Here is a 125,434-nt window from a genome sequence, read left to right as displayed (position 1 = left end):
AGTATCCTTGTTTTGGGTATCTGTTAGCATTGGCTATACTAATTTTGTGTTTGTTCTGTATTTTCTCCGTCTGCCTCCAAATTAGAAAATCAGATGAGTGCAAATCTCAGCACAAATTAAAAAGAAAAGGGGGATATGTTGTGGACCGTTAATGGCAAAAAAGCCATTATAGATTCGAGGCTTGGCAGGGGGCTAAGTTCTCCCCCCTCCATCTCCATATTTGGCTTTGATGCTGAGTGTTTGCACCCACTCCACTTCCTTCCTTGGGTTGCAGGAAGCAATATACATGCCCTTCCTCTGACTCTTTGTTTGTTTCAGATGTTTGTAAATTTCACTAATGTATCCTGTTTTTGCCTTGGGAGAATTCCTGTCTTAGCCTTTGATGTGCAACTTTGTATCAGGGTCCTTGATTTGCATAGGTCTATATAATAAAGCGAACTGGGGCTGTGAGGCACTCAGATGCTGCCAGGCAGTTTGAGGAGTCCTCCCGGTCCCATCGGTTTTGTTCTGACAAAGTGTGTTTCCTTAATTCCGCACCGTTATTTGGAGCTGCACTGGTCCGCGGCACATTCTAAAGTCTGGCCTGCTAACCTGGCATGCCCCTAGTGCCCTTCAGCCGTGACGATTGCTCAGGTACACTGGACATTGAACAACGAGCTGGAAGAATGCTTCGCCAGTACCCACCCCAGGACACGTGAGATGGGAAGGGTCTTTCACAGAGCCCAGAACAATGAAAGGTTATGGGACGAGCATCTGCAGTTTAAGGTCAAAAGATCAGGACTCAAATGCTACGAGTCTTGGGCTCTTCACTGCCACTTCCCCTTCATAAACGACTCCAATAAAAATTGCCCATCTATTTCACAGGCTCAGGTATAACACAGATGACTCCAGACACTGGATTGGCTACCCAAAAGCCATTCACAAGCCATTTTCTCCTCTGCCTTCCTGTGCGTAACATATGCACAGTCCAAGAATCCCTTGCAGCTAAACTGGCCACCAGACCCAGTTCTGGCCAATGAGCTGTCAGGAGGAGTGGGAGGGGCAGGTCATCCCTGAGTGGAGCCTTTGGAAAAGCTGAGTAAAAGAAAAGACTCAGCTGGTACGCTGCCTTCATCTCTCCCTCTCCAATCCACTTTCCACGAAGCAGCCAGAGTAACCTTTTAAAATAGCAAAGCAGCCTGACCAAGAGGTGGCGCAGTGGATAGAGTGTCGGACTGGGATGCAGAGGACCCAGGTTTGAGACCCCGAGGTCACCAGCTTGAGCGCGGGCTCATCTGGTTTGAGCAAAGCTCACTAGCTTGGATCAAAGGTCGCTGGCTTGAGCAAGGGGTTACTCAGTCTGCTGAAGGCCCATGGTCAAGGCACATATGAGAAAACAACCAATGAACTAAGGTGTCACAACGAAAAACTGATGATTGATGCTTCTCATCTCTCTCCATTCCTGACTGTCCCTATCTATCCCTCTCTCTGACTCTGTAAATTAATTAATTAATTAATTAAAAATAGCAAAGCAGATCACTCCATTGCTCTACTGAAACCCTTCAATGGCCTTCCCCTGCAATTAGAATAAAACCCAGACTATTCACAATGAACTAGCTCAGAGATTGGCCTCTCTGGTGTCACTCAGTCCATTCTCCGCACTCACTGCAGCCCAGTAGGATCCCGTGTGTTTGCCCAGCTCCAGGCCGTTCCACCTGCTCGTTCCTCTGCCCCGGGGTCTCCTCAGCTCTCTGCATGCCTTGCTTTCTCCACCATCTGCTTTTAACTCTTCCGGTCAGTGTTAGAGATGCCTTCCCTGACCACCCTCTCTTAGAATGCCCCTGCATTTACCCTCTATCTCATCACTCAATTTGTTTCATTGTTATAACCCTTATCCCAATCCAGTTAGTTGTTCGGTGTATTTGTTTACATGTTATCTTTTATCACTGGACTATGAACATCACTGGACTTCAGCCTTTGTCTGCCTCATCTACAGCTATACTCCTTGGCCCTTTGCACGGTGCCTGAAACAGCCCTTCAGTATCTGCTGAATAAATGAATGGTCTTCCTTATGCATCTCATCTATTGATTACTTCTTCATAGAAGGAAATGGGAGGCTCAACAAGAGTTCACAGTGGGAATAACAAGCACTTACCACAAGGCATGTATGATGAGTGGATGGCTTCCAGGGCCGGGCAATCAGGGGAGCCCACTTGGTAACAAAGCTGGGGGTGGGGACAATGATGATTGGCTGAGAGAGGAACGTAGCGGAAAATACTGTCTCTATCATCACCCAATAGCTATTCGAATTGCCATGGCTGTAGATACCTTGGGAACTCTTGGAGAAGACATTTGGAAATGAAGATAGCCTGGCCAGTCCAGGTCAGATGCCTGCTTCCTGCAAACTCAGTATCACATGCTGGGGTGAGGTGCTCTCACTGTCCATTTAAATTCCCATTTCTCTTTACTTCCTCTCCTCACAGGCCTCCTCTATGCCAACCAACTACTCCAATTCATCCCCTTGGGGCTCTTCAAAGCACTTGTTCACATTTCACCACGTTTAGTCTCCCTCTGTATACAGTATGTATCTACAGATGCTCCTCAACTTCCCACTGGGTTATATCCTGATAAACCCGTTGCAAATGAAAAATCTCCTAAGTAGAAAATGCATTTAATACACCTAACCTACCGACCATCATAGCTTAGCTTAACCTACCTTAAGAACGTTAGCCTCCAGTTGGGTAAAACCATCTAACACAAAGTCTATTATATAATAAAGGTTTTTAATACCTTATGTAAATTATTGGGCATATCACTTTCAGACCATCGTCAAGTCAAAAAATCCTAAGTTCAACTCTCGTAAGTTGGGACTGTCTGTATGTATATATAAACACACACACATATAATTTATAGTTTTGCAGAAACTTTTGAAAGCAGGTGGCTGACATGCTGATTTTCAAATGGGAAATGCTTAAGGGAAGGGGACGATTGTGTAGGAAACAAATGACATGCAATCATAAGATGCTGACCACAAAGATGTGGAAACTATTATCCATAATCAAGGCTGCTATGAGCAGAATAAATGAGACTGGTTCCTCCTCCTTCCCACCATGGTTATTATTGTGCAGAACACGTTGAAAGCCAGATGCAGTCATCGGGACAGTTCGTCTCTAAATACCCCGGTGAATCCTCAGATTCTCCCACCTCAATACCATCATCACACCTAAGGAAATTGACAAGCATTCCCTAATGCCCTCTAGAGCAGTGGTCCCCAACCCCCGGGCCACGGACTGGTACTGATCCGTGGGCCATTTGGTTCTGGTCCGCAGAGAAAGAATAAATAACTTACATTATTTCCGTTTTATTTATATTTAAGTCTGAACGATGTTTTATTTTTTAAAAATGACCAGATTCCCTCTGTTACATCTGTCTAAGACTCACTCTTGAAGTTTGTCTCAGTCACGTGATACATTTATCCGTCCCACCCTAAAGGCCGGTCCGTGAAAATATTTTCTGACATTAAACCGGTCCGTGGCCCAAAAAAGGTTGGGGACCACTGCTCTAGAACACAGTCTGTATTCAAATTTCCAAGCACTCTTTTTTTTTTGGAGGTTTCATTCCACATCACATCCAATAGATTAAAGTCTACCTATAGTACTGTTTTTCTTTAAAAAAAAATTTTTTTAATGATTTAGCTATATGTAAACAATCTATTTTGTAATCAGCTAGGTTCTCAGCAAGCACAGTTCTTTTCAAGGGAAATAATCTAGCCTATCAATTGATCTCAAATATAATTACTGTTTTTTATGAATATCAATATTTTATCAATAACATCAGCATAATTTTTAGTTCCTAGACACTTAACTAAATGTTTATGGGAAGAGGGAGGTCAATTCCCTTTTTTCTCCAGGTCTCAAAAATTTTCATAAGTGGTCCTGATAGGTTCACTCAGTGGTAGAGCGTCGGCCCGGCATGTGGAAGTCCCAGTTCAATTCCCTGTCAGGGCACTCAGGAGAAGCGATGTTCTGCTTCTCCACCCTTCCCCCTCCATCTTCTCTCTCTCTCTCTCTCTCTCTCTCTCTCTCTCTCCCGCTCTCGCTCTTTTCCCCTCCCGCAGCATGCCTTGATTGGTTCAAGCACAGGCACTGAAGATGCCTCCATGGAGCCTCTGCCTCAGGTGCTAAAAATAGCTCGGTTGCAAGCATGGCCCCAAATAAGCAGAGCATCAGTCCCAGACGGGGGTTGCCAGGTGGATGCCAGTGGGGCATATATGGGAGTCTGTCCCTCTATCTCCCCTCCTCTCACTTAGAAAAAAAGAAACATTTTTTTCATAAGTCTTCAGAAAGTGCCGTGGCCCTAGGCATGGTATAGGGCTGCCTACTGGGTAAGGAGAGCCACCTGCCAGGGCAGGAGACAGGAGAGGGTCACTCAGCCTGTGACCTCCAAAACAAGGATTTCAAGCAAACCTCTGCCTCCCTGAGACACCTGCTAGTGCCCAAGTCCCCAAACCTAGGCTGAAGGGAGTCCTTAGGCTCAGAGGGGAGGAAAGGGTACGAGATAAAAGCCACCTCAGGGAGACAAGTTCCCTGCCTGTGCAGCCCAGTGTCAGTGGGTCAGCTCTGGGGGAACGGGCTTTATGACAGCAGTAATAAGATGAAGCCTGACCAGGATAGAGCGTTGGACTGGGATGCCGAGGACCCAGGTTCAAAACCCCGGGGTCACCAGCTGAGCGCAGGCTCATCTGGTTTGAGCAAGACTCACCAGCTTGAGCCCAAGGTCATTGGCTTGAGCAAGGGGTCACTTGGTCTGCTGTAGCCCCCCCCCCCCAAGGCACATGTGAAAAAGTAATCTATGAGAAACTAAGATGCTGCAACAAAGAACTGATACTTCTCATCTCTCTCCCTTCCTGTCTGTCTGTCCCTATCTGTCCCTCTCTGTCTCTGTCACAAAAAAAAAAAAAAAAAAAGTGACTCCAGCAAGCCTCTGTGCTGGTCACAAACTCCCAGATGGGGCACACAATTTGGAAGGTTTGGTAGCTTTATGTTTTGTTTTGTTTCTGCTTTGGGGGATATCTGAAATCCTGAGTATCTAACTTGAATTCAATTCATACCCCGCCCCCCCCCGAAAAGATTCTAGCTGTAGGAAATTTAGGGATGATGGCTCCCATAAAACAAAAACACAATAGAAAGTGGAGAAACTACTGTCAATTGAAGAAGTCCTAATATTTACACTTCTAAGAGAATTGCATCAGTATAATTGCCTTAAGACATAATAGGGGACAGGTATTACTGAACCAATTTTGCAGATGAGGAAACTCAGAGTGAGGGAGACATCACATGGCTTGTAGGTCTCACTGAGATGCAGTTAGTAGACCTGGATGGACCTCGCATACCATTTTAACTTGAGAAAAAGATGGCTGGCCTGTGATGGCGCAGTGAATAAAGTGTCGACCTGTAATGCTGAGGTCACCGGTTCAAAACCCTGGGCTTGCCTGGTCGAGGCACATACAGGAAGCAACTATATGAGTTGATACTTCCCGCTCTTCCCCCTCTTTCTCTCTCTCTCCTCTCTCTAGAAATCAATAAAATCTATAAAAAAATTGAGAAAAAGATTCTCTTTTTTAAATAAAGAATGGCTATTTTTTTTCCCTTAAGCTTAGCAAAGGAGTTAAAAGCAGAGTAACTTCATTTTTACTTTCAGGGAACAGAACTCTGGGAAGACACTCGTTCTCGGCAAAGTCAATGCAATATTGCTCTAGCGTCATGCTGAGCAGCACGGGCTGCTCATTTTCACGGAGCATGACTCAACTATCACATCAGAAATGAGTTTCCTCTTAAAACCTCTTAGAGCCAAATTGTTAAAAGAATCGAGAGGAATCACTTAAGGATATGAGTGATTGTCAAATGGCGAACACTTTGGGGAAAGGGGTAATTGTGTAGGAGACATAAATGACAAACACTAGATGCTGCAAAGATGTGAAGACTGATATGCAATCAAGGCTCCTAGAAGTAGAACTAATGAAAGTAGTTCCCCCTCCCACGGTGATATTCTAGGGAGGAATGAAGTGGAAGTGGTGGGATTCAGTATGCTTCATTATTTTGAAAATCTTGATTTAACACTTCACGATCTGTTTCTAAATCTAGTATATGCTGATACTTGCATTTAATGACTGTCAGAGTTAAAGGGGGAAAAAGACCTTGTAACGATCCTTGGGTTCAAAGAGAAGAATAGAACATCATCAATTGGGCTCATTAAACAAAAAAACGAGTTTTCAGTCCCACCTACCAGCTACACTAAAGTTGTTACTAGAATTAATTTGCTAGAGTCCCATGTCCCTAATTCGTTCCTATGACTAACTGGATGTTGTATTTACATCTTAACAAACGGATCTAAACTCTAGTGTTAAGTCTTAGACTGAAAAATGTTTAAACACAATGGAAAATTTAACTTTTAAAATGCTCAGATAGGAACATTTCTAGAGGTGACACAGACTTTAGAAACAAAGCCTATCAAATGGAAACTTTTCCAAACATCTAAAGAAAGAGATAGTGTTTGGTTTTCTAAAACTAACTCCTAAAAGTAGCATATTCCTTAGTATGAAATACATTCCAGACACCTGTCATTACAGAAATGGTGAACAATTTGAATCATGTCATTTTGCGAAAGAAAAACGTCTAGCACATCTTTCAGTTGGATAAGTCTTTTTCTGCCATGAGATAACAGAAACTTCCGAATGGTACACAGCAAAACACAACTTCTTTATGGCAAAGAGTGTTTATTGAACTTTGTGAAGGAAAGGTTACACCAACATTATTCCACAACAAAATTTAGTTTCGGTTTCATGAGGAAACAGCAGTGTACTGTCAATAAAGCGCTGTCATTAATAGCTGACGACATTAAGATTGTGGATTCGCTTCCTTTGGTGTTCTCAAATTAAGACCTCTCCAAAACATATCTGATGTTTTCAATTAAAGGTCACAGTTAAAATAAATTCACACCAGAGTTACAAAACGTGTGATTTGTGCTTTAAAAATGAACTGTTCTCTCTGATAGCCACAATTCTGGAAGTGATTTCTCAATAGCTGATGAAGTATTTTATAAACATCTTAGAAAATATCTAAATGCTTTATCGCCATTCAACTAACATGTATGTTCTTTTAAAAAATAAAACATAGAGAAAAAAATTAATGAATCATTACAAATGAGATACAAATGTATTTAAATTAATAAATATTAAAGTGAAAAAATAAGTCCTTTCACAGAATTGTAAAGCATACTTACTAGTAAGTTCTTACAAAAAGAAATAAAGTGAAATTCCTTTTTAAATACTGTAGTAACAGCACTGAAAAAGTAACTGTAAACTTCTTCCCTACTCTAGAAAATGTCATGAAAAGCAAGAAAACAGATTCCCTTCTTTAAAAAACTATTTTGCTATTATGCCCATCGGGATTACAGCTGTCATTGTTCCACTATAAAAAGTTACAAATCAACAATAATTTAAAGTCAAATCATTTTTAATTCTAGCATAAGAAAAATGAATTCATCTCTTGAAACACAAAGCCAACTTGTTTTTCCTTAAGCTCTAATATTTAAAACTGAATAATTACTTTCAGTAATTATTATCTTTAGTTAGTTTACTTAATAGAATTATCTCATAATTAAATTATCTGGTTAGGACCACCAAGATGATAAAACAAAAATCCTAAAGTAGATTAGATACATATTTAATGTTTCCCACATTTCAAAAATATTCCAAGTAAAATCCATCTTTTGGCTTAACTTCCTCTAAAATTATCAAGGACGGCAGTCTATCAGCATTCATCAATGTGTACATTACAATTCAAGTTCATGGCTTACATTCCATTCATGTAATAGTTTCATACGCAAGCTTACTATTTTTTTAATGTGCAAAACCTTAAATTCAAAATAAAAATATTTAGGGTAAAAAATGTCTTAAATATCCTTTCCACCACTGAGAGATAGGTAAGATTTTTTTCAATATCTAACTTGTTTTTTCATAATGAGAAGGAATAGCATGTTATGGCCATAAAATTTAAAGATTTTAAAAACCGATGTACTGTAAGACAATACAATTACAGAAATACAGCAATTAGAGGTATATCCTCAGAGCTACAATATCCAAATGGAAGATGCTTTGTTAATTCAGCCTTTAGTCATTAAGTTGATTGGGGGTGGGGAAGAGCAAGAGATACCATGCCAGACACACACCTTGAAGTCACTACAAGCGAAGAGGAACTCTCCTGTGAGAGCCAGGAACCATGTTTACCTACAGTTTCTCCAAGTCTCAACCCTCATACACTTTCGATTTGTTTTTCACTGTTTAAAGATACCATGAAATAAAAAGCACTTATTATGTCACTTTATTTGCTCTAAAATTTGGGTTATTTTTGCAGATTTTAATAGAATTTAGTAAGAAAACAATCCAAATTACTTTTTAAAATAACGACTTTTGTGGAACTCATTGAAATTGACTAGAAAAATCAAGCATCTAGAATGTTGGGAAAGTTATTTCTTATGGACTGAGATCCAGAAAACAGTCTATGCCTTCTCCTCCCACTGGAACTAAAAAGTCTTGGCTCTAAAATGTACCAATCATGATGCAATTAAGCCGATTCATAATATAAAGACAAATGGCCCTGGCCAGTGGGCTCAGTGGATAGAGCATCAGCCTGGCTTATGGCTATCCCTCCCAGGTTCAGTTCCCAGTCAGGCCACACAAGGGAAGTGACTATCTGCTTCTCTCTCCTTCCCCTCCTCTCTCATTTCCCCTCCCACAGTGTCTCAAGTGGTTTGAGCATTGCCCTGGGCCCTCTGAGGATGGTTTGGTTGGTCCTAGCGCATCAACCTCAGGCACTAAAAATAGCTCCGCTGATTTGAGCATCGGCCTCAGACGGGGCTACTGGGTGGACCCCAATCGGGGCACATGCGGGAGTCTGACTCACTATCTCCATCCTCTCACTTAAAAAAATAATATAAAGAAAGAACTCTAGGGAGAAGCAAATACAAGTTTTTATCCTACTGAGAACACTTGCTATCCAAAGGCTCTACAATTAGGTGTGTGCTAAACCCTTAATATTTTTTTTTCAATCCCAGGAACATAAGACTGAACAGTCCTGACTCTAGAAGCTCCAGCATGCTCTCATTCGCAGCCTCCTTCAAGGGGCTGGAATGGAAAGATGTGCTGATCCTCCTTCCTTTGCTTCATTTGCAGCCTCACCTGAAAACCAACTTTTTTCTTGTGTTGTCACAGTGACAAACTTGATTACATAAAGACAAAACAGAGAAGTGAGCATGACAATGATAAACAGCGAAGTATCAGAATGATCCGTTATATCTGAGATTAAATCTTATGACTGTCACTGTCATACTTCAAAAGTATTTCTTTAGGCAAAATTAAACAGTAAAATAAAGACTTAGCACCAGCACGTCATTGCAGGTTTTGGTTCAGGCTTCAGGGTAATTCCGTTATCAGGGGGTTGACTAAGCATTAATGGTTTGTGGCTCTTAAGCTTATGAGCCAAGGTCATAAATATCGCTTCCACGTGGTCATTATCATTGGGATTTTTAGCAGAGGTTTCAAACAAAGGCATACTGTGCGTATCAGCAAACTTTTGTGCCAAGTCTGTAGGTACCTGAATGGCACTTCTTAAGTCACATTTATTTCCAACGAGAATCCGTGGTATATCATTGGCCAGCAAATGCTGTTTGCATTCTTCTATCCAAGATGGCAGGCTATGAAAACTAGCCATGTTGGTCATGTCATACACGAAGACAACAGCATGAACGTTTCTGTAGTAGTGTTGCACCATGCTCTTTCTGAACCGTTCTTGTCCTGCTGTGTCCCACAGCTGGATCTGAAAATGAAAAAAAATAAATAAAGAGGAAAACTGAAAGTTTCTTTCCCCAGTATTCACATTGAAAACTGGAATCACCTTTGCATGGTCTTTAGTACTTCTTCACTTATATTAATCACTTTGTTCCCTTCCATAATGCCTTCTCAGTGTTACTCATGGGATCCACACTTCATGATATTAAGTATCAGAACAAATATGTCAATTTAGCATTTAATCTCAGTAAATCAGATCTGTCTGGATGAAATTATACCTCAAAAAATGTCTTCAAAATATCAAGAGAAACTACCTCAGCTTTTAACAAACATAAGTGTCTAATTGCTATAAATTTGGTTACTATATGCCTTTGTTTACCTTTCACAAGTCTAATTTAAAACAGTAGACTTAAGACAGATGCTGAGAGATATGAGGTCTAACCCCCAAACCAACAAATATATATTCTATGAAACTCAGGCCCCTTGGAAGTTTTAAAAGTGTAGAAAATAACTTTATTCTAAATATAAATATCTCTACCAACAAAACTATTATAGTATCAGCTAGTCAAAATATAGGGGGCTTGAGGATAATTATAAGTCATGTGCTGCCTGACCAGGTGGTGGCGCAGTGGATAGAGCATCGGACTGGAATGCGGAAGGACCCAGGTTCGAGACCCCGAGGTTGCCAGCTTGAGCACGGGCTCATCTGGCTTGAGCAAAGAGCTCACCAGCTTGGACCCAAGGTCGCTGGCTCCAGCAGGGGGTTACTCGGTCTGCTGAAGGCCCACAGTCAAGGCACATGTGAGAAAGCAATCAATGAACAACTAAGAAGTCGCAACGCGCAATGAGAAACTGATGATTGATGCTTCTCATCTCTCTCCGTTCCTGTCTGTCTGTCCCTGTCTATCTCTGCCTCTGTGAAAAAAAAAAAAAAAAAAAAAAGTCATGTGCTATTATCTTAAAACACTGAATTATCCTGCCTTTATTTCCTAAAAAAAAAAGAGTTGAATGATGAGGGTGTACTGTTCACAGTAGAATATAGAGGCAGGTTTGCTTAAATGACTTTTAAGTGGGCCTGACCTGTAGTGGCGCAGTGGATAAAGCATCGACCTGGAACACTGAGGTCGCCTGTTCAAAACCCTGGGCTTCCCTGGTCAGGACACATATGGAGTTGATGCTTCCTGTCCCTCCCCCATTCTCTTTCCCTTCTCTGTCTCTGTCTCTCTCTCTCCTCTCTAAAATGAATAAATAAAAATCTTTAAAAAAATAAATAACTTTTAACTGAAAGACTTGTACAATTTATAGATATCCAAAGTATGGACTGGAAACCTAAACTGGTGACTTCTCAAACTGAGCAATACAGAAAAAAACAGAAAACTGAGGAGATATTGTAAACTGTCCTCAGTAAATGCCTCATTAACTTAGGAATTACTTCCACAGCCCTGAATAAAGTATGAGGTTATTTCATACTTCTAGTTTGCCGGAAGTCTTGATGCGATTAAAATGCAGTGTGGAGCAGGGCTGATGGGAAGAGGTGTGTGACTGAGTCAATCTCATCCCAAAACAGAACAAACTTTTTTCTTAGGGATAACCATCCTCTTCATTACTATTTACACTTATTAAGGACTTCCGCCCTAGCCAGTTGGCTCAGCGGTAGAGCGTCGGCCTGGCGTGCGGGGGACCCGGGTTCGATTCCCGGCCAGGGCACATAGGAGAAGCGCCCATTTGCTTCTCCACCCCTCCCCCTTCCTCTCTGTCTCTCTCTTCCCCTCCCGCAGCCAAGGCTCCATTGGAGCAAAGATGGCCCGGGCGCTGGGGATGGCTCCTTGGCCTCTGCCCCAGGCGCTAGAGTGGCTCTGGTCGTGGCAGAGCGACGCCCTGGAGGGGCAGAGCATCGCCCCCTGGTGGGCAGAGCGTTGCCCCTGGTGGGCGTGCCGGGTGGATCCCGGTCAGGCGCATGCGGGAGTCTGTCTGACTGTCTCTCCCCGTTTCCAGCTTCAGAAAAATACAAAAAAAAAAAAGATCAGCTCTCATTTCACTGGACAGTTTTTATATCAGTCATCTAAATTATTCCCAAAATATCTTTCAAAATGTTAAAGATGCAGTTAGAAGTGGATTTTTTTTAATTAAAAAAAAAAATAACAACGCTGTAATGCAAATACCGTAGGCTTTAACCTTTTAATATATATACTCTCTCATTATCTGATTCCAGAAGATTCCATCACTCCCAAAGGAAAACCCTATTCATTAGCAGGGACCACCTTCTCCCCTGGATGATGCTGAGGACAAACAGGAAAAGGAGATTTCTGAGAAATGATGACCTCCTTCAGACATTTGAGACAAAGGAGTGACTATCCAAATAGTCACTTCTAGAAGACAGTAAGACAGGGGTCCCCAAACTTTTTACACAGGGGGCCAGTTCACTGTCCCTCAGACCGTTGGAGGACCGGACTATAAAAAAAACTATGAACAAATCCTTATGCACACTGCACATATCTTATTTTAAAGTAAAAAAAATAAAACGGGAACAAATACAATATTTAAAATAAAGAACAAGTAAATTTAAATCAACAAACTGACCAGTATTTCAATGGGAACTATGCTCCTCTCACTGATCACGAATGAAAGAGGTGCCCCTTCCAGAAGTGCGGTGGGGGCTGGATAAATGGCCTCAGGGGGCCGCATTCGGCCCGCGGGCCGTAGTTTGGGGATCCCTGCAGTAAGAAATGCAGAATGATGCAGGACAGAAGTCTGGGCCAACCAAAGATGTGAAGGTTATCTTCACAGAAGTGACAGCTAGAGTCAGGAGACTGCTACTAAAGGAGAGAAGGCACAAGGAAGACAGGTCAGGGGCCAGCTGAGTTTCACCTGGCTTCATCCTGCTTTATTTTTTACTGCTACTTTTCCTCTTTTCACGTACAATGCAGTCCTCAGGAACAGATGAACAAATACAGGCGTTATTCCATTTCCTGAAGGGGCACTGCTCTAAAACATGCCCTGCTCTCTGAAAATGCCCCCGTCCACAATTAAAAACATTTAACACAACGTCTCATTCTTATCAAACAAAATAAACACTAGAGCATCATTTTATTAATAAAGTAATATACAGTGGTAGAGCGTCGGCCTAGCGTGCGGAGGACCCAGGTTCGATTCCCGACCAGGGCACATAGGAGAAGCGCCCATTTGCTTCTCCACCCCCCCCCTTTCTCCCTGTCTCTCTCTTCCTCTCCCGCAGCCAAGGCTCCATTGGAGCAAAGATGGCCCGGGCACTGGGCATGGCTCTGTGGCCTCTGCCTCAGGCGCTAGAGTGGCTCTGGTCGCAACATGGCCACGCCCAGGATGGGCAGAGCATCGCCCCCTGGTGGGCAGAGCATCGCCCCTGGTGGGCGTGCCGGGTGGATCCCGGTCGGGCGCATGCGGGAGTCTGACTGTCTCTCCCTGTTTCCAGCTTCAGAAAAATGAAAAAAAATAATAATAATTAAAAAAAAATAAAGTAATATAGAGCTTTCTAGCTTTCACTTTAAGATGAAATTAGAAGAAATGTCATTTCAGAAGAGGCTAATTGTCCAAAGAGAAAATATCAATGTGGTATACACAGCAGCATTTTAGATGTACTACAGGTTAACAAAAAAGCAGCAGAAACAGTACATGGAATAAAGTTCTTCTATGTCACTGAGAATTTAAAAAAAAAACAGTATAAATATTAAGTTTTTTCAAAAAGTGTCCGACATAGCCATACCTTCTTCTACAACAGAATTCTCAGAACATTTCTGTAGTCTTTTCAACCACAATAAAAACCTCTCTCAGTCTTACAGTTGGAGATACAAGTCAATGATTAAGGCCTTAGAACAGGGGTCTCAAACTCGCGGCCCGCGGGCCACATGTGGCCCGCCAAACACTTTTGTGCGGCCCGCAGACTAATCCACGAAGTTCAAAATATTTTGGATAAAATTAAGTAAGCCTAGGGGCCTACTTGTATTTTTCATTTCTCTAGCATCCTAGCTAGATATTAGCTTAGTTAACAGCAGTTGTGATGCGAACTACAGTTTCTGGTCGTTTTGTGACACTGAGTAAACTGCATGTACGATTGTGCTTGTTGTACTGATTTTTTTTTGTTTTCAACTGCAGTGAGAAAAGTGTTGCGTAACAGTTGCCTTTTGTAGACCTAGTGCAGCCCTCCGAATGGCTGTGATCTTGCTCTGCGGCCCACATGCTGAGTTGAGTTTGAGACCCCTGCCTTAGAAAGAAGAGAAAGAAACTCAGTGTCCAGCTCCCTATTACAGTAACAGATAAGGTTGAAGCTCAGCAGGAATAATTCCCCAAAAAACGCCTTTCTCCTCAACCAGAGGATCCATTCTGTGCTCCCAGATTGACCACACCGGGCGTCCTCGTTTACTTATCACTGCCAGCACTTATCCCAGTCAAGTATTCAACTTTATACCCTGGACACTTTTTTTCAGTAAGTATCTCTTGCCTGACCAGGCGGTGGCACAGTGGGTAAAGTGTCAGACTGGGATGCCGAGGACACAGGTTCGAGACCCCGAGGTCGCTGCTTGAGAACGGGCTCATCTGGTTTGAGCAAAAGCTCACCAGCTTGGACCCAAGGTCGCTGGCTTGAGCAAGGGGTCACTCGGTCTGCTGAAGGCCCGCGGTCAAGGCACATATGAGAAAGCAATCAATGAACAACTAAGGTGTTGCAATGCTCAACGAAAAACTAATGATTGATGCTTCTCATCTCTCTCCATTCCTGTCTGTCCCTGTCTCTGACTCTCTGTCTCTGTAAAAAAAAAAAAAAAAAAAAAAAAAGTAAAAAAAATAAAGTATCTCTTAAACTTGTATCTGATTCATCTGTGATCTTATAGTATAAATGGCAATGCAGCCGCAGGAAACAGCCATCAAATCTAAACTCCTCCCCTGTCTCCCTTCCCTCTACTTATTTTTAAAAAATATCCTGCTCCCATTTGGGGGCAATTTCTCTTCAGCTGTCTGCCTGACTCTGGACATGCAGCCACAGAACTGATGACGCCGAAGAAGAATGATGAGAAGCCACCAGGGAAGAACCTGACAACTCTTAAGATTACCAACCGTGAACTGGTGGTTCACATATGTCTTCATCTAGTCCTCACACCAGCATGATACAGTACTATTATCCCAATGTTTCAGAAGAGAAAGTAGACTCTGAAAGACGGAAGAACCCGCCTAAGGAGTAGAATAACCAACTATCCCAGTGTGCCTGAGACTGAAGGGGTTCCAGGGATTTTGGGCATTCAGTTTTAAAACTGCTAAGTCTCACCTGACCTGTGGTGGCGCAGTGGATAAAGTGTGGACCTGGAATGCTGAGGTCGCCGGTTCGAAACCCTGGGCTTGCCTGGTCAAGGCACATATGGGAGTTGATGCTTCCTGATCCTCCCCCCTTCCCTCTCTCTTGCTTCTCTCTCTAAAAATGAATAAATGGGCCTGACCTGTGGTGGCACAGTGGATAAAGTGTCGACCTGGAAATGCTGAGGTCGCCGGTTTGAAACCCTGGGCTTGCCTGGTCAAGGCACATATGGGAGTTGATGCTTCCAGCTCCTCCCCCCGTCTCTCTCTCTCCTCTCTCTGTTTCTCTCTCTCCTCTCTAAAATGAATAAATTTTTAAAAAAATAAAAAAAAATAAAAAATAAAAATGAATAAATGATATCTAAAAACAAAAACTGCAACAGTCTCAGGCAGTTGGGTCACCCTACTAAGGACACACAGCCCATCCTTACCCTTTCACAGCTTCCAATTTGGGCCAGGTCAGTTGGGCTCCAAAGCCCATGCACTTACTCCTGCTTCCTTCAAACTAAACTCCCTCTCAAACCTCAGCTACCCGTTATTTTCTTCACCCTAGTGTCTGGGCCTAACCTAATTCTGCTGAAAAATATTCAGCCCTTTCTTATTCTGCCTTTTCCTCTGTAATTGATACTAATCGTTCTTATTCTTAATTTCCTAATACAGTGCACCCAAAGGGCCACCCCTGGCAGCTTGAATGGGACAATGGAAAATTAAGCCGAAATTAAATAGCAAAAGGACCTATAGAAGGTTGATTTGTTCTCAACTCTACTTCTCTTTTACCATCATTAGCATTTCAACCCTTCTGGGGGTGAGTAGGACAGTGATTAGGGAACTAAAAAGTAAACTGTTCTTGCCTGACCTGTGGTGGTGCAGTGGATAAGTAGTCGACCCAGAACGCTGAGGTCACCTGTTCGAAACCCTGGGCTTGCCTGGTCAAGGCACATATGGGAGTTGATGCTTCCTGCTCCTTCCTCCCTTCTCTCTCTCTCTCCTCTCTAAAATGAATAAATAAAATCTTTAAAAAAATAAAAAAGAATGTGAGGGTAGGAATGAAGCAGTGAACCTATTTCCCCCCACCAGGGACCAAGGTAAAGATGAAAATTCTAATTTAAAGCAAAAAAGAAAATGTAGTATAAAGAAGGCAAGGCAGTTTCTGGGATCCCCATGTTTCAAGGGGTGTATCAGACCGCTGAGTAGTTGGTGGGTGCCTGAAATGAAGTGTGGTGAGGGCTTACACCATCAGGGGCCTCCTGCCTGTCACTGGTCCTTTCTCCAATGCCCCATTCCAATTTCTCAGAACCCCCGCCTTGACCTTACTACTTTCTCCACTATTACTGTGTTACTAGATTCAGGAACCACCAATAAGAATTAAAGAAGAGCTGGCCCGACAGCTCGTTTGGTTGGAGCATCATCCGGAAGCGCAGAGATTGCCGGTTCAGTCCCTGGTCCCTTTAGGGCACATACAGGAACAGGCTGATGTTCCTATCGCTCTTTCTCTCTTCCTCTCTCGCTAAAATCAATAAAGAAACGTTTAAAAAGAGAATTGAAGAAGAATTGGAAGAGCGTGACGCCAAGAACTGTCACGTACACAAGGCTTCTGCAAGAAAACAGATCTAAACAACTCAATGCCACACAGAAACTGAAGCAAAGCACTTCCTCAGAGGCAACAAGGCTTTACGGCCACAACTCCTCAGGCAGTGCTCAGATGACTGTTTAATAAAATAATACGTGTTAAATGAATTTTCCATGCTTGAGACATTCCTTTGGCCTTAGTTTATAGCTCCCAGCACTCGAGACACTGACAATGAATCCGTGGATGCCCCCTACACTCTGACGACCCACAGTGTGGTCCACGGACCAGCTGCATCTGCATCACCTGGGGCCTTATCAAATTAGAATCTGCTCTTAAAAGTAAAATAAAAATACAACAAGATCCTTGGTAGCATAACATTCAAGTTGGAGAACTGCCTTAGAAGTTTGCTTCTAAAGATACAAATCCTTCCGATCCACAACTCCAATTCTCCACTTTTGCATGAGAAGATGGAGTGTGCATCTTGCACGGGACCAGCGTTTAACCCGCGGCTGGGCTGGAGCGCGTATCATTCCGGGGCGCCCTCCCACGCTGACAGCGCCCCGTCGGCTGACCTTGATGCGCTCCCCGTCAATCTCCACTGCTCGTTCTCGAAAATCCACCCCGATAGTAGCCTCGGTGCGGTCGGGGAAGCGGCTGGCGCAGAAGCGGTAGGTCAGGCACGTTTTCCCCACGTTGGAGTCACCGATCACGATTATCTTGAAGATGCGGGAGCGTGCCGGCGGCAGAAACACTGAGGCCCCGGACAGCGCTCCGCTGGACGAGAAGCTCGCCTCCAGCGACGACTCCATTTCCGAAGCCATTCTCCTGGCCCGCCCCAAACTGAGGCGGAGGGAAGAAGAACAGACCGGCTGGGAAATTACGCCACCGCGACCCGGCGAGCGCGCCAGCCGCGGGACCCGCTGCGCTGCGTCGTCGGAGCCCCCACCCCCCAGGCCGGCCGCGCGCATGCGCACTCCCGCTCCGCCGCGCAGGTGAGGCGTGTCCCGCCCAGCCTCGCTGGTCCCCACGCCCGGTCCGCGGCTCCACCCTGGCGTCACTCGGGCCGGCGCCTGTCTACCTGGAAGGGCCCGGGGCCTGTCGGAGGTTGACTGCGGCGAGGGAGGCCAGCCTGCTGAGAGCCGAGCGGAGCGCCCCCGGCCTGGCACCGCGGCCGGCCCGGTCCCGCCACGCCCAAGGCCACCTCCCTCCGGACCCGCGCTAGCAGCCCGGGGGCGGGGAGAGAGAGAGAGACTGCTGGGAGGGAGGAGGTGCCGCCTCGCGCTCTCGCGAGAGGGCCGCAGGGCCGCCTCTGCGGGACGTGCCCTGGGGGCCGGGGCGGGGGTGGCCCGCAGGCTCCTGCGCCGTGGGTCCCCTGTTGGTGGTGGTGGGGGGGGGGGTCTCTCCCCGGCGTGCCGATGGAGGCGGTGTCCCCGGTCCTGCGCCCCTCCCTCCTCCGGGCTCTCCGCACCGCGAAAGTTGGGACAGCGACCGGGACTGGAGGGGCTGTGACGCGGGGTGCCGCCGGACGCCCCAGGGGGCTAGCTGCGTGCCACGCGGAGCCGGGCAGCCTTCGGGGAGCCAGCGGAGTCCGAGGCCGCCACCGCGTCGGCAAGGAGCGTTTGGTTGGGCGCCCGCTAGGTCATGTGAGGATATCCACGGGAACACGGTGCCTGGCGCTCCGTGGGCCAGTGCCCCTGGCCCAAGAAGTGGAGAAGATCACACGTGGGCCGCTTAAGGACATTGAACCCTGGAGTCATTACTGGCCAGCCTCGCTGATATGACTGAAACCCGTTATGCCCTGGTCTTATGCCTGGGTGAGGATGCTGTAGCCATTGAATGTTACCGAGCTCACGCAATTGTCTTTGGCAAACTGCCCAAAGCCAGGACCGTCCGGTCTTAAAGAATCTTCTGTGGATTACCTTGAAGCCTTCAGAGGAAACCTCCCATAAATTAAGACAATGATTAAGTCATAGAAAAGATTCAGAATGTGCTAACATTGCTTACTGTGAAAAGTTGTTTTGTTTTGCAATAAGATTTTTTTTCTCTTTGAGCAAATAGTTATGCCGTTTTGAATGAAAGTCAAGGACTATGGAGAGCAGGACATGGCAGGCTTCAAACAGAGTGAGGGGAATGATAGAACACTAAAAGTTCTAGGAAAGGCGATAAATTCATTGCTTATTTCATTAGATAAAAGGAAAATGTAGTCCGAGCAAATTAGTGGTAGAACCTGAGCTTGCCCAGACTTAACAGGAATTTGCAAAGCCTTAAATACAGTAATTTCTGCTGCAGGAGGAAAACTGTATACAGGCACTAATACACCAACTGACAGCCAGGAAAAAACAAGTTTACTCAGCTGGTTGATGTGTATGCCAATTACATTTATTCAGTTTCCTGTTGTAAGAACTGGAACATGGGCTGGAAAATTCTGTGAGGTTATTTTCATGAAGATTTAATCATCCCAGAAACTATTAGAGAGCCTTGGAATATATTCCTCTAATTTACTCTACCTACTGTATTTCCCCACGTATAAGACACACCTTAATTTGGGGGCCTGAAATTTGAAAAAAATAATGTATGACAAAGTTATTGAGCTCAAGTTTTATTCATCATAAAATTCATACAACTCATCATTGTCAATACTCCCATCCATTAGCTTGTCCTCATCTGTGTCTGATGATGAATCACTGTCTTCATATATTGCCTCGTCCTCAGTTTCATCCATGGCATTTGAAATACCACAACCACTGTATAAGACTTACCCAGCTTTTAGACCAAATTTTTTGAAAAGTGGTGCGTCTTCTACATGGGGAAATACGGTATATCCCATTCAGAGGAGAGAAGGAAGATTTAGCACAAAAAGCAACGATTTCTTCTCATCTATGCACTCAATGGTTGATTCTTGTCTGTGCCCTTGGTGGGATACACACAGCCAACCCACAGCCTTGCCACAGCAGGTGCGGTTCTGCCCTAACCGGCTGAGCTCCCACGCCAGGGCTATTGCTTTTTTGGTTTAGCTCTTGCTGAACTGCCTCAGAAATTCTTTATCTTATCTCTTTGTGCAAATCCTATTCATATTTCATATGCTAACTGAAAAGTCAATTCTGTGAAGCTTTTTTACTTTCTGATTAGTTTTTTGCTTCATTCTACATCTAATATGCTTTTGGAAATATTGCTCATGTAGTCTTTGTCAGTTTAAGTTTCATAATGTGTTATATCTTTTTTAAAAATTTTTTACTTTTAATAGGGTGACACTGATAAATCAGGGTACATATGTTCAGAGAAAACATCTCTAGGTTATTTTGACATTTGATTATGCTGCATTCCCACCACCCAAATGATGTGTTATATCTTAACCAACAGGATTGCCAGCTCTTGACTATGGATTGGAAGCTCATTGTTATTCAGCAAATGATGAAAATGTTAGTGTAGTGAGGAAGTTCTTGTGTACTATTATCAATTTAAAACCTCTAACGAAGTGTCAACTTTTAGGCACCACTTAGGAAAAATTATTGTAGACACTGGATATGGTTAAGAGTTTTATATTTTAAGGTTGCAGTTGGAGAGTCATCATGTGACTAAAGTATATGTCACTTTTATTTTTATATGTTTTGAGAAAGAGACAGGGAGAGTAGATGAGCAACATCAGCTCGTAGTTGTGGCACGAGTTATTCATTGATTGCTTTCTCATGTGATTCCATGTTCAAGCTGGTGAACCTGGGCTCATGCCAGTGACCTTGGGGTCTCGAACCTGGATCCTCAGTGTCCCAGGGTGGCGCTTTACCACCTGTCAGGCTGCGCCACCATCTGGTCAAGCTGTGACACTCTTCTTAATTGAATAACCCCAGAACCTCCAGGTTTGATAGTTGAGGGAGATTCTAATATCAGGAAGAGTGGACTTTCTAAAAGTGGGTAAATTTTGCTTGGGCTGGAGAGCTCGTTTAGTTAGAACATCATCCCAATAAGCAAAGGTTGCAGTTTGATCCCGGGTCCGGGCATGTACAGGAATAGATCAATGTATCTGTCTGTCTCTTCCTTCCTCTCCTCTCTAAAATGAAATAAATTAAAAAAAAAAAAGGTATGAGGGGGAGATAAATTCGAAACAAAGCAGTGTCAGCATAAAGAATGTTGAATAATTAAAAAGGGGTAAAGAAATACTATAGAAACGTAGCTTAATGCAAGAGAAAACAGATGGGCATGGGTGACAGTTGCATGAAAAAGCCCTGAAAGCCATAGAGAAAGATGTATCCACACAGTCCTTTGAGATGACTGTTCACCTGCTGCCTGTTCTTCAGCCTCAGAGTTTTCAATTACTTCCAGGAAAGACTCACTATCCAATCCAATATTGAGTGTGAGCCATTGTACAAAGCTAGAATAAAGTCAGAAGATTGTCACATTACTAACCATGTGTTATGTATCTAGCCATTTTGTTGTCTATCATCTGACATGACAAGAGAGCATGCTAAACTCAGGTTTGCTGTGAGAGTAGGAAGACTACTATTCCTTATGAAAACCATATCACTTCAATAAAATGGCTGAAAATTCAAAAAAACATCAAAACCGTAGCTTAGAAAATGTCCATTCTTTATTTTAACAGTTTTTTTCCTCTGAGGAAGTTCTAAATAGCACAAGGCATTTAACTTCAGTAATAGCTCTCTAGGCAGAACAATGGGATCCAGGAACAAAGTGTAGTAGTGTATGTAGTCTGCCTTGAAACAAAAACCCTGGGTTCAAGTTCCTGCTCTAACATCAAAGTTCTGTGACCCTGAACACCCAGCTGATAATGGAGGAGCAACCCAGGGAGATACCCAGGGTTCTTTGACCTGGCTCTCTACCACTAGCTGGGTACTATTTATCAAGTCATTTAATACTCTGAGAAATCTATGCGCATCTGTAAAAAAGGGAAGTAATACCCACATGTGGGCACTTTGGAAATCGAAGGGTAAAAAATGTTTTAGACATTATTGGATCCTCTCTTCCTCCTGAAAAGTTAGGTGACAGATACTGATCCCCTCTCCTCCTGCTTTTCATCTCATTCTCGATAAACCAGTAAAAAGAATCTTGACATTTTGGAAAAGTATAAAAAGCTAAGTATCATTTTCCAGAAATTTTTTTCCACTCACTTTTTCAATGGGAAATGAAATTCTTTTTACTTTAAAAAGTATCACATATAGACCCAAAATGGACAAAAATACCAGATCTGAACACGTTGGTCTTCCAGTCACCTGTCTCCTACAAGGCCTGTCACAACTATTCCTAACTATGGGGAAAACGCCCCACAAAAATTGGATGGGAGAAACCCATTCAACAGAAATATAATGAGTCCGATATTTTGGGTAAATTCCTAAAGACCAACAGAGAGGGACAAGGGGAAGATGAATGAGAATACTTGAAATCAACAGGTAAGGGATAAAAAATTTGTGAGCCTTTGCAGGTGACCTGAAAGTTAATAGTACTTTATTGCTATTTTCTACAATCTGTAGAGCAGTATTAATATTTACAGCAAATTTAACAAGGATTTGAATATCCCTTATGTATTTTCCTAGTCACTATACCTTTATACTAAAATATATTCCCAGTGTAAATCCTAGAGATTTCATACATCACATTGAAATGGATTTACATGAGCCTGAAACAAAGCATTAATCATTTAACTTCATATTGTAATTAGACATTTCTCAGAAAAATGTGAAATTGCTTGAAATAACAAGTAGGCTCTGGAAATAAAATTTTTAAATATAAAAAAATTACAAGTGAAGCAGTTGGCTTATTCTTCAGTCCTTTTCAATGAACATCTGAGCAAATAATGTAAACACTATAACAATGCTAGCTCAGTATGTTTGTGAATACTTCTAATACAATTGTTAATGCATAGTGAATTTTTACTGTTAATAAAGGGAAAATTAGTATTTAGTTCTCCATAGTTCAGAACTATGGAAGACAGTTCTGTTATTATCTACTTCTTTAAATGGCCCCCTTTTCATTTTTAAAGCAATCCACCAGAAGTATGACTACCTGAAGGCAAAAAAGTAGTTCACAAGAAAGATGAGAGGTGGTAGCTAATTTAGTTATTCATTATTAATGAAGAAACACCAGAGAGTTTTGGAAGAATACTTTAGAAAACCCAATTCCAGTCCCACTTGCAGCAAGACATCAAGCACTAGACAATGGACCCAATAAACTTACAGAGCAAAGTCAACTAGTGTCAAGTTTATAAAAGCCCAATGTTAGGAAACGATGGTTGATTGGAAAGGTAGCCATAGACTGGTACGGAGAGGCTTCTTGTTACACAAAGCACAGGTAATTCGGCAAATTAGTGGCTCAAAGCAAACCGTGGGATCCTGAACATATTTGAAAAATCTCTTCATTCCTATGCTGTTTCTAAAGGAGAAGATAATTTGTATTATTGAGGCCAAGTTGAAGATCAGCATCAGCAGAAATCTTTGTATAACAGATTTTAGAATTTCCATCATTACTCATCACCATCAATTTGTTTTCAATTAGGAAGAATTATACTGCTTGTATGAAATAAGACTCTTAAAAAAAAAAGCCTGGCCTGACCTGTGGTGGCATAGTGGATAAAGCGTCAACCTGGAACGCTGAGGTTGCTGGTTCAAAATCCCGCACTTTCCTGGTCAAGGCACATATGGGAGTTGATGCTTCTTGCTCCTCCTCCCTTTCCCTCTCTTTCTCTCTCTCACTCTCTCTCCTCTCTAAAATGAATAAAAATAAAAAATAAAAAAAGACTCACACTTGAAAAAAAGCCTGATTTTTTAAAAATGTAAAAAGTACATTAATCTTGTTAAGAGTGCCATGTATCAACTCTACTTATGCTACAGGCAGCCGTGAAACAAAGTCCATGTTGTTTTCGGCACCCAGAACTCTGTAAAGAGCACTGAAGATTAGGGTGCCACACTTGTCTACAGTCGACAATTTAGTCAAGTTCTAATTTAAGTAATTCCATTTTTTTTTTTTTTCCTTTTCTTACTACAGTCCCAACATGGCATCATTTCAGAGGCTACTGGGTAAACCTAGAGCAGGGGTCGGGAACCTATGGCTTGCGAGCCAGATGTGGCTCTTTTGATGGCTGTATCTGGCTTGCAGACAAATCTTTAATAAAAATATAATAACGTTAAAAATATAAAACATTCTCTTGTATTACAATCCATTCTTTCCCTACCACTCATGTTCATGGTTGTGGGTGGCTGGAGCCAATCACAGCTGTCCTCTGGAACACCACCAAATTTTTATTGGATAACGCATAACATACACGGGTCGTTGTATGGCTCTCACAGAATTACATTTTAAAATATGTGGTGTTCATGGCTCAGCCAAAAATGTCCCCGACCCAAGCTAGAGGCTGGAAACCTTTAGGCACTTTCAACAATATACTGCTCCCTTTCCTTCTGCCCTTTGCTGTGTCCTGAAGGAGGATGTCCCTCTGTGGAGGTAGCAGTGTGATACAGGCTGTTAATCAGAGCATGTCACACTCTTCTGCATCACCACTGTAAGAGCACTCTTCTCTCCAGAAGCACCTGCACACTACCAACACTTTTATTTCTACATTCATCTCCTAGGTCACATAACTGCAAGGTGAAATTGCAATTCAATCAAGAACCTTTCCCAAAATGTTTCATTGCTACAAGTTCTGAGATTTCCAACCATCAAAATCTTCTGGCCCTGGTGGTTGGCTCAGCAGTAGAGCGTCAGACCCGTGTGTGGAAGTCCAGGTTTGACTCCTGGTCAGGGCACACAGGATAAGCGCCCATCTGCTTCTCCACCCTTACCCCTCTCCTTTCTTTCTCTTCCTCTCCCGCAGCCAAAGCTCCACTGGAGCCAAGTTGGCCCCTGGAGCTGAGGATGACTCCATGGCCTCCGCCTCAGGCACTAGAATGGCTCCGGTTGCAACAGAGCAACACCTAGATGGGCAGAGCATCGCCCCCTGGTGGGCATGCCGGGTAGATCCAGGTGGGGCACATGTGGGAATCTGTCTCTCTGCCATCCCTCCCTTCTCACTTCAGAAAAATAATAAATAAATAATCTTCTGGGTTTTTAGAAAAAAAGTTAAGGTTTCTGTTCACTCTGGGGCAATACAGCCAGCCATTTCAATGGACTTTGTTTTGGCAGTGGAGTCGGTGTGGTTTAGATGCCAGCAGGATGGTTACCAAGGAACCCTGTCTGTAACTTACAGAAGCGGAGCGCAGCCGGAACAAGATGACTGCCTTCCATCTAAAAAGCCAGTTTTTCTTGGAATTCTCTTGAGTCATATCAAAATTTAAGGCTGGTAATTACTAAGACAAGTATATACGTAGCTTGTAAGAAAATCCAACACTTCACCTATTACATTTTTCTAAACAGATGCTACACATGGCAACTAAAATATCCCCAGTAACTGTGAAGAGAAACTTCCCTGAATTGATCACAACCTGCCTGAACCTAGAGCACCTTCCCTGGTCTCAAGACCAACTTCCATCGCAGAGGTGACAGCAGCACACCTTGGCGGACAAACAGCATTGTGCAGGATGAGAGTCTGCTCAAACCCGCGGAGAAGCTACCAGCTGGTGTCAGGACGACGCTTTGTCGTGCTATCAAAGATCATACTTTTATTCTTGTGCATAATACAGGAAAATGCTGAAAATGTACCATTCAACTACCTAAATTAAAAGTTAAGTAAACTCACCTACTCAGATTTTAATTTTTAAATGAGAAATGACAAGAGTAGTAAATATGAAGAAAAACAAAAAGAACTTTACTTTCCTATGTTAATACAGGTCAAGGGACCCTTTCTTTTCAAAAGGGTTGATAACACCAGTTCTTAGCAATAAACATAAGGCACTTGTTTAGATTACAACATCACTGCATTGTTTTTCCACTTGTTTTTCTAACCCTGTTTTTCCCCCACAGTATCATTTGGAATAGAGTGAATGAGGCAAATGTGAGATGACCCATTTGATACTACTCAGGACAATATAGTACAGTACAATGTTTTAGGGGTGATGTCTGGACATAAAATGGACCTGTCAAGGTCCCCTGACACCAGACAATGTATCCACTATCAAATAAACCTGAAAGAAAATAAAATATTTATTCAATCGTTCCAGTAAAATTGGGTTGGAATACAGTATGTTAGGAATTTAGCTCCTCACGGTGGCATCCGCATCGAGTTCTAAGCACTTATGAATATTCATTCTAAGACAATCTACATCATTTGAACATTGTCAAGACAAATGTATGATTTCATTTCAATATACAGTAGAGTTTAGACATGATTCACACATACGCCCCTATCATACGGCTGGTGCCGCCTCCAACACCTCATTCGTGGCAGAGGAAGCACTAGTGTTCTTTCCTGATAGGAAGGACTTCAGTCACCACTTATGGGAGAAGCTGAAAAACAACGTTGGGTTTTTTGCCATTTGTTACGATGATCCTGAGACAGGGCCAGTTAATAAAACATAAAGCACTGGAGTCCAGTTTGCACTCTTCTTTACATCACTGAATTGTTAGTCTGGGATGTGGAATGCAGGAATGTACTATGAAAGGTTGAGTTTAGCACAACTGTCCAATCAGCAAAAGGATCAGGTCTCCCGAAAATCCCCTTTAGAATATACTTTCCATAAAAATACCACAAAAAGGTCAATTATGTAAACAACTGATTCATTTTAATCTTAGCAAATACAGTGAGAACCTTGATCTGGAGGCTAGTTCTTAGAGTATAGGTTTAACATTTTAAGGCTCATTTTCTCAATCAAAATAGCAGTTCTACCCTGGCCTGGTGGCTCAGTAGATGAAGCGTTGATCCAGCACGCCAGAGGTTGCAGGTTTGACCTCTGGTCAGGGCACATACAAGAAGCAATCAATGAGCACACAACTAAATGGAACTAAGTGAAACAAGTTGATGCTTCTTTCTCCCACTCTCTCTCAAATCAATAGGAAAAAAAAAGTTTTTTAAATAGTTCCGTTTTCCTTTCGAATTATGAATTACAAATGACATTCATAGTACCTGCAGTCATCCCAGGCCTCAGGGAGGCCTCCTGGCAGAGCGGCCCTCCCCTGACACTGCGGTCTCCCTGACCCCGCACTGACCCTTCTCCAGAGCTCCCGTCTGCACTAGCCTGTCGGCATCCTACATCGCCTCTGGCCTGCACCTCTGTTTCCACCTGTGTGTTTCCACAGAAGCCCAACACAGATTAGTTGAAATATTCACACAACTGTTTTTCAAAACAATTTATTGCATCATATTTGGTACCTCATGTTTGACAACAAAAAGGAAATTACATCTGTAACTGCAAGAAAAAGAAGCTGGTCTGTTATTGAAAAAAAAAAAAAATCTTGGGCCCTTTAAAAATTACAAAGTCTTGGGCTTGCCTGAAACAACTGAGCAAGAAATATATTCTTAGAAATGTAGGGCTTCAAGTATTACAAACCTGTGACACTGTGGAAAAATTCCAGAGGTATCTAAGCTGCAGCACTTTTTCTGCATATCGTTAACAAGGCCTGCTGAGGTTTTTACTATTAGTCTCTTGATCAGTCATAGAATGGTAGTCAGGAGTTCTGCTCTTTAACTTCAAGCCACGGTAGGGTTCCTTTTTTCACGCGGGGTGAAAAAATTCATGCTCGCTAATTAGTTGGTGCCTCGTCACAGTGCATCTGGTTCTTGCATTACAGTTTTAACAAGTTTGGCCAAAACAATGCGGAAAGGTTTGCATTGTTATTTTAGTTCTTCAAGTTTTAGTTAAAATTGAGATTGTTCCAACTGGTTCCTTCAGTTAAAAACTGTGGTACAAGAACGCCAAACTGATCATGTACAGTGAATTTTGGAAACATGAGCGTATTGAACACCCTCCAGGTTTCTTAGAATTCTGCTTGGTATCTACATGTCCAGCGTCTACAACATCAAGCATCTGTTGTAGGTTTCTCTGTAAATAGTGATTCACATTTGCATACTTCCTATGGCCAGAATCAACCCCGCAACGAAACCAGTCAGACGCTAAAGCCCCAACAACTCTTTGTGCTCAGTGAAAGAATCCAGTGCTAAAACAGCATTTATGCTGTCGGAGATATAATAAAATCTCACAAGACAAATTTAAAGTAATATTTCTGCCACACACCTGCTTTGTTAGCTGTAACAGCCTCCAGATTTTATATAAATTAGTTTAAAAACATGGGTGGGTAGGTAGGAAGAGGACAGGTATCTTTTTTAACCCCTCAATTTTAGCAGCTTTTTATTTTTTAAGAAACTGAACCTATATCCTGTAATATGTTAGATATTTTATATATACTTTTCAGCAGGATAAAAAACGTAAAACACTATTTGAAGGCAAGAACATTTACTCTTCTTATTCTGTGTAAGTCAGAGCAATGCAGCAGGTGCGTGACAAAAATATTATACACTAGATATGGTCCAAAGTCATTCCATTTGCTTGTTTAAGGATGTTCAGATTTCATTGGCCAGTTCTTCAGTTTCTGCAGAACTATCTCCATTAACTGTGATCTTCATATCCTCTTCATATCCAGGAGGCATGAAAGCCAAAGCGTAAGGGAAAAGCTTATGACAATTTGCTCTATAAACTTCAGCAGCTTCTTTACAGTCTCCTAGGCTACCATCACACAAGGCTTCTAATACCTCCATACATGTCTAGAGAGAGAAAAAAGGTCATGTTATAGACAGCTTGTTCAAAAGAAAAGTTTTTACTGTGACTTTGACATGTTGTTATCAACAGATTTCTGAAATAAGAGGCCAATGTACAATATTTAAGATCAACAAAACCACTTCTTCCCACATATACAGTCCACTGGAGTTAGTTTCTTCAGAATTGCAGGGCTTCTACAAAGGATGAGTGTTTAAGCAGGGCCAGGACTCAGGTTGGGCAAGCAAGGTGTACAGGGTGCTACATTTAAAGAGACGCCACTTTCATCCAGTGCTGGATCCCGGGCGACAAGCTCGAGTCAGCTGAGCCTGGCCCTATATAAATATCAAAATCTGCATGCCTGCACTCAATGACTTTTCAATGACTACACTCAAGCCTTTTCATCTTTTTGGAGGCTAAGAGCCAGTTGGCAAAATCAAACAAGTTTTTTCAACCTTGTATTCAAACTAAAGAGAACCTTAAGGACATCCAATAACTACGCAGGAAACAGTCTCAAACACAAAGGAAATCTATGCAAAAAAAAAAAACAAACCCTGATTATGAAAACTGATAATTCTTTCAACAAACCTCTAAATATGTCTGCTTCTTATATTTCTAAACTAATCATGTTGACTTGCATTACTCATGTTTTCTTTCTTCATCTTTGGATGAAAACACTATGTAGTTTCCAGATACATAATATTCCACAAAAGGTTCTGATCTAAACACTGCATTCATTAGGAACCAGCAAGTCTAATTTTTTCCTTATAGATATTATTTTCACTTGCTATTAAAGGAGAATATTTAACACTCTTTCAGCAAATGCTTTATCTGTTGATCCTCAAACAGGGTAGCTGTCCTTTGTTTTTTAGTCCAAACTACAATACATATTTTACAATATTCCTATATCATCTTTCACTCTACATAACCTTGTGATATATATTATAAGCTATAAATGACTATTTAAATTCAGCACATGATAAATAAATCTTAAATGTCAGAATCTTCATTGAGACCAATGCTTGCTCAGAAATGTAAGATGTGAAGTCCAAAATTAATCATGAAATGTATTTTACTAAAACACAGTTCTTAAAAATTATTGTAACAAATGTAAAACTAGTTATTAAATGCCAAGTACTCAACTATGCACGTGTGCACAAACACATAATTCTAAATAGATTTAAGTTTCTGGCACAACTTCATAATGGTTTGAAGAACAGTATGCATAAATAACAACAAATATTATTTGTGACAATTGTTCTCTTGATGAAAAGAGAACAAAAAAGTCGTCAGGTACTCATACAGAGAGGTTATGAAGAACTCTTTACCTGGAGGTTTCTGTTACTGAGGGATTCATCAAGTGTTGTTGCCAACTCTATAGCTCGTTTCTGACTAGAAGGATCTAAATAATATACCGTTTTGGCAGCTAGATGAGAAGGAAAAATAAAGTTTGTTTTATTTCAAGGTAAAACCAGCATCTTGTCCTTAATCTATTAAAATATAATGCAATGTATATGTGCACACAGTGTGGCTCTTTATTAGAAAAATATGAAACACTGTTATTTTTTTTTTTTAATTCTGAGAGCATAGGTTAGATATAGCCTAACTTTCTAAAGGAGGAGAATGATTAAGGTCAAAGAGACTATGAAGAAATGCAAATATTCTTTTTCTTTCTACCAGTGAGAGAAGGGGAGGCAGAGAGACAGACTTCCACATGCGTCCCAACTGAGATCCACCCAGCAAGCCCACTAGGGGGCAATGCTCTGCCATCTGGGATGTTGCTCTGTGGCTCAGCAACTGAGCTCTTTTTAGCACCTGAGGCGGAGGCCATGGAGCCATCCTCAGAGCCTGAGGTCAACTTGCTCCAAACAAGCCATGTACAGGAGGGGGAAGAGAGAAAGAAGCAAGAGGAAGCAGGTGGTAAAGCAGATGGGCGCCTCTCCTGTGTGCCCTGACTGGGACTCAAACCTGGGACATCGATACGCTGGGCCAACACTCTATCACTCAGCCAACTGGCCAGGGTTGAAATGCAAATACTCTAATACATGTCTTTGTGTGGCAGGATCATGGACAGCTTTCTTTCTAAAATGAGCATAATATGGGGTTAGGGGAACACCCGACCTTGACAGTATGAGCCAAAAATCTGAATTCACTCTCCACAGTGGCATACAGTGGCTGGGTTTCTTAGCCAGGTCCTCTAACAGCACCACCCATGCGATCTCCTCATATCTAAGCTTTACCAGCATACTCTGCAACATGACCCTTGCCTGTGAGATGGTTTCAGGTGTTTAGCATGGTCAAGTTTGCTATCTTCCATAGACATGACAAATGGAAGATGATGGTCACATCCAAGTGAATTTTAAGAACACACTGATGAGAGAAAGAGAAAGCTCCTCCTTCATTGTATGTAATACACAGCTGAATTCAATTATAACTGCTTCTTGACAATGCCTATGATGAACCAGAAGAGACTACTGACCTTGATTCATAGTAATAATTTTGCCTAAGAAATTTAAAATCGTAGAGAAAGCGTATTTAAGCTGCCTGTTTCCACGGATTAAAATGTGACATATACACACTGCCTCTTACAATGTAAAAACTGTGTAGCATCATTATCATTGATTCATTAACACAAAAAATAAAGCTGTGGCTAGGACAAAGATAAAGTGATTACCTGATAATCTGTGTGGCAATGAATCAGAATTCCTTTTCAGGAAAGTCTCATTAAAATTCTTTGGATTTGTTGCTCCAAAAAGACGATTCATTTCTTGTTTTAATACTGTCCTAACTGTATCATGTAAATCTTTACTTTCACACACTGCTGAACAAATTAAAAACAAACTCTATTAGCAGTCAGAAAGTCTGATAAAGTTTGTAGGAGTTAAAAAAGTATCTACTTGATGAAGTCAATGAGACAAAGCAATTATATACAAATACTAGACAAGTCTACTAATAATTAAACATTTAAAGAGCTTACCTATGTACATTTAAAGAATTTAATTTTAAATGTGTCAGAGTAATCAAAAGACTTTCTAAAGGCACTCAAAGACATTTCATTGACAAATGATTTCCAGAAAAGAACAGAAAACAAAGTACATGAGAAAAGATGTAGCTCCACAGCCTTATAAACTCATAGGTGTTGCTCCCAGCAACTTCAAGGAAAGTCTGCAAAGCAGGGACTTGATGGCACCTACCTGGTAAATAATGTCACAGCAAATAGTAGTGCTGAAGACAACAGAATTTGTCACACCATCTCCATTTTCTTCTATACTCAGTAAAGCATTACAAACTTACTGAGGTTATACGAAAACATGGCAACTTCACTGACCTTAATTTTCAGGGGTTATGTGAACTGAGCTGTCATTATATAATAACTCCAAAGGACTACCAAAGTACTTTCCTGCAATGATATTGCAGCCATCCTATTCCGAGGCCTTGGGATACAGGAATAGAAAGCTGACCCCTGCTCTCTGGAAGGTATCCTAGTTAAGCTTTGTTTCATTGCAGTCACAACTCAGAGATATTACAAGTTCAGTTCAAGACCACCGCAATAAAGTGAAGGTCACAATAAAGCAAATCACATGACTTTTTGGTTTCTTAGTACATATTAAAATTACATTTACACTAACTACATTGTAGTCTATTAAGTGTGCAATAGCATTAGGTCTAAAAAAAATTATACACACACACACACACACACACACCTTAATTAAAAAATATTTTATTGCTAAAAAATGCTAACCATCATCTGAGCCTGTTGAAAAAATGGTGCCAACAGACTTGCTCAACGCAGGGTTGACACAAACCTTCAATTTGAAGAAACACAGTATTTGCAAAGTACAACAAAGCAAACCACAAGAAAACAAGGTATGCCTGTATTATTTTGGTATACAGCCTGGACTTTGAGCCAGACAGACCTGGGTATGAATCTAGGATTGGACAAATCATAACCTCTCTGAACCTATTTTTTAATCTATAAAATTGAGGTGATTTCCACTAGAAGGATCAGTCAGGAAAGTCTAAATTTAAAAGAGCTAATTATATAACATAATAAATTATCATTACTATTTTTGTCACATTAAAAACGTAAGTACATTTTTCTTTGGTTAGGAAGTATGGTGGTGGCTTTCAATCTTTGCCTACAACCAGTATTTGTACTCTGATGAATATGTATTCTATATACATAAATTATGTGAAGCTAAAATTTCACAGAATACTGCTCCGTACTTTGTATAATGCATGCTGGTATTTTCTATTCTTTTTATTTTTGGTTTTCAAATGCTGGTAATGACCCACTATTTTTCTTTCATTGTCTCAACAATGTATCACTACCCTAAGTTTAAAAAACACTGAACTCTTGAGTAGTACATATCCAAGTAAGACATTCTACACATGATTAGTTACTGAATGACTGATACACCCTTTGTTGGTTAAACAGCATTTCATCTACCATTCCACAGAACTGGTGGTTCAAATAAACCAGCTACTTGTTAAAGAATTTAGTTTTACCATCACTGTGGTTGTACTTTCAACTTGGTTTAAAGGAATCCTATTGGAATAACAAAAATGCCCCAATTTTGTGTTTCTGTTTAAGTACACACCTGTTCTTAACAAAGCTATTAAGCAATCTACCCAACTTCCTGAAGGCTTTTTAAAGACACAGTGCATCTTCATCAATATGAACTATCACTGCTTTCATTACTTAAATTCAGTCAAAATAAGGAATCTCTTTGTAAATCTTTCTGACAATGTGAGCTGAATACCTGAAGAAATGGGAATAGCTAACATGCATTTTAATTTTTTGAAACTGTTGCAAGAAAATATTCATATGTTCATCAATCCACACATGCATTACAAGCAAATAAATTTAGAAATGCCACGTCTAATTCATATTTCAAAGAAAAGTCTTTAACACCTTGGCATTTATGTATTACTTTACTACCTTTCAGGAAAGAATTAATCATACAAAAACAAAGTGTGTATGTTACTTTAGAAATAGTTTATGTGCATTTCATCCTGAGAATGAACTTAAAACGATTTTCTAGCCTTAATTTTTTTATTATATCAAAATTTGTTTTAATACAAAAAAGAGACTAAAAAGAATCTTTATTCTCTCTAAATAATCAATTCCTTCTTCAAATCTGTATAATGTGGTTACATTATTTATTACTTTCTGAATTTAAAAAGACTGAGAAAAAAATTTCTATGATTCAGTTTCTCTAACAGATATTTCTTTGACATGCATAAATATAATTTAAATAAGGCTTTACTTTTCCTTAGAAAACAAAACAATGTTCTTAACTGGGACAATTTTTTAAAACAATGACTGGGATGCCTGGTTTAATTGCAGCATGTTTATAAAATGTATGGATTCATATGGGCCTGAGTATTTAACAATGAGCTAATTTAATAGTATTTCTAAATTCTGCAGGTTGTTCTATTAAAAATTCTATTCCTCTTTCTCCAGTCACCTAAAAAGCAAAACAACAACACTACTTGATTACAGGAGTACTTTATCTAAATCTAAAGCTCTTTTTTTCTCTTTTTAAAGTGGGAGGAGGGGAGATAAGACAGATTCCTCCATGTGCCCCAACTGGAATCCACCCGGCAACCCTCGTCTGGGGCCGACACTTGAACCAATCGAGACACTGGCTGAGAGAAGAGAAGAGAGAGAGAAGAGGGAGAGGGAGGGGAAGAAAAGCAGATGGTCACTTCTGTGTGCCCTGACTGGGGATTGAACCCAGGACGTCTGCATGCTGGGTCAACATTCTATCGACTGAGCCAACTAGACAGAGCAATTTAAAGTTCTTGTAGTTGAAAGAACAATATGAAAACCTGGGCTCTCAAGCCTGCTTCATTATTAATTATATTACTTTGAATAACTAATTTAATCTTTAATGATCCCACATTTCTCAATTATAAAATGAGACAATTAGCATAAAATTCTACCTTTCGTTCTCTAGAATTCTGTAGTTCTACTTCACATTAAAACTAAAGTGTGGCCTGACCAGGAGGTAGTACAGTGGATAGAACATCGGACTGGGATGCGGAGGACCCAGGTTCGAGACCCTAAGGTCGCCAGCCTGAGCACGGGCTCATCTGGTTTGAGCAAAGCTCACCAGCTTGGACCCAAGGTCGCTGGCTTGAGCAAGGGGTTACTCGGTCTGCTGAAGACCCACGGTCAAGGCACATATGAGAAAGCCATCAATGAACTAAGGTGTCACAACGAAAAACGAATGATTGATGCTTCTCATCTCTCTCCATTCCTGTCTGTCTGTCCCTATCTATCCCTCTCTCAGTAAAAAACAAACAAACAAAAAAAAAACTAATGTATGGGCTCCTCTCAAAATATCTGAATAGTACAATGATTGTTTTTAAGTTCTTTTAAACCTATATTTAGCAACAAAAATTTTATGACTCAAAGATTTGTACTAAAGACAGATAAATAAGGAAATAAACAGTCAATTTCAAAGAGATTCTTCAATTTTAGAAAAATTTACTAAGAAGTTTTAACATAATAAAACTTCAACTTACATGTAACTTTTTACAAATAGGAATAAAGATGATTTTAGACTGAACAAGTCTATGTCAAGATTAGGTAACATTTCTAGCCTTAAAAAAATAAAGACCTCCAACACAAAGACAAAAACCCTGTTTTCCTCAGTTGATTTAATACACATCATCTTTAAAATGACTGAGTTTACGATAAACTTTCAAAGATCATGTACACAATCACTATCAGCTATTGTAATGAAATACTTAAGAAATGAAAAACAAAACATACCAGTACTAAAGAGTCGGATCATACACTCATGAAGCCAGGGATGACTAGAATCAATAGCAAATGCCCTCTTTACTGATTGTAGCATCAAAAGAAACTTTTCTATAAAAAGAAAAAGTAAGATATATTTTTACCATTTAATGAAATAAGATGCCCTCCTTTGGAGGACTAAGACCTTACAAATAGAAAAACTTGAGTCAAGCACATCTGAACTACAAAACATACAACCGAGGCAAATGATTTCCTCAGATCAGCAACATCAGCTACTATTTTCCACACAATGTTCTTTAAGAAAAAAAGGTTTTATGAATTGTAAAATATTTAGATCACATACCACAACATTTGAACTAATGCCATATAAACAAAGAAACAAATCTGAAGCCATTTCATTTCCTAGCCTCCTTGAATCAGAATAAAGGAATTTTCCTCACTACTTAGAAAACTTCATTGTTTATATGCTTAAACTATCTCCTTTCTTGTGTTTCTTGATGTGTGAAATGGTTTGCCTCCCATCGGACTGTTCATCTCCTGTCAATTCCTGGCTCTTCTTTCCCCTTGAAAGTCCGAGTTGTCAGTGATGTTCTAACCTGTCCCTAAGCCGCCCCCACTCACATCTCCCATGCCCCACGCTTCAGCAGCGCTTCCCCCTGCTAAATGGAAATATGCACCAGAACACTCACTGCACTTTTATTATCTAAGACTCTCTTTGTCAAGACTTCTCCAATTTGGTACCATCTTCCAAATATTGAAATTCAAACTGCAGGCTTCTCTGACATTTTCTTTTCCCTTACCCTCAACACTTAGAAAACTAAAAGCCCTGCCATGCCCTTTGTCACAAGCCACACCACTTCACTGCAGTGGACTGCCCATGCTGACAGCTGCACAGGTCAGAGCACAGCCAACGCCCACTGAGCGGAGTTACACTGCCCTTCCTCACTGTAAGCAGAACAGCTTTAGTATTTTATACTTTGGGACTGACTTGAGAGTATTTGCTTAAAAGGGGAATTGTCGTTAACTATTAGAAGTATAAAATTACTGGACTATTTATTAAACTTATTAAATTACAACACAATTACTGTGGAAGATAGTAAATATAGTAGAAAATATTTTATTCAAATTCCACCAATAGATACATCTCTGTTACCTTTTGATTTACTTTTTCCTGGCTACCTTTCTTTTTACATACCCATCTAAATATCTTATTAAAATGAAAATTGAGCTCTAGTTTTGTGTCCTATTTTCAAACAATGTTATAGGGTAACCTCTCCCCCACATTATAAATTACTTTTGATGAACATGATTTTTAATGGATACTCTATAAAGGTACCTTGTTTTCCCAATTTCTTTTAACAGTTATACACTGTAGAGACAACCTTCTATCAGATCTTACTAACCAGTTTTTTTCTTCCCTTCAATATTTATATTATGCATATATTAATAAACTTATATTAATTATATCAATGATAAATTATAACTTTAATAAGTTATAAATATAAATTACATTAATGATAAACTTTTTTTCAATGACCCACTTATATTACACAAACCGAATACTATAAAATCTTAGTACATACAATATAGCCAAAAACCCGCATTTACAGTTTACCTGGCTCAGGCAATACAGCCAACCTCAACATTATTTACACACGCTTGTGTTTTCTTAACAAAGCCTTTTCCATTCTATGCATTTTTTCTTTTAGAAATGATTCATCCTACAAGATACACCTCAAACATCACATCTTCTCTATTTTTAACAGTAGCTAATAAATAGCTAACCTTTATTAACGCTTACTGTGTACCAGACACTATTCTAAGCTCCACTTGTATTAACTAATTTTATCCACACACATAGTAGTTATTGTATCTGACACTAATCCTAGTTATATATGTACACCTATGGTTGACTTTAATGTCCTAGAAGAAATAATGGTATCATTGTACTTCTCCACAACATTCTGTGCATAGCAGGCATTTCTGTGAGAAAGCTGAATTGGCATTTTCCAAAAAATCCTACAGTGGTGAAGCTACTGGAGGTGGGAGACTCTGTAAGAAATATAGTGATCAGTGTTATCAGGGCCACTATACCCTAATTGCCTACCTTTCCTAAAGTAAATCTCAAAGGCAAAAAGATGAGTTTCTATCTTGTTCTTCACCAAGTTCTTCAACGGTGTTAAAAATTTAATAGCTTCTTCCAATGGAGTTTCAACCTAACAAAAATAAAAGATATTATACAAATGGAACCAAGATTTTGGGGGGATGTGTTTTTACTCTCACTATGAAACACTTTAAAAAATCACTTACCCATCACTCAGAAATTAACAGTCATATTTTAAATTACCACAATCTAGAGAAGGGAGACTTTTGAACTCTAGAACTCTTCACCGGCTTTTAACCATAGAGATTACATTATCCCTTGATAGAAACTATCCCACAAGTAAGGAAGAAGATACAAGAGACCCAGAGAAAGGAAGTGAGAAATAGTAAGATAGCCAAGGGGAAGGGGGTGAAGGTGAGGGGCGAGGTGGGGAGAGACAGAGGGGAGATGTGAAATAGAATAAGAGGAGCAAGAAGAAAACTGTAGAGAACATTACAGAATGAGTGAATGTCGTTTTTTTTTAAATTCAGGTTTGATCCCCAGAAAGGGCACATATAAGAAGCAACCGATGACAGCAGGAATAAGTGGAACAACAAATTGATATATGTCTCTCTCTCTCTCTCCTTCTCCTCCTTCCTCTCTCTCCAAAAATCAATACATTCAAAAAATTTAAAAATAAGTACAAGAAGTCCCGGGTTCGATTCCCGGCCAGGGCACACAGGAGAAGCGTCCATCTGCTTCTCCACCCCTCCCCCTCTCCTTCCTCTCTGTCTCTCTCTTCCCCTCCCGCAGCCGAGGCTCCATTGGAGCAAAGATGGCCCGGGCGCTGGGGATGGCTCCTTGGCCTCTGCCCCAGGCGCTGGAGTGGCTCTGGTCGCAACAGAGCGAAGCCCCAGAGGGGCAGAGCATTGCCCCTGGTGGGCGTGCTGGGTGGATCCCAGTCGGGGGCATGCGGGAGTCTGTCTGACTGTCTCTCCCTGTTTCCAGCTTCAGAAAAATACAAAAAATAAAATAAAATAATAAGTACAATATCCATTCTGTTTTGCTTTGTTCCACTACTAATTCTATAAAAATCCATATTGTTCAAATGTCATATTAGTGGTGAGATGGCATTTGAAAAGATTTATATTTATAGAACTCTGTCTCTATCATCTTTTAGTAATCATATTATGTCACTACATACTTATTATCATTACTGGGCAGGTATAATGTTTAGTATATAATTGTGCTACTGTTAAAACCTAAATGGAGCACTGAGATAAGACAGCTCTCTGTAGACTGGGGTGGGGGTAGAGAACAACACCTTATCTACCAGAAGGGCACTGAACATCTGGGTTCTGTATTTGTCTTCTCTCATCATAGAGGCAGTAACAAATTATCTTCAATGGAATATGGATCTGCCCTATCTCCCAGCGTGCACCTGCCAGTACAGTAATTGTAGACTGGCTATACACAGTAACACTGACTGGCCAAGAAAATTATTTCACAGCATTTAAAAGAAAAAAGTGAAGCAATGAAGTGTTATCTATGGGATTTCCCTTGTACTAGTATGTAAAGCAGCTGACGTTATTCTGAAGGATACATGCTCTAAACCAGAAATCATAAATGGCACTGCTACTCTCACAGCTGTAGACACCAAGAGGCAGAGGAAACGGGCCTTCCTCACACATTTGTCAGTATTTTACTTATTCCCAGAACTGTAAGCCTTACTGAGATGGAATTTATGGTATCTAGTGGAGAAACGTCTACCAGGAAAGGTAAAGAACTGGGAACTGAAAGTGCCACCATCTATATTAAGCTTTTCTTTAGGGTCTAGACTGAAACGAGGGTCTTAGAAAAGGCAGCTATTAAAATATGAACACAAGGAACATAGGGAAGTTGAAGCAATTCAAGCATTATGCTAACTGGGATCATCTCATACTCAGTTAGGGTCCGACACTCACTGAGTGAAGTAATGATGGACTCGCCAGCATTATACACTCTTCTGTCTCTCAAAAAAAAACACCACACATCCAGTCATAAAGATTGAAACTTACTTAAATAAATGTGGGATGGAACTGTACTGATGAGCAATATCAGACATTCACAAGGGCAGCTTTAAGCATATTAATTTATAAACTAACCTGACATCTAATCCTAAAATGTGCTGTGTAGGAATATATCTCCCTACACTCTGAGCACAACAACATAAAGTTTAAAACTATCAAACCCTATACAGGCAGAATACTGAAGAAGCACTATCCTCATGTGCGCGCACACCATAGGGAAGAGAAACCCGGTGGAGGTGAACACTGAGTGGAGGCAAGCAGGGTCACCGGAGGGCGGCGCAGGAGGGAACCAGAGACACCAACTACTGCCTCGTGGGAAGTGGGAGAAACACGGCGTCCACCAAGACTTCCTATTTCATCCTCTAGTACCTGAGTATTAAACTCAATAACTAAACCTCTTCCTATTCTCCTCTCCTCCTCCTTCACTGGAACTGCTAACCTAGTAATGCTTTTATTTGTGTCATATATATTATCCTGAACTGGAGACACTAAACTTACCATTTACCACATGGAAGAATGTTGAAATATAGGGTCATAAAAATCCAAGTAGAGAGTATAGGCTCAGGCTTGGCAGGCAGCTTTTATTTTTATTTATTTATTTTAGATTTTATTAATTTTAAAGAGAGGAGACAGAGAGAGAGAAAGAAGGGAGGGAGGAGCAGAAAGCACCAACTCCCATATGTGCCTTAAGCAGGGAAGCCCGGGGTTTTGAACCGGCGTCCTCAGTGTTCCAAGTTGATGCTTTTACCCACACTGAGCCACCGCAGGTCAGGCTTGGCAGGCAGCTTTTAAAGTGACCTATAATGCCCCCTCTGGTTCCGATGGCCTGATATTATTTGGCACTGCTATCACATTAAGGATATGGGTAAATGTGGACAATATCAGATGGGGGGCATCTGGAGGCAGTTATCCTATGAAGAGTGTTGTGTACCTGACAAGAACAGTGTACATTGAAGAGCAGTCCATGAAACTGGGTGCCTGCCACTAGGCTTCTTCCAAATAAAGCGCTTTCTGTCAGCATTATTTTGTCCTGAGACTCTATAACCCTCTAGCTTCGAAGACCACACTACAACTTATATTTGGCCCTAAAGCAGCAATTACAGTCCTGACACAAGGAAAACTCAATAGTCTATAGGAAGCCTGGTATAGAACTCTGCTCTGGGGGGTACTCAGTTCAAACAGATTCTCTCCATTAAGAACTATAATGCAAGACATGAAGAAGAGTTATGCGCCGCCTCCCAAAAAGTCATTAAGGAAAGTCCTGGTAGAGAGAAAGCAAGCAGAAAGAAGAATGGGGCAGGCAGATAGTTACAGTAGTGGAGTGCTAATGAAGAAAGCTGAGGTATAAAGATGGAAGGTCCCTTCAGCTGACATCAGCCCTGAATAACTGCAACTCTCCCTAATGCCTAAAATGTCCTGTCCATTTCCTGTGCCTACTCACTTCCTTTTATATTCTTCCAAAAAACTCCCCAAAATAATAAAAAGGTAGTATCTTTGTTCCCAGAAAATATACATCTGAAAAGATGTCAATACATCCTTGTGAAATTCACGCTAGATTTCTCTATGGTTCTTAAATGCAACAAGCTATGAGATATTACCATCCATCCTCTCCGGTATAATTCTAAACCACTTTCCACTATTTGTTAGGTATTATAATTTTCCTTAGTTATAAAGTATTCAGTGATTTTTGAATCTTCAGTTACTAGTAAGACTAAAATCAAACCCTAAGACAATGTCCTTATAATTATATTGAATTAACATGATAAATTATGCAATTATTTTTACATGGAGGAGAAGGATGTTAAGGGCCAGAAGAGAAACTGCATAGGTGTACTATTAATAAAAATGGTTCATGTGACAATACCTTATCTTGGTTTCAGCTTAAGCTATTAGGTTTATATAGCAAAATCCAATAAAAAAAATATTGTCAACTAAAAACATGGGTAAGTAAAAGACACACACATAGAACTCACTTAACAAAGGAGCCCCTATATAAAAAACTTGCCTAGATATAAAAACATGCATGTTACCACTTATAATAAACACTACATTATTTACATATACATTTTCTCTACCTCTTAACATCTCTGCTAGTAAGGATTTTTTCTAGTCCCATTTTATAGATGAGAAAAACATCAGAGAGGTTAGACACAGTGTCCAAGACACATAGCAAAGTGTAAGAACTGATACGTAAACCCAGATCAGAATGACTCAAAAGCCAAAACTTCCTACTACACCACACTCCTACTCTTGGATCAGGATCGTTATTTCACATCTTAAACGTAATCAAGAAAAACTAAGAAGACAAAAATTAAAAATTTTCGTTCTAAAGTCGATAATTACACTGGTTGAATAAGATAATATAACATGACAATAGCTGGTGATGAAAGTTCACTCAATTGTGCGAACACTACTATCAATTACCTTGGCTAATTTCTCCGGGATAAGTTCTTCTTTTGGACCTCCAATTTCCTCGTCATCATCATCCTTCTTCTTTTTCTGATTCCTCTGCTGCTTTTCTTTTTCTGCATTTTTTTTCTCTTCTTCTATCTGGGCTTTCTTTTGAGCTCTTCTTTGTTTATTACGTAGCTTCTTTAGTTCTTTGTCAGACATGTTTGCTGTAGGCAGTAAGTTTTAGTTAATAAAATTATAAGCATGTTAATCAGATTATTAATGATCAATTATAGTAGTAATGTTTAGTAAACATTCCCATACAAACTCCCATAAAAAGATACACATGTTCATTAAGGTGCATCTAGCCCTTCACCAATTTCACATTTGATAGAAAGCCTTGTAACATTTTTTGAAAAGATATACTTTGCCCCACCATGCTTTTCACAAAACTTGGTGTATTACATCTGTTTGTGATTTAAACTGTGAGCAACTGGATGAAAGAGACCATGTCTTACTTTGTAATCATTGTATTCTCAGGGCCTAGGAGCATACCAAAACACACAAAAAACACTATTTGTTGATGATATAATGAAAATTAACATCCTTTACGGTATAAACCATGAGATGTCTGAAAAGACAGACTAGAAATTGAGATACCATACCCACAACTGACCATATTACATTCTCACAGTTCAGTTCATCATAAAGTTGGCATTTTAAATGAATGGGCAATATGACAACCTAGCTAATATATGGTGTCAAGGAGTCTATTTGGGCGTAAAAAAAGGCCATTCTCCATCTCATATCATATACAAAGATCAATTCCAGATGATTAAAGAGTCAAATATAAAAATAACAAAACAAATATTGAGAAAACAAAATATACTTATAAATATATTTTAAATTTTGTAGAAAAGCACTAAGCAAAACCCAGAGCCATTAAAAACTAAAAAAAAAAAAAAAATCTCATAAAAACTGTTCACATAATTAAAGATACCCACTATAATATAGGCTAAGACCTAGATGACAGGAAGAAAATATCTGCAATATATAAGCAAGGACTAGAGTCCTGAACAAGTACAGAACTTGTACAAATCAAGAAGCTTAAAAATATAAGAGGCAAAACACATGAACAGCCAATTCAAAGAAATCCGAAGGCCGCATGAAAGCTATGCAGATGCTCCATCCTTAAAAATCCAGAAACTAGGAATTAGATATTTTCCCCAAAATAACAAAAAAGGATGAATAATTTTCTTTCTTTCTTTTTTCTTTTTGTAATTTTTTAAAGATTTTATTCATTTTAGAAGAAGGGGAGGAGAGCAGGAAGCATCAACTCCCATATGTGCCTTGACCAGGCAAGCCCAGGGTTTCGAACCAGCAACCTCAGAGTTCCAGGTTGAAGCTTTATCCACTGCGCCACCACAAGTCAGGCGAATAATTTTCAGTGTTAGCAATAAAGTAAAATAAACACAATCTCAACAGTGTTGGTGGCAATAAAAACTGAATTTTTATGGAAAGCAATTAAACAGTTTCAAGTTTCCTTTGACCTAACAAGTAGCAGTTCTAACAGTCCCTGCTAAGCAAATATGTGCCTGATGATGTACAAGGACATTTACTACAGCACTGTTACAGTGGGAAAAAAATCCACAGATTCCTACATAGCCATGGAAATGATTAATGAAGACAACAAGCTGCATTCAGACATAAAGAATTACTATGAAATGAAGTTGAAGTTGCAGAACACTACATATGTTATTCAATTTATTGGCTTAAAAATAAAACAACTACAAATAACCCCCCTGAAATGTGTGTAAAGTATTTTACACATAAGACTCTGAAAATTCACTGGGGAACAATTTTTTTTTCATATTCTGTTGCAAGAGGTTTTAGAACTGTTTCTATATATTTCTGCATTGCTGATTCCAAATCTGAAATCAGTTTTTTTGGGTGCATGCTCTAGTTTTTATGCAATTCTAATTTCTTTTTGTTAATGGCATGCATTGGTTTTTTTGTGTTTTTTTTTTTAAACAGAGACAGAGAGTCAGAGGGATAGACTGGGACAGACAGGAAAGGAGAGATGAGAAGCATGAATCATTAGTTTTTCGTTGCGCATTGCGACACCTTAGTTGTTCATTGATTGCTTTCTCATATGTGCCTTGACCATGGGCCTTCAGCAGACCAAGTAACCCCTTGCTCAAGCCAGTGACCTTGGGTCCAAGCTGGTGAGCTTTTGCTCAAACCAGATGAGCCCGCGCTCAAGCTGACGCCCTCGGGGTCTCGAACCTGGGTCCTCGGTTCTTCCCAGTCCGAAGCTCTATCCAATGCGCCATCACCTGGTCAGGCAGCATGCATTGCTTTTTAAATTGGAGTTAAAGGGCAACAACTCTTGGATTGAACATAACCACTAGGCAATTAATGTTTTACAGACATCACTTTTACATAATTGTAGTTGTTTTTAAATGTAAAAAATTATTATCCGATAAAAACACCCTATTTGTCTTAAGATTGAATCATGGCTTCTTCGAGTAGGCGTATATGTAAGAATAGTCCTGACACCTTCTGTTATATATGTAGCTGTTACACACTTCGATGTCAAAGGCGCAATATTTCCTCATTTGTGACGTGCATATATTGCCTATTTTCAAGTTCCCCTTGGCAATCAAGACAAGAATTGGGCTCCTCATATTGTGTGTCATAATTGTGAGGAAATGTTTCATGACTGGACAAAAGGAAAATGCAAAGGAATGCCTTTTGGTATTCCCATGGTTTGGCGTGAACCTAAGGACCACAGCAGTGACTGTTATTTCTGTCTGATCCATACAAAGGGCATCGACAAGAAAAAACGGCATATGATCACATATCCTAATATTCCTTCAGCAATACGACCTCTCCCACACTCTGAGACACTCCCAGTTCCAGTTTTCAATGGTTTTATTTCTTCTAAGGACGAAGAAAGTGAACATGGTGGTAGCGTATTTTGATAAGATGCATGAGGAAATGGTTGTAGAATCTGAAGGGTCTTCTAATGCCAAGCAGTCATTAACCCCTCAGCAGTTTAGCCAACCCGAATTGAATGACTTAGTAAGAATAACATAAAAATTGTCCTCGACTTTCTGAAGTATGAGGAGCACAACTGGATCATTTGTGTGGATCTTAAAATGGTAAGTTTCCTGCTAGAACAACAAGAGATGTTTCACAAAGTATCTTTGCTTTCTGTTTGTGGGACAGCCGAGTTCAGGAGAAACACTGGACACAGAAGGAATGGCCGAAACGTGAAGCTCTGGAAGTAGGGATGCAAACTATTGTGAATGAACCTGTAGTTAATCGCGACAGGATCATTTTCCCCCCACTTCACATCAAACCTGGCTTAATGAAGCAGTTTGTTCAGGCTTTGAATAGAGAAAGTGAATGCTTTCAACATATTATTTCGCTTTTCTTGCCTTGTCTTTCGAGAAGATAAAAGCAGGTATATTCGATGGACCTCAAATTCGAACCCTCATACGTGACGAAGAAATTACCAGGAAGATGAATAAGGAGGAGAAAGCAGCATGGCAGTCTTTTGTGGCAGTTACAGAGAACTTCCTTGGCAACAAAAAAAACAGAAAACTATGAACTTCTGGTTCAAAGGATGCTGTTGGCTTTCCGCGACATTGGATGTAACATGAGCATTAAGATTCACTTCCTGAACAGTCACCTTGATAAGTTTCCCAGAAAATCTTGGAGCTGTTAGTGATGAGCAACTACTGCTGGAGCATCAAACGAGACTGTCCTCAACAAGTACACAAACGTAAGAGCTACAAACGCAAATTTTTGCCTGAATAGAATTTAAATAAGTTTTGTGCAAATTTTATGATTAAAATAAGTGTTTTAATATGTTCTATTTCGAAATTGTAGACAAATTCTTTTTTTTTTGACAAATTCTGATGCAATCATATCTTTTAGTGTATCAGTGTATTTACTGCATTATATAAATTATTATATTTTCACAAAGATGATGCCCAAGACATTCTACTTCCTATGTTAAACTAAATGTTGAAAATTTTACAAGATGAAAACCTAAAATCTTGAATTGCAAAACTATAGCTTACAGAGAAAAACTAATGTCAGATTTGAGATCAGCGCACTCGAATTAGGTAAGAACAAGTGTTTTTGTGGATGCAACAAAAATTTTGTTCCCCAGTGTTATTATTGTGTACAAAGAAAATTGAACATTTCATAGAGATAACCTTTTGAAAGGAGCAAGCCGTTGGGTAGGAGAAAAGTAAATGGAGACTTTCCCTTCTGTTAGGTATCTTTCTGAATTGTTTCAGCTTTGTATAATTAAGAGTTGTGCATTATTTCTGCACCATGAGGAAGAGGGTAAGACAAAGTGTGAACAAAAAGGTAAACAAAAATAAGCCAGAGGATCTCAGCTTCAACTGTCAATTGTCCTACAGAATCTTACTGGCCATTTTCTTTAACTTAAAAAAACGACACAGACAGATTCAAGTGAAATTTGTAAAAGAGTTTCAGTGTGTGACCTTAGAAAATTCTAAACTGTTCTTAGCTAAGAAGTAAAATTTAATAATGAATTAACAACAACAAAAAAAAAATTCAAAAGTGTGTTTAGCAGGAAGGAAACACAAAGCAAACAACCATGACATCAGAAGAGGAATGAATTTAGGACTGAAGAAAGATTTGACACACTTTTTATGCCCTCACTCTTCTAACATTTTTGCTACATATTTGGATGCACAATTAATTGATATCCTTCTACATGCCCAGATAACTTTCATTCTGAGATTATTTCCCAAATAATCATCTAAGGAAGATTTCTCTTTATATACCCTGACACCCTGGTATAAAAAAGGCATGTTAAAAACTGGTCAAGCCCTGGCCAGTTGGCTCAGCGGTAGAGCGTCGGCCTGGCACGCGGGGGGACCCGGGTTCGATTCCCGCCCATTTGCTTCTCCACCCCCCACCCTCTCCTTCCTCTCTGTCTCTCTCTTCCCCTCCCGCAGCCAAGGCTCCATTGGAGCAAAGATGGCCTGGGCACTGGGGATGGCTCCTTGGCCTCTGCCCCAGGCGCTAGAGTGGCTCTGGTCGAGGCAGAGCAACGCCCCGGAGGGGCAGAGCATCGCCCCCTGGTGGGCAGAGCGTAGCCCCTGGTGGGCGTGCCGGGTGGATCCCGGTCGGGCTCATGCGGGAGTCTGTCTGACTGTCTCTCCCCGTTTCCAGCTTCAGAAAAATACAAAAAACAACAACAACAACAAAAAAACTGGTCAAGTGGTAAGTCACTGGGCAATTTTACTAGCTTAATTCCAAGCTGGCTTAATGTTCAAGGTGTATTCATCTATTAGTAGGTTAATTATAAATTATTATTCAAAAGAAGAATAACTACATATACTGACAGTCAACACTAATGTAGAATGCCAACGTTAATTATATAGTTAGCAATTTATAGTAATGGAGTTAGCAATTTACAGTATTGGATAAACCAGTTATTAAATGTAAAACTCATAAAATTCAACTTAAAAGCTAATTATCAGTTACAAATTAAATTCTTACTTAACTTTTGAAACTATAAAAAAACAGTACTTTTCTTTTGTCCCTTAGAGAAATTCACAAAATGACTGTTATCATTTTCTAAGCATGTATATAGTCATCCCTCAGTATCCTTGGGGAACTGGTTCCAGGATCAACCGAGATACCAAAATCCATGGTTGCTAAGTCTCTTATATAATGCAGTAGTATTTGAATGTAACTTGTACCCCCACATAGACTACAGCTGGGTTATGACTACACATTACTTCATTTGTGGGCTTGGCACATGGCAAATTCAAGATTTACTATTTGAAACTTTTTACGATCCAACCATCATTATTTTTAATCTATGGCTGGTTGAATCCACAAATGCAAACTCCACAGACGTGAAGGGTCGACTAAATCTTCCCACAGACACTTAACAATATGCTCAGGAAAAACCTGTATTACACAAAAACATAAATACACATACACACACTATAGCAAACACTAAGACATCTTTGTATATCATACCTGTATCAGCTTCATGTTCTTTATTCTCATCTGTAAGGGGGTTGTCATGCAGCTTTAAGTAGATCTCTATAGCAATTCTGGCCGCCTTGAAGTAAAACGGATGCTGTCGAAGTACATCTTCTAGTTTCAATAAGTCCACATATGATCTAAGAGTAATCTTCCTCATACAGTATGTATGAAAGTCAAACTGGTCATCAGTGATTTCTATAAAATGCTAACAAAATTGTCCTTTTTATTATACTGAAGTATAGCGATGTCAAAGAAAACTACAAAAAGCAAAGCCTTGGAATTACTTGTGTCCTAGGCATAAAAAATATAATCATTCAATATAAATACTTTGCATACCAAATAAGCAAATACAGTTGGCCGTCACCTAGCAAAGTAACTGCATACACAAGGCACTGAATTATTTGTTGAATGAAAAGAAAACACAATGCTTTAAAACATATATTTATTTCTTCTTTAATTATACTTAAATAAAGCTATTATGACAAATCAAACATAATTTATTAGTATACATAATGATGCAGTACAGTAGATTTACATGTTAAACATTCAATTTTTATATTTAGAACGATTTGCAAAGTATTATAGTATGTAGCATTTGGTACTTTTTCCGAGGATACAAATCTGAATCATATGCACGGTAAATGCTGGTATGTAGAAGAGAAATCAATTAGCAAGTAAGTCAAGCAACCATAAACTAAAACAATTTAATGAAGCTCTGGGCTCTCTACTTAACAAAACAAGCATGAAATTATATAAGCTATTTTCACCTGAAAAAACCACAAAAATTAATCAGCAGTGAAGAGGACTAAGAAAACAATGAATTTATCAAAAAAACCCAAGGACTTATACAGGCTACAGAAATATTGTAAAAAGGCTTCAACGCTCCTATCTTATAAATATCAAGGGTATATGGCATTCCTAATCATATCTACAACATTTAGATTTCTAGGATAACTTAATGAACTTTGCATATGTTACTGAAGAAATAGAATATATTTGAAAGAAACATGTAAAAATCAATGAAAATATAAGATACAAACAACTTTCCATAAAGATTTTTCAAAGAATTCTTTCAAGAGTAGACAATAGGGAAATCTGCAAAAAACGTAGTCTCCGATATTTCCATTCTAAAAACTAAAGAGTGTAAATACTAATACTTAAAAATCACTTTCTGTGAATTATAAAGAAAAAAGAAAAAAACAAGAGGATGTGCCCCAAACATTGAACCAAATAAAATGAGAAACTCATATTTGTAGGGTACTTACTCTCTCAATCTCATGACATTTCTTAAGTGCTTCACCAAATTTATTCATTGTCTTATAGGCCTGGGCACATTCCGTCTGGAACCACATGCACTGCATTTCATTCAAATTCTCTACTGCTGATGTTCCTTCCTATGTGAAAAGCACACATATTCAAGACCATTTCTTACCCAATACATATTCTACCACAGGATTTAAGAAAAAGACAGTCAATTGATTTAAACCAGCAGTTCTCAACCCGTGGGTCGTGGCGACCCCTGTGTTTTGGTCGTTCGACCTCCGCTGGGGTCGCGAGTCACAGGTTGAGAACCGCTGATTTAAACACTTTCAAAATTATTTTGTTTTTTTAAGTCATACTCAGAGTAAGAGGGAAAAGTTAAGATGTGAAAGAAATTATATTTCTAACCACTAAACAAAATATGTACCTATGTAAACAATTAATCAAAATATTTACATATTAGGGATTGGAGAGTAACATAAGAAATAGAACACTAACATATAGCAGGTACTCAATACTAGTGTCCTTCAGCCATAAAAATATCATCTGAACATCCATCAACATAAATCAGTTTAAAAACCCATTGTTGCCTGACCAGGCGGTGGCACAGTGGATAGAGCGTCGGACTGGGATGCAGAGGACCCAGGTTCGAGGTCCCGAGGTTGCTAGCTTGAGCACGGGCTCATCTGGTTTGAGCAAAAGCTCACCAGCTCGGACCCAAGGTCACTGGCTCGAGCAAGGGGTTACTCAGTCTTCTGAAGGCCCACGGTCAAGGCACATATGAGAAAGCAATCAATGAACAAGGTGTTGCAACAAAAAACTGATGATTGATGCTTCTCATCTCTCTCCTTTCCTGTCTGTCTGTCCCTGTCTATCCCTCTCTCTGATTCTATCTCTGTAAAATAAAACAAAAAAACCATTGTTTAACCAACCAAAAAGAAAGTAATGTTTTATATTAAAATTTATTTTTTTGATAAAGTGATTTAATAAAAATCCTAATTTTATACCTAAAATACTAGAAACAATCCTTGAAAAATAAATAAGGTATACAAGTATAAACTGTTTATTCATAAATAAGAACATTAGCTGTACAAACCCTCGTAAACTTTGAGCACATTTCTTCAGCCTCCTTTATCAGATTGGCTTTCAGCATATATTTTGCACACTTGGAGTTGATAAATCTGTCTGCTGTGTCCAAGGCCTGAGCCTCATCCATCCACCTTGCAGCTTCTTTAATATTCCCAGCATGCTTACAGGGTACAGAAACAAAATAAACCAGTCAGTATACTAATATTACTATGCAAGTAATTAGTTAGCTGTTGATAAATTACTAAAACCATAAATGGAAGGTATTACTCTGATTTTTAAGATCCTTATCAATGTAGATGCATAAATTCTGCCATAATATAAGTTCTGATACCTTCCTGGCCATGCAGATTATAGGATCTCTATAGTAAAGATTTGTTTTAACAATATTGTCTACTGTGATAACCCCATTGCCTACAATAGTACCTGGCACATAGTGAATACTCAAAACTAATGGTTGAATCAAAGAATAATAATTGAAATCTTTAAGTGAGAACAACATTAAGTTAGTGTCAAGTTCATAAAAGATAAAAGGATGACCAAATTTCTATCCAAAGGAACCACAGAAGCATTACTGATTAGAATCATTAGTAAACAGTCCACATGATCCTCATTCTAATTCCCCTAACTAGTCCGTCTTGCAAAGCCACAAAACTAATAAACAACCTGGCTTTGAAAAGTGCTTTTAAAGCATAACTTAATTTCATTATTTTTGGTAAATAAATTATTGATTTACAATCTCTTCCCCAAGAGCTTTTATGACTAAATTATATTTGTATTAATAGCCAATTTTAGCCCTGGCCAGTTGGCTCAGTGGTAGAGCGTCGGCCTGGCGTGCAGAAGTACCGGGTTCAACTCCCGGCCAGGGCACACAGGAGAAGCGCCCATCTGCTTCTCCACCCCTCCCCCTCTCCTTCCTCTCTGTCTCTCTCTTCCCCTCCCGCAGCCTAGGCTCCATTGGAGCAAAGATGGCCCGGGCGCTGGGGATGGCTCCTTGGCCTCTGCCCCAGGCGCTACAGTGGCTCTGGTCGCAACAGAGCGACACCCTGGAGGGGCAGAGCATCGCCCCCCGGTGGGCGTGCCGGGTGGATCCTGGTCGGGCGCATGCGGGAGTCTGTCTGACTGTCTCTCCCCGTTTCCAGCTTCAGAAAAATACAAAAAAAAAAAAAAAAAAGCCAATTTTATTTTAAGATGATGCTAAAACATATAATTAGAGATTCTTGTGGAAGACCCAAGAGTTGTGGAGGCAAAAGAGATAATGTGTAAAAATTCACATAGAATCTTTAGTTGAAGTCCATAAATATTAGCAGATACTGATATACAATCACATTCAAACATTAACAAAAACAAACAACTCACAGCAAATAGAATTACTTTAGATTAATATTAATACTCTTGCTACTTAAAACCAAGAAAAAAACCATATATGTATGTAAGCCTATATAAATGAGTGATCGAATTAGCATGACCATACAAAAATAAAATTAATCAGACTAAAAATTGTACTATTTCATGTACCGTAAGTCAACAAAAACTCACTGTCCTTAGAACATTCAGAATCATAAAATACAGAAAAAATTTTTATGTCTCATTACCTTATAAGAAAAAAAAAGGTTTTTACCTTATAGATTTTAGCTTTCACAAGAAAGAGTTCTATCAAAGTAGGTGTACTTTCAATAGCGGTATTTATGTATTCCAAAGCAATAGATGGTTGACCAATTTTGTCATAATGTTGTGCCAAGTAGTACTGAACCCAAAGTAATGTGGTTGGTGGTTCCTCTTTTCCATCATCTTTAAAGAATAGGGGAGGAGGATGGGAGAGGAAAGAAATCAAAATTCATCACTATGTATATATTAAGGGGGTACCCACCTCAAAATGGATACTCTTATCTTTATTAATAAGGAAAGTAGTTTGAACAATGTTATTTACATATCCAGCTCTAAAACAATCCCTAAATTTGTAAGTTCTTTGGATGAGACCACACTTCCTTTTCTGTACCACAACAGCACGCCTAGCAAAATGCCTTGCTTACATTTAATAAGAACTTTGTATAATAGATATAGAAGATAAATAAGATTAAAGATATAACAATTTACCTAAAAAGAAACTTAAAGGGGTAGGGAAAACAAGTTGTACTAGAAGTGTGACAGTGTATTGATCAGGATGCTACTTATGAGAGGAAAAAAAAATCAAAAGAAGTTCTCTATTAATGTGAGCTTCCAACAAGGCCCTGCTGCTTTCTAGCTAACGTTCTAAACTATACATAAATATATAAATATACTTGTGATGTGGCTGCTTTAAATTCTGCTGATTACAATATTCTTAATATATTTTAATATGCTAAATATGCAACAATTCATAACAGGTAGAATAAAAACTATACTCAAAAAAGAGATAAGTAAAAATGCTTATTCTATGTTTTAGTTCATAATTTAATTTTTATATACTCTTAAGAAAATGTGAAAGTTAAATGCAAAACCCACACATTAAAAGTGCTTTTTCAACACAAATTTCTAAAATCAGAGAATTGTTATCTGCTTCCAAAGAAAGCTTTAGATTGCTTATTTTTACCCTTGTAACAGGAGAATGGCTCAGTGGACAAACAATGGGAGTGGAACTCACCAACTCCCGATCTGATAGATCTGCAACTAAAGTGCTGCATGTTCTTGGGCATGTCACTGAACCTCTTCCACATTTGTAAAATATGTAGGGAGATGCTGATAATCAAAGGAATATTATGATGATTAACCAACGAAATCATGGTAATGCCTTCTAGAAAGTATTATTAAAATTAATCTGAGACCACCTGACCAGGCAGTGGTGCAGTGGATAGAGAGTTGGACTGGTACGTGGAGGACCCAGGTTCGAGACCCCGAGGTTGCCAGCTTGAGTGCAGGCTCATCTGGTTTGAGCAAGGCTCACCAGCTTGAGCCCAAGGTTGCTGGCTCAAGCAAGGGGTCACTCGGTCTGCTGTAGCCCCCCGGTCAAGGCACATATGAGAAAACAATCAATGAACAACTAAGGAACCACAACGAAGAATTGATGTTTCTCATCTCTCTCCCTTTCTGTCTGTCCCTATCTGTCCCTCTCTCTGACTCTGTCTCTGCCACGAAAAAAAAAAATAAATTTTTAATCTGAGACCTAGAAACAATGATCAACCCAACAGCAATAAGCAGCCCAGGTCCCATAATGGACTTAAAATCCAGGGTTTGGGGGGGAAAAATTGATTCCAGGTCCACTATGGGCCGTATACAAGAAAAACTGGAATAATTTTGTCACACTAAACTGCAAGGAAGCTACTGACAACTACCATGGTATAAGAAGGCTGGAACCATTTAAAATTGCAATGATTTAACACATCAAATACATTTAAATCCAGGAATCCATAATATCTTTAAAATGTGTACTAGCCAACTTTGAAGAATGCTACTAAACCAATTAATTAGTTCAAAACTGGTAAAAAAACAAAAGAGAAAAAAAAGGTAGAAGAGGCAGGGGAGAAAAAGCAGCATTTATCTTGTTTTTCCTGTACACAATGAAATATTTTTGGATAAGCAGAAATAGATGGAAGAAAATTTTCTCTTTTAAGGTAATAAAAAAAATGAATGATGGAGTATTACCAGTTTGTAATTCTTAACAGTTGCAAACATGTATAATATGATAAGTACTACATGCCTCCTGATTGGAAGAACGCACCACACCCATGAAATAATCCTGCTCATTGCTCTTATATTTCAACCAAAACAAAGCCCTGGCCAGTTAGCTTAGTCAGAGCATCGTCATGAAATGCCAAGGTTGTGGCTTGATCCCTGGTCAGGACACATATGGGAAGCAACCAATGAATGCATAACTAAGTGGAACAAATGAATGCTTCCTCCCCCACCTCTCACTTGCTCTCTCTCTCTCATCCTCTGTCTAAAAGCAATCAATAAAAAAGTTTAACATAACACAAAACAAAAAATACCACCCCTCCAAACTTTAAATCTAATCAAGCCTCTGGTCAGACCTGTCTACTAGAAGTTTCTGGCTGATGGACACGTTCTGTATCTGCCTGTCCAATATGGTAGGCAGCTGCTTCAGATGGCTACTGAGCAGCATTTAAAATGTAGCTACTGTAACTGAGGAATTGAATTTATGATTTTTTAACAGCCACATGTGGCTAAATGGCTAACATACTAGACAGCACAACTGTACATCCAACTACCAAATTATAGTAAATTCAGAGGACAGAGGAATAACACCTTCAGCAACACCACGGCAGTGTATTCAGCAAAATCTAGACTGCAGAAAAACTAAAAAAAAAAAAAAAAAATCTAGTTCCTTTAAGAAACAAGTTGTTGCAGGGAGATGAGGGGGAAACCTATAGATTAAAAGAGAGTTGAGAGGCATATCAACCAAATTCAAAGTATAGATTTCATCTGGATCTTCAAACTTCAAAAACAAAAAGTGATGTATCTAAGATAACTGGAAATATAAGCATGAACTTTTTCTCTTTAATACTGAGAAAGTAGTAATGTTCGTATGTGGTGATGATAGTTACAAAACAACATGGCAGTAGATGAAGTAGGTAAGAATATAAATGAAATAAGTTTGGCCATGAGTAAAAAATTACTGGATCTTGGTGGTTAGATAAATGGATAATCTGTGTTATGTTATGACCATCTAGGTTTAGGAGATATTTTAAATTTTACATAAAATGTTTTTAAATAAGCTAATGTGATTCTCTTAATAAATATTTTCACACAATGTTCAAATTAATGCATCTCTATCTTAAAGGGGAAAACAATTTAACTATACTAAACTTATTGCCTAAATAATAAACAATACTGACCTTATAGTTAAGAATTTCATAGTATATTAAAATTTTTCAAGATTTTTAAAAACAAAACTTGAGCACTTACCATTAGGGTTGAATAACCGGCAACTTTTTAGAGAGGTTTCATAGCCTACTACTAATTCCTCTATGATTGCCACCTAGAGTACAAACACACAGGCACACTTTAATAAAAAAAAATTATTATTATTATTATTATATATAGTTACTATTCTGTGAAAAATGTATTAATTACTATTAAAGAGCTAAGGAAACACTCACACATACTTTTATAAATCTCTTAACCAAGGGGTAAAAATCTGAAAGCACATAAACCACATATTTAGAAACCGTAATTTTCTAAAAACTCCTTTTCCTGCTAGAAAATAAAGCATTGAGCTGAATTAGAAATCAGAAAATGGTTAGACAAAAAGAGAAAATGTGGATGATTTTTATCTTGGTTCATTTTTATTTCAATCTGTATAAATAACACCCAAGTTTAGCACTTGCTCTTCAGGAATAAAAAATTAAATACTATGTGAAAAGACAAATTCCATAAGTAGATGACAGCATCAATTCTCAGTTTCATAATCCAGGGGGAAGCATTAGGAAAACTGACAAGGAAGAGTGGGTGGATTTCTGAGGGCCAGGAGAATGAGTGGCTATCCATTTCTGGCTTCTCTTGAGTCACAACTACATTACTTGTTCCTGGCTTCCTAAGACATCTGTGAATATTTTTAACTTATTAATTCCCTTCTTTGTTTAATCCACCTATAATAGAGTTCTGTTCTGTTATTATACAAGCTCTTTGAAATGACTTCAATTTAATTGACCCAACAGATTAACCCCAGCTTTCTCCATTACCTCAGAAAACTGTAAGGACTGAATGGTCACAGCTAGGTTACTCTGGTGCACCCATGTTCTTCTGCTTCCACAGGCTGAGCTACATGATTACTAAGTTTTGTTTTCCCAAATCTGTTTGAATCAGGTGCATTCATTATCATCATCGCAGAATTTAATTCAGTATCATGTAAACTTAGAAATGAGAACAAAAAGAACTGTTTCTATAGGTTGAATATTATTGAAAGACTCAAAATATTAGATATTTTTAACCAATTTAGAGTTAAAATGAGATAACCATATACAACATAAAAATACATATATAGGAATTCTAAAATTAAGACTGCTCGATGGCCCTGGCCAGTTGGCTCAGTGGTACAGCATTGGCCCGGCGTGTGGATGTCATGGGTTTGATTCCTGGTCAGGGCACACAGAAGTGACTATCTGCTTCTTGACCCCTTCCCTGCCCACTCCCCATTCTCTGTCTCTCCTCTTCTTCAGTAGCCATGGCTCAATTGTTCGAGCACATCGGCCCCAAGCACTGAGGATGGCTCCATGGAGCCTCTGCCTCAGGTGCTAAAAATAGCTTGGTTTCAGGTATAACCCTAGCTGGGCAGAGCATTGGCCTGAGATGGGCATTGCCAGGTGGATCCTAGTAGGGAGCATGCAGGAGTCTGTCTACTTCCCCTTCTCTCACTTGGAACAAGAAGAAGAAAAAAAAGACTGCTTCGTGAGCATCAAGTTCTCACTCTATCCAAACTAAAAATAACAGACCACATTTTAGATATGTGGTTTATGCAAGAACAAAAGCACAATGGTCATCAAAAGCCCATGCCCTGAGCTTCTCAACAAAAGACTGGCAAATAAGTGTACCTTAATGCTTTAGGTGAGTGTTTAGCATGTTTAATTTTTCCCATCTTTCTGATTCTTCACTGTAACTCGTTTATTTTTTATCTAACCAACATGTCTTGATGCCACTGTACTTGCAAGATAATCTAAGTTAAGATTAAAACACCTTTTTAGCAAGCACTCTGAATATTATAATATATAGCTGAAAGAGTAAGTTAACTTACTGGGACAACAAACAAACTCCTGTGACAGAATTTTTTTCTCTACCGAATAAAAACAGAAAGATTACTAAGCCAAAACTTAGTTTACAAATAATTACTTCTGAGTTTCACCATGAGCAGAAATTAGACAAAATATTGAGGCAATCACTACCGTACCAACTTTTCATACCTACTACTGACTTATTACAGTATACAGCAGAAACAGAAGACAGAGAAAACAAGTAAGCAATCAATCATTAAGATAAAGAAAGAAGATAAAAACGGAGGCACAAGAGAATTTAAACTGTCCGCTAGGAAGGCTGACACTAGATTCACAAAATGAGTTTTATGGGCACGCAAGCAAGTACCCATCATTCCAAATACTGAGCAAAGAAATGATAGTTTTAGAAAAAATTGTATTTTGCTTTACCTTTTCTTTATCTTTGTATAATGATCGCAAAGTATTGAAGACTGGTGGACAGCCCTTGCTGAAGTTCATCCTTAAGAACTTATCCAAACATTCCTTAAATTTCTCACCTTGGAAGAAAAATATCCTGTTGATTTATGTTTTCTTGGACAACTCTGACAATGCATACGTTAATCTCAACATGCAAACTCACGTAATTTAAAACCGAGGAAACCGAATCGCACCACCGTTTTCAGTCCTTTGCCACATTCTCACTCACCAGATAAAAAATTTAATGGCAGTCTTCTTGGCACCAGTCCCCTGGGATATTTAGTCCACGCCTCCTCATAAATTTTTAGTCGTTCTAACATATTAGCTGCAGACAAAAAAATTTTTTATATGTAATTATACCTATTCCATTATTCTAGCAAATTACACATTTCTCAAAGTATATAAAATTATCATGGTAAATAAAATCTGCAGATGGTAAGAAATTCATAATAGAACCACTTAAATATGTCAACAATCATTTCAGAGTATTTCCTTCTAATTTCACATTTTACATACCTATACTTTCAAGTACATGATGTTCTCTATCCTGTTCTGTTCGAGGTAGTCTTTCAAAATCTGAGGCCTTCTTTACTCCCGTTCAGAGAAAGTCTGGATTATTGTATTTCCACACTATTCCCTGCAGTCTCTCCTCTCCTCTGGTTTACTTTGGAGCTTCTGGGTCTGTCCTCTATCTTCCTTCTCTCCTCATTTCTTTTATATTTTCTCTTTTACTTTCAGTAGACAGCTTTCCTCAGTTCATCAATCTGTTTGACTGATTTCCCTCAACTCTGGCCTCTCTAACATTCACGCTATTAAGATTTTTATGTCAATAAGTAGGTTTTTCATTTCCCAGATTCCTAATTGGTACTTTCTCATAATTTTTCATATTTCAGGGCTGCAATTCCCTGTCCTCACCTTAAATTGCTCCTCTATCTCTACTCTCCCTTCTGCTAGCACTGCAGATGATCCCTCCTCTCCTGTGCTGGACTTTCTAGGGTTGTATGACATTCTGTTATGAAGTTTCTCTTGTATTTACCAATGAATCAGAAATGGCTCAGTACCAGGCTTGAGGGAAACAGCTTCAAATCGGATCATCTTGCCCAAAGAAACAGGTAGGCCTATTTGCAGACAACCTGGTTCCTGGACCTGTCCTTATAAGTGGCTCCTGTTCATGAAACCGGGTGATGAGGGAGAGGGAGGGGCAGGGAGGGGAGAAGAGAGTCTCTGGACCCCAGTTTATTTGTTGAATGATGGACTTTTTTTTTTTGCATTTCTCTGAAGCTGGAAACGGGGAGAGACAGCCAGACAGACTCCCGCATGCGCCTGACCGGGATCCACCCGGCACGCCCACCAGGGGCGATGCTCTGCCCACCAGGAGGTGATGCTCTGCCCCTCCAGGGCGTCGCTCTGCCCCTCCGGGGCATCACTCTGCCGCGACCAGAGCCACTCTAGTGTCTGGGGCAGAGGCCAAGGAGCCATCCCCAGCGCCCGGGCCATCTTTGCTCCAATGGAGCCTTGGCTGCAGGAGGGGAAGAGAGAGACAGAGAGGAAGGGGGGGTGGAGAAGCAAATGGGCGCCTCTCCTATGTGCCTTGGCCGGGAATCGAACCCGGGTCCCCCGCACACCAGGCCGACGCTCCACCACCGCTGAGCCAACCGGCCAGGGCCAAATGATGGACATTTAGTTCTTCTTCCTGCACAGGAAAGTGGCTGGTTTTCAGCTACATTCATGCATCCTGGCAGGCCACTCTGCTGTGGCCACAGTTCATCAACAAAGTTCTGTTTGCTTCTTTCCTTTTTTTATTTTTTATTTTTTTTCTTTAGTGAAAGAAACAGAGGGACAGACAAGCAGGGAGGGAGAGAGATGAGAAGCATCAATTCTTTGTGGTGGCACCTTAGTTGTTCATTGATTGCTTTCTTGTATGTGCCCTGACTGGGGGGCTCCAGCTGAACCAGTGACCCCTTGCTCAAGCCAGTGACCTTGGGCTTCAAGCCAGCAACCCTTGGGCTCACACCAGCGATCATGGGGTCATGTCCATGATCCCACGCTCAAGCCAGTGACCCCACGCTCAAGTCAGTGACCTCAGGGTTTCGAACCTGGGTCCTCTGCATCCCAAGCCAACGCTCTATCTATTGCGCCACCGCCTGGCACGGCGGTGTTTACTTCTTTCCTTTAGAGAGACATCTCCATTTCTGTTAGTGGAAGTTTCATTTTCATGCTTTTGATGCTGCTACGCATTTGTGAATTTTTACACGCTATTTCTAAATTTTTATCTCAACTATGTCTATGATTTTGTAGCAGAAGAGAGGTTTCAGTAAATGTTCACTGTGCCATATTAAAAGAAAGTTGGCAAATGTACTTTTGTATTCAGATACTGAACCAAATCTTACCCAGTATTTTTTTTTTAAAGTTACTTTACTGATTTTATTTATTCATTTTAGAGAGGAGAGAGAGAGAGATAAAGGGGGACGGGCAGAAAGCATCAACTCCCATATGTGCCTGGACCAGGTAAGTGCAGGTTTTTGAACCGGTGACCTCAATGTTCCCAGTTCGATGCTTTATCCACTGCGCCACCGCAGGCCAGGCCTCTTACCCAGTATTTTTGAGGTTATGCTTTTCAATGAGTTAATAAAATATATACTAACAAAAGAAGCAACTAAAACTTAGAAAGTGCCCTGACTGGATAACTTGGTTGGTTAAGAGTGTTGTCACTCAGTGTAGAGATTCCCAGTTCAATCCCCAGTCAGGGCACATATAGGAACAAATCGATGTTCCTGTCTCTCTCTCTCTCACTAAAATCAATAAACAAACATTTAAAAAAATTAGTAAGTTTTAAACAATGCTACCTGGCTTGAGTGCCTTTTCCAAGCCTTTGTAATAGGCCCAGTTTTCAGGATTTCTCTCTTGTAATCCTCTATAAACATCAGCTGCATCTTCCAAACGACATAATTGCAACAGAAGTTCCCCTGATTACAAAAACAAGTGAAACAAAAACAAATTAAATTAACTAAATATTTCCTGGTTATAACTCTAACTTTTCCTCTAACTTTTCACTGTTTGGAAGTGGATGAATTTGGTACCCTCCTGAGTTACCATGTCATTTCCTTTTTGAAATTCTCATTTAGAAATGCCATTCTCTTCACATCTTCACTTTTTTCAGGCTTTTTTCAGGAACTGTCTGACTCCAAGCTCCTTTCCCAAAGTCACTGAACACAATCACCAAACCACCACCTCATACTCAATTATTGCTGACATCACGTGGACAATTTTAACCTCCAAATTAATGACCCAACCCCCTAACCCTGGTCTGCAAACCACAGCTCACGAGCCACATGCGGCTCTTTGGCCCCTTGAGTGTGGCTCTTCCACAAAAAACCACATGCGGGCCCTACCTCGATAAGGAGTGTACCTTCCTATATAGTTTAAGTTTAAAAACGGGCTCTCAAAAGAAATTTCAATCGTCGTACTGTTGATATTTGGCTCTGTTGACTAATGAGTTTGCCGACCAGGGCCCTAACCTTATAGGCCCCGACTATAAACTATTCTGCTCTGCAGCCCACACTCACGGCCACATCCAAAACCTGCACTTTCAGGTGAGTCCAACTCCCAAACAGGCATCTTGCTTTATTTAAGCTTAACTGACTTGTCTTTCTTCTTCTCATCTCACTAATCCAACCCTTCAACCTTACAGAAAAACCATTCCTTTTTTCTTTAGGCCATTCAGCAACCTGTAGACTCACTGCTTGCCTTCTCTGGGCTGCACGACCAACTCCATCCCTGACTGACATTAGCAGCTCCAAGTATCAAATCAGTCTTAAAACCCTTATTTCCCAATTTAATTTAAGGACTGCATCATCCCAATTGTGTGTTTGCTCCACACATTCTCACACAAGAAAGCAAAGTTATCAAACGAATTGACAGAGACACTGATTTTACTAGAAATTTATGAGCTCCAAACTCACATAAACCTCAAATACTGCTCAACATCCTTATCGCACTCCTATTTGCCAAAAATATTATTTTCAAAGCATATATACTCTTTGCTCTAGCCAGATAACAAAAACAATAGTTATTGAGTGCTGTGTGCTACTGACTTTGAAATATTTCACATGCAATAACTAACTCAATTCTCAAAACTCTATAAGGTAGGCTCTATTATTGTCATTTTAAAGCATCAGAGAGAACTTAAGTCAACTTATTGAGGGTCTTTCTGCTAGTTAATTGTTGGAGTCAGGATTTGAACTCAAGCAATTTGGCTGAAAGAGCCCTTATTCTTAATGTCTATAACAGACGTTCTAAACAGGGACACTTTTGTCATACAGGAGACATTCAGGAATATCTGGAAAATTTTTAGCTGTCACAGTAAAGGGAGGTAGGTGCTACTGGTTATCTGATGAGTAGAAGCCAGGGATGCTGCTAAACATTTAGTAACATACAGACTTCCATCCCCAACATTTTAGTCCCAAAACCTTGAAAGTCCTGAGGTTGACAGCCTGCTATTAACTAAAAGCCTACTTTGCTAAGAACATACAGAATATCTGCAACCTTTCTCCCCTATATTACCCATCTATGTTTCCTTCCCTTAATCGTCTCCCACCTTTTCTTTATAAAAAGAAATTGATGGAATAAGAATTAATGAAACTTTCTGCCTAACTACTGCTCACAACAATTAGTGGATCACGGAACATGCAGATACTCCAGTACTTTGTCTTTTGTACAGTGCATTTTCACCAATGAAATAAAAGTTGGTTTTGCATCTCATTTCCATAATCAAACTTTCTTTGACTTATTGTCTGCTTTTCTGATGTTCTTATTTAATATAAAAAAATCAAATGCTTCATTTTTATCATTTCATATTCATTTTGAAATATCCCCTGATTTTGTGAGCGGTATATATGCCTACTCACCCACTAGGAAGTTCCCAAATTATCCTGACTACCCACCACCAACAACAATGTGTTTATCACTGGAATTCCCAAAGACTGATGATTCGGCTATCCGTTCTCTGCTATTCTCTTTATTTATACTGTCCCCAGTACTTGAATCACTGCAGGCATTAAATATATGGTTTATGAAATGAAGCGATGGCTGTTTTGTATTTCACCGAGAAAACGTAAACAGAACTCCCAAATGCCCGCTACACACCTACTTGCTCATATACTACACCATCTCTTGTTACTGGGGATGAAATATTCAAGTTATTATCTAAGGCCACTAGATCACAACCCCTCTACTGCATCACATATCCTGTGTCTATAGGATCATTCTCAATTGAACATAATCACAGGTTGTAAAAAACCTTTTTATGACCCTGTAACCTATTATATCCACCACTGTTTGATCTGTCATTCTTCTTCATGAACAGAGTTATCATGAAGAACAAGTGAAATAGAGTATTTTGAAAACTGTCATGTACTTTTACAAAGAAACTGAGGCCCAAGACCTGCCCCTGATCATCTAGAGCAGCGGTTCTCAACCTGTGGGTCGCGACCCCGGCGGGGGTCGAACGACCAAAACACAGGGGTCGCCTAAAGCCATCGGAAATACATATTTTATTTTACCCGATGGCTTTAGGCGACCCCTGTGTTTTGGTCGTTCAACCCCCGCTGGGGTTGCGACCCACAGGTTGAGAACCACTGATCTAGAGAGTAAGCAGACAGCTAATGAAGGAACCTGAAGTCGTTTTTCCCCATCTTGTGATCTTTCCATAAAGTCATAAATCTCCTCCTTGTATAGCTAACAGACTCTTAAGGGATGATAACTCAAATGGAAGAGAGCTGTTTGGGATCAATAGCTCAAACTGAGCTCCAGGAACCTTAAACTTCCATTTTTCTCTTGTCAGTAGCATTAGCATCTGATCAAAGGTCATCCAGTGAGGCTACATCCAGTATGCACACAGACACCACACTTTTCTTGTGTTCAACTTAAAGGGGAGCCAAGGAAATGTGAAACCAGCTAATTTCAGTTCCCTGGACTAACAAGGGCAAAGCAACATTTCAGAAACATTTCTTAGAAAGTACTTGTATTTTCAATTACTTGTTATTCTTCTTTCCTTTTCCATTATCACTTCCTCAACTCAAAACCATGACTCCTTTTTCTTAGCTCTCTCATAAACAGCAGCATTAAGATCTTTAGTTAAAGATCCATCCCTCCTATTGCAACCCACACAAATAAATCCAAACCACTGGTTTTGATTCATATTCTTTCTGTGTCTAGGAAAGCTATAAAAAATTCTAGGAATATCTCATGTATACTTTAGTAAAGATTGATTTATCCATATATATAACTGGCAATAAAGAAACCTGGTACAGACATTCTGTTTTGCTAATAAGATGTTGCTAAGGAACTTAGCCCTATGTTTTACAATACAACAATACTGTATTAAGCAACTGCCTCCTGTGTTTTGATCAAACCATATACTTTAAGATAAAAAATACTTAAAAAAAAAAAATTTTGTTGAGTCACTCATTCAATAATTTTTGTTTGTAATTTTTTACCTACATCAATATTATCTAAATGTATATTTTCCCACATTACAGATTATTCAAAGTGCATAAGAAATATTTTTTATAATTAAAAAGTTGAATTATATGCAATTATCAAAATCAACTAGATTTTCAGCCTTGCTCTTGTGATAATTAAATACTAGAATAAATAACATTCTTAAAAAAATACCTTTGGTTTCTTCTACAGCAAGTTTATCACAAATCTGCTTTTCATAGGTACAAAGGTGTTCCAGAGCTTCTCTATAGAGACCTGCTTCCCGAAGAACTTGATTCTGATATAAAAGGAGTTCACTATATTCATAATCCACTTTATCAGGGGACGTCTATATATGGATATAAGGAATACTAATGGTAAGAATTTAGTTTTCATATTAGGAAATTGTTCACACACTCAAATACAAACAAAAAGTCTAAGGATACTATCTGATTGATAAAATTCATTTTTTTAAAAAAATCTCTAAACATCTGTCAAGAGAGCAGTTATATAAATAATGACAGTATCAACTAAGAACCCATAAGCCCTTACATGTAATAAATAAACAGGGGGGGAAAGAAAGCTCTTTACATAACAGCAGAATGTCAAATAATAAATCTAGAAGCATTAAAAGAGAATCACTACTTTGCAACTATCATTGGAACAGTTGATTCAGGCACAAATCACACATGATAAATGTTAAAACTAGTGGTAAATTTTAATGAAGAGCAGGCTACTCATAAAGTTTCGAATTGTTTATAAAACACAAAGACGTAAAATAACAAGTTTATAGTGAAGAAACTTAACAGACACCACCTTAACCAAGTAATCAAATGGAACAAATATTATGTGCGTCTTAATGTGATAAACTGAGAAGGGCTCAACATTACTTCTGTGGTTTCCCACCAAAAATATGTAACTATATCTAATTAGAAGGAAACACCAAACAAATCCAAACTGGTGGACATTTTACAAGAGCAATGCCTTATATTCTTCAAAAATAACAATGCCATGAAATACAAAGGAAGTCTTCAAAACTTCTAAAGATTAAAAGAGACTAAAGAGAAATGATAAGCAAATGCAAAGTATTATTATAAACTGAAGTCTGAAATGAGGGAAAAATTCTAGATAGGATCTAAACAATAAATTTTGAATATGGACTGTGGATTATTAGATAAACAGTCTATCAATGTTAAATTTCCTAATTTTTTAATAATCTATATAGCACTATCTATAGAGTTCACGACAGAATTATTCTTAGGAAATAGCACACTGATAGACTAACGAACATGGTGTCTGCAATTACGCTTTAATGTTTCGGGAAGAAAATTTAAATAGATAAATAGATATAGAAATTATAAAGTAAATGTGTCAAATATTAAGAATTAGTTAATGGCCCTGGCCGGTTGGCTCAGCGGTAGAGCGTCGGCCTAGCGTGCGGAGGACCCGGGTTCGATTCCCGGCCAGGGCACACAGGAGAAGCGCCCATTTGCTTCTCCACCCCTCCGCCGCGCTTTCCTCTCTGTCTCTCTCTTCCCCTCCCGCAGCCAAGGCTCCATTGGAGCAAAGATGGCCCGGGCGCTGGGGATGGCTCCTCGGCCTCTGCCCCAGGCGCTAGAGTGGCTCTGGTCGCAATATGGCGACGCCCAGGATGGGCAGAGCATCGCCCCCTGGTGGGCAGAGCGCCGCCCCATGGTGGGCGTGCCGGGTGGATCCCGGTCGGGCGCATGCGGGAGTCTGTCTGACTGTCTCTCCCTGTTTCCAGCTTCAGAAAAATGAAAAAAAAAAAAAAAGAATTAGTTAATGTGCATGAACTCCTCTAAGAAGTTCTTTGCATACTATTCTTGCAACTTTTCTATAAGTTTGAAACTTTCAAAATAAAAACTTATCAAGTCTATGTACACTTCTTTCTTTTAGTTATATTTAAAATCAAACCTAATTTACTAGATCTAGTTTCTGATTGTTACCTGTTGTGTTTTTCTAAATTCTTCTAAAATCTTTGCTGCCATTTCATAATCTTCTAATAAGTGGTAAGCAATAGCGTAACCAATCCATGATGCTCTCTGGGCAGGTCGAAGCTGAAGTAATTGATATCTTGTTTCCTTTAGGGGAAAATAATATTTTTTCTTAGGTTTACAGTGAAAGCAAATGCTCCTTTAAAAGATTACATTAATTCCCTCACAACACTGAGCGATTTGCAACCCAGTACTGGGAATAATAACAAAAACACAACTTTAAGCATCCATATTGTGTAGCTTTACAGAAGCAAAACTACATTTGTTAAGAAGCACACTGAAGTCTCCAAGGTAATCTTGTAATTTTAAAAAAAGTTGTGACCAAGTACTCTTTATTATTTCCTGATCTACTTACTCTAAGAAAAGAGAGGATGGGAAAGAGAATACAAAGGAAAAACATTTTAAAAAATACAATGCCGCCCTGGCCGGTTGGCGCAGTGGTAGAGCGTTGGCCTGGCGTGCGGAAGTCCCGGGTTCGATTCCCGGCCAGGGCACACAGGAGAAGCATCCATCTGCTTCTCCACCCCTCCCCCTCTCCTTCCTCTCTGTCTCTCTCTTCCCCTCCTGCAGCGAGGCTCCATTGGAGCAAATATAGCCCAGGCGCTGGGGATGGCTTCTTGGCCTCTGCCCCAGGCGCTAGAGTGGCTCTGGTCGCAACAGAGCGAGGCCCCGGAGGGGCAGAGCATCGCCCCCTGGTGGGCAGAGCTTCTTCGCCCCTGGTGGGCGTGCCGGGTGGATCCCAGTCGGTCGCATGCGGGAGTCTGTCTGACTGTCTCTCCCCGTTTCCAGCTTCAGAAAAAAAAAAAAAAAATACAATGCCAACCACTGAATTAAGTTCTATAGAAAACAATTCAGTAGGTACTACATGGAAAAAAAGAGGAACAAAGTAGAATTGATTTAATAGACTAATTTAAGAAGTAAAATGTAGCTACAAAGACAAAATATTAGTTTCAATGAAGGCAAAAATAAAAAACAAAAAAATTTTGCTTCCCAGAAAAATGTAACAATTAAAGGCTATACTTACATATTAATAGCAGACAAAGGCATTGCCTATTTGAGAAATATTAATGTTAACTTTCAATGAACCGATTAAATCCTACAGCAATGTAATTCTGTCTCACAGTAAAATATTTTATTTTTAAAATCTGATGAGTTCAGGCCCTGGCCGGTTGGCTCAGTGGTAGAGCGTCGGCGTGGCATGCGGAAGTCCCGGGTTCGATTCCCAGCCAGGGCACACAAGAGAAGCGCCCATCTGCTTCTCCACCCCTCCTCCCCCTCTCCTTCCTCTCTCTCTCTTCCCCTCCTGCAGCCAAGGCTCCATTGGAGCAAAGATGGCCCGGGCGCTGGGGATGGCTCTGTGGCCTCTGCCTCAGGCACTAGAGTTGCTCTGGTCGCAACATAGCGACGCCCTGGATGGGCAGAGCGTCGCCCCCTGGTGGGCGTGCCGGGTAGATCCCGGTCGGGCGCATGCGGGAGTCTGTCTATCTCTCCCCGTTTTCGGCTTCAGAAAAATACAAAAAAAAAAAAAAAAATCTGATGAGTTCAGTCATAAACACAATTGCTGTCAGAAGGCTGTAAGATTTAATTAAATTCTTTTTAAAAATTGAAAATTTTTGCCTGACCAGGCAGTGGCACAGTGGATAGAGCATCAGACTGGGATGCCGAGGACCCAGGTTCAAGACCCCGAGGTCGCCAGCTTGAGCGCGGGCTCATCTGGTTTGAGCAAAAGCCCACCAGCTTGAACCCAAGGTCATTGGCTCCAGCAAGGGGTTACTTGGTCTGCTGAAGGCCCACGGTCAAGGCACATATGAGAAAGCAATCAATGAACAACTAAGGTGTTGCAACGCACAATGAAAAACTAATGATTGATGCTTCTCATTTCTCTCCATTCCTGTCTATCTGTCCCTGTCTATCCCTCTCTCTGACTCACTCTCTGTCTCTGTTAAAAAAATTGAAAATTTTGTTATCAAAAAGTACTCAAAAAGGTTAAAATAATTTAACAATATTTCGCCTAGAGTAAGAAAATTCTTTTACTTACCCTGTAACCCTCAAGATCTCGCATTTGAATCTGCAGTAAAGAAAGGTCCCTTAAGATTTGAAGGTTGTCTTTATCCCATTTTAGCGCATTTCTGTAACACTTAATAGCTTCATCATATTTCTTGTCTGACCTCTGGAGAAGGCCATAAACATGCCAACCTAAAGGATTCAGTTAAGGATAAAACCTAAAGGAATTATAGTTAGGTCAAGAAATAATATTCCAGTAATATTCTCCAGGAAACTCAGAGCTAAAGGTCTTTTTTTAACTATAAGCTTTAAAAAAAGAGAGAGAGAGAATATAAAGATAGAAGATGGTTTAATACAATGGAAAATGAAAATAGTACAGCTTTTCCAGCCAGAGGGAATAGGTTTAGCCTGCTTTGTTAGTTCTGTGACCTTGGGTATGTTATTTAGTCTGGTTATGCTTCTCAATTATAAAATATAAATAGAAAGTCTATAAAATAAAGCATAGTAGTTTGGTGCCTAAATGGAGTAACACATATAAAGTGCTCACTGGCTGGCACCAAATAAAAGCTTAATAAATATTAGATAATTACTTTTATATATAAATATAATTAGATAATTTCTAAAGGAAAAGGCAAAATGAGAATCCATGATATATAATTATTTTAAATCATGCATATTTTCTTTTCTTTAGCTAATAACATCCTTAAGAAAGAACCCTTAGGCCCTGGCCGGTTGGCTCAGTGGTAGAGCATTGGCCTGGCGTGCAGAAGTCCCGGGTTCGATTCCCAGCTAGGGCACACAGGAGAAGCGCCCATCTGCTTCTCCACCCCTCCCCCTCTCCTTCCTCTCTGTCTCTCTCTTCCCCTCCCACAGCCGAGGCTCCATTGGAGCAAAGATGGCCCGGGCCCTGGGGATGGCTCCTTGGCCTCTGCCCCAGGCGCTAGAGTGGCTCTGGTCGCAACAGAGCGTCGCCCCCTGGTGGGTGTGCCGGGTGGATCCCGGTCGGGCGCATGCCGGAGTCTGTCTGTCTCTTCCCGTTTCCAGCTTCAGAAAAATACAAAAAAAAAAACAACAAAAAAAAAACCCTTAGCACAGTACAAAATTTCTAAAAGTCGGCCCTGGCCGGTTGGCTCAGCGGTAGAGCGTCGGCCTGCCGTGCGGGGGACCCGGGTTCGATTCCCAGCCAGGGCACATAGGAGAGGCGCCCATCTGCTTCTCCACCACCCCCCCTCCTTCCTCTCTGTCTCTCTCTTCCCCTCCCGCAGCAGAGACTCCATTGGAGCAAAGTTGGCCCGGGCGCTGGGGATGGCTCCTTGCCCACTGCCCCAAGCACTAGAGCGGCTCTGGTCGCGGCAGAGCGACGCCCCGGAGGGGCAGAGCATCGCCCCCCCCCCCCTCGGTGGGCAGAGCGTCGCCCCTGGTGGGAGTGCTGGGTGGATCCCGGTCCGGCGCATGCGGGAGTCTGTCAGACTGTCTCTCCCCGTTTCCAGCTTCAAGAAAAAACACACACACAAAAAAATTCTAAAAGTCAACCACATATAAAATACATGCATTCATTTAATAAATAATTATTATATTATAAATATAATTAATCAGGATGGTAAATGACCAAAATGGGCAGTCTTCTGCATGCAAAGAACTTAATCTAGTAAGAGACATAGATAAGCAAGCAAAATCACAGGTTATAAAAATGGTATAAAAAGGGAAAATATATAAGAAATTCCACCCCCCATGGTACTTTTTTTCACTTTAGTTTTGACGACTACAACTGTCACTCATCTTGCCATCTTCAGTCCTTTCTGTGTTTATTCTCTCCTGCCAAACTAACCTTTCTACAGCACAGATAAAAGAAAAAAAAAATCCACCCTCCATCCTAGAAATTTAAAGAAGTTTCTCTTTCAGGTCAGATTCAAAATTTTCAACCTAAAAACTTTTACACCAAGGATCCTCAACAGAATAGTAAAATATATATAGAATGTCTAGGATAGCATGTATAACTAAGAATACATATTTAATATTATAAAATTTTGCTTGAAAAATAATTGTTTTCACAATATGAATGACTAAAGTAAAGCTTGACAAAATCCTCTCAAGTGGTTGGAACATGGTTTCAAAAAGCCTAAGACACACGACCCTTTATGATCCAGTCGCCATTACCCACCTTCCCATTCCTCCCACTTTAATCACCTCTTGAACACTGGAACACCTTTTAGCTGCCTCTACTCTTTTTTTAAAATTAATTTTAATTTATTGCATTTACATGAATTCAAGTGTCCCACTGAATATAACATCACCCCCCCCCCCAGCTGCCTCTATTCTTCACCTCCTGAAAATCTAGCCTCCAGGAGTACTATGTCCACTGAGAAGAACCCAATTATATAAATCATGGCAAATAACAAATAGAGTATATGCAATCATTAAAAATGATGAAAAAATAGGCCCTGGCCAGTTGGCTTAATGGTAGAGCGTCAGCCTGGCGTGCGGAAGTCCCGGGTTCGATTCCCGGCCAGGGCACACAGGAGAAGCGCCCATCTGCTTCTCCACCCCTCCCCTCTCCTTCCTCTCTGTCTCTCTCTTCCCCTCCCGCAGCCGAGGCTCCACTGGAGCAAAGATGGCCCGGGCGCTGGGGATGGCTCCTTGGCCTCTGCCCCAGGCACTAGAGTGGCTCTGGTGGCAGCAGAGCGACGCCCTGGAGGGGCAGAGCATCACCCCCTGGTGGGCAGAGCTTCTTCGCCCCTGGTGGGCAGAGCTTCTTCGCCCCTGGTGGGTGTGCCGGGTGGATCCCGGTCGGGCGCATGCGGGAGTCTGTCTGACTGTCTCTCCCCGTTTCCAGCTTCAGAAAAATACAAAAAAAAAAAAAAAAGATGAAAAAATATCTACAACAGGCTTATTAATTAATACTCTGCTTACCCTTTTAGTTTCTGGTTACTCCCAACTCACACACTTTTTACTGAAAGTGATACTTTTTTAACATGCTATGACATTTTATGTAATAGGCAGAAATGTTCTGTATATACTTGTAATGAGTATCTTCCTCCTTAAGACTTAGTTCCCCAACAGCAAGCTCCCTATGGTTTCTTAGTCTGTACTATGCCAGGGACCTGTTAAGCACTTGAAAATCTAAGAGCTTCAGCACTTAAAATTATATTTGCCCACAAAATAGGCAAGACATTATCTGATAAAAAACAATATATTTAATAGGCCTTACCAGGTGGAGGCACAGTGGATAGAGCATTGAACTGGGACGCAGAGGACCCAGGTTCGAAACCCCGAGGTTGCTGGCTTGAGCCTAAAGGTCTCTGGCTTGAAGCCCAAGGTCGCTGGCTTGAGCAAGGGGTCACCGCTCTGCTATAGCCCCTTCTCCCCATCATGGCACATATGAGAAAGCAATCAATAAACAACTAAGGTGTCGCAACGAAGAATTGATGTCTCATCTCCCTTCCTGTCTTTCTGTCCTCCTCTCTGTCTGTCTCTGTCACAAAAACATACCAACCCCCCCCCACTATTTAATAAATAGCAACCCACAATTTTTTCCTCTGTCCTCCCTCAGACATTTGTACTTGTTCTTACCCTCATACCTCCCTTAATAAAATAAAATGTATCCAGTATAGTAATTAGCTTGATCAAGGACTATGTTAAGCATCATTAAGTCTTTACAACATCACCAGGTTGTTCTGATTGCCTTAATTTTACACATGAGGAAATTAAGCCCTAAGATCACTAAGAAAGAAGCAGAGCTGGGATTCAAACCTAGTGAAGCCTACTCCTATACCTGTGCTCTTAATCAGTGCACTATATGCCTCGAATGTTCCTTAGTGTACTGTATATCCCACTCTAAATTTATGATCATGATGAAGGCTGCAGGGTGCCTTGTTTTTAAGCATGGGAAAAACTTTCACAGATATTTTAAAAGGCAAGTCCATTTATCTGAAAATAGGTATGTTAGAACATGGCAGATATGTAAAAGTGTCCCCTGAATGAAGGCAGTTGCTGTTATTAAATTCAAGAAAGAATCATCTCCTCTGGAGTTGCATGGTAAGAGGAATATAAAACTGTTGATTCCCAAACTGCTGCCTTAGCTTAAGACACCCCAATCTCAAAAAGGATACACACATGACTCTTCAAGTCATTTCTCAAACCTCTACGAACCAATTCATAAGCTTCTTCCTTTTTACCCAAACAGTTCAATGTTAATCCTTTCATAGCCAGGGTTTCTAGTTTTAAAAAAATACAAAAAGGTAGGAAAAAGAAATAAATAAACATTAAAGACAACTAATAAAAAAGGTCACCATAATCTCAAAAGCAAATGTTACATTACTGTATGAACTAAAGATTATTGGGAAATTTTCCAAAAAAATCAACAAACCAAGTTAAATCACATTTCTATCTATACTCTAAGACTCCTTAGGGTTTTTTTTTAAGATAAAAGATACAAAAATGCATTAATACCTAGTAATTCATATGCTAACAAAATATAATGGCTCTATTACTGCTCTTTAGGGGGAATTCTAAGAAATGACCTTACAAAATTACTCCTTTAATGTATGAAAAACTTTTATCATGAAATAGAATTTACTTCTTTAAACCCAAATTACATAAAAAGTACAATCACTGTTCAATGATTAAAACATAATTTTAAATACATATACATTTCTTATTTGCATAAATCTTATTACTTTACAATAAATCTTTAGGATACTATTAAATATATAAGTAAAAGAAGACATCAAACTGTCACAACCAACAGATTAAAAGAAAGAGTTGGGGGCAATATTAAGATTTCAGAAAAGGAAAAACAAAAAGATTTCTAATTTTATAACACATATTTTAGGAAATACATAGCCAAATTAGCAAAGCACTGTAGAAAGTAGTCTTTTGTTGTCAAGTAAGTAAAATCTATTCTTACAACTTTTACCAAACACCTGAAAATGCCTTAATTAATAGAAACCCAGGTTGCGAAGAAAAACCGTATTATGTACTGTTAAAAAATATTTTCAATTAAATTACAAAATTTTATATGCAAACTGATTTCAGATATGTTAAAATACAGAGAAACAGCATTTTAGAAAAATGAAATTTGGTACTCTGCAAAACTAAAATTCTACCATTACATTAATAAAAGTTACATGACCAGGATGAATATTTTAGAAATGAATATAAACAACCTAATATCCAGTTGGCCAGTAAAAATATTTTTTAACAATCTTAAAAATAGTTATTATTTTAGCATAAGTATGTAAGAGTAAAGAAAGCTAACAGAGAATTTTACTCTCTCCCTCTTCAATACTAGGAGAGCATTAATTAATTACCAAAGAGCCATATTTCCCAATTGTACAAATCAGACCTGTGAAAGCTTATTTTTCCTTTGCCTTGTCACAAGTTTGGCTAAACACTCTCCCCTTACTCTACAAACACATCTCACCATCCGGTCTTCTACCCTTACACAAACAAAAGCCAAAAGGCAAAAAAACCGTTCAGAATATTACCATATACAAATCAAGCGTTAAATATGACAGTCTTGAAAGACTAATTAAGAAACAATGCTAAATAAAAAGATGTTGCTTTGCCTGACCAGGCGGTGGTGGCACAGTGGATAGAGCATCGGGCTGGGATGCGGAAGACCCAGGTTCGAGACCCCGAGGTCACCAGCTTGAGCACGGGCTCATCTGGTTTGAGCAAAAGCTCACCAGCTTGGACCCAAGGTCGCTGGCTCAAGCAAGGGGTTACTCGGTCTGCTGAAGGCCCGCGGTCAAGGCACATATGAGAAAGCAATCAATGAACAACTAAGCTGGTATAACGTGCAACGAAAAACTAATGATTGATGTTTCTCATCTCTCTGTTCCTGTCTGTCTGTCTGTCCCTGTCTATCCCTCTCTCTGACTCTCTCTCTCTGTCTCTGTAAAAAGAAAAAAAAGAAAAAAGAAGATTTGAAGATGTTGCTTATCAGGAAAGGACCAAATGGGCACTTTCTGAATAAGTTGTTATAAGGAATAAATTTCTCCAGCTCAACCAAAATTCTAAAGCAAAATGGTCTTACAACATCTTAAATAAATTTATTTATTAAACTTAAACATACTTGTCCTAGTAGGTTTTTCTGCCTTTCCTACCACATTTTCAAAATAGGAATAAATCAGAACTCAAGTATAATGTATTATCATTTCTTGACACTAAATTTAAAATATATGAGTCAAGAAGAAGAAGGTCCATTCTCTTTGAAAAACAGTTAAGGCAGCTGGGAATGACAGAACCCAAACAAGTGAGGCGAGACAAGTTAGCAAAGCCTTATCTACTTATGCTTACAAGTGTATGGTATTTAAACTTACCTCCATGCTCTGCAAATTTGGGATTAGAGAGGATCTGTTTACAGAATTTCAATCCATTTCTATACTGTTTATGTTCATAACATCTCTGTCAAAACAAACAAAAAAAGTTTGAGTTTAACAAGAAATGCAAAACGTTTAAGTTAAATGCTAAATTTTTATTCTGTTAAATACAACAGAATGATCAAATTTTATTTCCATATTCTCCTAAACCCCACTAAAATGCCAGCAAAAAAAAAAAAAAGAAAAGAAAAAAGTTCATATACAGAGAGTAAAGGTAAAATAAAGGGACAGACTACGGTTCGAAACCCTGGGCTTGCCTGGTCAAGGCACATATGGGAGTTGATGCTTCCTGCTTCTCCCCCTTCTCTTTCTCTCTCTGTCTCTCTCTCTCCTCTCTCTCTCTCTCTCCTTTTTAAAATGAATAAATTTTAAAAAAAAGGGACTATAGACTAGGAAAAAATAAGAAAATCAGTACTGCACTCCAAAAGGTCTAATAAGAGTTATATAAAGTGAAATGTAAAAAAGTAAAAGAGTAGAAATTACAGTTCAAAATAACATTTTTTAAAATAAAATTTTCTTTTTAAGTGAAGGAAAGAAGTCTCTCAAACTGCAAAGGGACAAACAAGTGTGTGCCAAATAATGAAGAAAAAAAGACTCACACTGTGGCATACCATAACGAAATTTCAAAGCCTGAAAAGAAAGAAAAAGTCCTCAAAAACCTCCTGCAACAGCCTAACCAGGCAGTGACACAGTGGACAGAGCATTGACCTAGGATGCCGAGGAACCAGGTTCCAAATCCCAAGCTCACCGGCTTGAGTGTGGGTTCACTAGTTTGAACGTGGGGTTACTAGCTTGAGCATGGATGGGGTCATAGACATGACCCTATGGTCACTGGCTTGAGCAAGAGGTCACTGGCTCAGCTGCAGCCCCCACCTCCACCCTGATCAAGACATGTATGAGAAAGCAATCAATGAACAACTAAAGTGCTGCAACAATGAGTGGATGCTTCTCATCTCTCTCCCTTCCTGTCTCCCTTGCTTTAAAAAAAAAAAAAAATTCCAGAGAAGGGGGAAAGAAAGCCACATAAGAAAGACATGTAATCATAATGACCCTGAACTTTTATTCCAAATAACAGAATATTGTTTTTTTGTTTGTTTGTTTTTGTTTTGTTTTGTTTTTCTGAGACAGAGAAAGGGATAGATAGGGATAGACAGACAGGAACGGAGAGAGATAAGAAGCATCAATCATCAGTTTTTCGTTGTGACACCTTAGTTGTTCACTGATTGCTTTCTCATATGTGTCTTGAACGCAGGCCTTCAGCAGACTGAGTAACCCCTTGCTTGAGCCAGCGACCTTGGGTCCAAGCTGGTGAGCTGTGCTCAAACCAGATGAGCCTGCGCTCAAGCTGGCAACCTCAGGGTCTCGAACCTGGGTCCTCCGCATCCCAGTCCAACGCTCTATCCACTGCGCCACAGCCTGGTCAGGCGAAATAACAGAATATTGTTGAATGCCATAAAACAACTGAAAACAGCCGGAAAAAGCTTTCAACCTAGAATTTTATATTCAGCTAAATTATCAATCAAGTATATAAGTAAAGTGACATTTTAAGGCTTCTCTGAAAGCTAGAATTTTATTTCTATGTACTCTCCCTAAGTAGGCTATTAAAAAAAATCAAAACAAATTTAACAAGATGACATGAACTTTAACAAGTAAGAAATCAAATGCAGAAAAAAGAACTGAAGAATGACTACTCCAAAATGAAACAAGAAGCCAAGGGCCACCATGGAATAAATGGTGGGAATAGCAAGGGAATAAATGGCACTGCATGTATATAAATAAGTCATAAAAGTTGGTAACAGTAAGAAAGAAAAAACATACCCCAAAGGAAGTTATCCTAAAGGCTTGTTAACAAACACATTAAAAAACATCAAAACCACAATGGTATACTATTAAATTTAATTAAAATAAGTTAGACAATATCTAATGGTTATTTTTATTTTTGAGAGAAAAAAAGAAAGGGAGAAAAGCGAGAAACATCAACTCACTGTTGCAGCAGTTGTTCATTGATTGCTTTTCATATGTGCCTTGACCGTGGGCCTTCAGCAGACTGAGTAACCCCTTGCTCAAGCCAGCGACCTTGGGCTCAAGCCAGCGACTTTGGGCTCAAGCCTGTGACTCCATACTCAAACTGGTGAACCCACACTCAAGCCAGCAATCTCAGGGTTTTGAACTTGGGTTCTCAGAGTCCCAGGTTGACACTATATCACTGTGCTACAAACTGGTCAGGTGAGTTTAACAAATTAAAATTAAAAACCAAATTCTACTTTCTTGAATGAGATGATAATACTATAGCACTTAGCTTCTTATTTTATCACATTTCAGAACAGTAATTAAACTTTAGTTTCTAATGATTAAATTCTCAATTAATGAAAGTTGGCATTCTTCCATATTATATTTATACTCAATGCCATTAACCCAATTATTTCCTGTCATTGTGACCTGTAAAAATAATTCAAAATGACATACCTCTCCAAATAACTGCTAAGAATCCATTCTCGCCTGACCTGTGGTGGCGCAGTGGATAAAGCATCGACCTGGAAATGCTGAGGTCGCCGGTTCGAAACCCTGGGCTTGCCTGGTCAAGGCACATATAGGAGTTGATGCTTCCAGCTCCTCCCCCTTTCTCTCTCTCTGTCTCTCCTCTCTCTCTCTCTCTCTTTCCCTCTCCTCTCTAAAATGAATAAATAAAAATAAAAATAAAAAATTAAAAAAAAAAAAAAAAAAAAGAATCCATTCTCCCTATCAAGAATCAGTGTTTAAGGAAAGACACATCAATTTCTTTTTTTACTAAAAGCACTACAAAAACAAGTCACACATTACAAGTAAGAATAGAGGTCTCACACTTTAACAGAAAAAGTAACAACAGTTCAACTTAGTTTATCTCATAAATTTTCCTCGAAACTTCTGCTCTTGCCCCAAGGAAAAATGTAAACAGGGTTAACAAGAAAAACAGAAAACAGAGTATCATATTCCATTCAACAATTTTTTCCCCAAACATGTAAGGCCAGATCTATGTATATAATTCAACTTTAACACAAATTTTTCTTTAATTAAAATGGAATCTTATAAAAGCAGTCTTAAAATATAATAGAAGATATAAGAAGTTCTTTGTTGAACCATTCAAAAGATGTAGATGGACTGACCAGGTGGTGGCGCAGCAGAAAGAGTGTCAACCTGGGATGCTGAGGAACCAGGTTCCCAACCCCATGGTCACCAGCTTGAGCATGGGCTCAACGACATGATCCCATGGTCACTGGCTTGAGCCCAAAGGTCGCTGGCTTGAAGCCCAAGGTTGCTAGCTTGAGCAAAGGGTCACTGGCTCAGCTGGAGACCCCTGGTCAAGGCAGATATGAGAAGCAATCAATGAACAACTAAAGTGCCACAACTAGGAGTTGATACTTCTCATCTCTCTCTTTTCCTGTCTCTCTCGCTTAAGAAAAAAAAGAATAGATGTACAAAATTTAAAAAATAGGTTTATTTGCTTGTTTTTTAAAAATCCCATGTAACCACTATTACTAAGCTCCTCCTACAGAACTATGTGGGAAGAAGGTATCATGACGGGATTATTTTTTAATTGATTTTTAGAGAAAGAAAGGAGAAGGGGGGCAATAAGGGGAGGGAGAGAAACACTGATTTGCTGTTCCACTTATTTATGCTCTCACTGATTGATTCTTGTATGTGCCCTAACCAGGGATCAAACCCACAACCGTGGCAAATTGTGATGACCAACTGAGCTACCTAGTCAGGGCCTCATGACAAGATTCCTAATTCTTAACCAAATCTATAGGCTTAAAGTAAATTTTAGGTAACTTACTTTTATTTAGAAGAAGAGGGGTACAAAATACTACATCTAGTATTAAGCAAAGATTTCATATTCAATTCATTTCAAACAGGGTTTGTAAAATGACATGGTAGACAGACATTTAAGTTCTCCACAGAGAATCATCAATTAAATAAAAATATGTCGCCCTGGCTGGTTGGCTCAGCGGTAGAGCGTCGGCCTGGTGTGTGGGAGTCCTGGGTTCGATTCCCAGCCAGGGCACACAGGAGAAGTGCCCATCTGCTTCTCCACCCCTCCCCCTCTCCTTCCTCTCTGTCTCTCTCTTCCCCTCCCGCAGCCAAGGCTCTATTGAAGCAAAAATGGCCTGGGCGCTGAGGATGGCTCTGTGGCCTCTGCCTCAGGTGCTAGAATGGCTCTGGATGCAACAGAGCAACGCCCCAGAGGGGCAGAGCATTGCCCCCTGGTGGGCATGCCGGGTGGATCCTGGTCGGGCGCATGCCGGAGTCTGACTGCCTCCCCATTTCCAGCTTCGGAAAAATGAAAAAAATTAAATAAAAAACAAAAATAAAAATATGTCTACAATCCCATCTCTGAAACTCATATTTGGGGGAGTTCTTAACATTTCAGTATTGTTAATTAGAGTTTCTTTTACTTTAGAATAAATGCCATAGTACTCTATTTGCCCTCTTGCCTATAACATGGGCATATGTTAATTCAAAATTAAATGTAAGAATTTCAACATACAGTAGACTATTATCTTTTATTAGCAATTAGGTTTTAACACTGTGCTATAGAAACAGTAAAGCAGAACAGGATATAATTAAAATAAATTATTCAAATAGATTTTTTAAATCCCATGTGCTAGATATTGGCATTTTATACCCTAAGACTCTTGCTTCAGAATGTATATAATAACTGACAACTAGATCGTGCCTCTGCTAAGCGTGAAAGTAGTAAGTATAAAATAACTATTTTCAACTGTTGAATGAGAGCCAACATAGGCCTGTGATCACAGATCCATACAGACCACGGCAGTCTCACTGATCTAAGCAGGCACCTGAGTTAGAAACTACTTGACTGGCTGGAATCTGTGGCACAGGGCACCAGAGAGAACTGGGCAGAGACGAAGCCTCAGAAATCTGGACAGGAACCTTTGGTGAAATAGTCAGCTGAGCAGGTGCACTGCAGGATTCTACTGAAGCTGGGCAAAGAACAGCTACCAGGCAGCAGGAGCTGAGCAACTACTGGTGCTCATACACGGCTGGGAGACCTCTGAGTTCCTAACATTCAGTTAGAGAATTTGTTAAGACACTCCAGGATTCAGCAGAGACCCAGAAATGACACACCCTAAAAAAATAAGGCTAATTTATACCCACTTTTATTAAACCTTAAAAACAAGCCCTGAAAAGAACAAGCTAATGCACAAACTAACTTTCAAAAACAAAACTATTAAGACAATAGGAACCAGACATTCCATAATATTCAGAAACAGGAAAAAAAATTTTGACCCATGATCTATATACAAAAATAAAAAATAAAGGAAAACCAATCAGCAGACTCAGAAATAATCATGGAAATAGCAAAGACTTTAATAGTTATTATTATGTAATGTTAAAGGACTGAAAGGAAACCGTGGATACAAGAAAAAAAATGGAAATCTCAAGAGAAAAACCTTAAAAAATGAAAATTGTAAAATAGAAAAATGCCAAAAATGAAAAGTTAACCATATGGTCTTAAAATATTAGACATTGCAGTGAATTTGAAGTCAGTGCAGTAAAAATAAAACCACTGCAGAGGTGGACGGAGCATCGACCTGGAGTGCTGAGGTTACCGGTGAGAAGTCCCAGACTCGCCCAGTCAAGGCACATATGACAAGCAATCAACAAACAACTACAGTGAAGCAGCTATGAGTTGATACTTCTCACTCCTCTACCCCTCTCTCCTCTCTGTAAAATCAGTAAATAAAATCTTTTTTAAAAAAATAAAGAAAAGGAAGCTGACGGAAGATTTAGGATTCCTGCAGTGGAACTCTGTTAAAGGAATGCATAAGCTACAAATTCTGACACCAGGGATGGAACAAAACTCAATAAAATTCAAAGTACATATGTATAATTGAGAGGCAGCTACCAGTAAATTTGAAGAGAACAGTGAAGTGGCCATGGGGACACAAAAACAAATGTATAATAATTTCTCAATTATATAAAACCTGAAATGTAAATTATTTTCAAGCAAGCTCTAATATTTTCAAGCATAGCACACAAAAAGCAAAAATAAATACCTTATAGAATAATGCTGCCCCCTAGTTTCTAAACACTCCACAAATCCTCACATACAGGCCAGAAAATGCAGCAAATAAAATCACCCACAGGCCCTGGCCGGTTGGCTCAGTGGTAGAGTGTCGGCCTGGTGTGCAAGAGTCCCGGGTTCGATTTCCGGCCAGGGCACACAGGAGAAGCGCCCAGATACTTCTCCACCCCTCCCCCTCTCCTTCCTCTCTGTCTCTCTCTTCCCCTCCCGCAGCCAAGGCTCCATTGGAGCAAAGATGGCCCGGGCGCTGAGGATGGCTCTGTGGCCTCTGCCTCAGGCACTAGGATGGCTCTGGATGCAACAGAGTGACGCCCCAGAGGGGCAGAGCATTGCTCCCTGGTGGGCATGCCGGGTGGATCCCGGTCGGGCGCATGCGGGAGTCTGTCTGACTGCCTCCCCGTTTCCAGCTTCGGAAAAATGCAAAAAAAAAAAAAAAGAAAGGAAGAAAAAAGAAAAAAAAAACCACCCACAGCACTATAAGTAGATGAGACAACTAAAAACTCCAATTTATATGTAAGTACATAAGCATCTAAGACCAGAAGCACCAATGGGTACTGTCCAAAAAGTAACACAACAGGGTCCTAGTGGTGACTGAACACACGTAATATTAACTAGGATTCACCCTGAGGAGAGGGCCACTTGTTGAGAGAAGCACTACTGACAGACATGAAGGATGAGCATGCTGGCTACTAAGGGAGTCAAAAGGAAGACACTTAAAAGTCTGTACGATGAAAGTTGGCAGTTTTAGCAAGGCACAGCTTTGGAGGAAGAGGCACCTTAGGGGAAGAAGTGTCGCTTGAAGGATTGTGGAGAAGGAGGCGTCTGAAGATAAAGACCCTACTAAAACAAGATAAAACAACTGTGTGATGGGGGGGAGGGTGGAAGGTGCTGTATTTATTTAAAAACTGCATTTCACTGTAGCAACAAAAGAGGGTGCTCTTGAACCAAGAGACTAAAGAACCTTCATTGAAAAATTAATCATCTTTATTATAGGTCCAGTAAAATCCATCACAAGTAACCTGAACAGAAAAAAGAACCCAATATCCATATCAAGCTACTTATGCAGAATTTAAAAAGTGAAAAATTTTTGACAGATGAAAACTTACCAAAAATCCTAGTGGTAAAAGAAAAGATGTAACACAACACACTATCATGAATTAAATCTATTTAAGTAACAAATGCAGACATAAAAGAATACCCCAAATCAGATATTTAAAATTTAAAAGAATAGACTAACAATAGGAAAATCTAAAACAGGAACAGGCTGAACTTAAGAAAAACATAAAATCATCTTGGAAATAATGACTATAGTATAAGCTATGTAATCTCAAGAGAGACGAAATAGAAATGCTTCTCAAAAAATAAAGAATTGAAGGAAAATAAACATAAAAGCAAGGCAAAAGAAGAGCCCATACGCAAAGAGCACTGAAGAATTAAACAACAGAATACTCAAAACTATAATTCTTAAAAAGAAAAACACCCTATAATTCCTGAATTAAAAGAAAACATCAATCTGGAGGGTATTATGCTAAGTGAAAGAAGTCAGTCAGAAAAGACAAATACCACATATTTCACTTATATGTGGAATCTAAAGAACAATATAAACAAAACAGAAATAGACTCACCGATACAGAGAACAGGTTGAGAGTAACCAGACAGGAGGGAGACTGGGGGACCCGGTGGAAAACGTGAAGAGCTTGAGAGTACAGATTGGTACTTACAAAATAGCCATAGGGATGTAAAGCAACGCTAGGAAATATTGCCAGTAATATTGTAATAACTATATATAGTGCCAGGTGGGTACTGGAAATATCAGAGGAACACTCTGTAAAGTATATGACTAACCAACATGCTGTATGTACACTTGAAAATAATACATAATAATATTGAATGTAAACTATAAAAAAAATTTTTTTTGGACAGAAAGAGAGGGACAGATACAGACAGACAGGAAGGAAGGGAGAGAGATGAGAAGCATCAATTCTTCGTTGCTGCTCTTTAGTTGTTCAGTGATTGCTTTCTCAAATGTGCCTTGATGGGGGGGGGGGCGACTACTACAGCAGAGCAAGTGACCCCTTGCTCATGACAGCGATCCTAGGCTGAAGCCAGCAACCTTAGGCTTCAAGCCAGTGACCTTTGGGCTCAAGCCAGCGACCATGGGGTCATGTCTATGATCCCACGCTTAAGCCAGCGACCCGTTGCTCAAGCTGGTGAGACTGCACTCAAGCCGGTGATTTTGAACCTCGGGGTTTTGAACCTGGGCCCTCCATGTCCCAGTCCAATGCTCTATCCACTGTGCCACCACCTGATCAGGCCAAAAAAATTTTTTTTAATCAATCTACATTCTGAAACCACATTCCAAGGAAAATGTATCCAGATGGAGACATTATTTTGTAAAACAATTCAATTTCACAGATAATGAAAAAACCCTTTGAATCTCCAAAAAGAAAGATCAAGTCAACTAAAAAGAAAAGCAAATTGGCATCATCAGCAACATAGCAGCAAGACGACAGAAAGGCAGTATTTTCAAGAAACTTTAAAAATATGTTATTCAAGAATTTTATATCCAGCCAAGCTGTCTTTCAAATATCAAGCCTATAAAAAAGCTGTTATAACATGTAAGAACTCAGATTTTCACAAGCATTGCTGAGGAAGCTCTACTAAACAATAAGCTTCATCAAATCAAGAGATAATTGGGAAAATTTCAGCGAAAGGTCTGTTGGTGAATATTAACTATATTTAATTATAGAACTAAGTCTAAAACAAAAGGTATGACGGTGGAAGAATGTTAGGTAAAATGACATGCTCTCACAAAAGAAGTTATTTTTATAGCATTTAAAAGTCAGAAGAGACAGAAAAAAGTAAAGTAAGCTCATTAACTGCCTCACACATAAGAAAATGAGACTCGATGGATTTAAATTTAAAGTTGACATATCTATTAGAAGCCTAAATTTAAAAAAAAAAGAAGACTAAAGGGAATTTTTAAAAGGTATATACATAACCTGACCAGGTGGTGGCGCAGTAGATAGGGCGTTGGCCTGGGATGCTGAGGACCAGGTTCTAAACCCCAAAGTCATATAGCTTGAGTGTGGGATCATAGACATGATCCCATGGTCCCTGGCTTGAGCCCAAAGGTCGCTGGCTAGAAGCCCAAGGTCACTGGCTTGAGCAAGGGGTCACTGGCTCGGCTGGAACCCCCTGTTCAAGGCACATATGAGAAAGTAATCAATGAGTCTGACCTGTGGTAGTGTAGTGGATAAAGCGTCGACTTGGAAAGCTGAGGTCACCGATTTAAAACCCCTGGCTTGCCTGGTCAAGGCATATATGGGAGTTGCTTCCTGCTCCTCTCCTCCCCCCTTTTCTCTCTTTCTCTCTCTTTCCTCTCTAAAGAAAAAATAAAATAAAATAAAAATTTTTTTTAAAAAGAGAGAGAAAGCAATCAATGAAACATTAAGGTGCTACAACGAAGAACTGATGCTTCTCATTGCTCTCCCTTCCTGTCTCTTTAAAAAAAAAAAAAAAGTATATATATAAAGGTAACTGAAACAAAAATTTGAGCCTTCCAAAATACCAAAAATATTTTAAAATAAAAATACCAGCCTGACCAGGTGGTGGTGCAGTGGATAGAGTGTCGGACTGGGATGCAGAAAGACCCAGGTTCGAGACCCCGAGGTCACCAGCTTGAGCGCGGGCTCATCTGGCTTGAGCAAAGAGCTCACCAGCTTAGACCCTAGGCCCCTGGCTCCAGCAGGGGGTTACTCGGGCTGCTGAAGGCCCGCGGTCAAGGCACATGTGAGAAAGCAATCAATGAACAACTAAGAAGTCGCAACGCGCAACGAGAAACTGATGATTGATGCTTCTCATCTCTCTCCGTTCCCGTCTGCTGTCTGTCCCTGTCTATCTCCGCCTCTGTAAAAAAAAAAAAAAAAAAAGACCAAACAGAATATAAGACACATGGCATGGCTCCTGACCAGGTGGTGGCGCAGTGGATAGAGAGTTGGACTGGGATGCGGAGAATCCAGGTTCAAGACCTTGAGGACGCCAGCTTGAGCGTGGGCTCATGTAGTTTGAGCAAAGCTCACCAGCTTGGACCCAAGGTTGCTGGCTTGAGCAAGGGGTCAACTCGGTCTGCTGTAGCCCCACAGTCAAGGCACATATGAGAAAGCAATCAATGAACAACTAAAAAAGTGCCATAACGAAAAACTGATAATTGATGCTTCTCATCTCTCTCCCTTCCTGTCTGTCCCTATCTATCCCTCTCTCTGACTCTCGCTCTGTCTCTATAAAAAAAAAAAAAAGACAAAAAAACAAACAAAAAGACACATGGCATGGGTAACAACACAAAGATGTGATCAATTCAATGAAAAGGCAAAGTTCTCTAGATTACACTTAGAACAGAACAAGTGCCAATATACACACTTTACTATTTGCGAGGCACTGTCATACATACCTCACTACCTGACCAGTGAGGTAGGTTAGAACTTTTCACTCAGGTTTACAAACTGAATCTTAAAAAAGGAAAAAATAAAATAAAGGAAAGCAGAACCAGGATTCAAACCCAGAAACTTTCTATTTTTCTTTTCACACAAAAAGACCCAGTTGAGCACCAAAATTGTTTCAAAACACAAACTGAAGAAATGTGTAATATCTTATTTCCTTGTTAAAATATCAAGTCTCCTCACAAAAATCTTTAGAATAAATTAGCTTGAAACTTTTGATACTATGAGTACAAAGCTTCATCTAACAAAAGAAAATGCTGAAAGAAGTTGAAGTCTTCTTAAAGGCAGTTGCAACTAAGATGGCAAAGAATGTGTCACTATCTCGGGTACTAGATGGAGAAGCTCTGGCTTAGCAACTAGTCCCACTTCTGAGTGAAGGAGGCGCTACCCCAAACCCAGACTGTGTGATCTCTGCATCACTTGGTTAGATAATGCAGTCAGTTCGCTATAATGCCTGTTTTGAAAACACACATTTGCCCCAACATGATTGATTAGGGAACATTCTGAGCATACTAAATTTCAATTTCATGTTTGCATCTGTAGGATTCTGACTACCAGAAATCACTAGGTAAACACAGAAACTGCACCCAGCTGAAACAAGCTGAATAGGCCTACTGTAGACACACCTCAAATCTCTCTTTCTGTTCACCTCCTGTGGTATAAGCCACACCCATCCACATCTGGTATTACTTTCCCTCAGATTTCAGATAACTTTCCTTCCATCACATCACACAGTAACTCACTTGCTGCCATCCCTGAGGCCTACTTCCACAAGCAAACTTCAGGTCTTTTCCAAGGTAAAGTGCAGTAGTATTTAACCGTTTGCCATATGTAAAACTGTGCTATCATTTTTTACTAGGTTCATATCTTTGCTTTTAATGTTACTAATGAAGCTTCTTGTGTGCTGTGTCCACCCCATTTTCTGACAAGCCCAGTCGTTTTTACTGCATGATTTTTCACAGCACAGTAACTTTTAGGAACCCATATATTGATATAACACAACTGACTGCATGTAAAGCAATTAGAAATATACTTTCAACAATGTAATCATAAGTATTGGTTATATTTTTTTATAATTTACTCAAAAGAATGATACAAAGGTTTTACCAGTTAATGTGTAAAAAGGGTCTAGCATAAAGTCTGGTTTAAAATAGATGTTCAATAAATGCCCGTTTGCTTCATTTCTCCCTTCTTAAAGATTCTGTCTAGTCCTGGTTGGCTCAGTGGATAGAGCGTCAGCCCGGCATAGGGATGTCCCAGGTTCAGTCCCCACTCAGGGAACACATGAGAAGCGAACATCTGCTTCTCTTCCCCTCTCTCTCTCCCTCTCTACCTCTTCCCCTCTTGCAGCCAGTGAGTGGCTCAACTAGTCTAAGCATCGGCCTCAGGCACTGAGGATAGCTCAGGCTGATTCTAGTATTGGCCCCAGACAGGGGTTGTTGCCAGGTGGATCCTGATCCAGACATATGCAGGAATCTGTCTTTCTTCCCTTCTCTCTTTAAAAAAAAAAAAAAAAAAAATCTGTCTGTTCCCAAGCACTCATAATCAAAGGTTATCTTGTAATCTCCATGAGAGCTCTCTGAAAAATAAGAATAGCATATTAATGGAAGCCACTATCATAAGGAGAAAACCTTTTTAATTGGAACAAGCATATGTGAAAGCAGACAACAGACCCCTAAGGTTTTTTTCCCTAGGCTTATATTTTTAAAAGCAAGCTTTCATTTCTCCCTTTATGTACAGTCAGCTAAAACAACTGTTATAGACGACACAAAGAAATGTTTAAATAATCTCCTCTATAAGAAATCAAACAGAATTAAAAGTATCACTAGCATTAAAAGATTACAAATAGATGACATAATACTGTATAAGAGAACCCTAGAGATTCCACCAAAACTATCAGAACTGATCGGTGAATTTAGCAGAGTAGCAGGATACAAAATAAATATCCACAAATCAGTTGCATTTTTATATACCAATAATGAACTATCAGAAAGAGAAACTAAGAAAGAAATCTCATTTATAATTGCAAATTTAACCAAGGATGTGAAAGATCTGTACTCAGAAAATTATAAGACACAAAATAAAGAAACTGAAGAAGATACAAATAAGTAGAAGCCTATACTGTATTCATGGATAGGTAAAATTAGCATCATTAAAATGTCCACACTACCCAAAGCAATCTATAGATTCAATGCATTTTCTATCAAGATACCAATGGCATAGTTCGCAAAACTAGAATATTCCAAAAATTCACATGGAACCACAAAAGAACCTGAAAAGCCACTGCATTCTTGAGAAAGGACAAGGTTGGAGGATTCACACTACTTGATATCAGACCATACTACAAGGCTATAGTAATCAAAGTAGCATGGTACTGGCATGAAAACAGACATACAGATCAACAGAACAGAATAGAGAGCCCCAAAATAAACTGACGCCTTTATAGTCAATTAATATTTGACAAAGAAGGCAAGACCATTCATTCAATGTAGTAAAGACAATCTATTCAATAAATGGTGTTGGACCTGACCTGTGGTGGCGCAGTGGATAAAGCATCGACCTGGAAATGCTGAGGTCGCCGGTTCAAAACCCCGGGCTTGCCTGGTCAAGGCACATATGGGAGTTGATGCTTCTAGCTCCTCCCCCTTTCTCTCTCTCCCTCTCTCTCTCCTCTCTAAAAATTAATAAATAAAATTAAAAAAAAAATGGTGTTGGGAAAATTGGACAGATATTTGCAAACAAAAAAAGAAACTAAACTGGACCGCTTTCTTGCACCACACACAGAATAAACTTAAAATGGATTAGACTGAAATGTTAGAGAAGTTCAATGACTTGGAGTGGTAAACACACAACACCATATAGAGATGATGAATTAGAATTGCACACCTAAAGCCTATATAGTTTCATTAACCAATGTCACTAAAAAAAATTCAATTAAAAAATAAGATAACAGGCCCTGGCTGGTTGGCTCAGTGGTAGAGCATAGGCCTGGCGTGCAGAAGTCCTGGGTTTGATTCCCGGCCAGGGCACACAGGAGAAGCGCCCATCTGCTTCTCAACCCCTCCCCCTCTCCTTCCTCTCTGTCTCTCTCTTCCCCTCCTGCAGCTGAGGCTCCATTGGATCAAAGATGGCCCGGGCGCTGGGGATGGCTCCTTGGCCTCTGCCCCAGGCGCTCAAGTGGCTCTGGTCGCGGCAGAGCGACACCCCGGAGGGGCAGAGCATCGCCCCCTGGTGGGCAGAGCATCGCCCTCTGGTGGGCGTGCCAGGTGGATTCCTGTTGGGCGCATGGGGAGTCTGTCTGACTGTCTCTCCCCGTTTCTAGCTTCAGAAAAATACCAAAAATAAATAAATAAATAAGATAACAGCCTGACCAGGTGGTGGCGCAGTGGATAGAGCATCGGACTGGGATGTGGAGGACCAAGGTTCAAGACCCCAAGGTCGCCCTTGGGCTCAAGCTGGTGAGCCTTGCTCAAACCAGACGAGCTCGCGCTCAAGCTGGCAACCTCGGGGTCACTCGGTCTGCTATAGTCCCCCCCCCCCGTCAAGGCACATAAGAGAAATCAATCAATGAACAACTAAGGAACCGCGACGAAGAATTGCTGTTTCTCATTTCTCTCCCTTCCTGTTTGTCTGTCCCTATCCGTCCTCCTCTCTGACTCTCTCTGTCTCTCCCACAAGAAAAAAAAAGTTTAAAAAAAATGGTAACAATTTTCCCAATAGGTATAAGTAGAAATTTCAAATTACATCAGCTGAAAATATGTTCCTATTTTGCTAACCAAAGAAAATCTCAGTAGAATAGAGCATACCAGATAACAAAACATTAACCTCTCTCGTTCCTTTACTTCTACAGTACAATTTTTATTTTACTTTAAAATAGCTAAAAAGGATTGCTTTTATTAAATTAAAATTTTAAGAAATTACTTTAATTCCAAATTAAGTAGTTAACAATATAATTCATAGCTTACCTAAGAGGGAAAAACCATATGCAACAAGTTAAACTAGTTTTTTTAAATGTACAGCTTCAGTATCGATTTGAACAACATGCATCACAAACCAGTGTAGATAGACCAGGGAAATTCCCAAAAGTCAAGAATATAATCATGGCATAAAATTCCCTTCCCTCCACACCCTAACTTTTATACTAAGAACCATCACTCCTTTAAACCTCTTCGCTTGCACTTGCCATTAAGCATTGGCAAATGACATTCTTCTCCAAATAATTTTCACTAAGAATCTGAACTTTTTATCTGTTCAATATGGCTATTGCCTATAAACAGAGAGCGGAGTTGTATTTGGATGTGACCGCTAAGGGGTGACTAGGCTCACTGATTAAATGCCTTGATCCTTTTTTTTTTTTTTTTTGTGCCAGAAAGAGAGACAGAAAGAGGGACAGATAGAGACAAACAGGGAGAGAGATGAGAAGCATCAATTCTTTGTTGCGGTACCTTAGCTGTTCATTGATTGCTTTCTCATGTGTACCCTAACGGGGGTAGGAGGGCTACAAAAGACCAAGTGACCCCTTGCTCAAGCCAGCGACCTCGGGCTCAAGCTGGTGAGCCTTGCTAAACCAGATGAGCCCGCGCTCAAGCCGGCAACCTCGGGGTTTCAAACCTGGGTCCTCGGCATCCCAGTCCAACTGAGCCACCACCTGGTTAGGCCATGGCCTGGTCTTGATAGCCCAGCTTCCAGCATACCTTTCCAAATTCCAAGAATTCAATTTGATTTTTAGATTTTCTGAAAATGACTCAAAAAGGAACTCTAACAAAAAAAAGTCTCCTCCTCACATTTTATATTCATAATAGCATATACAGAAGTCCTTACCCCTGAGTTTGTGTCAGAATCTGCTGTAGAGCTTTATGAAACCAGGTTTGATTCCAGGTCAGGGCACACAGGAGAAGTGATCATCTGCTTCTCCTCCCCTCCCGATTCCCCCCCCCCCCACAGCTATGGCTCAAATGGCTTGAGCAAGTTGGCCTGAGGCACCGAGGACGGCTCCATGGCCCCACCGCAGGCACTAAAATAGCTCGTTTGCTGAGCAGTGGTGCAGGCCCCATATAGACAGGGTTTCACCCAGGTAGATCCCCATCAGGGCACTAGCAGGAGTCTTTCTGCCTTCCTGACTCCCACGTAATAAATAAATAAAATAAAATTTTCTTTTATTATGCTTTCATGATGGGAGAAGGACCACGAAAACAAACTAATACTATGATTCATCCTTAAATGATACTTCCAGGTTCTCACCAGGTAATACAGGTTTTGCCTGATATCTTACAATTACCTCATGTAGTAATGTACTCTACAAAGCCAAGGCCCAGCTTAACTCCCTTCTACAAAAATCTCTATGCAAGCACACAACCCAAAGCTCGCTCTTTCCTGCCCTGTAGTGACTTTTAACATTCATTTCAAGCAAACAGTATTTCTTAAATATCTATTATGGCAGTGGTCCCCAACCTTTTTTGGGCCACAGACCGGTTTAATGTCAGAAAATATTTTCACGGACCGGCCTTTAGGGTGGGACGGATAAATGCACAAAATAAAATTATACAACCGGCGTAAAAACTGTGGTATTTTTAAATATAATTGTCGAACTTACGAGACAAGCATCAAGAGTGAGTCTTAGACGGATGTAACAGAGGGAATCTGGTCATTTTTTAAAAATAAAACATCGGGCCCTGGCCAGTTGGCTCAGCGGTAGAGTGTCGGCCTGGCGTGCTGGGACCCGGGTTCGATTCCGGCCAGGGCACATAGGAGAAGCGCCCATTTGCTTCTCCACCCCCCCCCCCTTCCTCTCTGTCTCTCTATTCCCCTCCCGCAGCCAAGGCTCCACTGGAGCAAAGATGGCCCGGGCACTGGGGATGGTTCCTTGGCCTCTGCCCCTAGGCGCTAGAGTGGCTCTGGTCGCGGCAGAGCGACGCCCCGGAGGGGCAGAGCATCGCCCCCTGGTGGGCGTGCCGGGTGGATCCCGGTCGGGCGCATGCGGGAGTCTGTCTGACTGTCTCTTGTTTCCAGCTTCAGAAAAAATACAAAAAAATAAAATAAAATAAATAAATACATAAATAAAACATCGTTCACTTAAATATAAATAAAACAAAAATAATGTAAGTTATTTATTCTTTCTCTGCGGACCAGTACCAAATGGCCCACTGGACCGGTACCAGTCCACAGCCCAGTGGTTGGGGACCACTGTATTATGGTATATTATTCTAACCAACGGGGGGTATAGCAATGTACAGAACAGAGTCCTTATCCTCATTAAACCTGTATTTTAATTGTACAAGACATGCAATAAATTACTTGTGTATATATGTCAGATGGTGATAGTGATATGTAGAAAAAAGAAAATATGGAAGAAAATAAGGTTGAATTGAGGAGGACTTCTCCTGGTCAAGAAGACCTCTATATGACATTTAGAGGATATCTAAGCAGAATTCTGAGAGAAATAAGAGAAGAAATGAGCCATGTAGGTATCTGGGAGAGAAAATTCTGAAAAAATAGTCCTTTGCATATGATCCCTTAAATGGCCTAGGGTTTTTTTGTTTGTTTTTTTGTTGTTTTTTTGTATTTTTCTGAAGCTGGAAACAGGGAGGCAGTCAGACAGACTCCCGCATGCGCCCCACCAGGATCCACCTGGCACGCCCACCAGGGGGCGATGCTCCGCCCATCTGGGGCATCGCTCTGTTGCGACCAGAGCCATTCTAGCGCCTGGGGCAGAGGCCATGGAGCCATCCCCCCATGCCCGGGCCAACTTTGCTCCAATGGAGCCTTGGCTGTGGGAGGGGAAGAGAGAGACCAGAGAGGAAGGGGAGGGGGAGGAGTGGAGAAGCAGATGGGCGCCTCTCCTGTGTGCCCTGGCCAGGAATCGAACCCGGGACTTCTGCATGCCAGGCCGACGCTCCACTGAGCCAACTGGCCAGGGCCAAATGGCCTAGTTTTTATGTCCAAAAACAACTACATGAACAACAAAGATATGTCTGAGTCAATGCTCTGAGAGAACTGCATTATCAGAAGCAGAATTATTAAAAGAAACAAGAATGCACACTAAGCAAAGAGATGTCTTCAGTGAAGGGCAGTGGACCAGTAGCTCTCCAGCCCTCCAAATCCTACAGGGCACCATGTCTGCCTCTGTGGAAACTGTCTTTTAACTGTCTGAAAGGATAACACTTCACATGTGGCTATCTGCATTTAAATTAATTAAAATTAAAAATTCACTTCCTTAATCCCCTTCAAGTGTACAATAGCCACATGTCGCTAACGGCTGTCACACTGGAGCAGATAGATCTATAGAACATTTCCATCATCACAAAAAGTTGTATTCTACAGTACAACTGCTAAGTTTTCAGTAAATCATAAATATTAGCCTCGCCAACTTCTCTTACCACTTTTCTAGGAAAGGAAAATTCTGTCCTTTAGACTTTAAACTAACAACATAAATCACCCAGGCAAACATCCAAAAATAGATTAATGATGTACAATATTTTAAGTACTCCCAACTTAAATGTTTTTCTTAGAGCTCACACTAACATCTGAAGAGAGAAGAAAGCAAGCAGCAAGTCACCGACCTTCGATACCTGACTGCAAGGCACGAGGGTATGTCCAACTTTTCCAAATGGCTCAACTCTAGAAAGGTGGGGTTTGTTCTTCCCCGACAACCTCATTTCTCTTACCTTTCACCTACAGCCTACAAAAGCAGTGTAAAAATCTGGTAACATCTCTCAAACTATTTAGATAAACAGCATCAAGAGTAGGCAAAGCCATAATTTTTTAATGACCTAATTTTTCAAATTGTTAAAACAGTGTATAATTATAACAAAAAACCCCCACAAAAACCACTTCTGGCAAACACAAGTATCTCCTCTTGAAACTAAACTCCTACATAACATATATCACATTAAATTCATGACCCACCCTAGACCCCTAGACAAATTATAAACAAGACACATTTTGCAGATATTTGGGCCAACTTAAGAGAAGGTTTTATAGTCAGAAAACAGTAATATGGGGGCAAAAGATGGGCCAAAAATGCAACAAAATTAAATTTTAGATATCAACTAGACTAGAACAAGCCAGGGAAATCCACTACAGAAAGTGATTTTTTTTCCAAACTGATGTCTAAACCAAGTTTTTAAAAAAAATTAAGGCAAAAACATACTTCACTATTTTGAAATTGAAGTTTCAAATTTTATAAAACAAACTAGTTTCATCTGCAACACAGTTAACTACCAATAAGTATGGACAACTAACAAGGCAGTAGCTCAAAAACTGAATGCCACTGAAATAATTACCAACCTAGCAACACTTGATTACAAGTTATCAAGAGTACATATCCCAACTTTTCCTTTACCAAACGGGGGAGGGGGGAGGTTAGAGTCAAAAGCGCTAACTACTATAACAACTGAGGAAACAATTTTGAAAAAACAAATGCTAACTACACTTTTGGTTAGTAATATTGTCTTCATTCCTGATGTAAAAGAACAATAAGGACATTACATCTATCCCCTTTCCTTTCATTTAGTGATTGTCACAATTCTGCATATACCTTATCATAATAAATCCTTTAGCACTTTGATTTTAGCAATGAACTTAAATATTCTGCCCCACTATCACCACCAAAAGAAAAATTGTTTATAATGCTTAGTCAAAAATTGTTATTCCGCCTGACCTGTGGTGGCGCAGTGGATAAAGCGTCGACCTGGAAATGCTGAGGTCGCCGGTTTGAAACCCTGGGCTTGCCTGGTCAAGGCACATATGGGAGTTGATGATTCCAGCTCCTCCCCCCTGTCTCTCTCTGTCTCTCTTTCCCTCTCTCTCTCCTCTCTAAAATGAATAAATAAAATAAAAATTAAAAAAATAAATAAAATTTAAAAAAAAAATTGTTATTCCAAGGCCCTGGTGGGTTGGCTCAGCGGTAGAACATCCCTGGTTCGATTCCCAGCCAGGGCACACAGGAGTAGTGTCCATCTGCTTCTCCAACCTTCCCCCTTTCCTGCCTCTCTGTCTCTCTCTCCCCTCCTGCAGCCATGGCTCTATTGGAGTGAAGTTGGCCCAGGTGCTGAGGACGGCTCCATGGCCTCCGCTTCAGGCACTAGAATGGCTCCGGCCACATCACCTCCTGATAGGCATGCCAGGTGGACCCTGGTTCAGCATATGTGGGAGTCTGTCTGACTGCCTCCCCACTTCTAACTTTGGAAAAATACAAAAAAAAAATTGTTATTCTATGCGTTGGCCAGATGGCTCAGTTGGTTAGAGCAGTGGTCCCCAACCTTTTTTGGGCCACAACCGATTTAATGTCAGAAAATATTTTCACGGACCGGCCTTTAGGGTGAGATGCATAAATGTATCACGTGACTGAGACAAGCGTCAAGAGTGAGTCTTAGACAGATGTAACAGAGGGAATTTGGTCATTTTTTAAAAATAAAACATCGTTCAGACTTAAATATAAATAAAACGGAAATAATGTAAGTTATTTATTCTTTCTCTGCGGACCGGTACCAAATGGCCCATGGACCAGTACCGGTCCACGGCCCGGGGGTTGGGGACCACTGGGTTAGAGTATAGTCCCAAAGAATAGAAGGAGTGAGTTCGATCCTTGGTCAGGGTACACTTAGAAACAGACCAATGCCCACCCACCCCCATTCCTCTTCCGCTAAAATCAATAAATAAAAATTTTTTTAATTGTTTTTTATGAGTTGCTCAATTGTGGTACATCTATATCATGGAATTCTACTCAGCAATAACAAGGAACAAACTACTGACACACCCAACAACCTGGATGAATCTCAAGGGAATTACCGTATTTCTCCATGTATAAGACTCTCCCATGTATAAGACTCACCTTAACTTTGGGGCCTGAAATTTGAAAAAAAATGTATTACATAAAGTTATTGAACTCAACTTTTATTCACCATAAAATTCATACAATTCCTCATCACTGTCAAAACTCCCATTCATTAGCTTGTCCTCATCTGTGTCTGATGACAAATCACTGTCTTCAACAATGTGCTCAAAAACAAGCACGAAAAAGCAGGAAATGCAAGTAAAAAAATCTTCAACCACTGTATAAGACGCACCCAGTTTCTAGACCCCAAATTTTTCGGGAAATGGTGCGTCTTATACATGGGGGAATATGATACGTTGCATAAAAAAGGCTTATCCTAAAAAGTTATGTACTTTTTAGTAGACATTCCTGAAATAACAAAACTATGGAAATAGAGAACAAATTAGTAGTGGTACCAGAGTTTGAGGTACAGAGGACTGAAGGGAGGTGGGTGTGGTTCTAATAGGGCAAGAGAGGGATCTTGTGCTGATGCAACTGTTCAGTACATTGACTGCTAAGTAGTTATATAACCTACATATGTGATAACTAAAGACACAAATTAGTTCAAGTAAAATGGAGCAATTTGAGTAAGACTGGTAGATTGTATCAATGTTATGATACTGAACTAACAGTTTTACAAGACATTCATTTTGGGTTATCTGGGTAATGTGTACAAGGTATCTCAACGTATTATCCATTAAAACGACATGTAACTCTCTAGTTATCTCCAAAAAAAAAGTTTGATTTTTAACAAAATGTTACCCTACCAATTGGGAAGAACTGAATATAAACTGGATATTAGACAATACGAGGGAGTGACTAATAATGGCATGGTTTTACAGAACAAAGTCCTTATTTTTAGGAGATGCTTGCTGAAGCATTTAGGGATAAAGTATTATGTCAGCAACTTACTTTTAACTCTTATATGAATGGGGAGATGGAGAGCAAATCTAGCAAAACGTTGAATATTAAATCTAGGCAAAGGGTTTATGAGTGCTCCTTGTACTCTTCTACCTTTCAGCTTGAATTTTTTCAAAATACAGAACTGGGGGAGATTAAAGACATATTGCTATTCTAAAACTATGTTATAGTAGGACCTACACACCAATTAGTTTTAAAAGGTTTAAAAATGCCTGACCAGGCGGTGGCACAGTGAATGGATTGTCGGACTGAGATGCGGACGACCCAGGTTCAAAACCCCAAGATCACCAGCTTGAGCGCGGGCTCATCTGGCTTGAGCAAAGCTCACCAGCTTGGACCCAAGGTCGCTGCTTGAGCAAAGGGTTACTCTGTCTGCTGTAGCCCCACCGTGAAGGCACATATGAGAGGGCAGTCAATGAACAACTAAGGTGTTGCAACGAAAAACTGTTGATTGATGCTTCTCATATCTCTCCGTTCCTGTCTGTCTGTCCCTGTCTATCCCTCTCTCTGACTCTCAGTCTCTGTTAAAAAAAAAAAAAAAAAAAAGGTTTAAAAATAAATAAATTGTCCTGCCAAAACTATACTATAGTTGAACCTATACTCCAACTAGTCTTCGGGTTTTGGTTTTGTTTTGTTTTTAATTTAGTTTTTTTTTTTTAATTGTAGAGAGAGAAGAAGGGAGAGAGTAAGATAGGCACACAGATACAGAAACATCGATCTGTTGCTGCGTGTACCCTGACTGGAACCCGCAACCTCTGCATATCAGGACGATGCTTAACCAACTGAGTTATCCAGCTAGGGCTCCAGTTAGTCTTAAAACAAAACAAAACAAAACGGCAATAAGGATTTCAAAGAAACTAAGAATTACATGGTACTGGATGTGACTTTCTGATGTTTTTCAACATGAATCAACTAAATTTGTACAGCATGAGTATGTTTGTAAAGTCAAAATTAATTTAACATGGAGACTACTCTTCCCTGTTTCTAGAAAAACTGGATCCACAGAGTTGTTCTATTTTTCAAACCAGTAAAATAAATTTAAATCTCACGAGAAAAAGCTAACACTTTGATCCGCACAGTCCAAACTTTAAAACTCTTAAGTTTGACAAACAGTTCATTCTTTCACAAAGAAATGTTTGCATGAAAGGGGCAACCCTTACTCTAAATGCCAAATAAAAAATGTGCTATAACGTGTTACCTATAGCACCACGGAGACAAGGCAGTTTTTACAACGTAAACAGTCCCTCCAAACATCACTGCATTTCTGGTACTGAAAAACAAAAGCAAACTGCACATATTCTAAATGTAGGTAATAAGGGAGTTTCAGCTAGTGTCAGAAGACACATCTCATAAAGTTCTTATATTCTCTTTCCACTGCTGCTAAAATTCTCCATCGGTGTTAGTGTACTTTTAATCTGTAAACAAATCCTTGCCAAGAACTAAAAGCTCTTAACTTTCCACTTCCTACCGGACCGCCCCCACGCAAGGCGTCCCACCTCCCGAGGAGAGTAATGGGGTGGGTTGTTTCCCACTCAGAAACTGAAATTTACCCTCTCGACTCGAACGAGGAGGAAAAAAGCGAGGCCGAGAGGCTGAAGACTCAAGTAGGCAACTGACTATAAGGAGGGAGTCGCTAAGAAAGCTTCCTTTCCTCTTCTGAACTCTTTCCTGCCTTCCCTCCTTTCAGGTCATTCAGTGACTGCGGGCCGGGCGGGGACAGGTGAATCCCCAGAGGAGAGGAAGAGGGAGGGACAGACGATGGAGAGCCGCGCTCGGGCAATGAATGAGCCGTGCCGCATCCGCACCACCTGTTCCTTCCGAGGGTACCACCCCGATCTGCCGGCGGAGTTCCCGCACCACTCGGGCCGCGGCTTCTGCCCATCCTGCCGGCTTCCCTCCTAAAGACCAGCCAGCCTCTCCTCTCTTCGCTCGGTGGGGGACATGAAAGCCGGCAAACTGGAAGCCGGGAGCACAGGGCCTACTCCGGAACCATGGCCTCCGGATCAAGGGGACAGGAGGGGGAAGCCTCAGGTCCCCGGCGCACCGGCCGGAGCGGGACCCGCAGGGAGGGGCCTGCCCCGGAGTACGAAGGCGGGGTCCCGGGCGGGGGTGGCTCGGTGCCCGTCGGGCCGAGGTTACGGGTGACAGGCCCGTGGACCGGCTGAATCCTTCCCACTGCTTGCCCGGAACTTCACACTTACCAAGATCCGCTTGAAGAGCGCGTTCTCCTTGGGCGGGAGGCTCACGGCCGGCATCGTTCCGGCTCCTCCTGCTGCTCCCGCCACCGCCCGGCTCGGTCAGTGTGTTTGTCCGACCGCCGCCGCCGCCGCCGCCGTTCTCTTGGCTGCTTCAGCCTTAATTGCCCCGATCCACTGCCGCCACCGGGCCTCGGGTTTCACTGCGTCGCCCAACCCCGACACCCCCTGTCCCTCGTTGTCTTTTTTCCTTTCTCACTTAACGCTTGCCGCCGCCTCCCCCTCCCCCCCCACCACGGGTCTCCGTCGGCGGTTCACGTGGTAACTGAACAGACCGACAGAGGCAGCCAAAATGGCGGACGCGGAGGGCTTTCCCACCCGGGTCACACCTCCTAGTACGCAGGCGCGATGACCTCCTTTCCCCACCTCCTCTGTCCTGGAGCTTGCTGGGAAACTTAGAGGCTGGCCGGCGGGGCCGCGGCTGAGAGGGTCGCGGCAGGCTCCTCCCATCCTCCGGGTTCTGTGTGTTTCCCGGGCGCCGTGGAGAGCGAGGACACAGTGGTCAACTCTGGTTGCGACCGCCTCTGCATTAAAAATAGCTTTCCTGCTGTCAAACTGGCCTTTCATTCAATAGATCGACTCTCCCAGATGATCAGAGCTTGAACCCAAAGTGCTAAAATGTAGGTGTTCAAGAAGCGCTGTGTTTACAAAGTGCCTAAGTTGCAGAGGCGGGGAAAAGCCAGAGGGGACTTATAAACATATGGAAAAGAGGGGCCTTAATGGAGTCTGAACAGCCTGAAAGAGCTCGAGCAATTAAATGGACTTGGCTGGGGTACTTGTGATTTAGTTTATTCTTCAGGACGAGCCTGGAAAGATAGTCGTCAGCCAGATGCAAATTGTCATTTTGCACTGCCAAAGAAGCGTCTGAACGTTGAAGTGTGTATTTTTATTTCATTGTTGAGTCCATACAATGCGGAATTGACGACTGAGTCACCTTGGGGTAGTGGAGTTAGGGACATTGACTCCCCTGGGGCTGGCTTCAGGCTAGTGCTTTACATTGAGACTCGGTTTGAACTCCCTATCACCAGAAGTCCTCAAATCTTAGCCTAAGAGTAGCTGCCAAGGATACTGGAAAACTACTGCAGTAGGTAAGGTCAGAATATACCCACTAGTGCCTCTTCCATGTATATATCATTCATTAACAACCACAGTAAAACTTAAGTTTTTTAAGTGGTATTGCATTGATGATCTACAGTTTTTCACATCATATGAGGCATTGTTACCCTTGATTATTTTTGATGATCTCTCTCCAGATCCTGAATTCGATCCATAGCATTCTTTGCATCATGAATGATTAAATAATATGTGCAGTAGCTTTACTCTTTTAAGTTTCTTTGCACAGATACTTTACTGGTTTCAGCTTCCTCTTTCTGAACTCTGGGAGGTTTGAGTTAAGTTAGATGTTTCCCAGTGAAAAAATGTGGGACTAATGCTTGGGTTTTCTGCTAAATCAAAGCCCTCTCCTTTTGCCTGGATCATCAAGGGTTTTGGTAGTCAAATCCGGGAATGTCCTCAATTTCTGTGATCTCTCAAAAACTGTTTCATTAAGAAAATTGTATCTACAGGAAACTCTTTGCCTTTTGAAATATGGCCAGTTTTTTATCTTAACTTAAAAAATAAATAAACCTAATCCTGACCAGTGGTGGCTTAGTGGATAGAGCGTCACTGAAGACCCAGGTTCAAAACCCCAAGGTCCCAGGTTAAGCCAGGGCTCATCCAGCTTGAATGCAGGCTCAGCAGCTTGAGCTTCACTGACTTGAGCCCAAAGGTCACTGGCTTCAAGCCCAAGGTTACTGGCTTCAAGCCCAAGGTTGCTGGCTTGAGCAAGGGGGTCACTAGCTTGGCTTGAGCCACTCTCCCCATCCCCATCAAGGCACATATGACAAGTAATCAATGAAAAACTAAAGGTGATGCAACTATGAGTTGATCCTTCTCATCATCTCTCTCCCTTCCTCTTCTCTTACTACAATAAAAAAAATAAGATAAACCTAAGGACATAGATTGTATAAAAGGAGTTGTTGATCGGCCCTGGCTGGGTAGTTGGTTAGAGTTCATCTCCATACCCCAAGGTTGTAGGTTCGATCCTAGTCAGGGCACATATAGGAATCAAGCAATGAATGCATATATGAGTGGAAAAACAAATCAATGTTTCTCTCTCTCCCTCTCTCTCTACCTTCTCTCTCTAAAATCAATCAAAACATTTTTAAAAGTTCTTGATTTTAATAACCTTTGAAGTTCACTGCCCCTTTTAAAAGGTTTTTCTTTTAATTATCTGAACTATAAAAACATAGAAAAACTGTCTATCTTCAGGTTGTGTTGGATTTAGGGTTTTCTTTACTATTAGGTTTAAGGTTAGAGTTAGAGTTAGGGTTAGGTTTAGTGTTAGGGTGAGGATTAAGGTTAAAGTTAGGTTTATGGTTAGTAGTAGGGTTGGGTTAAGGGTTATGGTAGGTTTAGGGTTAGATTTAGGTTTAGGATTATGATGAGGTTTAGAATTTGGGTTCAATTTCTGGTCTTTGAAACAAACAGTAGTTTCCCTAAGCTTCTAAATAGATGAGCCAGAAATTTAGTTTGGCAAATATTACATTCTTTTTGGCTAATAAATATGAATTTTTATGATTCAATGAATGCTAGTCTGGACAACTATTATCTGACTCATATCCTAGTTAAAATGGACCTACAGATACATATAACAGTTGGGCCACACAGTTAGTGACTGAATAGCCTGAACTCTACAATAAAATATCTACTCTGATAGATCACTGTCTAAGAGATGGAGATCCTACTTACGCTGTGAATGACAGCTCTTCAGGAAGTTAACATAGCCAAGGCTAGATGATGATCATGGTGCTGGTTGGTTAGCTCATTCACCCTAATATTTGCATATGACTATTGTCAAAATGCCCCTTCCCTCCAAAATTAATCAAAAGTACATAAATCAGTCATTTACCTCACACATTTTAATTCTACAAAAGGGATATGTAGAGTGAGTGAACCCATCTTCATATACGTAAGATGTTTTCTATTGATACTTTTATGCCTTAATAAGTACTTAAATTTTATAGAAATAAAACAGAAATCTATGTATTTGCCACCCAGATTTAACAAATGTTAACATTTACATTGCTTCTGATTTTTAAATAAATACTTGCATCTAGAGCAGGTGCTTCATTCCTCATCAGATCCTGTGTTTGATGTATAGTAATCTCATGCATCATCAAGCGATAAACATACATGTAGTGCTTTTACATTTTATAATGTTTCAACTCTTTTTTTTTTAACTTTTTTTTTAATTTGTTTTTTTTTAATTTTTTTAATTTTTATTTATTCATTTTTAGAGAGGGAGAGAGAGACAGAGAGGGAGAGAGAGACAGAGAGAAGGGGGGAGGAGCTGGAAGCATCAACTCCCATATGTGCCTTGACCAGGCAAGCCCAGGGTTTCGAACCGGCGACCTCAGCATTTCCAGGTCGACGCTTTATCCACTACGCCACCACAGGTCAGGCTAATGTTTCAACTCTTGCTCTTTATTTACCCTCCTTATGAGGTGTGAACCAAGTAAGAAGTTTACCAGTGGGAAAATCAGGAACCAAAACTCTAGTTTCCTAGCTGCTAATTCAAATCTCATCTCCCTTTGCTTGGGTCATAAATAAGATTTGAGCATTCAAATTTTGGAGATGTTTAAATGAATGTCACATAGCAACTTCTACCAAAATATCATAGCCATTAGCTCCTAGCTGTAATTACTTCACCAGGATTCTTTTCAAGCTGTGGTTTCACCTACAGCTGCCCACTGCCAGTGTGCGGTTCCATCAGCTCTACCGTGCTGAGAGATGTGCTTATATAATACCTCATCCCTTTCCAAAACACACACCAGTAAGAGGATCCAGCAGCCAAAAGAACAAAACAGCCTTTTCCAATAGCAGTTCTGAAATGAGCAATTTGCTTACTGGCTCTGTATGCTGTGACTAAACCATGGCTTCTGTTCTAACTTGTTGCATACTAGCAAAAGCTGTGTCAGGACAAGCTTCCAAGGGATGGTGTGAAAAGGATATACAACTGACGGGTTGCTGAGTGGACAAGAAGAGGAGCTGAGAACCAACAACTGAGTCAGCATATTAGTTGAGTGGTTTGCTTACTTGAGCATGAGTCCAGGAGGCTCAAACTAGGTTACACACTATAAAGTGAGTCACAATTTTGCGATCTATGTAGCCACCCATTACATGTAAAAATGAATCAGAAAGCATAATACAATTATTTTACTCTGATTGATAATTTTTGGTTAAAAGTTTTTTTTCAGTAACATAGTTTTTTAAAAATGTAGAAGGAAAAGAGATTTGCTAATATTTATTTTGCTTTTAAAATGAACCTAAAAGGCATAAGGTTTAAAGAATTAAAATGTATTATCTCTTTTACCTATACATATTTGTACAAGTCTTTAGGCATCAGATCAAATTGAGAACTGAATGCACAAAAATCTGGTTCAACTGTGAAAGACAAAACCCATTGATCAGTACATGTCTTCAACAGGCAAAACCAAGTTGTTTAAACACTTGTTTAGAAACTAAGGGTCACAACGACCCTATAGGAAAGATAGGTTTTATGTTACAGGATGTAAAACTGTGGATAGAGAGGTTAAGCAATTTGCCTAAAATCATACAGCTGAAAAGGTGTGAGCAGGAATGGCACTTTGAACTTGGCACTTTGAACCCCGCCCTTCAGCTCTGGCCTCAGGGGACTGTCCAAGCCTGTTAGGTGAGCTCAGAAGGATCGCTGAATCTGGGATCAGAAGACGTCAGTCTGGCTCCCACCTTCCCCAAGTGTGTGATCTTGAATGGGTCAGGACACTTATTTTAAAATGCGAGGATTGTCTTTTCTTCACAGGGTTGTGAGGCTTTACAATGACAGTGCGAGTTAACAGAGTTTAGGAACTGTAAGAGGTCTTTCCAAACATAAAGTATAATATGTCACCTTAGACGAATAGCTTGCCTTCTTTTAGCTTCATCTGTAAATTGAAGATAATAATCATGGCACGTCATGCAGTCCTTGTGAACAGATGAAATGAGAGAACGCATGTAAACCATATGATGCCTTAATACACATTACCTGGAACAGAGTTCGATCAGCATGCCAGCTATTGTTCCACACGACAGTTTTCTGGCTCCTGGAAGCAGATTTTAGTAAATAAATCTTTTGATGAGTGTCCCTGGGGACGAGGTCTGAAATAAACTCTCACAGAAAAGTTTATTTCTGAGAAGACAGAGAAGAGAATAAGCCACCTCCTCCCCCCCAGCCGTCCCCAACCATCCACACCTTAAATCACTTCCTTTCGAGCCCCATTTTACAGACAGGAGGCAGAGACCTGCGGAGTTCGAGGACCTGACAGTCACTGTGCTTCTCGTTAACGCCTCGGTGCAGCGCGGCCACGGAGCCGGCCGGCCCGCGCCTCCTCCCGCCAGGGGGCGCTCGGCCAGCGCCGACTCCCGAAGAGACGCGGCGGCGGGAGGCGGAGCCCGCCCGGCAAGATGGCGCTGTCCGTGTTGTTGCGGTCCTTCCCCAGGCTGCTGGCCCCGGCCAGGCTCCCGAGCGGCTGTGAGTGTCCCCCCCTCACGCAGGCCGACCCGACCTCCCAGCCTGCGCTCGCCAGGGGGAACCCAGTTCGCGGGGGCAGGGGGTGGCTGCGGTCCGGGCTCGTCCGGGAATGACCTTCGCCGGCCCGTGTCTCGCAGCCCACGCCTGTCCCCTCCCCGGTTGGACTCTCGGTTCCCCATCACCGCCGCCGACCTCCTCCTGGTCTGTGCGAAGGGACTTGGGGTTCCTCTGCCTCGCTTTCTGCAGGAGGGGAGACCCTCGTGGGGCGCTTCCTACCCGCCCACTCCCAAGCCTTTCCAGGACACGAGGCTTTGGAGGCGTCTCGGGGGGCCTAGGGCGAGCCACTCGACCTCTCGGAGCCTCTGTTTTCGGGGAACCGGGTGGGAGTTGAAGGGAGAGTTAAACGCGGTCAGGCACTACGTAGATGTTACGTGTTTTTCCAACAAGGCGACCAGTTGCAGATTTACAGACTCTGTCCCATTTCAGCGTCTGCGCGGTCCAAGTTCTACGTTCGGGAGCCGCTGCATGACAAACCCGACTGGCTGAAAGTTGGCTTGACCTTGGGCACTTCCGCCTTCTTGTGGCTCTATGTAAGTGGTGGGACCCCGACGCTGGGGTGGAGAAACACCAGTGGGAGGGTGGACGTTGTGCGGAAAGCTCCCACGCACGGGAACAGCGATAGAATTGCTGATGGCGCTTCTCCAGGAGGGAAATCCCAAGGACTAAAAGTATTAAGATTTCAGCGGCATCGAGAAAATACGAGGAAGCTGAAATTTCTGTTATTCCTTGTTACTTAGCATGATTTTTTCATGAATGGCAGGTTTTTTTTTTGTTTTTTTTTCTTTTTCATTTTTCTGAAGCTGGAAACAGGGAGAGACAGTCAGACAGACTCCCGCATGCGCCCGACCGGGATCCACCCGGCACGCCCACCATGGGGCGGTGCTCTGCCCCCCAGGGGGCGATGCTCTGCCCATCCTGGGCGTCGCCATATTGCGACCAGAGCCACTCTAGCGCCTGAGGCAGAGGCCACAGAGGAATGGCAGTTTTAATACATATTAACCTTTATTTTATTTCTTGATCAGGATGAAGGGTGATTGGGATGTTAGGAAGGCACTTTTTCAGATGCCCTGGAGACAAACCATCAATGAACAAGCTATATAAACTAAATCGCATTAGACTTACAAAAGATGAGATTTTGATCATTGCTTTGTGTAAATACATTGTTGGTAATTGTACTTAGTGTGTTGCAGCTTTTTTTTTTTTTTTTTTTTGGTTCTTACAATATGCCAAATGCTTTATATGTAAAAGCTCATTTAATATTCTTAACAACACTATGTGGTAGGTACTATTACTGTTGACCTTTAATAAATGAAGGAAACACTTGGAGAAATTAGTTTGCTGAAGTTGGTTCTCCCTAACTTCAGATAAGCTACACTATGAACTGCTCTGAAATACTGCCCACCTATAGAGTACATTTTTTTAAAAGTTGACTCAAAGTATCTGTATTACATTAGTATATAAAATTTTTTTGAACGTAATAGGTTTGGAGGTTCCTCCACTACCCCAACTCAAACTCTTTACATCTTTTATTTTGGATTTTCTTATTAAAGTGTTTAAGCTCTTTCAAATGGGAAGGAGTAAAAGAGATGTTGGAAGTCACAACCTAACAATAGTAACTAATCCTTTTTAAAATTATGTTGTAATGAAAATTTATACATCTTAATTAAAGTTTTCCAAAAAGGAGCTTGTTTGCAGTGAATGTCACCCCTTATCAACCATTGTTCCACTTGTGTACTCTGACAGACAGTGGTTCTAAGCGGCTGTTCTCTGTGATATCTAATTAATACACATATAGTTGCAGGGGGGATTGTTCATTCATTCACACACAGTGGTAGTCAACCTGGTCCCTACCACCCACTAGTGGGCGTTCCAGCTTTCCTGGTGGGCGGTAGCGGAGCAACCAAAGTATAAATAAAAAGATAGATTTAACTATAGTAAGTTGTTTTATAAAGATTTATTCTGCCAAACTTAGCGAAAATCCGACATAAAGTACTTGGTAAGTAATTATTATTATTATTATATGCTTTAACTTGCTATAACTCTGTGTAAATTTTATAAAGTTACTTCCCTACTTTATAAATCACCATTACTGTGGATAGTTACCAACCAGCCTGGACTCCATTTAATAACCAATTCCTGCTTTGTTGTGTTGCTTTAGCCCCTCTGTGGTAAGGCATTCCATTGACTGCCCAATGAATAGAGTAATTTATTTGGTAAAAGTTGAATTTATACTTTTAAGGGTTGCCTTCTCAAATTGAATATGTAGAATTGTGATGAATAAGCATACAGTTTTCATAGTTTTTGGACTTTTGTATCTCTTAGCATTTTATTTCTAACTAGAATAGTTGTAATTCTTTTAATCTATCCTTATTCCTTTGCAAAATATAAATATTAGTTAGCTGCCTCTTTAATTTGTCAGGAAGATTATATTTTTAATTTTAACTGTTACCTTCTTTTAGCTCATCAGACAACATAATGAAGATATTTTAGAGTATAAAAGAAGAAATGGGTTGGAGTAAACTTGATAAATACTAATATAGTAAGTATGCAATTTTATAGGATGAATAGATTATGCAAGGTAATTTTAACTATTTTTAAATAATGTGTTTTGATTGTTTTTTTCATTAGATTTATGCTTTTTAGCACCTATATTCCTGTCTGTGACAACTTTATGAATTCTCAATACCTTGGCTATAGCATCACTTAGCATAATCACTTTTAACCATTATGCTTTGACTATGTTCTAAGAAAATTATGTTTAAGAATGAAACCAGGCCCTGGCCGGTTGGCTCAGCGGTAGAGCGTCGGCCTGGCGTGCAGGGGACCCGGGTTCGATTCCCGGCCAGGGCACACAGGAGAAGCGCCCATTTGCTTCTCCACCGCCCCCCCTCCTTCCTCTCTGTCTCTCTCTTCCCCTCCCGCAGCCAAGGCTCCATTGGAGCAAAGATGGCCTGGGCGCTGGGGATGGCTCCTTGGCCTCTGCCCCAGGCGCTAGAGTGGCTCTGGTCTCGGCAGAGCGACGCCCCAGAGGGGCAGAGCATCGCCCCCTGGTGGGCAGAGCGTCGCCCCTGGTGGGCGTGCCGGGTGGATCCCGGTCAGGCGCATGCGGGAGTCTGACTGTCTCTCCCTGTTTCCAGCTTCAGAAAAATACAAAAAAAAAAAAAAAAAAGAATGAAACCAAAATCATATTATTTTATTTAATAGGTCTGTACACAGTGCCTTCATAGCACTTATGAAGTTATCATTATTTGCAAATACCTTTCTTAATATGTTTGTCATATCCCCCACACTTGAGTGTAAATACCATGAGAACAGGAACCCTGTGTCTGTTTTATTAATTATCATGGCCTCAGAAACTTGCTCGGTATCTGATCCAACGAGGAGTTTCACATTTGTTGGATAGATAAATGTATAAGGGCAGGCAGTAGATTGTTGTATTTTTTACTGTGTGACCATTTCATTATGATTGTTACTATAACTAACACCTAATTAGACAATTCTGGTAAAACATAACTGAGAACAAGATAGTATACTCTATATGGTCTGTGATTCTGTGATTTAAAAGAGAGTGAGTTTATACACACACTCACACACACATCATATAATTTTGAAATCCTGTATTAATTCTTTTGTAAAAAAAAATCACAATTAAAATCTCAATTTTGCCTGACCTATGGTAGTGCAGTAGATAAAGCATCGATCTAGAACACTGAGTTTGCTGGTTCGAAACCCTGGCTTTCCCTGGTCAAGGCACATATGGGAGTTGATGCTTCCTGCTTCTGCCCCCTTCTCTCTCTCTCTCTTTCTCTCCTCTCTAAAATGAATAAATAAAATCTAAAAAAATAAAAATAAAAACAAATATGTTAGTAAAAAAATAACCTCAATTTTCATAGATTAGATTGATTAAAGTAGATAACATATCTGCAGACTAAAATACTAACCACTGATGTATACTTTTTCTCCCATATTAACTCTCGAACTTAGCTCTGTATCTTTAGGGTTTGATTATCCAAATTTTTTGCTTTTTTCTTTTTCTATTAATATCACCTTGCCACATATCACTCCTTCAGCCATTCAAGAGATAAAAATTAAATATATATTTAAATCAAAACAGGATGCTTTTACTACTGTTTTCTAGTTCAAATGAAATATTTTTTGCTAAAATTTAAAATGACAGGTTGATACTCTTTGTGGATTTGTTTTCTAGACTTGATGCTCTTAAGGTGAATTAATGGTCTGATTTTAGTATTTCTGCTCGTTAATGTTAAAGTTTTAATTTTTTTCTCTTCATTATAGGTATGCTCCATGTAATGATTAAAGCAGTTCCAATCTGTTGAGTTGTAAACATGAGAGAAAAGTTATATGTGAATATGTCATCAGCATTTGTGTTTTTGCACCAATAAATGAAAAAATAAAAATATTTCTGTATTGTTTAGATTGTATATATTGTGAAAATGTGTAGAAAATGTCAATTTAAGGTGTATTATTAGAAGTATTTTAGTGTGGAAGGTACCATCCAATAACAGGGTCAGTGGTAATTAAGGACCTACAGTGTATTTGATAAGAAAACTTGTTAAGCCTGACCAGGCGGTGGCACAGTGGATAGAGTGTCGGAGTGGGACGTGGAGGACCCAGGTTCAAAACCCGAGGTCGCCAGCTTGAGCACGGGCTCATCTGGTTTGAGCAAGGCTCACCAGCTTGAGCCCAAGGTCGCTGGCTTGAGCAAGGGGTCACTCGCTCTGCTGTAGCCCCTCAGCCAAGGCACATATGAGAAAGCAATCAATGAACAACTAAGGTGCCGCAACAGAGTTGATGCTTCTCATCTCTCTCCCTTTCGGTCTGTGTGTCCCTGTCTGTCCTCTCTCTGTCTCTGTCACGAAAAAAGAAAACTTGTTAAGGAGATACATTAAAACATCACTGTTGCCTGGTCTGTGGTGGCGCAGTGGGTAAAGCTTGACCTAGAACGCTGAGGTCGCTGGGCCTGCCTGGTTGAGCCACATATGGGAGTTGATGCTTCCTGTTCCTCTTCCCCCACCTCTCCTTTCTCTAAAAATGAATAAATAAAATCTTTAAAAATAAAATCATTGCTATCGCTTCTCAGCCTTTTGGCTAAGATCAAGTGTAAAAATAAAATCATTGCTGAAGGAATTATTCCTTATATTAACTTTTAATCTAATCAAAACACTTGATTGTAGCAAAGTGATAGAACTACTTTATTACTCAAAATACAAAAGAGCCCAAATACTCTTTTCTTCTAGAAGAATAATTTTGGTTAAGTCAGAGAGAGAGTAAAGTTGAATGCTATTAGAGTTCCTCCTCACCCCATTTCCTTGAATTTGAATGATTTTCACTTGGATGACTGGTTATGGCAACACAAAATGTGTTGTCCCTTTTTGCTAATTTTACTTTTATCCAATGATTAGCAAACTCCTGTTTCAAAAAAGGGGAGGAGAGAGAGGGTTAATAGACACGAATTAAGATACACCTCATTTATTCATCATCAAAACCCTTTGTTGTGAATCAAAACTTAATTTATATGCCACTTTGTTAACTTGTAAAAACATTTAATGTACCATACATTTAAAAATTCATTATTTGTGCCTGACCTGTGGTGGCACAGTGGATAAAGTGACAACCTGGAATGCTGAGGTCACCGGTTCAAAACCCTGTGTTTGCGCGGTCAAGGTATATATGGGAGTTGATGCTTCCTGCTCCTCCCCCCTTTCTCTCCCTCTCACTCACTATCACTCTCTCTCCTCTCTAAAATGAATAAATAAAAAACCATTTTTTAAAATTCATTATTTGTGTCTCCATTCTGATGTTAAGTGGAAAGTTCTATTGCTTTATAATTGGCTTTGTGTGTGTTTTGGGCTCTGGCCCACACTTATGGGAGATCCATGACTCAGTATTTTGGGACATCACTTCTGAATATAAATTCAGAATTACATTATTTTGGAATGAATATTTAATCCAAATTCAGTGAAAGACCAGCTGTAACAGTAACTACTAACTTTTCTCAGTTTGGAGTCCTAGCTGACAGCTGAAAGGATCCTTAGGGGTCCTGTAGACCGATTTCATAATTTTACAAATGCAAAACCAGAGTTGCAGAGGGATTTGCCCAACATCACTGTGGTAGGTAGAACAATGCACCCCTAAAGATGACCATGTCCTCCTCCCTGGAATCTACATGTTAGGTTATACGGCAGTGGAGAATTCAGGTTGGGATTAAGTTTGCTCATCAGCTGGCTTGGAGATGGGGAAGTTACCCTGTATCAGATGGTTGGGCCCACTGTAATCACAAGGGTCCTTGGAAGTGGAAGAAGAGTGTGCAAGTATGGATGAGGGAGAAGTGATGCGAGAAAGACTCAGCTGGCCAGTGCTGCCTTTTAAGATGGAGGAGGACCAAGAGCCAAGGACTGGAAAAGTCAAAGTCACACAAACCTATTGTCACTTTGATTTTAGCCCATTGAGACTCATATCAGATTTCTCATCTACAAAACCATGAGACAATAAATCTTGATGTTTTATAATCTGGTTCAGTCCTGGGAGGTGGCTGTTGTAACGTCTGCCTACTCCGTAGCCATCTTGGAATCTCTAAATCTTGATGTTTTAAACCACTAAGTTTGTTATACCAGCAGTAGGAAACTACTGTTGTCACATGGTAATAGAGACCAAGAAGTCTGTTATGAACTCCCAATTCAAGGCACTTTCCTCTAAAACACTTAAAAATTTCTATTTCTGAGGGGAACAGAAAACTGTAAGACACTTGTAATTTTGGAGACTGATATCCTTAATTGGAAATAAAGTATTGCAATAAACTACCTACTGTATGTCTGGTCTTGAGAATACATAGTTACCCCGTGTGGACTTGCGTCTCAGTGGTGCCTGTATAACTCCAACGGAGCCATTCATGAAGGCCAGGGCTGTCCAAGAGCAGTTTTTGCAGTGATGGAAATGTTCTGTATGCTGTCCGGTCCAGCAGCCACTTCTCCCACGTGGCTGTTGAGCATTTGGAATGTGATTAACCATATTGGATTTCTAATATTTAATTTTAGTTAATTTAAGTAGCCACAGGGTCCAGTGGCTGCTGAATTAGCACAGATGTAGATTATTCTATGAATAAACACCTAGAGTTGTGCTACATGGTGATGCTGGTTAAAAAATTAATTAAAAAAAAATATATATATATTGCTTTCAGAAAGACAGGGAGGAAGGAGGAGAGAGAAGCATTCATTTGTTGTTCCACTTAGTTGTGCATTCATTAACCAGGGATCAAACTTGCAACCTTGGGATGATGCTGTAACCTGACTGAGCTAATTGGCTAGGGCCAAAAAAAAAAAAAAACTTTCTAAATTAAATATTGATACCTAACTCAAACTACATTACAGTAGAAAAAGGTTATGAGGATACAGAGTGACTCACAGACCCGAAGAATAGGAATATACCTGGTCTCAGAAATAATTGGGGACTGGGACTTCGCAGCTTCTTCTGCATGCAGACCTCTTCCTCAATCGACATTGTAAAGAGATGGCCACACTCCATGTAGTTCCCGGGTTTACATTTCAGTTCAAAGGAGTCCCCGCACTGAACAAGGGTGCTTATCAGGACTTTCTTAATTGCTTGCTAATTTGTCTTCCTAGGTACTCTTCTAAATTATTTCATTTTGTATCCAAATTGATCTGTTGAAAAGTACAAGTTATCACACTAGAAAAAAGAAAAAAGAAGAAAGTACAGGTCCTAGCCTAAGAATTTAGTGCTAAGAAACACAAAGCTGTTTCTAGCTTTCTGTGAAGTTTTTGAAAGTTTTGAAAGACTTTGAAAATTTGAATATAGTATTTAATCCTTAAATAGTTATGATTAATATTGCCAGGAAAGGACCCTTACATTACATTTTCAAAACTAGCATCTTTGTCAATAGTCACAATTAGGTGGAGGTCATCTTAGATAAGCCAAATTATCTCTGACCCTAGACTTGTTTTTCCAGCAAGATCAAGGAAAATGTCAAGGATGTGCTCAAGAGCAGCACTGTAAACAATGTGACTAACAGCTGGGAAACTATCGCCCAAGCCTCACAGAGTCTTCAAAGACCTCAGGTTAAAATTCTCTCTGATTTGGGAGAGACAACCTGCCATAGACTGAATCTGACAGCCCACAAGCTGACAACCCACAAGCCTGCCCTCTCTTGAGCCATGTTTCAAGATGGGAAAAGAGTCTGCCGTCAACATGGAAAGCCACATACCCTCCCAGGAGCACAGAGTAAGTAGAGAATCCCCTTCCACCCAAGAAGCATGAGCTTTTAACTAAGATAAAAAGCCATCTGGGAAAGAGACTGCTTCTCTCACAGTTTTTGCGTTTCCCAGCTGGGAGGGCCTCCTCTAATCTATTCTAGAGGACATGATAAGCTCCCTACCAGACTTGACTATCAGATAAGATGGAGTACAGTGGATACTGTGGTGTGTACACTAAATGGCAGTAGGGCATAGTAAGGCAGCCTTGTACTGCCTCCTCCAACTAGCTGAGCATGTTTCATACCTAATGTGCTTTAGAGCTCACAACAACCCTGTGAATAATTAGTCACATTTTACTCAGGCCTGGTCTCTGACTCCCACACTCGTGCTCTTAACCACACTAATATACTACCTTGATTTTTTTCATGTGTAGCAGTCATAATCAACATTCCCTGCCCCCTACTCTTCAGGAGTGCTAAGAGGATGAACTACAAAAAGAGGTGTGACAATACTTTGGGGAAAGTTTATACAGCCCTATATATACATGTGTGTTATTTTTGCATTGTTGAAACGAGTTTGGTTGTAACCAAAGGCCTCAGATTACATTTATAATTGATATCTGACCAGATATTTCTTTGTGATCATTGACCCCACAATGGTGGGCTTGGTTCAGTGTCTCTTTAACCTCTTCCTTTTTTTTTTTTTTTTTTAGGGCAGAGCGGCTGCATCCTGCCCCTCACCACACTCATTTATTTATTTATTCATTCATTTCAGAGCTGAGAGAAGGGGTGGGGGGGGAGCAGGAAGCATCAGCTCCCTTAGGCACCTTGACCAAGCAAGCCCAAGGTTTCCAACTGGCGACCTCAGCGCTTCCAGGTCAATGCTTTATCTACTGCGCCACTACAGGTCAGGCTTTAACCTCATATTTTAAACTATGTAAATGACAGCAGAAATCCTATCTTGCTTATTAACGAATGCCCTGAAACAGTGCCTAACACATCATCCTCAATAAATGTTTGTGGAATAAACTAGAACCCATCTCCAGCATCTAGCACGGTCCGTAGCATATTGTAGGTATATTGATAAATACTTACAGACATTGCCTGGGAATTTTACGATTCTGAACTTTCGCCAGGTACACTAAGGCAAGGCGGAGGTTACCCCTCTCTCTACTCCTTTCCACTCCTGGGAGAGCTAGCTGAGTGCGTGAGAGAAAGTGGGTTCATATTGCATCTGTCATGTTAAGCCAAGTGTATGTCTTATTTCCATGCGAACCCCAAAACTTTTCCAACCTTCACTGAGGAATTCCACGGAGCGCGACAGTACGGGGCAGGCAGGTGACAGCGACTTTTCGGTTCCCGAACCGTTTTCTGAGATGCCTCCATCCACTTTTTGGAGCTCGATGAAAGCAACAGAGCCTGGAGAGTGGGGTCGAAAGAGGACGGCGCGGAGGCCTCCCGCCCTCGGCTCCCGCAGAGGCCGCCCGGGTAGGGCTGGGCAGGGGTCCGCGCCCCTCCCCGGGGCGGGGCTCCCCGGGGCTCACCGCGCCCTGCGCTCGCGGGGCGGCAGAGGCTGCGGCGCGGCGGGCAGCGGTTGGTGGGCGCGATGTATCTCCGCAGAGCTGTCTCCAAGACCCTGGCGCTGCCCCTGAGGGCACCTCCCAGCCCCGCGCCGCTCCGGAAGGACGGTGAGTGCCAGCACCAGCCCGGGCGCCTCTCCCGCGGTCCCAGCCGAAGAGACCAGGAGCCTCGTGCCCCTGTACCTGTCGGTCCCCGGTGGGCTAAACCCAACCCAGAGCAGCAAGAGCCCAATTTAGGGGATAAGGGGGAAGAGGAGGGAAGAGATATGGGGGAGTGTCGCGGGGAAGACGCCCTGAAGTTCTTGGAGACTTTGAAAGTAGGGAACCTTTCCAGCACGGCTTCTGAATCCGAACTAGACTTCTCGTGTGCAAATCTTGATCTTGGGCAAGGGCTTTAATCTCAGTTTCCTCATCTGTAAAATGGGGACTATATGGTTCGGTTTTGATGGGTTCATGTGTAGTTAACGCGCTTAGAAAAGTGCCCGGTTGACATAAGCTTCGCTTACCCCTTTATTACTATACAGACCGATTCTCCAAGTTCATTGGAAAGCAGAGGCATGGGCTAGCCGTGGGAGGTGGGCACTGAGCAGCGAGCCTGGCAGCGTGCCAACGGAGTGCTGACCGAGTGGAAGTTGGTTAGGGCTCTTGAATAAAGAGTAGCAGCAGCTTGGACCGTCGAGCCTGGGTCCTGGCATCCCCTAAGAATGCGGCCTTCGAAGCACTTTCATTGACCTGGAGCTGTCCAGCTGTTCGCCTCGATTGTCCGTGCATCTGTCACCTTTAGATGGGCGGATTCATGGGAAATGGGAGCGTATTCAGGAATTTCCTAGAGAGGAAGTTGCACTGCGAGCTGGAAGCTTATCCACTGATGGGTACAAGAGCACCGAGCCTGCGACGGCCTCGGTGTCTGAAGGCGAGCTTGGGAGTATTAGGCAATCGCGCCAGGTTGGCGATCCGGTGAGGTTCTGCCCCGGCCCGCTCTTTCTGAGTCCCCATCCCTCTCACGTCCCTTTTCCGTGTCCGTGATTGAGAGGGTGGGGATCTTAGACCACATCGTGGGAAGTTCTCAGTTCTCCCTTCAGATCGCCTCACTTCCTAGGGTTTGTCAGATAGCTTTAACCCAGTTTGTGCATTTGAGCCGGAGAGAGAAACACTCTTGCAGAAAATTCCATGGGTCGATTTTTTCTTTCCTCTTTGATTAGGCTTGTTCTGGTGATGGTGGGGGAAAGAAGGTCGGTCTGTCCAACTAACTTTATTTGTCTCTTGAAATGCTGGTGGGAAGAAGTTGTCTTACAAGTAACAGAAATAAGACGTCTTCGTTTTCCTTGATCTTTATACAGTTAGATAGAGCCGCCTTTTTTTTTTTTTTTTTACTGATGACATGGGAGAAGCCATTCATCTTAAACTTATGTAAAAGGCTGTTATGATGGGGAGGGGGAATCCCTTGAGCTGGCCTTCCGCGCCTCATCTGTCTGCATGTCCCCCCCCCCCACGGTGATCACGCACTTTGCTTTGCTTTTGTTTTGTAGCTGCACATGCTTCATATAATTTCCTCCCAACTTGAGGCAGAAGAAAAGTGGTTTAAAATTTCTAAGTAGGTAGTTAGCAATACTTTCTAATTTTCACCTAATTACTTTTTTGTAGCCCTGATTTCCGTGTGTATTTGAAGAACTATTACTGACTGGAAATTTTGGCTTCAGTCACTGACATCAATTAACCTTGTATTGGTTCTTTCTACTTAAACGAAAAAAATTAAATTGGTTCAGTTTTATGAAGGATAAAATTGTAACCACCTCACCAAATTTTGTTCTCTGATTTTTCCTTTTAAAATATAACTTTTTAATAAATAAATGATTTAGATTTATAATCACTGGGGGAAAAACACAGAAAGGCAAAATAGAAGTTACCTTAGTTACCTTAATCCTACTATCCTGTGAAGACCATTCTTTACATCAGGGGTCCCCAAACTTTTTATACAGGGGGCCAGTTCACTGTCCCTCAGACCATTGGAGGGCCGGACTATAAAAAAAACTATGAACAAATCCCTATGCACACTGCACATATCTTACTTTAAAGTAAAAAAACAAAACAAAACGGGAACAAATACAATATTTAAAATAAAGAATAAATAAATAAATAAAATTAAAAACAAGTAAATTTAAATCAACAAACTGACCAGTATTTCAATGGGAACTATGGGCCTGCTTTTGGCTAATGAGATGGTCAATGTGCTCCTCTCACTGACCACCAATGAAAGAGGTGCCCCTTCCAGAAGTGTGGCAGGGGCTGGATAAATGGCCTCAGGGGGCCGCATGCGGCCCGCGGGCCAGGCCTTAGTTTGGGGACCCCTGCTTTACATTTTAGTATATATAATGTTCCAAACTGTTTTTCCCCACATACATTGTTTCCTTATGTGCATTACTTCCACAAATCTGGGATAGTTCTGTATAGATTATTTTGATATACCTTTTCACAATATATTGTAAATATTTTCTCAAGTAAGTAAATATTCTTCTGGAAAAATTATAATGTCTATTTTTCCCCATTATATGAATATGCTAAACTTTGTCTAATTAATCCTTTGTGAATATTTATTTCCCATTTCATTGCCCTTTTAAATAACTTCGCCATAACTGAATTTGTATTTTAGTCTTTAGTTAAATCTCTAATAATTTCATTTATTTCTTCCTATTTAAAAAATCTTTTTGACATTTATATCTGGTTGACAACTATAAAATTTACATACTCTATTTAAAAGTATTTTTTTTATTAATTGAATTTCTTGGGATGACATTGCTTTGCCAAACCATACATATTTCAAGCGTACAACTCAATAAAACACCATCTGCACAACATATCGTACACCCTCTGCCCCAAGCAAAGTCTTTCTGTCCCCATTTCTCCCTCTTTGCCCACCCCCACGTTCCCTCTGGCTGTTGCCACACTGTTGTCTGTGTGATACACGTGTGTGTGTGTGTGTGTGTGTGTGTGTGTGTATGTTTTAGCTAATCCCTTCATCCCTCTGGCATCTGCCTAACATTTGTATTTTTAAACCAACAAAAACTTGCTGCATGTCAATGCCATAACCTCTTACCATAGCTTATTTGGGCACATTTATAGGAAAAATATTTTTTCTTAAAAGATGGTCATTTATATTCAAACTAAAAGCATATATGCGATATTTTCCAATTTTACTACTGCAAAGATTTTTAATCAGAGCAAATTCCTTAAGATTTGCGCTCTGCAAATCATAACTTCTTACTAATCCCCACACCGATACTCTCTGTGTCTGGACACTTCAAATTCCTTTGTCCTTTCTCAGTCATACAACTCATGCCACATGTTGTGCCATCTGCTTCCAGTGCAATTTTCCCTTCTATTATTTATCTGACAGACTCCTACTTACCTTCAAACTCAGGTCATGTCTTTTAATTGTGACAGCTACCTTGAGCCAACTAGCTGAGTTTCTTCACTGTGTTTTCATGCTATTGGTATAGTTTCTACTGATATCTGTGGCAGCATTTGTCATACTGCAATGAAATTATTGTCTACAATTATTTATCTGATCATCTGTTCCTTCTTTGTGGATTGTGAGTTATTTGAAGCCAGGAACCTTATGAGTCTTGTTCACAGTTATATCCTGAATGCTTCTAAGAATGCCAAACACATATAGGTGCTCAACTCTATTTGTTGATGGAAAAATAAATGTCTCTACATTTTTATCTTTACAATAGTTTGAACTATGTGAACTTTTAGCTCCTTCTAACTTAGAATCTGTTATAAAAATTCAATTCTAGCCTGACCTGTGGTGGCGCAGTGGGATAAAGCGTCGACCTGGAATGCTGAGGTCGCCTGTTCAAAACCCTGGGCTTGCCTGGTCAAGGCACATATGGGAGTTGATGCTTCCTGCTTCTCCCCCTTCTCTCTCTCTCTCCCCTCTCTCTAAAAATCAATAAATAAATTTTTTTTTTTTTTTCTGAAGCTGGAAACAGGGAGAGACAGTCAGACAGACTCCCGCATGCGCCCGACCGGGATCCACCCGGCACGCCCACCAGGGGCGACGCTCTGCCCACCAGGGGGCGATGCTCTGCCCATCCTGGGCATCCCCATGTTGCGACCAGAGCCACTCTAGCGCCTGAGGCAGAGGCCACAGAGCCATCCCCAGCGCCCGGGCCATCTTTGCTCCAATGGAGCCTTGGCTGCAGGAGGGGAAGAGAGAGACAGAGAGGAAAGCGCAGCGGAGGGGTGGAGAAGCAAATGGGCGCTTCTCCTGTGTGCCCTGGCCGGGAATCGAACCCGGGTCCTCCGCACGCTAGGCTGACGCTCTACCGCTGAGCCAACCGGCCAGGGCTAAAATATTTTTTTTTAAATTAAAAAAAATTCAATTCTAGGGGATATGGTATATACAAATTCTAGCATTACAGTGAAATATATTTAAATATAAGTACTTTTATCTATTTCTAATAGTTTGTACAGAATTGTCCTTTTATTTCAGATATGATCTTTTTGAAGGATTTGTCTTATAAAAGCTTTTCACTGCCCATCTTTAAAGGCCTTGTATTATAAAAATATATCTACATTTGTAGTGTAGATTTATGGAAGTGTGTTAGATTTCAACATAAATGTTTTACTTAACATATAAATTTTTATTACAAATATATTTAATTCACTTTTTGGAAAAAAATAATCTTTTCCACTAAATCTTGTGGTGAAGCACAGTAAATGGATGTCTTTTGCTTATGTGCATTTCGTTTGACTGTTAAAATTGTTTAGTGCTTTTGTCATTTCTCCTTACCCATGCCTGCACTACTTCCAAGAAAAACATGGTGGTAAGCATCAAAATGACAGGTTTCAGAAGTACTTGTCAAATTAGATTGGGAAAGTGTCAAGTGAAATTATTACCATACCTCATAATAGGATGCTCCCTTAAGCTAAAGTCACTTGATGGTGATAGATTCTAGGTTCACTGAGCAGAAATGTTTTTCAAGGCATAATTATTTAAAATAGTTTTGCTTAAGTGGTGGGGCTCACTGTGTTTATACTTGTTTTCCTAGGATCTCTTCGTTGGCTGTCATCTAATAAATTCCCTGGATCATCCGGATCAAACATGATCTACTATCTGGTTGTAGGCGTCACAGTCAGTGCTGGTGGATACTATGTAAGTGTTTAAACATAGTGTTCAGAAATTCATATATTTTACAACCTATGGATAAAACTCAAAGATCAGGACAAGGGATTAAATAAAAATATTACAAAGCTTTTTAAGTATAAGATCACTTTTTTTTTTATTTTACATTTACTGATTTTGGAGAAGGACAGAGAGAAAGAGAGAGAGAAAGAGGGGGTAGAAGCAGGAAGTATCAATTCATAGTAGTTGCTTCCTGTATGTGCCTTGACCAGGCAAACCCAGGGCTTTGAACTGGTGATCTTAGCATTCCAGGTCAATATTTTATCCACTACGCCACCACAAGTTAGGCAAAGTCACTATTTTTTAATACCACTAAGTATGGATGACTTTTAATAAAAACAATATTCTTATAAATACTAACAGCTGACATTTGAGTGTCATGTGACAGTCACAGTTCATTTAATAATTTAATGACAACAATTCTATAAGGTAGATACTATTAACATTTAACGGGAACTGTTTTGAAGGGTTGACTTTTTAAAAAATTAATAAGCATTAATTTTCAGAGCATTTTATGTTTACAGAAGAATGAAAAGAAAGCACAGACAGTTCCCATGGACTTCCCCTCACCTCTGTCTGGGCTTTTCCCTATCAACATCTTGCTTTACTGTGGCACATTTTACAACTCATGAGTCAATACAGATACCTTTTTACTCACTCAAGTCCATAGTTTACACTGGGCTTCACTCTTTGGTTGTACATTATAAGGGGTTTGACAAATGTATGACAGGTATCCACCATTATAGTACCATACAGAGTGTTTTCATTATTTTATGCCCCACTTATACATTCTTCCCAATCTTTTTACTGTCTCCATAGTTTATTTTTGTTTTTTTATTAATTTTAATTTATTGTGTTTACATGGATTCAAGTGTCCCACCGAAAATAACTCTCTGACCCCCACTCCTGTGTCCCCCTTATGCCCCCTTCCCCCCATCCCTGTCTCTATATTTGATTAGCTTTATATCTTTATATACTCTTATTATTTAAAAAATTAACAGTCATTATTTTAAAAATTCAAAATAGACAGACATACAAAATTAAAAATAATGTTTTCCTCCCTGGTCTACATATCCATTCCATACTGTAAAATAAAGCTCTTTTTTTTAACTTTTTTTTTCTTTTAAGATTTTATTTATTCATTTTGGAGAGGGCATAGAGAGAGAGAGAGAGAGAAAGGGGGGAGGAGCAGGAAGCATCAACTCTCATACGTGCCTTGACCAGGCAAGCCCAGGGTTTTGAATCAGTGACCTCAGTGTTCCAGGTTGACGCTTTATCTACTACTATGCCACCACAGGTCAGGCTAAAGCTCTTAATAATAGGATTTTGGAGCTAAAACCATGGAACATTTGTGAGTTAAATAAGATAAGCCTATTGAATTATTCCGCATTTTGTCACATACTTTCTAAATTGAAATCTGTTATTCATTATAAATAAAAGGAGAATGAGTATAAATTCTTTGGAGACCATAAGAATATAATATCACTACATTTTGGTTTGACCCTACAGAAATATGCATAAAAGTATCTTTAGTCATAACTAGGAGCAGTTTGTGGGACTGTGTAGATGGCCAAACCGAAAAAAACACACGTATTCTAATCTTCAGAATTTTGAGAGCTTCAAAAAGCCAGGAAACTTCAAATGTCACTTACATTTTTGTCCTCCACTATTTACTAGCTTTCACTCATACCTACATTCTATTGCTTCTACTCTCATTCTACCGCTTAATGTTGAATTCACTGCCCAGGGCTACTGCAGTTGGACACAGGCCACTGGCAAAATAGATACTGGACTGGACCATACGATTACAGGGGAAGCTGGAAGACTGAATTTCATCTGGGTGTCCCTACATCCCTGATTATGTTTACTAGTGCCAGACTTGAACCTATCCTGCCTGCTAAATCTTTGTTTGCAAAATCTACCTTAAACTGTAAGGTTATAAACTGGCTTCTCCTGAGAGCCCTTTCTGGCCTTGCTCTGTCACAACAGGAGTGAAGTTGGACAAGTGATGACCTCTAAGTCCCCTTCTACCTCTAAGATTATGTAGTGGGGTTTTGTTGTTTGGTTTTGTTTTTTAAGATTTTATTTATATTCATTTTAGAGACGGAAGAGAGGGAGAAAGAGAAGGGGGGGGGAGCAGGAAGCATCAACTCCCATATGTGCCTTGACTGAGCAAGCCCGTGGTTTTGAACCGGACACCTCAGCATTCCAGGCCATTGCTTTATCCACTGCGCCACCACAGGTCAGGCTAAGATTATGTAGTTTTAATATTCAGAATTGGAAGCCTAATTTCCAAGAATCTCTGGCCACTTTCAGGAGAAGATACGGAACGTAAGGTTCTGGAAATCCTGTATTGTAGTCCTCCCCTCCCCTTCCCTGTCATGTACTAAAATTAGTTCTATAGTAGATTTCTCTGAATGGAATCCACAAATGCTCAGTAGTCAAGGGCAGTTTTTCATTTCCAAGCAAAATATACTACCAGGGACTCTTAGCACTTGAGAAAAAAGCCCAGGTCATTTCAATTATTTGAGGGTCTGAGTATATTAAAAAGCATAATGCCAGACTAGTTTATAAAAGTTGTGGTATATTTAAAATGCTAATATTTAATAAACAAATAAGATCATTTGGAAATGATTTCCAAAGTCTAAATTTGAGGGCTTCTCTTTTAACAGGGCTTTCTTCTATTCTGTGCTTACTATGTTAGTTTTGGAAAAGCTAGTTTCTCTGGGACACACATGAGTGCAAATTATTCTACTATCATCCTCTCTTCAATTCTGCTTAAAGTAGTTTTTCTTTTTTTTCTCACTTTGTGTTCTAGCTCCCTGAACAATAGGATTGATGTCCCTCAGGATGTTGCTGCTAAGGTCAATTGAGACATGCGAACTTCTGCACGGGCTCAGCACTGGTGTTCTGAGAACGAAGGGTGCTAACTCAGCATGTTCGTCCCACAAGCTGTCTTTGTCTTTCTATTTACTATGCACATTGTCAGTTATCCTTGACCCCTATTAAAGCATTTGGTGTTTTCCTTCTTTAGGCATTCTCCTTAATGACAGAGGTTTCCAAAAAGGAAATAAAAGAGTAGATGATGTGTACTACTTTCTCTTCTTTGAACTTGGCAGGATGAATATAAACCACGATGAAAAAATGTTCAAGAAATAAACCTAAGTACACATTTGCTTTCAGACTTACAGGGCAGTAACATCAGAGCAAGCCAAACACACCGAACAGATAATACATTTGAAAGAAAAAACCAAAGCAGAGTTACAGCCACTTCAAGGTAAAGTGAGTTGTTTTTGTTTTTGTTTTGTTTTTTATTATTATTATTACTATTATTTCCTTAAGGCTCTGATTTTCATCATCATAGTCTAGCAGTGAACACTGTTTGCTCTTGGCTTCTTTACTAACTTGATCCTGAATGGTTCTGGGTAAGAGTTAGTTCAAAAAGGGAAAGCCCAACCAAAATCTGGAGAATATTGTTATACATTTTGGATGAGTGCATTTAATAAATGCAACCGTTTTTGCATGTATACTGCTGACTAGCCGTCTTGACTTCTTTGTGTGGTAATATGACTTTCCTCCACTCAGGCTCCCAGTCATGCAGACGTAATTTTAGTATCTGCCTCACAGTAGCTTGACCTTTCATGTCCCCCATTATATATATATATGGCGGGAAAGAGACAGAAACAGAGAAAGGGACAGAAAGACAGGAAAGGAGAAAGATGAGAGTATCAATTCTTCATTGGGGCACCTTAGTTGTTCATTGATTGCTTTCTCATATGTGCCTTGATCCGGGAGCTCCAGCTGAGCCAGTGACCCCTTGCTCAAGCCAGTGACCTTGGGCTTCAAGCCAGTGACTTTTGGGCTTAAGCCAGTGACCATGGGGTTACATCTGTGATCCCATGCTCAAGCAAGTAACCTTGGGGTTTCAAACCTGAGTCCTCTGCATCCCAGGCCGACACTATCCACTGAACCACCACCTGGTCAGGCCTTCATTATATTTTTAAATCATAAAACTAATTTTTGTTTTTATTTTGGCTAAGACCATCCATCCAGGTGTCTTTGCCCAAAGTACACTTGACTTTGGTAGAATCAGTCATGTCTGTTGAGTCCCTCAGTTGATATGATTAATAAAATGGCAATGACTGGAACAGAAACTTTACATTTTCACCTAGTGAATATTTCTTACCTTAAACTGCTTGCTTTAAACCAGTGATTTTCAACTGATGTGCCACAAGAATTTTTAAAACATGCAATACCTGACTATTTAATTAGAAGTACTCCCCTCTTTTCCCTTAGACCAGTGGTCCCCAACCCCCAGGCCATGGACCAGTACCGGTCCGTGGGCCATTTGGTACCAGTCCGCAGAGAAAGAATAAATAACTTACATTATTTCCGTTTTATTTATAAGGTCTACTGGGAAGTTCTGTCCGTTTTTGGAATAAAACAAAATACAAATTTTTCTTACTGTCAATAAACTTTATTAAATAATATAATTGCCATTATTATTAATGATTTCTTGCCAGCATGAGGGCAATTTGTATATCCCATTTTTGAAAAATGTTTTATCTTTTGATGTGAAAAATTAAACCAGTGCTTGTTTGATATCTTCTTCATTTTTTAATTTTTTGCCCTTCAAAAAATTTTGTAAGGACAAAAACAAGTGATAGTCGGAGGGTGCTAAGCCCGGGGAATATGGTGGATACGACAGACATGCTTCTGTAGCATTTCTTCCTTGTTGAAATTCGTAAAAATTACAGTGGCGTAAATGAACTTTATCAGTAGCCATGGGTACACTATCGCTTCATACATAAGACTAACGTGAATCAACTTTGTTTTAGCTAATTTGCTACGTCAGTATGTATACATTAAGTGATAAAAATAGAGAGGCACACATGCGCCAAATAAACATGTGTTTATGTGTCGAAACTTGTTGTGATAGAAATAGACAGAACTTTCTGGTAGACCTTATATTTAAGTCTGAACATGTTTTATTTTTAAAAAATGACCAGATTCTCTCTGTTACATCTGTCTAAGACTCACTCTTGACGCTTGTCTCGGTCACGTGATACATTTATCTGTCCCACCATAAAGGCCGGTCCATGAAAATATTTTCTGACATTAAACCGGTCTGTGGCCCAAAAAAGGTTGGGGATCACTGCCTTAGACTGTCAAATAAAAAAATGACAACAGCCAATACAACAATAGCCATCCAGTGTGAATGAATCAAAATTATACCAACCTTTTTTGTCAGACCAGCAAAAAGTATAGTACTGAATTTAGTAATTTAGAATATAGAATTTTAGTAATTAGTTTTTGTGTGCCATGAGATGAAAAAGGTTGAAAATTACTGCTTTCAACCATACTTTCTTCCATTTCAACTATGACACTATTATTATCAATTACTATGTTCACTGTTTGGTGACAGAAATAATATCTGCTCATGAACCAGTTTTAACTTTTTTGTCATGACAACAAAAAGAAACAATGTCATTAGTGAATATTTTGAATATAATCATAAGAACGCTGATTGTAATAATGAAATTCAGCATTTCCATAGCATTTTAGTGATTTTAAATACCTCTTATACACAGTATTTTAATCTACCCTTACAATAGTTCTGAGAGATAGATATCATTAATATCCTCATTTTACAGATGACAAAACTGAGGCTGAGAATAAATTAGTGATTCCTCTGAGTCATTGGCTAGTAAGTTTGCTACTTTTCCATGCTATCTCATAAGGTTTGGCTGTTTATTTTCCTTTTCTTTGTATTTGAATAAATAATATATGAAAATTATTTTTTTACATTCAACATGTTTAAAGGGTTTTACAGTAAAGCATATTCCCTCATTTTCCCTCCCCAGAGGCAACCAATAATACTAGTATCTCTGAATCTTCCTGGAGAGAATCTTTGCAAATATAACTATCTAGATATAAAACTCACTCTCCTTCTGTCCTAATACGAATTGTACCAAACTGGATACATGACTTTTTTTCCTTGCTTTTTCCACTTAACAGTCTACCTTGAAGACCATTACGTATCAGTACATATAGATCTGTCTCATTTTTTAAAGTGACTGCACAGTGTTACACTGTCTTCCCATGCTCTGTCAATTAATACTTTGTTTAATGGACCATTTTAAAGGTGAAAACGAGAACCTTGTGGGAGTGGAGAGAGCAAGTTCAGAAGCACCTGATGTGTCTTCAATGGAAGTCCAGGTGATCAATGCTGAAGAAATCTCAGATGCTACAGTTGTAGTTGTAACAGAAACGTCAGCCTGTCCCGACGCTTTGGAGGCTGTTCAGGTGGAGACTCCCGCCTCCGGGGGTGCTCAGGTGGAGACCCCCGCGGCCGGGGGTGCTCAGGTGGAGGCCCCCTCACCCAAGGATGATCAGGTGGAGGTCCCCTCGGCTGGGGGTGCTCAGGCGGAGACCCCCGCGGCGGGGGATGCTCAAGTGGAGGCCCCCGCAGTCAGTACTGAAACCTCGCCAGAAGTTCCAAATGCAGCCACGGGAGAAATCGCCCAAGTCGTCACTGAAACGACTTCCGAAGTTACCAGTGCAGCACCGGAGGAAGCCGTTGCTGTCAATAATGATAAAGGTACAACAGAGAACGAAAGCTCTGGTGAACATGCTGAACAAGAAGAAGACAGTTCTCGGGTTGAGTCAGAACCCTCTGCTGGGGACGACTTACAGGAAGAAGCCAGGGTTGGTGGGGAGGCCCCCTTCACTCAAGGCTAAGCTCATGCAGATCGACACTTCAGCAAAAAATGCCATAGAGAGTCTGATAGGTGCTTCTGTAGTTTTAGCCACCTTAGGGTGTTGTTTTTTTTTTTTGTTTTTTTTTTTTTTCTTTTTTCATTTTTCTGAAGCTTGGAAACAGGGAGAGACAGTCAGACAGACTCCCGCATGCGCCCGACCGGGATCCACCCGGCACGCCCACCAGGGGCGACGCTCTGCCCACCAGGGGGCGATGCTCTGCCCATCCTGGGCGTCGCCATGTTGCGACCAGAGCCACTCTAGCACCTGAGATATAGGCCACAGAGCCATCCCCAGCGCCCGGGCCATCTTTGCTCCAATGGAGCCTTGGCTGCGGGAGGGGAGGAGAGAGACAGAGAG

The 125,434-nt window shown here is 40.4% G+C and overlaps 4 protein-coding genes and 2 long non-coding RNA genes across 12 annotated transcripts; 3 read left to right on the top strand and 3 right to left on the bottom strand.

Moving 5' to 3' along the window:
• Positions 1-7,181: 7,181 nt before the first annotated feature.
• Positions 7,182-21,155, bottom strand: RAB33B (RAB33B, member RAS oncogene family). 3 transcript variants are annotated; one of them, XM_066385407.1, is made up of 3 exons: positions 17,794-21,155; positions 17,288-17,555; positions 7,182-9,854 (listed from the first exon to the last, which is right to left on the bottom strand). In XM_066385407.1, exons 2-3 carry the CDS (start codon positions 17,534-17,536, stop codon positions 9,414-9,416), a joined length of 690 nt encoding a protein of 229 aa, XP_066241504.1. In that variant the 5' UTR covers positions 17,537-17,555; positions 17,794-21,155; the 3' UTR covers positions 7,182-9,413. The 3 variants fall into 3 exon arrangements, 2 of the variants coding, with proteins under 2 accessions (XP_066241504.1, XP_066241492.1); XR_010751579.1 differs by lacking the exon at positions 17,794-21,155 and having other exon boundaries at positions 8,941-8,954; positions 8,986-9,854; positions 17,288-17,739; XM_066385395.1 differs by lacking the exon at positions 17,794-21,155 and having other exon boundaries at positions 17,288-17,739.
• Positions 21,156-25,772: 4,617 nt separating this feature from the next.
• NAA15 (N-alpha-acetyltransferase 15, NatA auxiliary subunit) lies at positions 25,773-98,352 on the bottom strand. 3 transcript variants are annotated; one of them, XM_066385374.1, is made up of 21 exons: positions 97,617-98,352; positions 74,693-74,723; positions 74,034-74,118; positions 71,820-71,924; positions 67,745-67,902; positions 65,659-65,793; positions 63,887-64,040; positions 60,058-60,177; positions 57,441-57,536; positions 57,185-57,291; positions 54,954-55,026; positions 51,673-51,842; positions 50,062-50,214; positions 48,971-49,099; positions 47,697-47,910; positions 41,691-41,884; positions 37,222-37,330; positions 35,127-35,225; positions 31,017-31,163; positions 29,671-29,768; positions 25,773-28,350 (listed from the first exon to the last, which is right to left on the bottom strand). In XM_066385374.1, exons 2-21 carry the CDS (start codon positions 74,705-74,707, stop codon positions 28,150-28,152), a joined length of 2,562 nt encoding a protein of 853 aa, XP_066241471.1. In that variant the 5' UTR covers positions 74,708-74,723; positions 97,617-98,352; the 3' UTR covers positions 25,773-28,149. The 3 variants fall into 3 exon arrangements, with proteins under 3 accessions (XP_066241471.1, XP_066241462.1, XP_066241454.1); XM_066385365.1 differs by lacking the exon at positions 74,693-74,723 and having other exon boundaries at positions 31,017-31,160; XM_066385357.1 differs by lacking the exon at positions 74,693-74,723 and having other exon boundaries at positions 97,617-98,350.
• LOC136405835 (uncharacterized) lies at positions 85,381-96,528 on the top strand. Its single transcript, XR_010751577.1, has 3 exons — positions 85,381-85,477; positions 92,189-92,267; positions 96,082-96,528. It is a non-coding gene; the product is annotated as an uncharacterized lncRNA (long non-coding RNA).
• A 3,940-nt stretch (positions 98,353-102,292) lies between the features above and the next one.
• LOC136405816 (uncharacterized) lies at positions 102,293-103,057 on the bottom strand. The gene is made up of 3 exons (XR_010751575.1): positions 102,982-103,057; positions 102,775-102,832; positions 102,293-102,673 (listed from the first exon to the last, which is right to left on the bottom strand). It is a non-coding gene; the product is annotated as an uncharacterized lncRNA (long non-coding RNA).
• A 57-nt stretch (positions 103,058-103,114) lies between these two features.
• NDUFC1 (NADH:ubiquinone oxidoreductase subunit C1) lies at positions 103,115-107,755 on the top strand. Its single transcript, XM_066385337.1, has 4 exons — positions 103,115-103,260; positions 103,747-103,850; positions 105,780-105,859; positions 107,617-107,755. The coding sequence occupies exons 1-3, from the start codon at positions 103,194-103,196 to the stop codon at positions 105,837-105,839; spliced, it is 231 nt and encodes a 76-aa protein (XP_066241434.1). The 5' UTR covers positions 103,115-103,193; the 3' UTR covers positions 105,840-105,859; positions 107,617-107,755.
• A 3,564-nt stretch (positions 107,756-111,319) lies between these two features.
• Positions 111,320-125,153, top strand: MGARP (mitochondria localized glutamic acid rich protein). 3 transcript variants are annotated; one of them, XM_066360910.1, is made up of 5 exons: positions 113,084-113,235; positions 118,182-118,285; positions 121,499-121,592; positions 124,461-124,651; positions 124,682-125,153. In XM_066360910.1, the coding sequence occupies exons 1-5, from the start codon at positions 113,154-113,156 to the stop codon at positions 125,054-125,056; spliced, it is 846 nt and encodes a 281-aa protein (XP_066217007.1). In that variant the 5' UTR covers positions 113,084-113,153; the 3' UTR covers positions 125,057-125,153. The 3 variants fall into 3 exon arrangements, with proteins under 3 accessions (XP_066217006.1, XP_066217007.1, XP_066217005.1); XM_066360909.1 differs by lacking the exon at positions 113,084-113,235 and adding an exon at positions 111,320-111,576 and having other exon boundaries at positions 124,461-125,153; XM_066360908.1 differs by having other exon boundaries at positions 124,461-125,153.
• The last annotated feature ends 281 nt before the right edge of the window (positions 125,154-125,434 follow it).

This window comes from Saccopteryx leptura, chromosome 1 (assembly GCF_036850995.1).
Source record: "Saccopteryx leptura isolate mSacLep1 chromosome 1, mSacLep1_pri_phased_curated, whole genome shotgun sequence".
Classification (NCBI taxonomy): Eukaryota; Metazoa; Chordata; class Mammalia; order Chiroptera; family Emballonuridae; genus Saccopteryx; species Saccopteryx leptura.
This window is presented reverse-complemented; position numbering and strand designations above follow the sequence as displayed.

Coding starts and splice junctions, on each gene's coding strand:
- NDUFC1 (XM_066385337.1), top strand. CDS start 103,194: ATGGCGCTGTCCGTGTTGTTGCGGTCCTTCCCCAGGCTGCTGGCCCCG. Junction 103,261..103,746: donor GGCCAGGCTCCCGAGCGGCT/GTGAGTGTCCCC, acceptor GTCCCATTTCAG/CGTCTGCGCGGTCCAAGTTC. Junction 103,851..105,779: donor CCGCCTTCTTGTGGCTCTAT/GTAAGTGGTGGG, acceptor ACCTTCTTTTAG/CTCATCAGACAACATAATGA.
- MGARP (XM_066360908.1), top strand. CDS start 113,154: ATGTATCTCCGCAGAGCTGTCTCCAAGACCCTGGCGCTGCCCCTGAGG. Junction 113,236..118,181: donor CGCGCCGCTCCGGAAGGACG/GTGAGTGCCAGC, acceptor TTGTTTTCCTAG/GATCTCTTCGTTGGCTGTCA. Junction 121,593..124,460: donor AGAGTTACAGCCACTTCAAG/GTAAAGTGAGTT, acceptor ACCATTTTAAAG/GTGAAAACGAGAACCTTGTG.
- NAA15 (XM_066385357.1), bottom strand. CDS start 97,670: ATGCCGGCCGTGAGCCTCCCGCCCAAGGAGAACGCGCTCTTCAAGCGG. Junction 64,041..65,658: donor AATTTAGAAAAACACAACAG/GTAACAATCAGA, acceptor ATCCATATATAG/ACGTCCCCTGATAAAGTGGA. Junction 37,331..41,690: donor TCCCGGAGAAATTAGCCAAG/GTAATTGATAGT, acceptor TATTTTTGTTAG/GTTGAAACTCCATTGGAAGA.
- RAB33B (XM_066385395.1), bottom strand. CDS start 17,683: ATGCGCGCGGCCGGCCTGGGGGGTGGGGGCTCCGACGACGCAGCGCAG. Junction 9,855..17,287: donor TTGACGGGGAGCGCATCAAG/GTCAGCCGACGG, acceptor TTTCATTTTCAG/ATCCAGCTGTGGGACACAGC.